The sequence below is a fragment of the Juglans microcarpa x Juglans regia genome, chromosome 1D (genome assembly GCF_004785595.1).
Source record: "Juglans microcarpa x Juglans regia isolate MS1-56 chromosome 1D, Jm3101_v1.0, whole genome shotgun sequence".
In the NCBI taxonomy this organism is placed as follows: domain Eukaryota; kingdom Viridiplantae; phylum Streptophyta; class Magnoliopsida; order Fagales; family Juglandaceae; genus Juglans; species Juglans microcarpa x Juglans regia.
Window position 1 is genome coordinate 14,461,832 of NC_054594.1, and position 144,179 is coordinate 14,606,010.

Sequence of the window (144,179 nt, forward strand, 5' to 3'; positions counted from 1 at the left end):
ATACATGATTCACGTACTTATAGACAATGAAGTTTACACAACTCGTGATTCTGATTCCCTTGAATACTTTCTTATTAATTCTGAGTTTGATACTATTAGTGATTCATTTGATACTGTTGATATTTGTACTATTTTTTATGAAACTCAGGATTATGGCACACGGGCTTGGCAACCAAAATTTTAGGAGTTGCCTAAGAAAAATGAAAAACAGATTCCTTCAAGTGTGGAAGCACCAAGAGTTGAATTGAAACCTTTGCCTAAAGGTTTAAAACATGTCTTCCTTAGTCCAAGTGATACTTTTCCTGTTATTATCTCATTTGAATTGTCTGAGGCTGCGTTTGGATGTAGAGTTGAGTTGAATTGAGATAATAAAATATTGTTAGAATATTATTTTTTAATATTATTATTATTTTAGAATTTGAAAAAGTTGAATTGTTTATTATATTTTGTATTGAGATTTGAAAAAGTTGTAATGATGAGTTGAGATGAGTTGAGACGAGTTAACATTCCAAACGAAGCCTGAATCTCAAGGTGAGTAGTTAATTCGAACCTTAAATGAGCATAAGTCAGCCATAGGTTGGAGCATTGCAGATATCAAAGGTGTTAGCCCCTTAATCTGTTCTCATAAAATTAATTTAGAGGAAGGAACTAGCCTTCGTAAAGACCCTCAACACAAACTTAATCCCACCATGAAAGAACTAGTAAAAATAAAGTATTAAAACTGTTAGATGTAGAAATTATATATCCTATTGCTGACAATAAATGGGTTAGTCCTACACAGGTTGTCCCCAAGAAGTCAGGCATTACTGTGGTAAAGAATGAATTGAGAGAGTTAGTACATACAAAACTTGTAACTGGGTGGCAGATGTGTATTGATTACAGAAAATTGAATGCCGCCACCAGAAAAGACCATTTTTCGCTCCCTTTTATTGATCAAATCCTTGAGCGTATAGTTAGTCACCCATTTTACTTTTCTTGAATGATTATTCTGGTTATTATCAAATTGAAATTGCATTAGAAGATCAGGATAAAACCATTTTCACTTGTCATTTTGGTACTTATACTTTCTGTAGAATATCATTTGGATTGTGTAATGTCTTTGCTACTTTTCAACCCAGCATGATGAGCATTTTTAGTGACATGGTTGAAAATTGCATGGAAGTTTTTATGGATGACTTGACTATTTTTGAAACTTCTTTTGATGCATGCTTGTTGAATTTAAAGAGAGTGTTGACCCGTTGTGAGGAAAAGGAACTGGTTTTGAATTGGAAAAACACTTTATGGTACCTTCAGGTATTGTCCTAGAGCATATTATTTCTTCCAAGGGATAGAGGTTGATCAATCTAAGATTGAATTAATTTCTAAGTTACCTACACCTAAGATAGTAAAAGATGTTAGATCATTTTTTGGTCATGCGGGTTTTTATAGGAGGTTCATATATAAGTTTTCTACCATATCTAGACCGCTATGCAACCTCCTAGCTAAAGATGCCCCATTTGAGTGGAAACAAGCCTGCCAAGAGGCCTTTAAAATGCTGATTGGCAAGATTATTTTAGCACCCATAATGCAGCCTCCTGATTGGGTTTTATCTTATGAGATTATGTACGATGCGAGTGATTATGCTGTAGGTACTGTCCTTAGACAGCGAACGGAAAGAAGCCCTATGTTATTTACTATGCTAGTAGAACTCTAAATAATGCTTAAATGAATTACTCAACCACTGAAAAGAGTTGCTAGCTGTAGTTTTTGCTTTGAATAAGTTTTATGCTTATTTGATTGGTTCTCCTATTATAATTTTCGCAGATCATGCAGCCCTTAAGTATCTTCTCATAAAGAAGGATGCTAAAGCGCGATCAAAACAGTAGATTTTACTCTTGCAGGAATTTGACATCACCATCAAAGATAAGAAATGAGTGGAAAGTGTAGTGGCCGACCATCTCTTGAGGCTCACATTTGAGGACACCACTGACCACATGCCAATTAGGGATGGTTTCCCAAATGAGCATTTATTCTCTATTGTTTTTTTACCATGGTTTGCTCATATTGTGAATTATTTGATTGCAGATGAGATACCAGAAGATTGGAGTGCACAAGACAAGAGAAAGTTCATGGCTAAGGTATGTAATTTCTATTGAGATGAACCTTTTCTTTTCAAATATTACCCTGACCAAATTATAAGGCGTTGCATCTCTGATGAAGAGATTGCTAGCGTTTTAGAATTTTGCCATTTTCAAGCATGTGGGGGTCATTTTTCAATGAAAAAAATCGTTGCAACAATTCTGCAGTATGGATTTTATTGGCCCACCTTATTTAAAGATACAAACATCTATTGTCGCTCATGTGAAATATGTCAAAAGCTAAGAGATTTATCCTGTCATAATATGATGCCCTTAAACCCGATCTTAGTAATTGAAATTTTTTATTGTTAGGGCATTGATTTCATGGGACATTTCCCCCATTCTTTTGGATACCAATATATTATTGTGGCAATAGATTATGTGTCAAAATGGGTAGAGACGCAACTTGTAGAAGCAATGATAATATGGTAGTAATTAAATTTCTTAAAGAAAATGTATTGTCTCGATTTGGTATACCATGTGCTACATTAGTGACCAGGGCACACACTTTTGCAACCGTTCATTTGAGGTTTTGATGAAAAAATATAAGGTTGTTCATAAAATTTCTACTGCCTACCACCCTTAGACAAGTGGACAGGTAGAATTTGCTAATAGGGAAATTAAGCAAATCCTAGAGAAACAATACACCCTGATCGCAAAGATTGGTCTTTAAGACTAGTTGATGCACTTTGGGCCTACCGTACAACAGTCAAAACTCCCTTAGGTATGTCACCTTATAGGCTTGTTTTTGGAAAGCCTTACCACTTACCTGTAGAGTTAGAGCATCAAGCTAATTGGTTCATCAAGCATTTTAATTTTGACCTAAGAGAGGCGGGTAAACTTAGAAAATTTTAGTTGACCGAGTTAGAGGAATTGAGAAATGATGCTTATGAGAACTCTAAAATCTATAAGGCTAAAATGAAAGCATTTCATGATAAAAACATTTTTAGGAAGATGTTTAAGCCAAATGACCGAGTATACTTATATGATTTTATACTACACAAGCACCCAGGAAAACTTTGGTTTAGGTGGACCGGCTCTTTTGTAGTGAAACATGTTTTCGAAACTGGGGCGGTAGAAATAGAGGACCCTAGGGATGGCCGGGTTTTTTAAAGTAAATGGTCAATGCCTCAAAATCCTAATTGATAGGCAAGTGCCTGAAGTGGAAGACATTCTACATGCAGACCCGATTTATCAACCTTAACAACACCATGCAAGTATGTTTTTCTTATTATTATTTGTTTTCTTTTATTTATTTTTTCTATTCCTTTTCTTTCTTTCTATTTGTTGTTGTTTTCTTTATTTTCTATTTGCAGGATAATGTCATTTTGCCATTTCAGTTTGCCATCTCTTATGCTTACTGGGCTACCCACATCACACATCAGGTGTATTCTACCATCTTCAGTTACTATCCATTAATATTTAATTCTTAAACATTGAGGACAATGTTTTGTTTAAGTTGGGGGTGGGGTGCAAATTATGCATTTACAAATGCTTGTTGGAACTCTGTGGCACGTTAACATGTGTCAAAATGTAATTTTTTTTAGCATCACAACATACATCCCTTCACATATGTACTTATTCTCATGCATCGCCATCTTAGTGAATTCAACAAACCCATCTTGATCATTATGCTGAGGTATTCACAGGATTTCTAATGCACTCATCCAAGTTTTGTGGTAAGATGGTGGTTTGACACATATATCTAAAGAACTCTTTTGCTTAAGTGTTTATTTGTGAGGTTTGGAGAAGATTGAGAGCCAACAAATGCTGAAAATTGTGATAAGCGTTCATTGATATTTTGAATTAGGCAATTCGAGAATATCATTGTATGGTTTGTGATATGATGACGGATATACTTGGGATATGATGAAGGTCAATTTAGGATTAACGTTTGAGTCTTTCAAGCAAACCCTTTGAATTATAGACCCCCTAATAGCCAATTTTGAGCTAAGAAACACATATAGCTTTTTTTTCTTCATATACCTATATTATCCATACCACTCAACATTGAAGTATAACCTATACACTGATTTTTCCTACTCTTTTTACTTCCAAGTGTGTACTAGATGTGAAATTTTTTTTCGTGTGAAAAAAAAGAGAAAAAATGGAAGAACACGAATTACTAGTTGTTCAAATAAGGGAGCTTCAAAGGCAAAAAAATACCAAGGTTGGGTAAAAATAGCAATTTATCAAGATGACATATACTTGTTCAGCAAATTGTTGAGCTAAAAAAAAAGATTATAACTGAAAAAAATATACAAAAAGAAAAATAGGCATTATTTGGTGATTTGAAAGGCTGAAGAGTACATCAAGTGAGGAATGTGGTTTATTGAGATATTTAATAAGATTCATTAGGTATGTACTTGGAAGTTTCTGAATTCTTTTCTTTCATTTTTTTTTCCGTATAGTTTAACCTAAGCCACATTGCAACTTTTTATTTTGACCGTTCTGATCCTAAGTAAGCCTGTGGAAAGAATGGTTGAATTCTCATTTGTTAGTGTTCCTATCATAAGATTAATGCTTGCTTGTTGCTTGTCAACTCCATAGAGAGAACCCTTACACGAAACACTATTATACCCGTGAGTTATGGAGTTAAACCTTTTGCGTAAGACGTTCTTGATGTTGCATGTGTCAAGTTTAGTGGTAAGATGGTTATGGCTTGGAGAACACACACGCACTCTGTGAATTGCTATAAGTGGATTGATCTTGATGAGTTAGTGGATTCCTTAGATTGTTTTGATATGTGAATCTGGAAAACGTGAATTGATGTGCTATTTTAGTATTTTCTTTAGTCTCTTTTATCTCTTTTGCATAAAATTGCTAGGGACTAGTAATAAGTAAGTTGAAGTGTGATAAGTGCATGAAAGTATACTCTAAATACTCTATTATTGGACTAAAATGTTAAAATGTGAATAGAAATCATAGGAATTAATGTGTATTCTTGAATTGAGATTCTATTCACTTTGGGATACTCTTAAGTAGATTTTTATGTTTAATTTCAGAGTCTATAAAAGAGTAAGTCAAAGCCCAGTTAAATTCAAATGAGAACTTTCAAGTGGGCAAGACGTTGGAACAAGCTAAGAACTTTCAATGAGTGTAGGACTCTTCAAATAAGGATTTTTTTTTTAAAAAAGAGCAGGAAGTCACATGTCCAATAGTGGCCCCTCCCAAAGTTTATTAATAAAGCCCTCACTTATGGCGGAGGAATACCGTGGTTACAAGAAAGGACCATGGAAAAACAGGCCCATAATCAAGAAAAAATCTAGAACAAAAATAATAGACCACTATTTAAACAAAACCCACCACAACCCAAAACCAAGGCTTACAAATAACCCCAACTTTTACAATCTAACATCTCAAAGATGGAAAACCCAAAGAATCCAAACGGATCAGGCCTCTAAGAACCCGAGGCAAATTATAACTACTCGAAAAATCCCACTCAGAACCTAAGGCCCCTGCCTTTGTTAACCAATCCGCCACCCTATTACCTTCACTAAAAACATGCTGAAACCGACATTGAACCGTGCAAGCTAACTCAACAATTTCCTCCCAAAAATCCTCAAGGTACCATACTCCACATCTCCCTCTACTCCACCAAGAAATAACTACCATATAATCCATTTCAACTATCACATTTGAGAGATTCAACGTTTTGCATCTTCTCAACCCATAAAGGAGAGCCATAAGCTCCGCCTTATTATTAGAACCAAACCCAATATAAGAAGCATAAGCCTGAACCATCCCACCAGAAGCATCCCGAATAACCCCACCAATACCACAAGAGCCCGGATTACCAATACTACTACCATCCGTATTCAATTTAAACCACCCCAGCGGCGGTTTATCCCACCTCACCACTTTACAACTTGGAACTTTCGAAACCACCGGAACTATCCGCAAAGCTTCCAGAATCATACCATCTCAACGAGACAGATTTTATTTTACTTAGCCGCCTGTGAGATGGACCCTAACCACACACATATAGAATGAACAACAGAATTATGCGATTCCAATATAACTTCCATTTGAGCAAGACACCTCATTCTCCATAAGCGCCAAGTAATAATAATGGGAATAATGCCAACAATAAAGCCCACCTGTGAGGAAGAGCTAGCCCGCCTAAACCAAATCTCGACATTCTGTTTCTAAGTTCTACCAAGAGATATGCCAATAAGATTTCCAAAAAAAGGCCACACTCTGTATGGAAATTCTCCCTCAAAAAGCACATGATTAATATCTTCAATATGACCATGATTACAGCAATTACATTTAGATACAAGAGGAATACCAATACGGCGTAATCTGTCATCCACACTCAAGGCCATAAACCATGTCCTCCAAAAATGGATAGACATTTTTAAAGGAAGATTCTTATGCCAAATCCATGCATGCCAAACCATAGAATTACCTCTAATACGAATACAATTCCATGCAGATTTTGTAGAGAAAATACCTGTATCCGTAGGAGTCCAAACTAGAACATCCTTTCCATTCTTCAGTCCAGCTAAATCAGTTATTATCTCATCCACCTTATCTTGCCCTACTAACTCCTCCAATAACTCCACATCCCAACTATTCGACAACCTACAATCTTTAACTTTCAAAAGAGGAGAACCCATAACATTCATATCATTAATCAATGGACCATTATCCCTCCATTTGTCATACCAGAAAAAAGATCACCCTCTCTAATTTTCCATTTTGAATTATTTAACAACAACGGAATACAATTAGCAACCATTCTCCAAAATCGAGATCCTTTATTATTTTCTATAAGATACCACGGCCGGGTTCCAACATATTTGGTTTTGAAAAAATTTGCCCATAAAGAATTACCTTGAAGAAGGTTCCAAGCGAAGCGCATATGCAAAGCTTTCTGAACATCCTCAAGGCTTCGGAACCCAATTCCTCCTTCTTTCACCGGCTTACACATCTTATTCCAAGCCAACCATTTCTTTTTGTTTCGTCCATCAGCTTCTCCCTAAAAGAAAGAACTCATCAATCTATGAATCTTGGCAGTAGTAACTTGAGGTACCTGTAAAACAGCAAGTAGATGGATATTCATACTAGATAGAACATGCCTCAAAAGAACAAGTTTTCCTCCCGAAGAAAGAAGCCTCATCTTCCATCCATTAATCTTTTGCCTCACTTTATTCACCATATCTTCTAAATGAGCCTGTTTCAAACGCCCTCGAATTATTAGCACACCTAGATATTTGAAAGGGAAAGTTCCTTCCATAAAGCCCGTCTGCCTTAAAATCCATTGCTTACGCCGATTTGGAATTTTATTAGAACAATACAAAGCAGATTTCTGAACATTAATAGTTTGTCCTGACCACCTCTCATATTGAATCAAAATTTTTTGAAGAACCCGCACCGATCTTTGACTTCCATTAGAAAAAACCATAACATCATCAGCATACATCAAATGAGAGATAATAGGCGTACCTCGGGCCTGAGAGAATAGGCCAAACTGATTCTCTTGCACACTCCTATGAATCAAACGGGAAAGAACCTCTTGTTGGATGATAAACAAATAAGGAGATAGAGGATCACCTTGACAGAGCCCACGACCACCCGGAAAAAGACCCTTAACCGTTCCATTCATCATGACTGAATACCAAGGGCTAGAGATACACGAATAAATCAACTCACAAAATTGAGAAGAGAAACCAAACCTTCTCAAAACCATTATCAAGAATCCCCAATCCACCCAATCATAACCTTTCGCCATATCCACTTTTAACAAGATATTTCCCCATGTATTCTTTTATTAATAGATTGCACCAACTCCTGAGTGAGGCTAATGTTCTAAAAAATACTCCTTCCAGGAATAAAGGCTCCTTGCTCCAAAGAAATCAAGCGAGGTAAAATACCAGTTAAAAGAGAAACAATAATCTTGGAACAAATTTTATAAAATACAGAACAAAGACTAATAGGGCGGAACTTATCAAAACCTGTGGGTGACTCCATCTTTGGTATAAGAACCAAATATGAGGCCGTGAAAAATCTTGGAAGATCCTTGATCATAAAGAATTCCACTACTGCCTTCCAAACATCAACCTTAACCACTTCCCAACAATTTTTATAAAAACCCGTTCCAAACCCATCAGGACCCGGAGTGCTTTGATTTGGGATGGATGATACTGCCTCAAACACTTCCTCTAAAGTAGGCAGCCTAATCAAAGAAACATTTTCCTCCTCTAGTATGACCGTCTCAATAAGGCCTTCCAGTCTAGATTGCTCTATGGGCGGTTCTCCTCGAAGTGAATTTTGAAAAAATTCCACCGCCCCTTGATGAATACTCTCCGGGCTCTCATAAGTTATTCCATTCGATCTCATCTCCAGCACTCTCTTCCTTCTTTTATTGATAAGACAAGCATGAAAACATTTTGAATTACTATCTCCCTCCAACTTCCATTTAAGCTTAGCCATTTGTGCCAATCTCATCTCTTCCTGATGCCTCCAACCAGCTAGATTTGAGACTGCCTCATGTAGTTCTCTCTCCAAATTTACCTCCCAATTTGATTGAAGCTGTAGCTCAATCTCCTCAATCTGCTTTTCAAGGGCATCAATACGCCCTATTGTGTGACCAAATACTCTTTTATTCCATTCCTGAAGCACCACCTTCGTATGTTTTAATTTCTTACTTAAACACAGGATCAGAGAACCTACCATCTGTAAATTCCAAGCAGCTCTAACACAATCCAGGAAAGCAGGATGATCCACCCACATTTGTTGAAACCGAAATGGAGACGGCCCATAGGAGAAAGGATCTTTCTTTGACTCAATGATCATGGGGGCATGGTCTGAAGTAGATCTAGACAAGTAAGAACAAATAGTATTAGGGAACAAATTACTGACTGAATTATCCATTAGAGCACGATCAAGCCGAGCCCACGAACGGGCCAATCCTGACTGCCCATTACACCATGAGAAACAACTCCCTTTCGTAGCCATTTCCATATGACCCATTTGATGAATCCAATCATTAAAATCATCCATAGCCACATTTGGCCAAGGTCTTCCTCTTCTCCTTTCCTAATCATTCTTGATAATATTAAAATCCCCCACAACAACACAAGGATCTACACCCACATGATTACTACTGAGCTCTTGCCATAGATAGCGCCTCTCCACCCAGGAACATTTAGCATAAATCACATGAATCAAAATTTTATCCACACCATTCTCTACAACAACGGAAATAAATTGCATACCCAACTTATCAACTTGCACCTTATAAATACTATCCCACAAAAGCCATATTTTCCCCCCTTCCACCTCATTAGAAATAACCATATCAAAATTTAGACTTCTAGCCAATTTACGAGCACCCTCTAAATTTTGAAACGGTTCTAAAAGTGCAACAATTTTCGGTTTATATCTTCCCACCAATGTCTTTAGTCTGGTTCTAGATGTTCCCACCCCTCTAATATTCCATACCAAGATGGAATATCATTAAGCAATGTTAGAATTTCGGGCAAGAACCCGAGAAGAACTACGCATTTTAATAAACTTTTTTTTATTATACCTCTTTTTACCATCATTCAACTCAGATTCAGTAAAGTAGTCTTTAGTTTGTGAAAAAACCTCTGGATGCTGTTCCGGTTCTGGTTATGAAGAACAATTCTCTTCCATCATGATTTCTTCATCAACTTCTTCATCAACGTCCTCATCTATTTCCTCTTCCACCACTGGTTGCGTCTACTCCATAATCGGACCATTATCTTCCGCACGCAAACTCTGATTTACGTCCATATTAGACGCCACATAACACGCACCCGTGACAATCCCTGCACCATCTGCGTCCCCAACGTGTAACATTAAATCTGTTTCATCCTCTGTTTCAACAAGAGGCGTCAACTGCAGCACCTTATTAATCACAGGAGGAATTGCTTCTCCCATCTGCTCCAGTTGTTCATCATTCTCAGAACTCAACTGCACCATTTGGTCTGCCACCTGCACTGGCAATTCTTCCTTCTCGGCATCCAACTGCATATGAACTGCAACTGCTACTTCCGTCGCCTTCTCCACCCCAGCCTCCTCTGTTTCTTTGTCCATCTGCATAGAATGTTCACCCACAGCATTATTTTCCACAAGAACCAGCGGAGGAGTTTCAACCTTATCATCATTTTGCTTTACCTCGTGATCATCCGAGAGGCCTTTCCTACTCCCTTTTCTTCCCCTTTCTTACCAGCTTTTCCAGGATTACAAGTCCGTGCATTATGACCCTGCATCTTATATGACGAATAGAAAGCCGGGAGCGTTTCATAAAATATTTCTTGCTTTCGGCTAGAAGTCAGTCCAGGCGCTCCAATCCAGAAATGAGACAGTAGCGGTTTTGCAGCATCCACTTCCACACAGAGCCGTGCACCATCCGTTCTTGTTGCGCACCGTGTCGGATTATCACGGCGAATGAAAGTTCCAATCGGTGCCATCAAAATCTTCAAGAAAGATTCTTGATAAAAGTTTGGAGGAAGACCTGGCAAAGAAACCCATACCGGGACCCTTGATGGCTCGGCATCCTCATTGAATTCTGGTGACCATTTGAATGCACGGTAGAAAATTCCATTTATTTCACAAACCTCCCGTGATAATGCTTTGGTGAAATCAACTTCATTAGCCATGCGAACGAAGACGTTACGCGGTCTCCTCATGGCAGAAACTACTGGATTGGCCGTAAGGCCCCATCGACTATGAATGAAAGCCCTCGCAGCATCCAACGACGGACGGTTCTTCAAGAACTTGAGGACTACAGAGTAGCGGAACCTTTCCGCTGATCTTGCTATTTCTTCTTTAGTAAACTGAAAATATACCTCACCTTCCAACATCTTTGGAAGCCTGGGTGCAAGAAGCATCTCCGGTATAGGTTGAGGGACGGCACCCACCAGATCGGCAAAGGAAGGCCGACCGGTGCCACCCTCTACGGCTGCCATGCAGCCTCACGTAAAGCCCAGACCCCGTGCGGCAGCAAGAACCCTATTCCTTAGAGAGAAAAAGGGTAATATATTATATGTTTGGAGAATTTCTTTTACCGTACTCTTCAAATAAGGATAATGATGGGATTTGAGAGCAATTTGGATCAAGAAAAAAATCACAAAAGGAAACCGCAAGAAGTGCAAGTTTGAAATTCGCTAGGAGACAACCTAGACATACTTTAATATTTTGATCGTAACTTTCCATTCACACATCTAATTGATGCGATTCTTGATGCGTTGGAAAGATTTTTTAAAGGGCTACAAATTGGTCTCACTAAAGATTTCTAAATTCAAACTTCTGAAGCACGTACGTGGCTTCTAAGCTGAATCCTAAAATTTAGGCGATTTTTTATGCAGGAATCATGAAGACATTAAGATTTCTTTTCTACCTTATGTAAGCATATCGTTAGCAAGAAATTGAAGAGTTTTTTAAAGAAGGAGGCACAGATCTAGAGAAGACAAAAATACCATTTTTATTTTTTAGTTCTTCTATAGAGAACTAAATCTTGGGTAAAACGTAGGGGAGAAATTGATTGGTGAAAATAGTTTGACTATATTTCAAATCATAGATTAAGGTTTATTGTTTAAGATTTTAAGGTTCAATTCTTTATTTGTTTTAGATATTATAAGTTTGAGACAATTATATTAAATCTTGCTATGATTTGATTTTGTTGAGCTATAGGATTATGAATATATGATTGTGACTTAAATAGGCTTTTCATGCCATTGATTTAATCTTTTGCTGCTTATTGTTTGTGAACATAGTGTCGTCTCTAGATCTGATATTCATTTTTATATATGAAAACCGTAGTTTGTAAAAGGAGAATAGATTCTAGAATTAAATTTGAGAAAGTAGATGAATATAATGTCACATCTTCCAATTAGGAATTTGGTGCTATAATTCTTAATTGTGTATATCGTTTGGATTGAAAAGGTCAGAGTATTGGATTCGGTTGATGGAAGCCCAAAGATTTACTTGCCTTATTATCCGTGCCCTAATCTCATTTTAATTACACGCTTTAGGAAGAATTTTCAAATTCTTGTCATATTATACTTTGATATTTTCTTTTAAACCTACGTCTTGTTGTGTTTCTTCTGACTCCCTGTGGATCGACATCCTGAACTATATTATAACACCGCGTACTAGTTTGGGTGTAATCACACCCACATCACTCTAAGGGTCATTCACACCTCTCATATCACCCTCCAGATGTGTAAGAGGCGTCCAGGTATTTTTCCTTTTCATTTGGCCAATTTTCAACCTTTTTCTTGGAGAGACCAGAGAAACTCAAGAAAATTTTCTAGCTTACCTTGATCTACTTTTTTGAATCGGTTATTAGTATTTTCTCACGAAGTATCTTTCACAAAAGCTGTTCACCTTCGTGTCTAGTTTCTGTTGGTTATTTTTTTTTTCATGGTCATTTGATAGGTCAAAAGTTGGTTTAAGCAAGAAGAAGTCATTATGAGCGATAAACTAGACAATGTGTGATATTATAATGATCTTGGTAAGATTTTTTATGAAGTATAGTTAACATGCTAATATATAAGATTTATGAATATTCGTTACATGTTATAAACTTTTGATGAGAGTTTTACTTAGATAAAAAAGTTGAAAACTGGAAGGTTGAAAACAAATTCTGTTTTGAATAAACTTGAATCTTTTGTTGAGAAAACATGCTCCAATAGGTTTAATATTTTTATATGATATTCCTAAGACTTTGATTTACATGTTAGGATGTTATTTAAGGATTTTTTATGTTGGTTTTAAAGATATGATTTTTATGCATGAAGAAGTTCGGTTAGGTCATGTATTTGAGATTTCCGGGTAGATTGATGTTTTGATGCAAATATGGCCATGTGATCTTGAGTTTGGTGCTTGGATCTAATTTAGGAAATTATTTTTAACCATATGATGTTGTTGATTTTTTATTTATTTCACGCTATGTTTCGGATCAAAGGGTTTGATCAAAATAAAACCATATAGGAATTGGTTTTGGTGAAAGTCTTAAGGTCGAATGCTTCAAGAGCGATTTTTGTGATTTTGTGGTTTTGGCTTGATGATTCAGAGCTTGTTAGTTCTTAAGAGCATGATATGAATGCATTGGAAGTATGTTTTTGAACTTTTGGAATTGTTTTAAAAAGAGATAAAATCTTGAGAATCAAGGGTTGTGCTTAAGGTTTAAAAGCTAGGAGTTTTATATTGAAAAGATTTGTGATTTAGGTTTAAGCATGAGAAATGAGGTTTAATAAAATTGCAACAAAAATCAAGGAATTTGACCTATGTATGTTTCGACTTTGTCATGTTTGACATATTTGTGAAGTGTTTTAAATTTTTATAATTAGATATTTGGATTTAGTACAAAATTTAAATGAGGAATGTAAATTTTGGTGAGTTTTGGAGTTATGATGTAAAATCCTTGAGTTATGGGTAAAATGATAATTTTTTCACTTGTAGAGGGGGTAAAATGGTAATTTTACTCTAATATGATATTTTTATGTTTTTAAACTGTTAGTGATGAGTTTATGACTTTTAGAAATCTCTACTTTTAGTTTCTCATATTTTGTGCATTTTTATCTGTCACGCAACGGTCACTGTAAGTTAGCCTCTAACTTACTTTCAAGATATTTGTGTATGTATGGTGGTAAGAGACCATTATCCATGTTTATTATGCTTATTATAAACGTCATATTATGCCTTGTTATGATTTATTTCAAGTACATGATTATGTATGAGTAAGTTAGCTTCTAATTTACTGTCAAATTACTGTTTATGTGTTGGTAAAGGAATTGTTGTCTATATTCTTATGTTATCATATATGACATATTATGCCATGTCACTACATGTATGTCTATTACATATTATATTTTGTCACATAAATTTTATCTCTTACACCTTATAATCTGTCATGCAATGTTTATCTGTTACACATTATATTTTGTCATGCAATATTTATCTGTTACATGTTATGCACTGTCATGAAAAGTTTATATGTTTCATGTTATGTCATGTCATGAAATGTTTGTCTGTTTCATGTTATATCATGTCATTCATCTCATGCACATGTCATGTTGCGTTACGTCCGGTCATATGTCATTTCGTTTCATGTCACGTCATGTCTCGAGTATAGAGTGTGTCTCGAAAATTGTATTTTCAAGTCAATCAAGTCTGTTTACGTTTATCATGACCCTAAAATGTTAGGAAGAGATAATATTCTAATGGAACTGCTTTGTTCACACTTGAGTGTCTAACACTCTAAATTAGTGTGAAATCTCATAGATTGACAAGGTAAAGATCAACGGGCTTAGAATGAGGCCTAATTAACTATTCACCAGAGTGAAGACGGGCACTAACGCCGATGGTGCCCCTACATTTTCAATTTGATATTATACATACTTGTGTTGGTGCAGATACTTGACGCAAGATACGTAAATTACGTTATCCATAGCAGGTGCAACTATCTGTGAATTGGTACGTATGTTAACAAACTCACAGCTGGTGCAGATACCTGTGTTGTGATGCGGTAATTGGTAGGAACACAAGGCTCAAGGGGAATCGTATAGCACCCATATGGTCACTTTTATTAATCATGCTTATTTAATGAACGAGATTTCAAGTCCATGCTCATGTTATTTAAACGTTCAGTCAGTTCACGTTCAATTCAAGTTCAATCCATGTTCAGTTTATGTTCAAGTTCATGTCATGCAAGTTTTAGTTCAATTTCAGTTCAGTTTCATGTCATTACACATCATGTTAAATGTCAAGTCACGTTAAGCTTATTTATGATCATGTTATGCATTCACACTTTTACTATCATGCAGGCATATTTAAACTATCAGTTAAGTTCTTTGTCAACTTGTTGAGATTTGTACTCAAATCTCACCTTAGTAGTTACAACTATCATTCCTCTCAAAATAGTAGACGATGTGTCAGGACCAAGAGACATAACGTAAACAGGCTGATTGGAGACGGTCGACTAGGTAGCGCAGACATGATGTGGAGCTCGTAGCCTCCATGATCCGATTCATGGATAGTATTATGGCATCCCTCATTGAGTTGCACAAGCTACTCAACGAACTAGTTGAGTAGATGTTTTAGTTTACGCATGTACTTATGGAGATTTGTCTCCTGTACTTTTGTGATTACAGACCTTTTGGTCTTATGCTGTAATCAAGAACATCTATCACATCACTCTAATGTTTATGAATTATGTTTCAATGTTTTGGGATATATCTTATTTGGTGCATAGTATTACTTAAAGAAAAAATATTCACTGTAAATATTGCATATTATTAGATGCATTGCATCTTTATTTGTCATTAACGGGGCATGTAATCTTGTATTACATCTTTATTTGTGATATTTATACTGTTTGGGTTCAAGGCTAGATAGTGCACTACAAAAGTCATTTTAGCAATGATGCTATACTAGATTCTGCCAAAAATTGATTCAGGCTTTTTTTTTTTTTTTTTTTTTTTTGTGTGAAAAACATGCATATTTTTGTTATGTAAAACAACTTCGGTTGTTTTTCTGGACTATTCTTTGTATCTAAAGATGGAAATGAAATATTTCTGTTATGACTAATATAGATATGAACATTTTTATACTCTGTTCTCCACTGCATAAAAAGTGAATACGACGTTTGGAATTTTTATACGATTATATGATATTTATTTAATTAATACTATGTTCTTTTATGGTATTGCATTCGAAAACTGTATGGCATAACATTTTGTTTCCTTCTCTTCTAACCTTAGGTGTAAACTGTGGTCTTCGTTGTTACATTGAAACCAACATTTCCATTTATGAGTGTGCCCGATAGATATTTTAGGATATAGGAGATAGGAGATTTTTCTAGGATAGGAGATGACAAAAAGATAAGAGCCATTTAACCCTAATATTTTTTAACAAAAATGAAAATAGTTACTATCTATACGACAATACGTCAGTCCGTGTACAAGTCTGTGTTTAGTCCGTTTGAGTATTATTTTTTTTTATTGACTCCTTTAGACATTTGGAATATCTCATAATTATATAAATAGTAATAAAATAATATATGAATAATAATAAAATGATTTAAGATGTATTATAAGAAAGAGAAATAATTTGTACAAGCCTAATAGACAAGTCCTGCATAGGCCCTTTGAGTGGACCCATCATGAAAAAATATACAAAAACTTTTTCTTTTTTAGTGGGATACACAGTTTTACAAAAGGTTTGTACGAGACTTATCTATTTAAACTTATATCTATCATTAATCTTGAGAAAATATAGAGAAAATGTTGAATAAAAACATTACAAAGTTTTTAATATTATCTTTATTTCGAAGTTTGAAAAATTTATATTGATTTTGTATTTTTTTTTTTGAAATTTGTAAAAGTTATAATGATCAGTTAATAATTAAATAAAAATTTAAAATTTAAAATTAAAAAGTATTTTATATTTGGGTAAGTTGAAAAAAAATTTTTTCGTATCATGATTATTGAGATCAACCCCAACCCCCCGGGGCGCCGAAACATGCCATAAATTCTCAGTTTTTTTTTTTTTTTGACTGTATAAATTCTCAGTTTGTTTCTTAGGATCGGTAGAAAAAACTTATTTACTGACCGGACAGGCAAAATTGGTCGTGGTCCTTGTGGGTGGAAGTGTGCTGATACTTCATTGCCGAATCACTTGGACAAAGTATGAATGAAATTTTGGTATATCTATCGTTCTCTTTCAATTTGTTTGCTAGTCTCTTTTCCTTTCTTTTCCGTCGTGCAGTCGTTCTGCAACGGAGGCCGGAATGAGTGATGAAAGCGTGAGCGGAGAGACAGGCGAGTGCTGCTGCATTTCACACCTGTTCTTGAGAGCCGCATCCAATAATCCTAACAAAAACGCGGTCATACACGCCTCCGCTGGGGCGCAACTCTCCGGACATCTCAAGCAGCGCGCGAAATTGCCGTTCCCTCCCGTGTACCACGGCGATCAGTGCTTCACTTACTCTGATGTTTCGGCGTCCGTTGATTCCCTTAGTGCTCGCCTCAGCTCCATTCTCTTCCCAGCAGAAGGTTTCATTCTTTCCTATGGAAAATTGTTTTTTGTTCCTCATTTTCTTTACCATTAAAAGTGGCCGGTAACAAAGGATTTACTATAGTTTTTTGACGGGCTCTCTGCATGCTAGTTTCTGTGTTAGAAATTTCGAAAATTTCGTTTTTCTTCATTTCTTTTTTCTTTGGTCTTCAATGATCCAATCACCGAATCCGACACCAGAGAACATATTGTTAAATGGAAACTGAAGTAATTGAAAAAACTTTATAAATAGAAGATAAAAACAATTAAAAAGAAGAGATTATCATACTATTATTGACGTGAACTGCCTATGGCTAAATCTTTCAAGCTCTCAGAGATAGTATGAAATTTACCAGTAAGTGAAGTGCAATTCTGACTGAGGACGCAAAAGTTTTTGAGCTCATTTAAAAAAACGTGGAGCGTCAGTTTTGGATCATTTTAGAAAGCATTAACTTCTTGGAATTCAATGTGTGGAAGTAATCTGATAAGGCAAACTTAGAAGGCGTCTTTGGTTTTATGTGTGATGCTACATTCTCATCCTTAGCTTTCTTGAAGGTAATAATACTTATAATGAGCTGCTCAATCATGCTCAAATGACCAAATCTTCAGCACCGAGGGCAGAGCAGTGGCCTGAATTTGAGAATTTGTATGTGCCAAAAATAGTGGGATTATTCATGCCGCCTTCTGTGGAATACATAGTTGCTGTTCTTTCTGTATTAAGAAGTGGGGAGGCTTTCATGCCTCTAGATCCTTCATGGCCGAAAGAGAGGATATTATCACTCATTGGTTCGTCAGGTGCTGATCTGATTATTGGGTGTGCTCCTTCATCTGGGAGGAGTTGCAGTTACTTGCTTGATAGATCACATTGGCTGGTAGAACTCTGCAGCTGTCCTGTGCTGTGCTTTTCCATGGAAGAAAATCGTCAAGAGTGTATTCGGGCAACAACATTAGTATGTCCTTGTAAAATTAGAGAAGAAAGACTGTTCAGCTATTTGATGTACACATCGGGATCAACTGGAAAGCCTAAAGGCGTTTGTGGCACTGAAAAAGGTTGCCCAATATCATATCTCAACCAAAATTTGTTCTTTAAGTATTAGAGTGTAGCCTCTCTTTTTCCATCTTGTTTCTTTTATATAATTTATTTTTCTTTGGGATTCTCTTCGTTTCCAATGGACTCCTTTGTTCTTCTTATGGATTCTTAGATATTTCAATTATTTATAGGTCTTCTAAATCGCTTTTTGTGGATGCAAGAACTGTATCCCATGCAAGGAGAGGAACTTTTATTATTCAAGACATCAATTAGCTTTATTGACCATCTGCAAGAATTTCTCGCTGCTATTCTAACTACTTGTACATTGGTTATACCTCCTTTCAATGAACTAAAAGAGAATTTGTTTTCTGTTGTCAATTTTCTACAGGTACACTTCGATGTTGTGGTTCCATTATTTTGTTGAACTTATAGTTCCAGAATTTGCTTTTTGTTTCTCACCTTTAATTTCAAACTCTTTTTGCAGGCTTATTTCATTACCAGGCTTACTGCTGTTCCATCATTGATTAGGGCAATACTTCCTGCTTTGCAAAGTCAGAGTCATAGGGGCACTTCATTAAAATTATTAGTGCTAAGTGGTGAAGTTCTGCCTTTATCCTTGTGGCATATGCTTTCCAAGTTATTACCAGAGACCTTTATTTTAAACTTATATGGGAGTACAGAGGTTAGAAATATAGATTCGCATTTTTATTAGGTTGAGTAATGCTTTTAGGATTCATTATTGATGACTGCTAAATCAACTTTGTTGGATTAAGGTATCAGGTGATTGTATGTATTTTGACTGCAAGAAGTTGCCAATGGTTTTGGAGAGGGAGAGGCTAACAAGTGTCCCAATTGGTATCCCTATTTCTAACTGTGATGTACTGCTTGTTTGTGAAAATGACACACCCAATCAGGGAGAAATATATGTTGGTGGTGCGTGCCTGTGTAGTGGATACTATTCTGATTATACCGTTGTGGCTTTGGATGGCGAAAAATTGCCTCATAACTCTGTTCGTAGCAGTTTCACTAAACATGGAAGTCAACTATTTTATAAAACTGGTGATTTTGCAAGACGGCTGCAAAGTGGTGACTTGGTTTTCTTGGGGAGGAAAGACCGCACTGTGAAGGTTAATGGGCATCGTATTGCTTTAGAGGAGGTTGAAGATGTGTTAAGGGGACATCCTGATGTAGTTGATGCTGCTGTAATCTCTGTAATTTCAATGAACGCTCATGGGGAACTTGTGGTTCTTGAAGCATTTATAGTCTTAAAAGAGGAAAGATCCTGTGAGATATTCAGATCTTCTATCCGAAGTTGGATGATTGACAAACTTCCGGTAGTCATGCTTCCTAACCGCTTCACCTTTAGAGAGTCATTACCTGTATCTTCTAGCGGAAAAGTTGATTATGGTTTGTTGGAAAGTTCATCATCTCTCACTAAACATGTTGAAGATACGATTGGTGACAAGGGAAACAGTGATCTGTTACAAGTTATTAAAAAGGTTTGCTCTTTATCCTTTTCATGCTTTCTAGTTTTATTTTTTATTTTTATTTGGTTACAGCATTCTTTGAATCTAATTATGGAAGAGAGCATTCTAGATGGTATGGGGACAATTGGTGTGCATCCAGAAGACCAGAACCCTTGTTGTCCTCCTAAATTAGGTTATGTTTAAACACAGCATTCTTGTTGTGGAAGACCTTTGTGCGAGATATAGTGATGGATCCAGAAAACCTGTCCTGGATGGAATCTGTTTCTGTATATGCTATTTTGGGCTAGTTACTTTTCAATAATTGCTCAGCTTGATTTCTTTATGGTCCATTAGCATATTACTTACTATATGACTATCTCCATTCCCATTTTGGAAAAGAGAATTGGCATGGACAACACTGTACATGGTTTGGTCATTATTGATTCTTTTATTCTCAATTGACCCTGCAAAGATAAAAAGTTGTCTGTGAACACAACTCATTGATATATGTAAACTGATATTACCTATTCTAAATAACCCATGATGTAAATATATTTTACCTTCTATTTGACAGGCTTTTTGTGATGCTTTAATGGTTGAAGAGGTTTCCGATGATGATGACTTTTTTACTTTGGGTGGTAATTCTATCACTTCGGCACATCTTTCACATAATTTAGGGGTTAATATGAGATTAATCTATTACTTTCCCAGTCCATCCAAGCTTTATCTTGCGCTTCTGGAGCGAAAAGGACCATGTGATTTACATGTAAAAAAAGATGGTAATATGGAGATGAATATTGATGGTGGTAAGAGGAACTTGCTTCTTTCTATGAAGTCTGTGGCTCCCAATCCTCTTATCTTTAAACCACAGGGGAGTCTATTGAACACCTCTGTTGGAATGGATGGCGCTAATTCTTTAGTCTCTAAATGCTTAAAGATGGATTCAAATATACATTTTGCTTCAGATGATATTAATCATGTGGGTGGGTATCTATGGAATTCTTCGTTAGACTTCGTGTCATGTTCAATTAGCCGGAGCAACAAGGTTATTTATGAAGGGGGGTACAGGGGCAATGATGTACGCCAAGGAAGTTGGTCTATGAAGATCCCAAGAGGTAGAAATGGTTTTATGAAAGACTTTTGGAAAGTTCACATGGAGTCTTGCATTGATGCATCGCCGATGGTTGTGTTTAGAGGCCAGGATATCTATTTATTTATTGGATCCCACTCTAGTAAATTTCTGTGTATTTCTGCCAAAAGGTATAGATCATGTTTTTTTCTTTTGGAATTTAGTCATTTTTTTCTATGATCTTTAGAATGATTCTAATATATTTAGTTTGTCAGCTTTACCTTAAGATGATCCGATTTAAATTTGTTCTCTCGTATTGTATATTCTCAAAACCACAATTTATATATATATATATATATCAGTGTGTGTTTTTATGTTAACTTAAGTGTGTACTCTTATAAAAAAAACTTAAGTGTGTACTCTTCTCCAATCTCTTGCTTTACCTCAAAATGAGACCCAATCCTAATCCTACCATCACTTTCAATTGGTAGGTATAAAACGCAAACTGTGGCTTAGCCAATGGCCACACATCTTTCATCCAGTAATTACATAGCACGGGAAGGGGATGGAGAGGTGTGAAATATGAGCAAGAGCTCATCAGCAAAACCCCATTGGAGTTAATGATTTTCTTTTTGTTTTATTTTGACAGTATTAGAGCCCACTAGGCCTTGAATTATGGTTCCCTATTAGCTATTAGAGTTACTTAATTTTAGTTGCATAATTCTAGTTAGATTCCGATTTCCTCTGGCAATTCTCATGTTTTAACCCAGAAACAGTCACTGTGATGATATTTAGTACTGGGTTTGGTTGACTGGCACCTTATATACCCTTTGTAATAAAATTGGTAGATAGGGTTGCAATGCCTGATGAACCATTTGTCAAAGATTCTACCATGCATATTCATTGTTTCCTCCCACCCTTGAATGCACAGTGGCTAATATTGTTGGAACTTTCACATTGGAAGTGAAGCTTCTAACGTTTTATTTTAGTTGTACTGTATGTTGAATGTTCATCATTCTGTTTTAGGAACATGATTTCATTCTGCCATGCACAAACTTTATAGCGTAAATGATTATATTTTGTCTCAAGCATTGTGCTTTTACATGATTGGGTTCAGTGGTTCTGTCAAGTGGGAGATCAAACTAGAAGGGCGGATTGAATGTTCAGCAGCAATTCTTGGCGACTTTTCTCAGGTTTTCCTTTGTTTTATTGTGTGCTTCCATCATTTTATTCCACAAGGAAATATATCTAATTAATTTATAATGTAAACTGTACTATCTCTATTAGGTTGTAGTTGGGTGTTATGAAGGGAAAATTTACTTTCTGGATTTTTTGAATGGCAACATATGCTGGACATTCCAAACATCTGGTGAGGTATGGTATTTTTAATGTTTTGCCTCGTTCTCGTTCGCATTCCTTATTGTCTAAAGAAATTTCTACTTCTTGTGGTCTCCTAGCATTAGGGTAGAAAATGTTTGAGGATGTAAAATACAACTATAGGGTCTATTTTGTTGTAGATGAAGTATTTAACTAGCAGATATGACATATATAACATGTTTGAAGATTTTGTCGGGTTTTGGACCTTATGATTTCATGGTTCATCCCCAATCATGAAAACATTAGAAAAATTATCTGTGATAATCACAGCTGCTCAGATAATGGGTCCTCCAGGCTCGCCTCCCAGGGTGGGGGGACTTTTCTTTTGTTAATTAAAGCAATAAATTTAATCAATTTCAGCTACTAGTTTTAAACTAAACTAAATGCTAATATAAAGCAGATTTCAGTGTAAATAGAAGCTTTTAAATACATTGCATAGTTCATTTTCTTTTACATTTTTCATTTTTAATATATCTATGATGTTTTTTAATGCTAATGCTTAAATGTTTGTTTAAGGAAAAAAATCACTCAAGTGTTTGAGTTTTCACTTTTTTTGTGCAATATGTTTTAAATCCTCTCTCTCTCTCTCTCTCATCCATACAAAATTATTTAGGGTGTCCACGGTCTTCCGATAGCTGCATAGACCACCTCGACGGAGGTCACCAGTGCACAGACAAGTGCAACGAGGCCAGTGGAGACGTTTGCGAGCAGTGGTGGGGTTGCGAGTAGTTCCTATGAGGAAGGGGAAGTTTCGGGACAGAAGCCTAACACATACAAGGCTGTCTCGGTCTCTGCTGTCGAGCCATTGCATCCTAACTAGGCATAGGAAATCCCGATAGCTTTTGAGGAAGCTTTGGGAGGGTTAAATGTGGTGTCCTTTGTGCCGGCATTGGAGGAAGGGGAATTTGTGGATTCTGTTGTGGGAAAGGAGATAAGCCCAGCAAGGCAGGGTACTAGTCTTTTGAGTTTTTTTGTGGACTCTGAGGACAGTGAGGAGGAGGAGATGGGTAGCCCGTTACCCTTACAGATGCTCCCACCTCAGATTACACCTAGAGCATCAGATTGGGTATTAAAAAAAGTAGAGTAGCTTCATGGTTGGGTGGGACTTTCCTGTGAGGGCTATGAAGAACAATTCATGGCTCTTCTAGTAGCTATTAAAGCGGGTGGGGGTCGTTCCACGGTCATGAAGTTAGCTATTAGAAAGGAGAGAGAGTTGAAAAGATTGCAATGCTCCATTAACTATGATAATAAGGAGGGAACTTGGGGGAGTGACAGAGCAAAAGGGAGGGATGCTACTTTTTTTAATGAAGCATAAAATATTGTCTTGGAATGTAAGATGGATCAATGACGTGAATAACACCTTCGTATTATATCCCTTCTCCGAAATTGGAAAGTTTACATTGTTTGCTTACAAGAAACCAAGTTGAGTGGTGTCGATAGAAACATAATTCGTAGTTTGTGGGGTGGTGCTATTTAGTTTCGTCAGGGGTCTCGGGAGGTGTGTTGGTGATGTGGGATAAGAGAGTGGTGGAGATGATAGAGGATTGCATTAGGTTTTTTTTCTATGGCTGTATCCTTTAGGAATATTGAGGATGGGTGGAGGTGGGCTCTTGTGGGGGTGTATGGGCCCAACATGGATGGTGAAAGAAGCTTTTTGTGGGAGGAATTGACGGGTTTGCACTCTTTATGGGATTTACCTTGAGTTTTTTGTGGTGATTTAAACACTATTCGGTTTCCTAGTGAGAGGGTGGGGGCATCTTCATCGACAAGAGCAATGGAAGACTTCTCAAAGTTGATCTTTGAGTTAATTGGTGGATCTTCCTTTGGTTGGTGGGGGGGGGGGGGGGGGGGGCACTTGGTCCAACAATCGAGTGTGGTCAAGGTTGGATAGATTCCTAGTCTCTTCTTCATGGGAGATGCACTTTCCGGATTTATGTCAGAAAAGGTTGCCACGGGTATGTTCCGATCATTTTTCAATTTTGCTTGATTGTGGAGGTATTCATGGGGGTAGGCGACCTTTCAAATTTGTGAATATGTGGTTGGAAGTTGAAGGATTTGTGGAGAAGGTAAGGGCTTGGTGGGAAGCTTACTCTTTTGAGGGCACACCTAGTTTCATTGTGGCAGGCAAACTTAAAGCCCTAAAGGCTGACTTGAAGAAGTGGAATGAAGAAGTGTTTAGACATATGGATATGTAGAAAACCATTCTTTGGGATGAGTTGCACGAGTAGGAGGAAGGGGACGTGAATGAGGTTTCTTTGTTAAGGAAGGATGTGGTGGTGACAATTGAGAAAGTTTTGCTGATGGAAGAAATATCTTGGGGGCAAAAATCAAGGGTGCTTTGGTTGAGGGAGGAGATAAATGCACTAAGTTCTTTCATAAGGTGGCTAACTCTCATAGGCGCAACAATGATATTTGAAGTCCTTCATTCAGGTTCAAATGTGTTATAGTCCCCCGAAGAGATTCAAGAACATATAGTGCAACATTACGAGGAGCTCCTAGCTGAAAAAGTAGAATGGCTCCCCAAACTTGACGGCCTATTTTTTGACCAGCTGGACTTGGAGGTATCAAGTTGGTTGGAGAGGCCATTTGTGGAAGAGGATCTGCATCTAGTGGTGAAAGGTATGTGTAAGGATAAAGCCCCTGGCTCGGATGATTTTTCTATGGCTTTCTTTCAAGAGTGTTGGGAGATAGTGAAGGAGGAAGTGATGCATATTTTCCATGCTTTTCATTCTAATTTTAAGTTTGAGAAGTCATTAAATGCTACCTTCATTGCTCTTATCCCAAAGATAGTAGGTGCTCAAGGCTTGAAAGACTTTTGGCCGATTAGCTTGATAGGTGGGATCTACAAAATCATATCGAAGGTATTGGCTAATCGTATGAGTTTGGTGATGGACAAACTCATTTCTAAACCTCAAAATGCTTTCGTTCGGGGTTGACAAATTTTGGATTCAGTTTTTATAGCAAATGAATGCTTGGACAGCCGGTTAAGAGAATGCATTCCAGGGGTCCTTTGCAAGTTAGACATGAAAAAGGCTTATGACCATGTGTCTTGGGATTTCCTATTCTATATGCTTAGAAGATGTGGCTTCGGGGACAGGTGGTACGAATGGATTGAACATTGTGTTTTGACCACTCAGTTCTCGGTTGTAGTCAACGGAAAATATTGTGGCTTTTTTCAGCCTTCGAGGGTTTGCGACAAGGGGATCCACTATCACCTTTCTTATTTGTTTTAGTAATGGAGGCATTGAGTCGTATGGTGGAGGTTGCTGTTAGGGGGGGATTTATTGCTGGTTTCTCAGTGGGCAACAACAATAATTGTGTCAATTTCATTTCCCACTTATTATTTGCGGATGATATACTTATCTTTTGTGATGCTGTTAGCGACCAAATTCATGCTCTAAGGGCGGTTTTGTTGTGTTTTGAAACTGTTTCGGGACTCAAGGTGAACTTGGGGAAGTCGGAGTTGGTACCGGTGGGGGAGGAGTAATATTGCCTCTCTTGCAGAGTTGTTGGGTTGTAAAATCGCTTCCCTTTCTATGAAATATCTTGGACTTCCCTTGGGGGCGTTGTTTAAAGCAAAGAGTATTTGGGATGGGTTGGTAGAGAAAATTGAGAAAAAATTATCGGGGTGGAAGCGACTCTACCTATCAAAAGGGGAAAGGGTAACACTTATCAAAAACACTCTTTACAACCTACCCACCTACTATCTTTCTCTCTTCCCAATCCCGGTGGGAGTGGCAAACTGAATTGATAAGTTTTTTAGAGCTTTCTTGTGGGGTGGCATGGGGGAGGATATTAAATTTCACCTTGTTAGTTGGCAAAGGGTGACTTATCAAAAAAGTTGGGAAAGGGTGAGCTGTCGGATTGCGAATGGCGGGCTAGGGCTGAGAAACTCGAGCATCTTCAGCAGAGCACTCCTAGGAACGTGGTTGTGGAGGTATCATATGGAAAGGAATTCGCTCTTGAGGGAGGTAATTGACCATAAGTATGGTAGTGAGTGGGGGGATGGTGTTCTAAGGAGGGTAGGTGGTCTTATGTAGTAAGTCTATGGAAATTTATTAGAAAGGAGTGGAACACCTTTGAAAAATATATTAGGTTTGAGGTGGGGGATGGAGCAAGAACTCGTTTCTGGTTCGATGCTTGGAGTGGGGAGAGTCCTCTTTCCATTGCTTTTCCATATGCATTTAATTTAGCTGGGAATTAGCAAGCTGCAGTTTCATATGTTTTGTGTTGTGCCAACGGGACGGTTACTTGGAATGTCACGTTTACTAGACATGCTCAGGATTGGGAACTTGATGATGGCAGATTTTTACAGCTACTTGTATTCAGCAAAGTTAGGAGGAAATGGGGGTGACCGTATGTTGTGGATTCACATGGGGAGAAAAAAGTTTATAATTAAGTCCTTCTACAAGGTTTTGACAAGCCAGCCGTCCACATTCTTTCCGTGGCAGAGTATTTGAAAGGTCGCAGTGCCGTCTAAAGTTGCGATTTTTACTTGGACAGCTGGGCTTGGGAAGATCTTGACGTTTAACAATTTGAGGAAGCGGGGTATGGTGGTCACAGAGTGGTGCTATATGTGTAAAAGGAATGAGAAATCGATAGATCATTTGCTTCTACATTGTGAGGTGGCTGGGGAGTAATGGGATGGTATCCTCAATAGAGCCGGGCTGAGATGGGTCATGCCTAAGAGTGTGGTGGAACTACTAGCGTGTTGGAACAGGAGGCATAATAGCGCTCAACTGGCAGCAGTGTGGCGAATGATACCTTTGTGCTTAATGTGGTGTATATGGTCGGAAAGGAATGATAGGTGCTTTAACAACAAGGAGCGTGTAGTGGGGGAAATCTGGAATTTTTTTATATTCTCTCTTTTACAGTGGTTTTCTGCTATTGTATTGAAGGGCGGGAATATTCATGAGTTCCTATCTTCTTTTCAGCTTAATAAAATGTAATTAGGTGTCTCACTTTGTATATTTCCTGTGTACTTGAGCATTGCCTAGTTTCATCCTACTCAATAGAGATTCTGATTTACTTATCAAAAAAAATTTATCAGAAAAAAATTTGTTGGTTATTCTGCCTAACAGTTAAAGGCAGAGGTGCATATTGGTGTTTGCATTATTTCTTTCTATTTTAAAACTATTCACTTAAAAACAAAAGTATTCTGCAAGGTAAGTATTTATCTAGTCGATTCTCTTTCTGTATATATAGGACAATTGATAAGAAAACTCCTTCAAAGTTGCATCAGGAATCTCTTGATTTTGTCTTTGATACTGTTAAGTTGCTTCTATCTTATTTCTCTGTACATCTAAAACTAAAGCATTGCTATTTGTCCTCCTTAATCCGCTGTTTTGGCTGATCAAATTTCACTTTTAATGTTTGAAGGTGAAGTCACAGCCAGTTGTAGACATACGTAGACACTTGATTTGGTAATGTTTTCAAATACTTCCTCTTACATTTTCTTCAACTGAACTGGTTTTATTTCTCTCCTGTCAATTTTAGAGAGATACCAATTATCCCTTTAGTAATGCTGATTGAAGATACCCATTTTTGTCCTTTTCATCTTTCAATGATCACGCATGGCATTATTGTGATGAATGTATCCCCTAAAATGTACACTGATCTCAGAAAGTGAATGGTTCATTTTTGCCAGTAGTCTTGGAACCAAATGGCTCTCCTTCCCAAACAGTATAGTAACAAATTTACTTCAATTTTTGTTTTAAAATTTATGTTATTTACGTGTGGGCTAGGATAGGAATTAAAACCTTTTATGAATTTTATCTTATTTGGCGTCTATATGCACGGTTACTCTGTTTAAGTTAGATTGGTTTGGTTTTTATGTTTTGGTAACTTCTAGTATGGGCAATTGGTCAAAGTCATAGACCGATAAGGTTTAGAGTTTTATTATAGTGTTAGAGTCAATTTAAGAGTGTTGTATCTGTAAACCTATATAATGGCAAGACAAGACAATGGTCATTTTGGAAATTAGTTGATTATTATTATTTGATATTTATGATGAAAATACACTTTTTGAGAGTTTTTCCCTATTTCGGTTATCTTAAAGTGAGATATTTGAGATTTACAGAAGAGTTGCTTCATTTTCATGAAGCATATTTGTGTTTTGTCTATTCCGCTGCATTTGTTGCGTCAGATCTGGTCTACCTGCTGCTTCAGTTTAATCGCATGTGAGGTAGTCATTATTATCTATTGCAAATGTAGGTGAATAGTTTGTTTTAGTTTTTAAAGCAGTGTTAGGGTGGGACCCGTGGGTTGGAAAAGGTTTGCAGGTTGTATTAGTTTGTGGTTGGAGATGGTAGAAGAGTATACTTTTGGCATTATGTATGTTGTGGGGACTATGCTTTGAAGGTAGCATATAATTGATTTGTTTTCTTCATGTGAGTTTTTTAAGGCATATGATTTACTAGAGGACACTAGCCTTTCTTTTACAAGGACTTAAATCTGCAACCAATTATCTGCAGGTGTGGATCGTATGACCATAACTTATATGCTCTTGACTATGAAAACCGTTGCTGTGTTTATATGCTTCCTTGCGGTGGAAGTATATATGGATCGCCTGCAATCAATGAGGTATATTTTTGCATTCAGTCATTTTGATCAAATCATTTAATTTTGCTTCACAAATCATGCTTGGTTGATTGCCAGAAAATGCTTTTGTTTTGAAGTACTTTGTCACTTCCATTGATTGTGATGTGTTTTCACGAAATGTCTATATAATCTTGTTATGCACCAGTTTATTTTTTACACAATTAGCGAACCCGACACATAATAATAGGGTGGCTGTGCATAATTGGATTCAGGTCAATTTGGGTGGCCCCGAATTTGACCCAATTAATTTATGGATTGTGTTGGGTCAACCCATGGTTGAGCCGAGTGACCCATTTAGCCCAAAAAAAAGGTTATTTGGGTCATTCGGGTCACAGGCTGATTGACGTGCTGCATATTTTTGGCTAGAAACTGATTTTTAAATTGAAACGTATGTCACTTAATTTAAATTTTTGTTGTTGTAGTCTTTACCTTTGTTATCCAATAGTAGGAATGATAAAATATGTGTATGATTTTTTAATGGGTTAAACAGGTCATGTCAGGTTTGGGTTGATTAAAAAATGGCCCGAACCCGACATGACCCAACCCGATGGACAGCCCTGCCCGGATGTATTGGGCTATCTTTCTTGGATTGTGGTTGCACTTTGGTTTCGTTCTGGGTATGAAGATTCTGTGCAGATGGATAAGAAATACCTAAGTACAATTTTGATCATTTTTGGCTAACGTTTAATTAAAATTTAAATGCAGCTAGATAACCTATATTGTTTGAGTAGCTTGTATTTAAATAAATAACTCCAAACAATCATTAAAAACATGTGTGTTTATCAGGTTTGACCAGTTTAGAAATTGTAGTCATCTTTTGCTATTATCAATGAAGAATTATTAATTAAAAAAAGGAAGGTGTAGGAATTGCAGACATGAGCTGTAAATGGGTTCTCTATTTTTGGTGCTAGGGTGGGGGGTAACGGGGGATTAGTTCTGCCATATGTTCTGTATAGATTTTCATGATCACATGCTTGTGTTTCAAATGAATCATGTAAATGATGGGATATTATTTTTGGTTTCTTGGCTTGAGAAGCTAAACTTGCTACTGACTCTGCGCATGCGTGTGCATGTTTCTTTTTCGGTAAATGTCTCACTAAAACAGAATACCCCTAACTTGGAGATTATTGATTTGTCTTTTACCTGATATGACGTCTAATTTACTTTTGATGTAGGTGCATGAAACACTTTATGTGGCTTCTACAAGTGGCCGTATGACAGCTATATCAATTAAAGTATGGAAAATTTCAATTATCAGTGTATTAGAATACAATGTGTTTCAGAAAGATGTATCTAATCTAAGTTCAGGAAATTTGGCCAAGAATGGCAATAGGATTTGCAGTTATTGTGTTTGAAATGGATTCTTTAGTTTGGATTTTGATTTCTGCCTTACATAGTGCAGTGAAATGGGAAACTTATTTAAGGGAAAAACTCTATTTTCAAATCCTGCAAACAAAATAACATAGAGTAGGTAAACAACATACACAGTTTCTATTACATTTTTTGTTGCATGATCTTATGATTATTCTACATGGCCATTCACCATTATCTCCCCCATATATCATATGAACTATCATCTTCACCACCGCAATTACTGCAAAACCATTTCTTTATTGGGATAGGAAAAAGTTGCAACAATTAATTAATATATAAGAGAACTATGAAGGATTAGGAGGAAAAGGATGATAAGGTGTTCAACCTATAATTGAAATTGAAAAGGAATGAAAGAGAAACAAGTACTACTTGTTCTTTTGCTGAAATATGGTGTTCTTTTAGTGGAAAATTTAATGATTCTTGTACCTTGGTACATTACCCTTATAATGTATTTTTTTTTTCTTTTTTATGAACTTGCGTTACCTGCAAATTAACTTGGTAGGATTATTTTGTTTACTTAAGCTATGATTTGTATTTGCAGAGTTTACCATTTAATATATTGTGGCTGCATGAGTTCGAAGTGCCAGTGTTTGGTTCTCTCACTATCAGTTCTCTAAATGAAAATGGTATGCATGTTCTTCATTCAATTAATTGTCTGTGTCTTCTCCCTTTGTGATCTTTGTATTATGTATTATTAGAGTATTATGTTTTCTACAATTTCCTGCATTGTTTTTCACTGCAGTTATTTGTTGCTTGGTGGATGGGCATGTTCTTGCATTGGATTCAAGTGGATCCATCATTTGGCAGGTACCGTTATGTTGCCTAATATTTGTGTCAACTACATACCATTATCTTTAGTTTCCCTTCATTGATTTGAATGATTTGCATATCAACTTGCTTTGCCATTAAAATGAGATTCCCGTGCATGTTTCTCTCCGTCCATGAGTGATAATATTCTCTCTGTACATCCATAACTCAGATTAGGAAAATTTTCTCTGATGATGCCTGGTGGTTTGTAACGGTGAGGTTACGGTTGAGTGTTGTGTTTGTTAGGGTGACTGTGATAGAATGGGGTTCTCAAAACATTTAGTGATAAAATCAAAAGTTTTTTCATTATCAAAGGATGGAAGCCTCTTGCTAATAACCGAGAGAAGCTGGAAGGTGGTGAATGAGCTGAGGATGGGGTTGTCCACGGTGCAATGGTTTACTAAATCATTGGAGGGCTGTCTGAAGGGGGCAAAAAAGGACTTCTACACCACGGTAAGGGAAGGAAATCACAACTTCATAGCGTAGAGATTTTCAAATGCTTGTGGTTGTTACTTGGCTGTAGTAGAATACAGAGGTGGCAGCAGGCGTAGTTTTATTCTCATACCTGAAGAGGTGGAGGGTTACAGATGGAGGAGGATGGCGGAGGCACTATGGGGTTTGCAAATGAAGGGAGGGGCATATATGAGACCGTAGGTGGTGGAGAGGAGCCTCTGCAAGACTAGATAACGGGCACGAGATCGATAAAGCTCCTCTTACAACAAATACAGTCAATGCTCAGGGTGGCGATGGCAGGCTTGCTGTCTGTCTGAAAGAGGAAGGCTATAACGCCCCGGTCCTGAAGGTCCGGAGAGTTAACTCGTATTACCGAAAAAAAAAAAAAATCATTTCCAAATAATACTTTTAAAATAAACCAGAGTCTCTATAACATATTAACCTATTTGTTCAACACAAATATCCATGTTTCTACATAAGGGCACATCAGTGGTGTATCATTAATAAACATGAACTTTCCCACAAGGACTAGGAATATCCATTACTCAAATACCAGTCACATACAATATTAACACTACCAAAAGACTCTCCAACAGTCATTGTACCCTAAGACACTTAGTCTTCTATGCTCAACAAATTTGCAAGTACTCCCTACTCTTGATTTCCAGTTGTCGCATCAAAAATTATCTGAAACATATTATGGAGATAGGGGTGAGTTATCAACAACTCAGTAAGCAGAAAACATATACCAGTATGCAAACATGAGCATTTACAGATTTCAGAATGCAGAACAAAACACTTTTTATTTTCAGAATGCAGAGTCAGAACATGTCATCAAAATATCAGAGCGAAAGTTCACAATATTCTTATTCAAAATTCCCTTGACACAGCATAACTAAAACATCATATCAAAACAGAATTCCATGTTTAACCCTCGTGGTAAGGTTGTGAGAACCCCGATGGCCAACCTAGCAGAAACAGAATGTGAATCTTCCCCTTATCATTGTCGGAGCCTCGAGTGTGCACATAGGAAAGACTATGCAGAAAACCACTTTGTTTCCAAAGTGAGTACACCAGAAACAGAAAAGTTGGTACCAACCCAAACAGAGGCCACAATTTTACACCTGTGGTAAGGTCAGAATAGAAACAGAATGTTATGCCAGAGGTTTCAGAAATCACATCTTATCATATCAGAGTACAAGATATTTTCAGAACAGAACAAAATCAGATCACAAAATTATAATTTAAGCACAAATTTCATATTCGCTCTCTTTTGTACAGTTCGTAAACAAAATGTCAAACTAAGCTCATGTCTACACTAGTCATGTCAGAAAATATTTCCTCGTTATACAAAATTTCATGAGTAATGCAGAATAAATAACTGAGATCATTTTCAAAGTTTCTTTTCATAACAAAACACATGCATATTTTCTAAAATCAATCTCAGATCATTTTATTTTATGCAAAGTGTAGCATAGGAATCCCGCTTACCTGGACTCTTTAGTCTTTCAAAAATTTTCCTCAACAAAGCCGAACAAATATTAATCTCACCTATAAAAATAATGTAATTCCCGTAAATTTTTAATCAATCACGTATTTCGATATTTAACTTAAATTGCTAAAGGAAACCTATTTTAAATCCTCAAAACCTAAAATTTACATAATTCCTAAAATACCATCATTTTCTAAAACCATCAATATTCACTTAATCGAATACGTACCGAATAAGAGATTTAATCGAACAAGTGTTAAGACAATTACGAAACTCAATAAAAGTAATATTTAAACTATCTAAAGTACCAACAACATATTATAAATTAATAGACTACTTAGACTACTTTAAAAATCTTATAAAATACGTCATGAAAAACTCCTCTCTAAAGAATAGGTTTACTTCCTTTAGTTAACAATATTATTAAAATATTATCTACACCAAATAATATTTTATGAGATTTAAAAATAAAACCCACTTAAAGTACATAACCAAAAAAAAAACTATCATCCGAAACATATATCTGGAGTTTACGCTAAGGTAAATTGGTAATAGTACTCAGCTATTAAGTTAACACTTTATATATATACATATATATAATATATGTTATGTACGTATATAACTTATAAGAATAACAATCAGATGAACAAACACTACATTGGAATAAAACCCAGCATGCAGCGGCAGGGGCTTACCCAAGGGAAACCGTGGCACGCGTGGAGGGGTAAGGCGCGCGACGGGGCTGGCTGGAGGAGCTGTGGTGGCGCGGCAGAAGAGCAGGAGCGCGGTGGAGCTTCCGCCGAGCAGCGCTGAGCACGAGAGAAAGAGAGGGAGAGGTAGGGGTGGGCGCCGACTCCGACGGAGTCGGAGTTTTCGTTTCCAACCTCCGGCTCCGACAAAAGTCGGAGCCGAATTGCAACTCCGACTCCGATCGGATGTCGGAGCTTCGACCACAGTTCGGAGTTCCAATAGGATGTAGGAGCTCCGACCTCTGATAGGAACTCCGAACGGTGGTCGGAGCTCCGGCATCCGATCGGAACTCTGAACTGTGGTCGGAGCTCCGACTCTAAATTAAATTTCCGAACTCCGTTCGGAAATAAATTTCTAGTTGTTGTTTTCTATTCTTTTTTTTTATTATTTAAATTTTGTTCAATTTCGTTTCAGATAGTGAGCAACATATATTTTTTTTTTATAAGTGAACCATCTACACATATTTGGTTTATTTAAGAGTTTTCAATACTTTAAATATTCCTTCTGATTTTGTTACTGAATTTTGATTATATCTTTAATTTGTTTTATGTCCGCCTGAAATTTAGCATTAAAAGTGCTCATGACTCGTGAGTCGAAAATTACACAAATTTTTAACTGACTTTAACCCTTGGGTGCACTACAAATCGCAATTGTTTTGTTGTGGTTAATTTACTAGATGAAAAAGCAGTGGTTCTATCCCATACAACACCTAGAGGGAGGTGAATAAGTGCAGTTCAAATTTTCTAATCTAATAAAATTTAATGACAAGAAGCAATTAAAAGATGATACAAATCATACAAATAATCAACACTGAGATTTGGTCACGAAGTGGAAACTCATTTGAAGAACGTCTTCAAATTCTAAAACCACTCTGGGTGTAAGCCATCACCTAAAATTCACTATAGAAAAAGTTTGTTACAACCAATATAGACACTCACAAAACTTTTGTAGTTCTTAAACTTGGCTTGCAACATCACGAGTGACCCACTCGATCTCTACACGCATTTAGTGTCGGAACTTCGACCTTTCTATAGCATCCCACGAGAACATCTCGATCTCTGCATCAACAACAGCTCCGGAAACCTTCCGGCCAAACAAAACGTCCACTTCAATGGACTTTGAATAAGATTTGATCTTGAGTGTGGTGTGGTGGAGATGTGTTTGTCCAAGAGAGATTCACAATGTAAGGAAAGGTTTCTCTCTATGACTCTTGAAGCAACTAGGGTTTTTGCTCTGTTTCTCCACACCAAAGAATAGAAACAAGCTGTTCTATTTATAGTCTCAGCAAGACAACGCTCAAAAGCTGTTCTATTTATAGTCCCAGCAAGACACGGCGCTCAAAATCATGAATTTTAGGTTGTCTTGAACATTGGCTCGAGCGAGGTGTCGAGCGAAGGTCGAGCGCACGTTGTCTTCTGAAACCGCTCGAGTGAAAATTCGAGCGCACATCGAGCGAACCACTCTGTATGAGTTTTGCTCGAGCGCTACGTCGAGCGTACATCGAGCGAACCTCTCTGGATAGGTTCTGCTCGAGTGCCACGTCGAGCGAACCACAATGTATGGGTTCCGCTCGAGCGCTGAGTCGAGCGCACATCGAGCGAACCTCTCTGTATGGGTTCCGCTCGAGCGCTGATGAAGCGCCAGTTGAGCCATGTTGAGCACACTTCAATCTTTTTCATATTACACTGCTTCAACACTTGTTACAACTCAATTTTACCCAGGTTTTCACAAGAATATGCCAATCAACTAATTTTTCCCTCAACACTAGAGTATGGAGGCTGCTTGTTGATGCAACACTTGCTTTTTCAAGGCTTTTGATGGGCATAATTTATCCCTTCAAATTTGTTCACATCACTAGTTGTACTTTTAGACCACAAGTATCCTCCATATGCTGAGGTAAACTTAGATGATGTATGTATATATAGAGAAGAATGATGGTACGAATTTGTATAATTCGATTAATTTCAGTTGGATAATAAATTATAAACGTTTGAGAAAGGATGGATAAGTACTAATAGAAATTATAGAATAAAGAGTACTTATCCCACGTCTTTGCTCGAGATATAACTACATAAATATAACTACATAAATATTTTAAAAAGTAAATAACATGTATGATGTAGCCATAAGTTATAACAGTCCTATTTATAACGTAATAACAATATGACTCAGCCTTGAAATATAACTACATAAAAATTAAACATGGATTTCACTCAAATGCTTTTTGTTCCATTAGTCATGCCTGAAATGAAGATAGAAAGTTACAATCAATAAATGAAAAAAAAATTGATAATAAAAAATTGAACACGTAAAAGAATAATTTGATTCTTACCAATAAAGGGGGTTCTCTCAACTCCATCCCAACTCTCAAGTGGCGTCCGTTCCATACTCTCAATCATCGGCAATTATATTAGGGTTCACAATTAGATCTATAAAATCATAAAAAATAGAAGTTACAAACATTAAAAATGATTAAATCATCATTTAAAAGCATATAAATTTACCCGATTCAAGCCTATAGCTTTGACGGTGACAATAAACTCCGATAAGCATCCAACATGCGACCTCCAGTGCTAAATGCCGACTCTGAGGCAATCGTAGTGACAGGAATGGCTAGCACATCTCATGCCACACGAGAAAAGACTGGATACTTGGTGGAATTAACTTTTCATCAAGTTAATAAATGAAATACATCACTAGGTGCCTCGACAGCTTCCATAAAATATCGTTCAACCTCAGATGTACAATGCATAATATTCCTTGTTGACATGAGCTGATGATACTGTCGTATAATACGATTGCCTCTAACCCCTACAGATGGGTCAGTATCACCTGAGGAAACTGTCGATCCCGTCAACCTCGAATGTGAGGAGCTACCAGCTGCGGATGAAGGCTGACAACTATTACTGTAGTGATTATATAAGTCATCAACATCACTTTTTAGCAATCTAATAAACTTTGTAGCCTTCACTGTCCTGAGATGTGCTATTAAGGGATGACCAATTTCTTACTTTGTGTACCATCAGTGGCTGTAGAAGTTTGGTAACTGAGGTTGGTCTGATCAGTGGCTTGCAATCCCTTCACTATCTTATATCGTTGGCAACCATTTAGATGTGCTATTAACACACTGGTACCTTGCTTCTTCGAATGGCATCCACAAAGTGATCCACAGTAATGACATCTTGCTACCAGGTTCGCAACATTACTAGGAATTTTGGTAAAATGCTCTCATGTTCACGACCTCTTTTTAGAAGGCCGTGGTGGTTGATCTTGCTCAATGGGCATCTCTTCCTCTTCGTTGAACATATCCTTATCCTCTATATCAATTGGGAGTGGGAGTCGACTACTCACACAAGAAGTAGCTGCACGAGATGTAGCTGCTCTAGATGTAGCTGCCCTAGATGTGGCTTTAGGGGTGGAAGTACCCACCGGTGTAGGAGTTGTAGCATTGGCATCCACCACATTCCCTTGTGGATGATCCATGTCACAATCAAAGAAGCTGAAAAAATAATAATGGAAAAAAAAATTAGTTTAATAATCCAAATGAGATTTTAATCTCGTCACTTCAGAAAACGCCGAATAAAACATCAACTAATGTTTCCTGCTTCTTTTTGGAATTATGCCACTAGCAACACATATTTAACTCAAAAATGTCCTCTCCTCCAATGTCGATGTTAAGAGGTTACACTACTCACTTCAGGCCTCAAAAGTTTATGCATCAGGACATTATGAAAAGTTTATGCATTAGGACATTATGAAGGAGATCCTATGCGATACCCCATTATGATAAGTGATATGAATTACCCACACCTTCATATTTATGCCACTTCGTTGTCATCATATTTTCCACAGGCCTCTCACTTGCCACATAATTTCGTTTAATTTTAATCGAAAAATTTTATGAAGTTTACTTTTCTTAACTTCATCTTCTATATTGTAAATATGTTGTTGCAAATAATCCAGCCAAAGCAATAGGAATTAGACCTAAGACAATTCCAAATAGCAAAACTTCAATCCTTTCAATTTGTTTGAAAGGAGAAAGAGGGGTAATATCTATTCTTAAATATTATTATGTATTGCACATGAAGCTTTTTTTTTTTAATCAGTAAATAATAATTTTACTAAAAATAGGCAAAGCCAATTGCACATGAATCTTAATGATCAAGAATTTGAAATTGACACGGTAAGAAACAAACGATTGATTCAATAAGTTCTCGTTCTTGTCATCAACCATGTCAACTGAATAGAAACATTAAACTAAAAGCTCATACAAAATGAGCTCAGGAGACGATCAGTGACAAATGTGTCCACCCAGCTATAGGGTAAAAGAAATGGCTGTTCTTCGTAATTCTACCAACACCTATCTTACCAAAATTGATGGTGCACTTTTTGTGAAAACCATTTTAAACGCTCAATACAATCTTCCACACACAAATTAGAAGTGATAGGCAAATAAATTTTGGCAGAACTTGGAAAATAAGTCTTTTCATACCCATCCATGTCAACACACTATGATCGTCGACATAAAGACACTACCAGCAGTTGGGTGGTTTCAATGACTTTGTTATTTGTTTTACATGTAAAGAAAACAACGCAAATGAACCAACTTGACTCTATGCACATCTCTTGACTCTTACACATCTCTTACACATTTTATCAAACACTATGCATGCATACAAAACAAATTACAAACACATCATACATTTCATTAAACACATTTCCTTACTACAAATGTACAAAATCAATTCATAAGAATCACAACAAAATATCAATTCACGAGAGTGAGAGACGTTTACATAAAATTAATTAATTAAACTACTAAATTTAATTCTAGGGCTCGGAAGTTCGGAACCCGTCACTCTCACCGTATGCTGAAGCTCGGCTTGAAGTCGCACAGAGGAGCAACGACGAATGGCGGCAACGGAGATGCGAGACGCAAGAGAGACGTGAGACGCAGCACGGCAGCAGATCGTGGACGCAGCAGAATCGCAGATGCCAGACGAGAGAAAACAGAGAAGTGAGAAGGAAGAAAGAAGAAGGGAAGGGGGGGCTCCTGCGTTTTGGCCCCCTCCGTTCCATAAAACGACGCCGTCCCGCATTCGTCGTTTCTTTTTTTCTTTAAGAAAACCCCAGATGTAAAACGACGTCGTTTTACATCTGGGTTTTTTTAAAAAATTTCGGAGTCGAAATCCGACCACTCCGACTCCGTCGAAGTCGAAATCGGAGTGGATGTCGGGCGGAGTTGGAATTTCTGAAATTTTGTCCAGCCCTAGGAAGAGGTGAGCGAGAGAGAGGGAGCAAAGAAGCAGATGCTCACCGTGAGGGGTTGCTACGGGCTGAGGTGGTCTGTGGGTGTCCGGCGTCCTCTTCCGCGCAGGTGGTGATAGCTTGTAGCAGCTCGCGAGGTGTGGTTGTCCAGTGGCAAGAACTCTCTGTTTTGATTGAGAAAAACAGAGGTATGATGTTCTGCTTTTCAAAAGTGTACACAGAGATGGTGTTTTACGTAGAGTGGGTGGTGGCACACGGCTGAAGTGGTGGACTGAGAGAGGCTGAGGTACTGGCGCAAACAGTGCTTGGCGGCGTCGCTGCACGTGGATTAGCTTTGGGGTGGTGGTTTACTGGAAGCAAACCGAGCCCTTCGGTTTGGTGTTTTACTGAGAAGTGATGGCTGGCTGTGGTCTGTACTGAGGTTGGGGTTGGAGGCTCAGATGAGTTTAGATGGCTGAAAGAGTTAAGAGAGGGCAGCGGCACTGAATCTAAGTTGAGGATGCTTAACACATATATATAAGATATATATAGTAAAGAGATAAAAAACCTAGAGGAGAGGATGGAAAGACTGCAAGAAAAAGGAAATTGGACGCAAACCATGCAATGGAGTCTGGAAAACGATTCCACGGACTGGGTTCTTACGTCTAAAAAGAAAATAAAAGAAAAGAAAAGAAAATAACATAACATAACATAAAGTAAAATATATATATATATATATATATACTTAGGCCCACGTCTTGGACCCTTAACGAGATTATTGCATGGCTTTTATCTAAAGTTTTGGGTCTCTACTCAACTTAAAATAAATACACTTATCCCATAAATTTTCTGAGAACATCCACTTGATCCATTAAAGACTTTAAAACCTAATTATCAAACCTATTAAAAAAAATTATATACCGCCAAAAACATCTTAGGCCCAAACTCTCTTCTAAAAATTTTACTCGTAATCCCAAACGATTTTTCATAACTATAACCCAAAATTTTGTAAAGCAGCCTGACTGGGCTCGGATGTTACAAAGGCGTACATTGTACACTATTGGACATGAAGTTTCAATTAAAGGCACTCCAGGAGAAGGTTGATTTCTTATTAAGGTGTTCTAAGGAAGGGTAGGGCTCTGGCTTGGGCTTGGGCTTGGGCCTGGGCGTGGAGTTTAATAGTAGAAGGGCAGGGCTCGGTATAGACTTGGTCTCGGAGACAAATGGACTTAGTAAGTCCTCCTCAGTTGGTCAGCTCAAAGTGGGACAAGTGGGCTTGGGCTCGGGGGTAACTAGACCTAGTATTGCAGATGGGCAAAGGAGACAAGTGGGCCACTCTTTGGGGCCTTAGCCCATGGGACATAATGCAGGCAAGGCAAGGCAAGGCTCGGGACCCAACCAGTTTGGAGAATCAGAGAGGATGGTGCTTTGAGCCCATTCATCGGCAGGAGTTTGGCAACCTCGCCGGCAAAGGTTCCGTTTGTTCCATGACCAACCGAGGAACCCTCGATGGTGGTCGAGAGGGCGACACCGATGGTGGGGGAGACGACGACAGATGTCTCTGAAAGGGTCTTGGAGGTACACCACAGCCAACCAACGCCAACGAGTAGTAGGGATTTTGGGTGGGGGTGGGGGGGGGGGGGGAGGCGACGACAATTGCCTCTTTAATGGTTTTGAGCGTTCCTCACCACTGAGGGTCGGATTCTTGGCACACCAAATCTGCCCAGTAGTTGGACGTGGCCCGATGATTAGCAGGGACGTGGTTGCTCTGGAATCTTTGATGGTATCCCCTCCGGCAAAGGCTATACAGCAGGTGGACGTGGCCAAAGACCTGTTCAGTGCGAGATCTGCCTACAGTGTTGATGTTGGGCCCTCACAGATGCTAATTTCGATGCAGACCTTCCCTGAATGGGATTGCAGTAATATATTTGCGGAGGAGATGGGGACGCCATTGGATTCGCAGTGGGCAACTAGGGACAGGATCAACATGGTTGGGGAGCCCATACCTTTGAACTGTATGTTCCAAGTCAGTTTAGAGCTTCTGATTGGGTTAATTAAAGGCACTCCAGGAGAAGGTTGATTTCTTATTAAGGTGTTCTAAGGAAGGGTAGGGCTCTGGCTTGGGCTTGGGCCTGGGCATGGAGTTTAATAGTAGAAGGGCAGGGCTCGGTATAGACTTGGTCTCAGAGACAAATGGACTTAGTAAGTCCACTGCAGTTGGTCAGCTCAAAGTGGGACAAGTGGGCTTGGGCTCGGGGGTAATTGGACCCAGTATTGCTGATGGGCAAAGGAGACAAGTGGCCCACTCTTTGGGGCCTTAGCCCATGGGACATAATGCAGGCAAGGCAAGGCTCGGGACCCAACCAGTTTGGAGAATCAGAGAGGGTGGTGCTTTGAGCCCATTCGTCAGCAGGAGTTTGGGAACCTCGCCGGCAAAGGTTCCGTTTGTTCCGTGACCAGCCGAGGAACCCTCGATGGTGGTCGAGAGGGCGACGTCGATGGTGGGGGAGATGACAACAGATGTCTCTGAAAGGGTCTTGGAGGTACACCACAGCCAACCAACGCCAACGAGTAGTAGGGATTTTGGGTGGGTGGGTGGGTGGGTGGGTGGGGGGGGGGGGGGAGGCAACGACAACTGCCTCTTTAACGGTTTTGAGCGTTCCTCGCCACTGAGGGTCGGATTCTCAGCACACCACATCTGCCCAGTGGTTGGACGTGGCCCGATGAGTAGCAGGGACGTGGTTGCTCTGGAATGTTTGATGGTATCCCCTCCGGCAAAGGCTATACAGTAGGTGGACGTGGCCAAAGACCTGCCCAGTGCGAGATCTGCCTACAGTGTTGATGTTGGGCCCTCACAGATGCTAATTTCGATGCAGACCTTCCTTGAATGGGATTGCAGTAATATATTTGCGGAGGAGGAGATGGGGACACCATTGGATTCGCAGTGGGCAACTAGGGACAGGATCAACATGGTCGAGGAGCCCATACCTCTGAATTGTATGTTCCAAGTCAGTTTAGAGCTTCTGATTGGGTTATACATAAGGTGAATGAAATTCAACACTGTGTAGGGATAGAATGTGAGGGTTTTGAGGAACAATTCATGGCTTTGCTTACTGCCATTGAAGTTGGTCATGCTTAGATCAAGAAATCAGGATGTAAAAAATAGAGGGAACTAAAGAGACTAACTTAGTGTCTTAACTATGAGGGTAGCTCAAGCCAAGAAAGATCCAAAGGGAAGGGGCTAGCACCTTCTTTATGAATGTAGATTGGGCTTATCTTTCATCTGATGGGGCTTCAAGAGGTGTTCTATTTATGGGCTTCATAGGGGAATACACAATGGCATGTTCCTTTAAGAATGTGGAAGACAACTTTTTGTGTGCTTTTGCTGGTGTTTATGGGCCAAACTTGGACAACAACAACGGACTATTATGGGAAGAAATAATGGGAGTTCATAGCTGGTGGGAATTGCATTGGTGTATAGGTGGTGACTTTAATGTTATAAGATTCCCAAGTGAATGTTTAGGAGAAAGTAGGCTGCGACCAACAATTATAAGTGGATTATATTTATTTGAATTAATTCCTATGTTATCTATGTATTTCGGGTATAGATATATTTGTACAGCTGTATAGGATTTATATAATTTGTAAGTTGAATATTTAGATTAAGTAGATAAGTATGGGAAACAGATCTTATCTAAGATTTGAATCCCTATAAGATAGGAAGTTAGTTTTCGTATGGCTAATGGGGTGTAATCTATATTGACTACTTAAATGAATGAGAAGGGATAGAAGGATTATTCAGTCAAAGAAAGAAATCTGTCAACAATGACGGAATTCTCGGAGTTTATTTTCGACTTGAGTTTAGTAGATATTCCCCTCATAGGTGGAGCATTCATGTGGTCCAACAATCATACGGGGTCTAGATTGGATATATTTTTAGTTTCATTGGAATGAGAAACTCCCTATCCGGATGTTTGTCAAAAGAGGTCGCCTCACCTATGTTCAGATCATTCCCATATCTTGTTGGATTGTGCTAGTACATAAGGAGGGCGTTGGTACTTTAAGTTTGAAAATATGTGCTTGAAAACTGAAGGTTTTGTGGACAGGGTTAGGCAATGGTGGTTGATTACACCCAAACTAGTATGCAGTGTTATAGCATAGTTCAGGGTGTCGATCCACAGGGAGTCGGAAGAAACACAACAAGACGCAAGCTTAAAAGAAAAGATCAAATTACAATATGACAAGAATCTGAAAATTCTACTTAAAGCACGTAATTAAAATGAGATTAGGGTATGGATAAGAAGACAAGTAAAGTTTTGGGCTTACATTAACCAGATCCAATACTCTGATTTTTTCAATCCAAACTATATATACAATTAAGAATTATAGCACCAAATTCCTAATTGGAAGATATGACATTATATTCATCTACTTTCTCAAATTTAATTCTAAAATCTATTCTCCTTTTACAACCACAATTTTCATATATAAAAATGAATGTTAGATCTAAAGACGACACTATGTTTACAAACAATAAGGCACAAAAGATCACATCAATGACATGAAAAACATGTTTAAGTCACAATCATATATTCATAATCCTATAGCTCAACAAAATCAAACCATAGCAAGATTTAATATAATTGTCTCAAACTTATAATATCCAAAACAAATAGAGAACTGAATCCTAGAATCTTAAACAATAAAGCTTAATTTATGAATTGAAATATAATAAAAGTATTTTCACCAATCAATTTCCGCCCTAGGCTTTATCCAAGATTTAGTTCTCCATGGAAGAACCAAAAAATAAAATGGTATTTTTCTCTTCTCCAGAACTGTGCCTCCTCCCTTCAAAAACTCCATCATTTCGTGTTAATGATATGTTAATCTAGGGTAGAAAAGAAATCCTAATGTCTTCATGATTCCCACATAAAAAATCGCCTAAAAATTTTAGGACTCAGCTTGGCAGCCACGTACACGCTTCAGGAGTTCGAATTTAGAAATCCTTATTCGAGACAAATTTGTAGCCCTTTAAGATAGCTTTCCAATGCATTAAGAATTACATTGATTAGATGTATGAGTGAAAAGTTATGATCAAAACACTAAGGCATGTCCAGGCTGTCTTCTTGCGCGTTTTGGACTCTTGACTTTTTGCAGTTTCCTTTTGTGATTTGTTTCTTTTTCTCTTGATCCGAATTGCTCTCAAATTCCATCATTATCCTTATTTGAAGAGTCCTGCACTCATTGAAAGTTCTTAGGTTGTTCCAACTTCTTGCCCACTTGAAAGTCCTTTGAATTTGACTTGGTTTTGACTAACTCTTTTATAAACTCTGAAATTAAACATAAAAATCTGCTTAGGAGTATCTCAAAGTAAATAAAAACGCAATTCAAGAATACACATTAATTCTTATGAGTTCTATTCACATTTTAGCATTTTAGTCTAATAATAGGGTATTTAGAGTGCACTTTCGTACACTTATCAGTGGTCTTCTTATCAGATTTACGGCACGCCTAGTTTTGTCCTTGTAGGTAAACTAAAAGCTTTAAAAAGAGATTTAAAGCTCTGGAATGCTCAATCCTTTGGCAATATAGGTGACCGCAAAAAAACCATGTTGGAGGAGCTAGGAGTTAAGAGCGGATACAGAAGGGTCGGGTTATTTCCTTGGAAGAATTATCTTGGAAGTCAGAGGTAGTTTTAGAATTAGAGAGGGTTATCCTACTAGAAGATATTTGTTGGTGCCAAAAATCAAGAGTATTATGGTTGAAAGAAGGGATCGAAGTATGAAATTCTTCCATAGAGTGGCCAACTCTCATAGGAGAACCAATAATATTGAGATGCTGAATATAGATGGTGTGGTTTGTACGGAGGCCCCTGTGATTCAAGGGCATGTTGCTGATTTTTTCGATCACTTGCTTACCAACAAATGGGGTGGTGGCCAAAGCTTGATGGACTTGTCTTTGAGTCTATCGAGCAGCAAAATGTCTCTTAGTTGGAGAGGCCATTTGGCGAGATGGAGGTTCATGGTGTGGTGAGGAGAATGGTCTTCTGTATACTCCCTATGTACATGGGCTATGCCTATTTTCATTCATATCAATGAAACTTACTTTTTACTTATAAAAAAAAAAAAAAAAAAGTTTGGGAACCAGAAAATTTTGAAAACTTCTCAAAAGTTTTTCACTTTCAATTTGAACATCTTTACACCAAAATAATCTGAAGTTAATCTCGAGGTTTTGCTTCGATTTCTCTAACAAACAAAAACTAAAACAACTTTTACAAACCTTTAATGAAAACCCTCCCAAAAATTTTCTTTCCAAACGTAGTTTTAATAGACCCTATGGATTTTTTGACCCCAATTAAAAACATATAAAAAAACTCTCAATTCAAACATTTTTTTAGTGGATCCCACCAATTCATCAAAACCCCATAAAAACCAACCTCTCAAAATGTTTCAACACTTTCAGAAATTTTCAAGAAAACCTCACATGTAAACAAATCCTTAGTCAAAGGCTTTTGCACACGATTCACAAAACATGAGATATATTGTGATGCCCTCATATGATATGGATAAGGGTAGGTGGTGTATGAGATCCCACGTTGCTTGGGAAGGAGAAGTTCTTGCTCTTTATAAGGTTCCAATATGGCTCCAATTGTATCATTGATTAGTCCTTTTGGAGTATAGGCCATGTGGTTTGGGTCTTCCATTGGGGCGTTACAAATGGTATCAAAGCCTATCCCAACCAGAAATGTGGGACTTGAGCCGTGCCACCTACAATGGACAGGCCCGACGAGGACGTCGGGAATTTAAGAGGGGTAGATTGTGATGCCCCCATATGATATGGATAAGGGTAGGTGGTGTATGGGATCCCACATTGCTTGGGAATGAGAAGTTCTTGCTCTTTATAAGGTTCCAATGGGGCTCCAATTGTATCATTGACTAGTTCTTTTGGAGTATAGGCCATGTGGTTTGGGCCTTCCATTGAGGCGTTACATATATCCAAAGGAGTGGAACCTCAGATGTAAATGTTATTGAAAATAATATTGAGTTTTGCTATGTATAAGCAAGTTTGCGTACCAATCTGTGTACTAATGTTGTTGCCTTCATATTCTAAATTCAAATTAGCACTGTTTTTAATAAAATTTACTTTCTGACCAATCATATTGAATGGGTGCGCGTATTAGTGCGCATAATCGCTTACAATTAGATTTTTCCAATAATATTTCCTAATTCCACTTTAAGGGTACATGTCTAAATTTCCAAACCAATATATTTCAAATTGAAAAATTATCTGTCATATAACAACCAATTATGAGTGCAGTCTATACCTACTACCTAGAACATCTTTCAGAAGTTTATTGATAAATGAGGTCTAAAGGGAAGGAGGTTTAATTTATTTTGCTTTCAGTTTTCTAACGTTCATGCTGGACTCATGGCTTTTAACATGATTTTTTCAACCCTTTGTGCTTCTTCAGTATAGAACTGCTGGTCCAATATTTGCCGGAGCCTGCATTTCTGCTGCTCTTCCTTCTCAGGTATATAATTTTCTTCAAGAAACTAAAGTTTGTTATCTATATTATTGATTATGAAGTTCATCCCCCTCCCCCTCTTCCACCTGAGATAACCTTATCTTCTATATTTAGACTTATTTTCAGCTTTGGTAGCTAGGGGTGCTACCCACACCCTATGGGGCGGGGTAGCCCCCTTCCCGCCCCTGCATGGGCAGAGGGTGGGGTTTCTCCCCTCGGAACCATCCCCGCACAGGGAGGACGTGGCACCCCATACCGGTGCCAGGAGGCGGACCCCTGCTCCCTTGGGTGGTGCCCATTGTACTGAATGTGATTCAATAGACACGTATTGTTCATCAGACAGAGACCAAGTATGTCGGACTAAATAAAAGTGAAATCTAAAACCATTTCAGGAGGGAAAATAGCAAGGGGGATGTATGAGAGATGGACCAGTGAATGGTCACAACTGGAGAAAGTGTAAAGGTTTGTTTTGTAATTAAGGGAGTAATAAAACTAATGCAATCAATAAAATAGTAAAAGAACTAAAATAATTAGGAAAATGCTGAGGTGGCTTGATCGGAGTAAAGGAAATGCCTCATATTGCACTTCCTTACATAAGAACGGTGGAAGATTAGGTTCTAGATTTAAGACTCATCAAGTAAGTGTCCAAGTTGTCATATAGAAAAAGAAAAAAAATGTTTTCAATATCTGTTGATGTAAACTCTCTCTTGTTGCTTTCTTTTTGTCGAAAGTTTCTTGCTTTATAAATCTGGCGGCCAACTTCCTAATAAAGTAATGCATAGGGTAAATCAAATTGATGCATGCCTTGAGATATTGAACTAATTCGTTGTGTAATATAGTGACCCCCCTACTCTATATGATCTTCTATTTGCACACCTAATTATGATAACCTTCTGAGTTCCCAACAATGAAGAACTGAGAAGAAAGAAAGACAAAACGAACATAATATTTGGGCATGTCTTATTTCTTCAAGATTATTCTATGAAGAAGTTATCATAATAATATATGAACAGAAGCGTCTCAAATTTGTGGAAGCTTTTGTCCTGCTTAACATGCCTTAGTATTGTAAAGTTTGGGCATGTCCTGGTATTTTAAGAATGCTCTTTTAATATCATTACTAATAACATACAGTATTGATGCTGATGCTACTTTACACATTTCTTTTGTTGTTTGTTATTCTACAGGTGCTTATATGTTCCAGAGATGGAAGTGTTTCTTCACTTGAACTGGTAAATTCCCCAAGTATCTTGTACAAAAAAAAGTCCTAAATAATTTTGATCATCTGTAATGACTTTTTTATTGGCCAAGTGGCTGATTAGAATAAACTGAATAATCTATATAAACACCAGTATGCTGTGTAGTAATGCAATGCTGGATTGACAACAAAAGAAGAAAAAAAACTCGAACAAAGACAAACAAACTCACTCAGCAATTATTAAATAGATGATCACAGCGTACTATCACCATAGCAATAACATCTACCAAACAAATCACCACAGTATATCACAGACTTAAGTTGCACAAATCAGTTCAGTACCCGAGTGAGGATTAAACTCCATCACACACGAACTCTTAGAGGATTCAGAAAGAAAATAGAGACTTGAGGCCTCTAGTACAAGAACAATTCCTCATGGCAGTAAACCTCCCACCCCCTTTGGCTGCAATAACTCTAACAACAGCTGTCTCTAATTATAGCAGGGAGGGAAAGTATGAAACAACAATTCTTTGATGAGTATATAATCCTCTACAAACTACAAAGCTTCTAACCACTATAACCTGAATATGGAGAGTACCCAACATCATCCATCACAGATCTAACAAGTATCCGAAGTACTGACCTAGATCTGACAAAGATCCAAAGACATGACACAGATCTAACAAATCTATCATAGATCTAACAACTATTTGTTTGAAACTAGAGAGAGAAGGAAAAGTTTTGCTTTCTTCTACACACTCTTGAATCTACAGAGGGAGAAAGAAGAGAGAGATGATCTGTAATGATGAGAAATTGGATGATGGTTGGTTGCACTTTTTCTCACTAGACTTCAAGATTCTCCTTTTGTTTTCTGACCAAAGGTTCTCTTTCAAAAAGAAGCTAATCTACATAAAAGAGAAGCCTCACATTCTCACCTCGATTAGAATCTATCCTCGAACTTGAACCAAGAGTACGTTTTGATCTCTTTTAATAGGCTGCTTTGTTTAATGGGTGGTTGGTAAACTCTATTTCTTTGCAGTGATTTAATTGCATAATCTGTTGTTTTGAATCCCACTTTATTGCATGTCTATTTGGATTCCTCTAATATAGTATTAGAGCGAGGAGATAATGCTTTTCCTTATCTCAAGTTGAAAGGCCATCTGCCCTTCCTAGTTCCTAACATAGCTGACCTCATTTTTTGTTCTTGAATTTGTGAGTACCGATCCAATTGCTTGATAATCATTGTTATTCACTACAAGTAAAATCTATCAAGGAATTCATAAATTTGTTAACAGAAAAGCCGCAAAAAGAAAATCCTACATTCAGAAATCGGTTTGTCGTTGAAATCTTACACATCAAGTATCCACGTCTTATCTGGCCATCCACATGTAAGAGTAGCATAAAATAAGTCCGCAAGTCTCAGGCATGGTGTCCTCTTTTGTGCATATAGTACCTTTGTGAATAAACTTTTTGTAGCAGATTAAGTATTTATTTCTCCAGTTAAAATAGACATCCTGAGTAATAAAATGCGGCAGCATGAATCTTAATACTTCTTTTCTAGATGTTGTAAACTAGGAATTCAAATTACTCATTCCGTTGACTATTGCTCATTGGTTACTGCTGAATTTCATTACAGGAAAAGGGAGATCTACTCTGGGAATACAATATTGGCAATCCAATTACTGCATCTGCGTGTGTGGATGAGCACTTGCAGCTCCTATCCGATCCTTTGCTTAAATCTGACAGGTAGAGGAAAAGTAGACTTGGCAGAAAACGTGAATATATATAATGTGTATATATACACACACACACTAGATCATTTATAAACCTTTCATTATGTTTCCAGGTTGATTTGCGTCTGTTCCAGTTCGGGAAGCATGTGTTTGCTTCGGGTTAGCAGTAGTTGGGATATCAACGGAGAGGCAAGTCAACCAGGAATATATGTGCAGGAATTTGGAAGGCTGAACCTACAGGGAGATGTATTCTCATCACCTGTCATGATTGGTGGCAGGATTTTTGTTGGTTGCAGGGATGATTACGTGCACTGCATTACTCTTGAAATTGAAAGTCAAGGTGATTAGCCTCCGGTTTTTGTCCAAAAAGGCTGGGGTACACGAGATAACCCCAATAAAATTTTCTTGAATTAAAAAAATAAAAGAATTAATAAAGAAAAAAAAATTTAAGGGGTGGCTTCCTATCCCTTGGAGGGCTAGTCTGGCCACCCCAAGGGGGGTTATTGGGGTGGGCCAACTACCCTAGCCACTCCCATGGCTGGCTAACCTCACCATTTTGTGTGGAGATCCATCTGCATGACTGGAGAACCCTGTACAGAGCTGATCTTGTCACGCCATGCAAGTTCACTTGCACAAGGTGGTTGGAGGTGGCGAGAACCAATAGTGGGTCAGCCAACTGCAGTTCAAACAGTGTGGTTGGCCACGCTCGGGAGTGGATGTCCAACCACTGCCTCCAAGGCTATTTTTGAAGGATATGGTTTTTAAATTCTTGTATTTTCAATTATTTTTATTTTAAATAGTTTAATTGAGCGTGGTTGTGTTTTTTATTGTCTACTCTTTATTGGAAGAGCTTGGTTTACACGGGTTCAGCTCTCCTCCGTGATGCTTCCATCTGTTTTCAACTTTTTCTTTAATGAATAGAAGACTCCTATAAAAAAAATCGTATCTAAAAAGCACACTTTTTTTTTTTGAAGTAAACGAAACATTTCATTGAATCGAAGAGGTTCATGAATACACAGTTTTTCAGACAAAACAACCTCCTTAATGGAGTCAGGACATTCTTCCATCCACACACTGTCTTCCTCCTAATTGTAGAGCCATCCTTGCTAATTTGTGAGCTACCTTATTTGCTTCCCTTCTACTGAATTGGATCTCCCACAGAGGTATTGACTTGAAAATGTATCTCACATCATCAATGATTTGACCGTACCGGCTCCACTTCTACTCATCACTATTTATATGGATTAACCACAACTTGAGCATCCACTTCAAATATGCACTGGTTTATTCTTATCTCATTGCAGAAAATCATTGTCTTCCATAATGCCAGTACCTCGGCAGTTGATGGGTGAGTAATGAGCATGAGTCTTCGACACATTGTTGCCAATGCTTTAACATCCGAGTCCCTAACGATTACTCCAATTCCCATATACTTTGATTTGTTATTAATAGTAGCATCCCAATTTACTTACATCATGATTTCTGCAGGCTTGGTCCATCCTCTATCATGACTCTCACTCTCACAGAATTATTACTAGTTTGCAATCATCGCTGCTGCCTGTTGATATTCATGTAGGCCATCTATTGCTTCCCTTAACTGAGAAGATCCTATTTTATTTCCCTCTCCAAATCAGCTTGTTCTCTTGATCTGTTACCACTGATAGGCAGACTACATACTGCCTCAGCTTCACTCTCACTGAAAACTTCTTTAATTAGATTTGCTCTCTACCAACCTGTATTTTCATAAATCAGTTCTTAAACGCTTGCATCTTGGTCTCGTATCTTGACAAGAGATTGGATCCGATAAGAAGCTGGAAGTGGGAGCTGCCTGTGCCATATTCTTATGCTTCGACCATTCCCCACCCTCCATAATAGCTCTTCCTTTAAGAAGTCCAGATATAACCAATTGCTCCTCCGATGTAATGAAGGTATTGACCCCAACTTGGCCTCCAACACTAATTCATTTCTGAAATATTTCTTCTTCATGATTGTTGCTGCCAAGGTATTAGGGTTTTGAAGCATCCTCCAACCTTGCTTAGCTAGCATAGCAAATTTAAAGTACTCAAGATCCCCAAAGTCCATACCTCCATAATGCTTAGCTCTCATTTTTTCAAATGAATCTTATTCTCTTTCTATTGGAACCCCACGAAAAAACCTCGTTCACCCTATCATATGCTTTGGGCATATCAAGTTTCATGGCCATACTTCTCACTTTCCCTCTCTGTTGAGTCTCCATAGAATGGAGTGCTTCATATGCCACTAACACATTATCTAATGTTAGCCTTCTTGGTATAAAAGCACTCTAATTACTAGAAATAATCAAAGGCAGGCTCTCTTTAATCTATTAGTCAAAACCTTAAAAATAATCTTATACAGAACATTGTGTAAGCTAATAGGTTTGAAATCTCTTGCGAACTTTGGTACTTTCACTTTGGAAAAGAGCAGTGTGTAGTTTACAGGGGTCGAAAACGCCATCTCATAAAAGGTTGAAGATTGCAGTACATACCTCATCTCCTACTACCATCCAATGAGATTGATAAAAGCATGCTCCATACCTGTTGGACTAGGTGATTTAAGTGGCTGCATCTAAGATGAAGCTTGTTCAACTTCCTCCCTCTTAACGTCTAATAGTTCATCATTCATTTCCTCTGTGATCAATAATTCCTTAGATGTCAAATGCCTTAGGTGGGTTTGTTGTGCTAAAACTTTCTCCAATGTAATCTTGAATGATTTCCCCTATTGTTGTTTTCTCTTTATAATGAACTTCTTGGGCATTAGTGATCTCTTGTATTCCAGTTCTTTTTTCTTCTTTGGTTAACACATGCATTGAAGAACTTAGTTTTCCTATTCCTCCTCCCCCAATTTGATACCAGTTCCTCTTTGCCCTCTATCTCCATTTTAGATCTTTTTCCTTTAACGTTACTCTCAGCTCTGCTTGTAGACTATAAATCCCTGGCCATGTTTTGAGGCCCCTCACAATCCTGTAGAGCCATCAACCGCTTTGTTGTTGTTGTTGTTTTTTTTTTTTTTTTTTTTTTTTTTTTTTTTTTTTTTTTTTTTTTTTTTTTTCATTTCTGCCTCAAAACCCTTTAACTTTGCTTACTCCATGTGACTAGAACCCTACTGCATGACTGTGATTTCCTTTGCACCCTTTCTATTAAGCCTCCTTGGTTATATTCTTTACCCCAATCATGCTCAATGACTTCTTTGCAGTATTCACTATGAGCCCAACTAGCTTCATATAAACTTTTATTCCCAGTAGTAGTAAATATAGTCTTTGCTTGCATATTCGAAAAATGGACTTATGTTGAGAGCTTCTACTGTAAGAACCTCCACTTTGGCAACTTTGTATCTATCCTTCCATATCAAGTTTGCCCCAGCTCTACCAAGTCTGTAAAAAGGGTCGCCTCTTATTACTCGTGAATTTATTCCCATAGAATCCAATATCGATTAGGTGACCATTTGCCAATGCCTGTCTAAAATTTTCCTTCTTACTTTCAGGCCTCTGTCCACCAACCTACTTTCTATAATTGCACTAGGATTTCATTAAAATCCCCTATGCAAAGCCAGGCTTGGTTCTCACCAGGGTTCAAAGTTGATAATAAATTCCATCCTTCCATTCTTTTACTAACATCCGGGTGCCCATCAAGTCTTGTGTTAAACCACCTATCTTTATGCTCCTCATCTTTTATAGAAGCATGTATATGTCACATTGAAAAATTAAGAATTCCCACTTCTACTTCTACGGACCAAAACTGCCACTCTTACCTATTAGGTCGACAACAAAATATCTCACTCATATCCAAGCTTGTTCTTATATGATCTCACTTCCCTTGCTTAAACTTAGTTTCAATAAGGAATACAATCTTGGGTCTCTTCCTCTTTATCCAAATGTCATGAACTGTTTCGGGATTCCCAAATCCCTGACAGTTCCAACTTAAAGGGTTTCACAGTGATTGGTGGTGTTGGACTCCAGCCTCCGCCATTACTACTTCTTTACCTCATTGCTCTTTCCCATTACTGCATCTTCTATTCTTTATTCTCATGCTTTGTTTCAAGTCATCATCCCCTTCTGTCAAAAGCCTTTTCTTCCCCGCATACTTTCATTATGTGCTTACGATACTGGAACATACTCTCCCTTTCTGTTTCCACTTGCTTGCTAGGGTCCTACTAACTATCCTTTTTTGTTTGAAGCACAAGCTCCCTCATTTCCTTCTTCACTCCACTTGTTACAAATGTCTTTTCTCTAACATAGATCAAGCCCTTTTTTAATTTTTTGTTGGGCCACTTCCAAAGGCCCATCTTTCTCTCCATGACTGACCCAATAATTAGGCCATTATATCCATCCCCTTTGCATCCCCAATAAATTGTATCTCTAACACTTTTGTCTGCTCTCATTTTGTGGTAACTGATCTTGACATTTAAAACTCACGCAATGTAACATGCTGCTCAAGACTACTTAGTAACATTGTCAAATATTGAGAATTTGACAATGGTAACTCATGACCTTGGCTAAGTGGAAGTTATGATCCTTAGAGAAGAGAGCTTTTGGGTCATGATTTAGCAAAATGATTTTCACCATTGCTTTAGTTAGGGCATTTAGAGTTTTCTTTAGAAATAAAGTTTTTTGTAGAAATAGGTTGCCAAGAGGTCAATCGTAGGATTACAAGTGGCGTGAAGAAGATTTGCCACCTCAATGAGTTTGGTCTTTGGTTCATAGCAAGCAATGAAAGTTAGAGGGATTTGAAGAAGGTCCAAGAGTTGGTTAAAGTAAGGGTCCAAGCTTGGAAAGATAAAAGGCCAAAGAAAGGTTCAAAACAAGGCCCAATGTGAGGCCCAAGGCTAAGGCCCAACTTAGTAAGCGATTAAGGTCCAAGGAAAGGCCCAACAAAAATGAACATGAGGCCCAAGGGAAGGCCCATTTCGAGGCCCACGTTAAGGTCTAGCACAAATAGAAGTTTTATACCCAATGAGAGTGCACCACTTGGAGTATAAGCCTATGATTCCCCTCATTATTCAAATAATAAATACCACCACCTAGCAATTAGTTTTCCTTCTCTTGCAAACCTCCCACACGCCCCTAGGGTTAGTTTGATCAGCCCTCTATCGTGACTTCAAGCTTACATTCCCAAAACCCTTCATCATGCCAGTATTACTTTGATACCATGCATGCCGATTTCCTCTAGCCTTTCTCTCTAATTTTTTTCTGAAATTTTTGTCTTCTTCACTTGTATTGGATCAATCTTTCACAACTCTAGAACAATAGATAGATTGCAACTCACGTCATGAAGTGGAAAGGCATGTCAATGCCAAGAAATCAACCAAACGGATGCACTAGGTGCAAACCGATGCACTCCAAGAACAAGCCAACAAAACCTTATTCTTTCAATCACCTCAACAATTGATTTTCTGCACTTGATTAACCCACTCTCGTGATACCTAGCTCTGGAAAGTTTAGGCCTAAGATGAAGCCAAGAACAGCTCCGGTGGTCACTCCAAAAATCAATCTATTTCACCTTGGAAATGGAACTTGTTTCAACCGAACTGCACCATTGTTCTTCAAAATTTTTCTGCAACAAATATAGTCATCTTCACGTGCCTATAGCACCACATCTAGGTCTAGAAATATGTCATCAAATCACACTCATGTTACCCTAGAGAACTAACCCTAGCAATGATCAAAACTGATGGACACAATGGTGGAAAACCTTGTGCAAAACTCTTGACCGAACCCTTCCCATTCAACCCACTTTCTTTTGTTGCACAACAAACACCAAGTGTCCAACATTCATGCCTCAATACACCTCTGGAAAAGCCACTCAAATAGTATGGAATAGGGACTAAGAATTTGCCACAAGGATAGGACAAGAGTTTATCAAAATTGGGACAGGTTGAAGACCAAAACCGTCGGCCCGTACTTGGTTTCTCTTGAAAAACCATTTGATTTTTTTCCCAACTTCTTAAACCACTTAGCTCTTGCACCTATTACCCTCCTTTGGTCCTTGTCCATGAGTCAATAGTGTGATGGATTTTACTGTGCAAATTTGAAAACACAAGCTTACACACCACTGAAAACCACCACCAATCACCTTCACTTCACTTCAACCAAACCGTGCACCACTTCACCCACTTGCATCTTTTGCTCACTCAAACTCTATAAATAGCACTCCCCTTCCCTCACTTCCTCCCACATCATTCTCAAGCATTCATTAGCTTCCTTGAAAGCAAAAACATCCATAGTGTTGAGGAGAGTGAAACTGAGAGGTGAGAGTGAAGTCCTTGGAGTGAGTTTGATCTTGAGAGCTCCATAAGCCACGGATTGGTGAGTAGCTCTACCATATTTCTTTGGGGAAGTTAGAATCATATGTTAGGCTTTGATTTATCATATGAAGATGAGATTTGGATTGAGTTATGTGAGTTTAATCTTTGGGAAGCATGTTTCGGTTCAGATTTGGAGTTCTTCATGCATAAATTGTTTTGATGTGAAACTTTAGCCTTGACATGTCTTGATATGATATTGTAAGCTTAGCTAATGTCTTGTTTAATTAATTGAAGGTTTGTATTTGAGGAAAACATGTCATGATAGGTTTATAAATCTATATCTTGGGTTAATCATCTAGTATGTTTCGATTTTGACTTGTTTGGAAGTTGTCTTGTGATATCATGATTAAGTTTCCCAAAGCATGTGGTATAAGCATCTAGAAGCCTATTATCATCATGTTTAGAGTTAGAATGCATGATTATTTAAAGCCATAAGAGTTCGTATGTTAAAGAGAAGTCAGATACATCATGCTAAGTGCACGGTTTTGGTGAATTCATGATGATTTGATTTTTATTCATCACATGGATGTTGATATGATTCCATATGGCTTAAATCTAAGTTATTAGCATGTTAATAAGTTTGGATCCAATGTTTGGTTATAAAGAGCTCATAGAGATTATAGGCTTAAAATCACATATAGTGTAAAATAAGCCAAATACATGACACGGGTTGGATTTTCTCATAGTGGATATTTGATTAACGGAATTAGGAGGTCATATATGGTATAAGAATATGGATTATATGAAGTTTGTTCAATTTGGGATCACAATGCAAATAGTGAAAGTTTAGGGCCCAAATAGCAATTTCGGGAAAGTTAGGGGCAATTTTGCAAATATTGATTTTAGTTTATTAAATTGCTTTCAAATTCGTGATTGTTAACTCTAGTACATATTTTATTTCAGCCGCAATGACTTTTGGGACTTAGGAAGTTTGTAAGTTAGCTTCTAAGTTACTCTAATTTATCAATGATTCTTGTATAAAAGTCACATTCATGTTATAAATGTCATTTTGATCATGAAATGTCATATGGTACATCATTGAGCATTTGACAACTTGTGACGTCCCTAGTCCCTGCTTGGGATTGGATGGTGACTGAAGCGTCGGGACATGCAATTTAAGGCTACATACTATCGTACATGACAGTTAAGATGCAATGCACCTATTATATTCTAACAGTATGCAATAAATTGCAACGAAAATCTAAGTAACATTTAGAGCAATTTGTAAAATATCATGGTATCATAAAACTAATTATCCCAAAGATTTCATTTGTTCAAATTACTTCAAAATAGATAATGTTGTGAAATCTCCCAAAAAAATAGGGATCTCCAAAAAGTAAACCATAAATTATTTCTTTTGTTTTCTTACTACAATTTCTAAGATCCCTCTCAAAAACCCTACAAGGCCTTCTCTATTTTGCCTTGTCTTTGTTAATTATCTTCCTTCGCTCCTCAAAGAGTTGCATCACTTCCGTAATGAATTGATCAGTGGCTTCTAGCCTCTCCACTATGGATGGCTCCGACGAGCTCTCAGGACTCTTTGGGGCCTCCTTGACTAATCCAGGGTGCCTCTTGCGCTTCCCCCATATTCGGTCTCCTATCCTGTAACAACTTCTACAATTCTAGGTTGGGAAGGGTAGTGAAAACTATCATGGTGAGAGTTCAAAAAATTTCAGAAAGTAAACAAACAACATACAACAAATAACATAGGCATATAAAGGCAAACTATGAAATGAATGCATGGACGTGTACTTGACACAAAACTTAGTTTATGCAACTTAACTTTTAAATAAAACATCCTTTTCATTTTTTCACATTGAACAATATACATATAACATATCTTTAACTCATTGCCTTGTTCACTTCTTGTAACATGTAGTTTGGATACATCACGACTCCCCTATTCATTGTTGATTCCCCGCTAAATACCACATCATCCAACGACTCACTTGACCGTGCTGAGTACGTTGTAATCCTTAACTATGCGGCAGTTCACAATTTCGCCTTCACTACATATAACACGTGAGACACCCACTAGTTTTAGGTGCTACCTCGCTCTGATATCCTTTCCACAATGATCCATTCGAGGTCCGCCGACGTTACTTTGTCGACCCAGGGGCTACTACTCCAATTTAAGCACTCTAGAGTGGACATAGAAGTTCCATCAGGACATTCTCTCGTCCTAGCATTCGGGGTCGTTATAAAACATGTACAAGCTCTTTTCTTTGAAAACAATATACAACCCAAATGTACGTGACATGAAACTTGTAACACTTTTCTTTTCATGGATCATGTGAACATGTAAATGATGTGAGTCATCTAATCATGTAATCAAACATTGAACATCTCAGGTTATGGCTTGAAAATATTATAACATTCGAATACTTAGTTTACAACATAGGAACATAGGCAATAGCATTCAACACATACCAAAGTGGAAGACAATGTTTAAACTCGAGCATATATATGTAGACATGGCTGGATCATTTGAGACTTATAAAAATGTTTTATAACCAACAACTTGAACCAATATTTCTAAGTATATTAAAAAAATCATGAACAAGTATACATAGCAAGATCATCATGTAAATCCAATTACATAGCAATAGCTTATCATCAATCAATGTGCATATGATAGCAAATAAGAATGCAACGTTCACACGACATATACAAACATTATCCAAAGTAGGTCGAGAGTTTACTTACAAATTTCCGAAGCAAAACACAAGTATCACAATCAAGCAAGCTAAAATATATTATCTAAACTATTAGACGAAGTGACACACAAAACCCTAATCTAAATGGGTTCATGTGTGAGTGTGTCGTGCTTAGGGTCTACTCCATCATGGCTTGTGACATCCATTCCACGACTAGAATGGCTCTCCATGCATTTGGACTTCACTTATAAGGCCGAAACTCTATAGAGAAAGGAGCCCTAGTTCAAACTCAAAATGGTGGCCGTGGTCTTTCTTCCTTTCCAAGGTCTCTTGCTCACATGTATATGCTAGTGGGGGTTCGGTCTTCCTCTTGAAGAAAAACCCTAATCTTTTCCTGAATGTGTTTGTACAATTGAACACATGGATCCGAACCCTTTCATCAGCCTTTTCACTCTAAGTGGCTGTGCGTGTGTGTGTGGATAAAATGGTCGAGTGATTCTTACCATGCATGCTTCATCTCCTTGGGTGGATTCACGACTTCTTTCTTCACTCATGGGGTTGGTTGGATGAAGGTAGATGATACATACACAGTGTTTGGTTGGTGAGAAATGGTGAGAAAGTGAAGGTCTGAGTTTCTTAGGGTGAGAGAGAAAGAGAGAGAATCCGAAAATCAAATGGGCAGGGTGTCCCATTGGTGTGTCTCCTTTGGGCACCAACCCCTGGGCTACCCATTATATAGACCCTCAAGCTCACACACTCCCAAGACATAAGGAATCTCAAAGGTTGGATGCATGTATGCCATGTGTCATATGGCTTTGGCTGAAACCCTTCCCCTTCCTCTCTCGGGAAGTCCAAGTGACTTCTATTGTTTGAGTGACAAGTGGCTCACATTCTAGTTTAAGAAAACCGAATTCCCTAGGTGTCCTTAGGCATGTGACACAAAGTGGTCTAGGTTCATTGAACCTCTAGGGCGTGTCGATCATTTGAGAAAATCCTAATTTTGACTTAGGGCTTCTTAGGCATGTGCATGCTTGCCAAGTGGCAAGTGGTGTGTAGGGATGTGTGTGCCATTGCCTTTTTGCCGCCCATCCCTTGCTCTTCCCCACAAGGATTTTTCTAGAACCTCAGTGAGTGTGTGTATGTGTGTTGTCGCCCTTTGCTTTTTCCCACAAGACCTTTCCTATTCTCTAGACACTTGGGTGGTGTGTGGTGCATGTTTCCTAGATAACCTTTCCTCTCCTCTAGACACTTGGGGTGGCATGTGATGCATGTTTCTTAGCAACCTTTTCCCTATGAACCTTCTTCTAGGACTCCCAAGTGAATGACATGTGGCGTGTGTGAGGGAGAGTGGTGTGGTGGCCGAAACCAAGGGACTAAGGTGTTGCTTTATCCCATGCGTCTCTTCCAATTCCAATCATAGCCATCTTTTAGAAAGTCTCTTGCATGAGTGACACTTAGCAAAAAGCTAGTTGCAACCCTTGGGGAGAAGTGAAGCCCTTTGTGCAACCGAAACCATCCGCATCCCTCACATAAGTGCGATGATGCTCAAACTTTTTCATCTGTTGCCTGTGAGCAACCATCATACAGTCTCTTCTCTCACGCTGGTTTCTGCGACTACTTTCTCGTCTTTCTCCAATCTGAGCTAACTGATGATACAAACATACATGTGGTTTTTCTGAATTGTGCCATGCCCTGTTTAAAAGGTATGGTAGGTGCATACAATGTTACTAACAACGAAGAGATCAGAAAAAAGACAAGAAATTATATCCAATCATGCCAAAATACAATCAGTCAGACAAAAATTCTTATCAAACGTCTAAGATACAAACAAATGAGTGTATTTAGTTCGCATTGAATCTTCTCTTTCCCAGGTTGCTTCATGAAATTCTTGATTATTCCAAAGCACTTTTACTAGTGATATCTTTCGACTCCTTAATTCTTGCTCCTTACTATCCACAATCTGTACAGGTCATTCTTCGTATGATAGGTTAGGCTAAAGTCAGATACTGCCGGGCTCCACCACTACTGGTCATTTTCCTCCAAAGCTTTTCTTTAGAGATGATACATGAAACACATAATGCACTCCTTGCATTTCAGTTGGTAAATCCAATTGGTATGCCACAAAACCAATTCTTTCTACGACTTCGTCTCATCCTACATGCCGGGAACTCAATTTTGCCAAACCATACAACTCCCTTCATTGGTGAAATCTTAACATATACCCAATCTCTTACGGAAAACTCTAGATTTTCTCGTCAATTATCGGCATAACTTTTTTGTCGATTTTGGGCCATTTTCATCCTTTCTCTAATTAATGCAACTTGCTTCCAAACTTCTTGCAAGTATTCGGGCCTTAATATCTTCTTTTCTCTGATTTCGTCCCAATACAACAGGGACCTACACTTTCTCCCGTACAGTGCCTCATAAGGCGCCATTTGTATCGTGGCCTGAAAACTATTGTTGTAAGTAAGTTCTATCAAAGGCAAGTGACTTTACCAATCACTACTTAGTTCCAACACACATGCTCGCAACATATCCTCCAATGTTTGGATTGTACGTTCAGTTTGTCCATCTGTCTGCAGATGATATGCGCTACTAAACCTTAAACTAGTGCCTAGCAACTTTTGCAAACTCTGCTAGAAATGTGAAGTGAATTGTGTATCTCTGTCTGTCATTATGGACTTGGGTACTCCGTGTAATTGAATTATCTCTTCAACATAAATTCAAGAAAGCTTATCCATAGAGTCTGTATTAGTTATGGGCAGAAAATGTGCGCTCTTTGTCAGCCTGTCGACTACAACCCAAATCGAGTTCTTTCCTGATGATGTCCTTGGTAGACCTATCACAAAGTCCATGGACACATCTTCCCATTTCCATTCTGGGATCGACAATGGCTACAATTCTCTAGCTGGCCTTTGATGTTCAGCCTTCACCAATTGGCAAACAGAGTATTTTGCTACAAATTCTGCTACATTCTTCTTGATTCCTTCCCACCAAAATTGATCGTTCAGATTCTGATACATCTTAGTGCTATCAGGATGAGCTGTGTAAGGGATACCATGAGCTTCCTGCAAAATCTTTTCCTTCAATTCCGGGATTGCAGAAATTACCTTCCTCTCCTTATAACACATCATTCCTTTCTTTCTGATAGTAAAATGCTGCAGTTCTTCAGATTTCGCAATCATTTGTCAAAGTTTCTCAAGTTTATGATCCTTTCACTGCCCTTCTAAGATCTCTTCTTTAGTTAATGATATGATATCTTGTACTGCTGCTAATATGGCATCTCTTGGCGGGTTCCCGATCAACAAGTTCCTCATTCCTTCCAATAGAGATGGCAAGTCGGTTTGAGCCTTCAACTAAAGGCATCTACTACCACATTAGCCTTCCTGGGATGATACTTTATCTCGCACTAATAATCGCTAATCTTGTCGACCCATCTTCTTTGCCTCATGTTCAAATTCTTCTGACTAAGCAAATACTTGAGACTCTTATGATCTATAAATACTTTGCATTTTTCTCTATACAAGTAATGTCTCCAAATTTTCAATGCAAAGACTACTACAACTAATTCTAAGTTGTGGGTAGGATAATTCCACTCATGATCTTTGAGTTGTCACGAAGTATAAGCGACGACTCAACTTTCTTGCATCAATACACATCCTAAAACCATCTTAGAGGCATCACTATAAACCACATAAGACTTATGCGGTTTAGATAAAGCCAATACTAGTGTTGTGGTTACCCTTTTCTTTAGCTCTTGGAAACTCTTCTCATACTCCTCACTCTAAATATATTTTGCACTCTTATTCGTCAATGCTATTAATGGACCAAAGAGTTTAGAAAATCCTTCCACAAACCTCTAGTAGTATCCTGCCAAACCAAGGAAACTACGTATTTCATGGGCACTGGTTGGCGTTTGTTCCGTTACGCCTTCTATCTTGGCAGTGTCTACAGCTACTCCTTTTCTAGAAATGACATGTCTTAAAAACTTCACCTCTCGAATCCAGAACTCACACATACTAAGTTTGGTAGAAAGCTGGTGTTCTTGCAAAGTTTCCAATACTAACCTCAAATGTTCCCTATGTTCTTCGTCACTTTGGGAATATATCAATATATCATCTATGAATACTACCACAAAACTGTCCAAGTACTGTCTAAAGATTTGATTCATTAAATCCATAAACACCTTCAGGGCATTAGTTAGTTGGAAAGGCATTAGTAGGATCTAGAAATGTCCATAATGCATCCGAAAGGAAGTCTTACGTATATCCTGATCCTTGATCTTAAGCTGGTGATATCCTAATCGCGTATCTATCTTAGAAAATACTAAAGCTCCTTGTAATTGGTCTAATAGATCATCAATCTATGGCAAGGGATATTTGTTCTTGATAGTTACTTTGTTCAATTCCCGATAATTGATGCACATTCTCAGGGTCTCGTCCTTCTTTTTCATGAATATGACTGGTGCTCCCCAAGAAGATGAGCTAGGGCGAATAAAACCATTCTCCAGGAGTTCCTCAATTTGAACCTTTAATTCCTTCAATTCTGCCAGAGCCATTCGGTAAGGTGCCTTGTGCATTGGGTCTATTGATGGCTCTAGTTCAATTACTCTGTTTCTCGATCCAAGGGTAATCCAAGCAAATCGTCGGCAAAAACTTTAGGGAAATCTTCTATCACTGGAATTCCCTAGACTCCTTTTGGCTCCTCAGTCTTACTAGTCATAACTACAAGATAAGTGGCAGCTCCTCCCATCCAACTCATCTTAACTTGTCCAGCTGTTACTACCAATGGAATTAACTTAATTGCCTCTCCCATGTAACAAATTCTGTCTTTGGTGGACAAATCAAATACCACCCCCTTCCTTTTGTAGCCTATCTTGGCAAAATGCCTTGATAGCCAATCCATCTCTAGGATTAAGTTGAATTCCATTAGATGGAAAATGATTAGGTTCACAGTCAAAGTTAAACCTACGACCTCCAATGGACAATCCTTAACTACTCTCATGCACCCAACTATCTTCCCCTTCGGAATAGCTACTAGAACCTTTCGAGACAGAGGTTCTGCATTCAATTCACATCTTTGCACACAACCAAAAGACACAAAAGATTATGATACTCCAGAATCAAACAGAGCACAAGTCGTGTGTTGCATCAACTTAACCTTACCTAATAAGGTAACTAGGGTTATTGAAGGATTCTCAAACAAACACTAGTTACTAGTTAGGTAGGGTTGAAAAATATTACTGGTGATTACTCCGGCATCAATTGCCTCGTCTACCTCTCCAGGTGTGAATCGTGTGATGGCATAAACCTTAGCAGCCTTCACGGGGGTCTTTACTCTGCCACCTAGTGTTGCTGCTCCTCCAAGCGTGTTGCGTGGACAATCTAGAATCAAGTGGCTAGTCTGACCACATTTAAAGCATGCTCTGGTGATTAATCAACATTCACCACTATGCCTTTGTTCGCATCTTCGCCATGGTGGTGGTGTGATGGGTATCGTGTTCCCGACCATTATACATTTTCCTTTACCCATGGTGGCAGGGACCTTTCGCTTTTCCATGTTCCTCCCAAGAGAGTAAGGCATTCCCCTTTTTCGGTCTGTGTGGACTTGAAAGATCAAACTTTGTTGCTCCGCTTCTGCTATCAAAGCAACATTGACCAACCCTTGGAAGTTCTCAATTTGCAGGCATGTAACTTGATTCCAAATTGGTGGTTGTAACCCGTTTTGAAACTTCCTAGCCTGCATCTTCTCTATATCGATTAAATGAGGGGCGAATCTTCCCAGCTCCATAAATCGGACCGCATACTGTTCCACCGTCAGATTGCCTTGTGTCAAATTCATGAATTCTAATGCCTTCTACTACTTCGTTGTTTCTAAAAAGAAATGACTATCAAATTCCTTCTTAAACTGCTTCCAAGTGAGAGTTGTTATTTCTTCCAAGTGTTCAGCATACTGGACATTTTGTTCTTTCGTACACCCACTGTTGTGGAAAGAGTTGATGGGCGTGTGCATGGTTGCCAAATGGCAAGTGGCGTGTAGGGATGTGTGTGCTAGTGCTTTTTTGCCGTCCATCCCTTGCTCTTCCCCACAAGGATTCTTCTAGAACCTCGGTGAGTGTGTGTATGTGTGTTGTCGCCCCTTTCTTTTTCCAACAAGACCTTTCCTCTCCTCTAGACACTTGGGTGGCGTGTGGTGCATGTTTCCTAGGCAACCTTTCCTCTCCTCTAGACACTTAGGGTGGCATGTGGTGCATGTTTCTTAGGCAACCTTTCCTCTTCCCCATGAACCTTCTTCTAGGATTTCCAACTGAATGAAAAGTGGAGTGTGGTGGTTGAAACCTAGGGACTAGGGTGTTGCTTTATCCCATGCATCTCTTCCAATTCCAATCATAGCCATCTTCTAGAAAGCCCCTTGCATGAGTGACACTTGGAAAAAAAGTAGTTGGAACGCTTGGGCAGGTGTGAAGCCTTTCTTGAAACCGAAACCCTAATCTCCATAGTGGGATGTGCCTTAGTGTGACGCCCTCAAACCCCCGCTTGAGATGTAACAGAGACTTGGAGCATCGAGACATGCAACACAGGGTTACATACCTCCGTTCATGACAGTTAATATGCAATGCATCCTAGAATGCAACTAGTAGTATGCAATAATTGCAGCGGAATAAGAGTGATTAGTCATAACTCATGCCATAATGAACTAAAACATCCCAATAGCATTAATATCCTTCATAAGTTCAAACTTAAGGAGATAATTTCCTTAATACAAAATACTTAATCCAATTTCTATGGTTAGATCAACTATTTCATACGCTCTATGAAGAAACAATGCTTATGAGGGTTAAAATTATATTTAGTCTTTGCTCATGGTCCAGCTCCTCTTCAACCATCTGTATCCAGCGGTCCTTCTTGTTCTTCCTTTACTAGTCCTGATACAACTTCTATCATTCTGGAGGGAATGATAGTGGGTCTATAAGGATGAGATTTACTTGAAATCTCAGTAAGTTAAACATTCAACTTGTACAAAGATAAGATATGTATGATTAATGATAAACATGAGATGCATGCAATGATATGCAAAAAAAAAAAAAAAATCGTATTTGTCTCCCATCCAGGTTCCTCAACATTTTTAAAAAAACTTTGATGCACTTTCTCTTTCATAGAACATTTTCACTTTCTCATTTAAAAAACATGACATTTAGAAAGAGAACATTTCATACTTCATTGCTTTCAAAAATCATAACATTTCATCGTTATTAAAGCCACCATTAACATACATATGGTAGCAACACGGTTTTCCATATGCACCGTGAGCACCTGCCGGTGACCGTAGCACAACTCATTCTGACACTACGTCTTTGTCTACAGATATCGTTCTCAATGCATTGGTAATATAATATAACATCATCATAACATCATAACATATACATCCACCAGCATTAGAAGCCTGTTGACTATTTTTCGTCAACCCAGGAGTTACTACTCCATTCTTAAACACTCTAGAGTGGACAAAGGAGCTCCACTAGGATAATTCCTCATCCTAACTTTTGGGGTCGTGACAAAAATTATTGTCATGCAATGCTTGAACAAAATGTATTTCATGACATGTGCAAATGTAGTGAGCTTCATGCGAAAATGACATTTATATACAATATGCTAAAATGGTGAGAATTTCACATGTCATGTAAACAAATAATCAAATGCTCAATGATGTATCATATGATGTTTCATGCTCAAAATGACATTTATAATATGAATGTGACATTTATACAAGAATCATAAATAGAAGTATTTCATGACATACTCAATGCTTACAACATGACATTCATGGCATGTAATAGATAATCATGTAATAGAAGTGATGATGTGGCATTCATGGCATGTAATAGATAATAATGTAACAGAAGTAATGACGTGATATTCATGGCATGTAATAGATAATCACGTAATAGAGGTGATGGCGTGGCATTCATGCATATAACAAATAATCATGTAACAGAAATGATGGTGTGACATTCATAGCATGTAACAGATAATCATGTACAATTATAAGTGACATGACATGGCATATTATAAACAATTATAATAAGCATAGTGAATATAAAGCTCTTACCACCACACATACGTAAAAATACCAAGAATAAGTTAGAACCTAACTTACAGAAATGTAGTGTAATGTAAGTGAAGAGTAATAGAGTGTAAGCTGAAATGAGGTACATTCTAGAGTTAGAATATCTTACTTAATCTTCCTAATTGCATTATTTACTAACTTAGAGCCAAATTTACAATGTTACTCAAGTTTGGAAAATCACAAATTTGCTTCGAAAAATAAGGATTTTACAAACGGATTCCAAAACTTACTAAAATTTATATTGCTCATCTATATTTCATCCTAAATCTAAATAAGAACTCTGAATTTTTTTAAAACTAGTCTTGACTATGCGAAACACATCTTGGCCAATTCATGTATAGGCTAAAATCTAGGGTTTTGTTGCTAGTTGACCATTTAACACTCTAACATGTTTAAACTGAAAACGACAACTCTAAAAATCACATCCATATTTCTAAAATCATGTTAAAACACTAAATCACACATTCCATAAGAACTTGGACTCACTACATCAAAGAAAATGTCAAAACATCAATGTTAGGTCAAATAAAACCAATACTTGATGTTCTTGGTCTAACACTTTCATATCAACTCCAAGGAGTCCAAAAGTCCATAAATAACTCTCATAACATATTCATCAATCAAACCTAAGCACTAGCATGCTTGACTCAACTGAAAATCACAAAACACAACAAAGAAAAATCGATGTGCATGAAAACTTAGAAACCGAGCATGCATGCTTTTGGACTTAAAATAAAATGACTAGATCCTTGATTTTTATGCAACAAATTTGCAATAACATAATTATATATCTCACATTCAAGTTCTAACTTGATCAAAGCATCAAATCTAGTATGTCATAGCAAAAACTTCATCAAAACAAAGGATCAAACTCAAGAGCCTCTAGATTGAGTTTAAAACAAACTCTTCATCATCATTTCAACAAAGATCTAAACCATAAGTTCTCAAAACTTCATTTTAGATCCATAAATCATAGCCTCAATGTGACGCCCCTAGACTCCGCTTGAGATTGGACAGAAATTGGAGCGTTGGGACATGTAACTCAAGGCTACACATCCCTCGTTAGTTAACATCTGATGCACCTAACATATTACTAGCAGTATGCAATAATCCTAGCAAAGAAGGTTCAATTCTAAGTAAAGATAAAGCCATTAAAGTATGGTACCAAATAAAGTAACTCCTAAAAATCCCAAAGTACTTGTTCAAGGCTTCTGATACAAAATGAGGGTATTAAACCACAACCCTTAGTACTTAGTTCACAACAAATCTCAAAACACTGTTTATACAGAACCCCCAAAAAATCCTATTTGGGCTTGTCTTTGGCTATGATCTTTTACAAGCCCTCAAAAAGTTTTAGCACTTTACTAATGAACTTATCGGTTGCCTCTAGTCTTTCCTCTACTGTTGGCTCCAAAGAGTGCTCAAGGCTCGTAGGGGCCTCCTTAATTCATGGGGGATCCTGTAGCTTGCGTTTTCCCATTGTTATCTCCTAAACCTGTCTCAACTTCTACCATCTTGGGGAGGAATGGTAGTGGAAACTACCTCACTGAGATTTCGAGAAATCTTAGTAAGTTGAACAAATAACATACAAGAATATAACCTAAGCATGAAGAGGCAAACCTAAGAATACATGAACTTGACCAAAAACTTCTTTCGTTCTTGTATTCATTTCAAAATCATTGACCATGTATTCATGTAACAAAGTAGCAAAAATAGTCATGTAAAAGCACCGTTTCCAAATCATATTAATCACTTATAGCCATTTAATCAAATAACAATTTGGGCGGATACCTCACGGCTCCCTTACATACCGCAGGCTCCCTGCTAGTTACCGCATCACATAGCTGGCTGTGACGCCCCCAGCCCCTGCTTGGGATTGGATGGCAACTGAAGCGTCGGGACATATAACACAAGGCTACATACCCCCGTGCATAACAGTTAAGATGCAGTGCATCTATTATATTCTATCAATATGCAATAAGTTGCAATGGAAAATTCATGTAAGTCTAAGTAAAATTTTAGAGCAACTTGTAAAATATCATGGTACCATAAACTAATTATCCCAAAAGATTTCATTTGTTCAAGTTACTACAAAATAGATAACGTTTTACATTGTGAACTGTAAAAATCCAAGCGTCCCTCTACTTGAGATACATAAAAAGACTCCTCTCCTTTGAGGCGGTTCGGACTGCTGAATTCGTAAACTCTGAGCAACACTTTGGGCTTCTATGGAGTACTCCCATGCTTGTCTTAGATAGCTCGTTACAAAATCCATACAATCTCTTAAGGAGAGTGTGTCCTCATGCTCAAGCGATCTTGGTGAGTCAAGGTCCTTATTCACCATATCTTGGACGTCCTTAAGGTATTGGGAAGTAGTCCTTAAGCAAACAATAATGAAATTGTAGCGGGCCTCAACCGTGTAGTCGTCCTCAACTAGGTCATTAATCTCATTCATCCTGCTTAGGGTCTTGAGTGCCTATGACAACTTTTACCCTTTCGGGTTGGGAATGGTAGTGGAAACTACCATGGTGAGATTTTAAGAAATCCCAGTAAGTAAACAAACAACATATAACAGGTAACATAGGCATATAAAGACAAACCATGATGTGAATGCATGGACATGTACTTTGACACAAAACTTAGCTTATGCAACTTAACTTTTAAATAAACATATTTTTCATCTTTGCACATTGAACAATATACGTGTAACATATCTTTAACTCATTTCCTTGTTCACTTCTTGAAACATGTAGTTGGATACCTCACGGCTCCACTATGCACCGTTGGTTCCTCGCTAGTTGTCACATCATTGCACAACCCACTTGACCTTGGTGACTACATCATAATCCTTAACTATGTAGCAATTCACAATTTTGCCTTCACCGCATATAACACATGTGAGGCACCCATTAGTTTTAGGTGCTACCCCGCTCCAGTATCCTTTCCATAAGGATCCATTCAAGGTCTGTCGACGATATTTTGTCAATCCAAGGGTTACCACTCCAATTTAAACACTTCAGAGTAGAAAAATGAGTTCCACTAGGACCTTCCACCGTCCTAGCATTTGGGATCGTTATAAAAAATGTACAAATTCTTTTATTTGAAAACAATATACAACCCAAATGCATGTGACATGAGACTTGTAACACTTTTCCTTTCATGGACCATATGAACATATAAATGTCGTGAGTCATGCAGTCATGTAATTAAACATTGAACATATCAGGTTACGGCTTGAAAATATTAGAACATTCGAATACTCAGTTTACAACATAGGCAAAACACTTAGCACATACCAAAATGGAAAAGCAATGCTTATACCCGAGCATATACATATAGACATGGCCAAGTCATTGAGACTTATAAAAACCATGTTATAACCAATCAACTTGAACCACTAATTCTAAGCATATCCAAAAACATCATAAACAAGTAAGCATAGCAAGATCATCATGTAAATCCAATTGCATAGCAAGAGATTATTATTAATCAACAAGTGCATACGATAGCAAATAAAATACAACATTCACGCAGCATGTACAAACATTATCCAAAGTAGGTTGAGAGTCTACTTATAGAAAATTCAAAGAGTCAACAAATAACAAGCTGAAAATATATTAAATAATATTAGATGAAGTGACACACAAAATCCTAATCCGAGTGGGTGCATGTGTGAGTGTGTCGTGCCTAGGGTTTACTCCTTCATGGCTTATGAAATTGATTTCATGGCTAGAAGGGTTCTTCATGCATTTGGACTTCACTCATAAGGCCGAAACTCTATAGAGAAAAAGGATTCTAGTTCAAACTCAAGAGGGTGGCCGTGACCTTTCTTCTCTTCCAAAATCTCATGCTCATGTGTACAATGCTAGTGGGTCTTTCCCTTGAGGAGAAACCCTAGCTTTTTTCCCATATGTGCATGTGCAAAGAATACATGGATCCAAACCCTTTCATCACCCTCTTCACTCAAAGTGGTTGTGTGTGTGTGGATGAAGATGGGTGAATAGTTCTTACCCTGCGTATTCCTTCCTCTTGGGTGGATTCACAACTTCCTTATTCACTTGTGAGATTGGTTGGATGAAGTTGAAGGATATGTACACAGTGTATGGTTGGTGAGAAATGGTGAGAAAGTGAAAATATGAACTTCTTCCTAGGGTGGTTGAGAGAGATATAGAGAGAGAATTCAAAAATCAAATGGAGAGAGTGCCCCCTTGGTGTGCCTCTCTTGGGCGTTGGCCCTTGGTCTTCCCCTTATATAGACTCTCAAGTTCTCACGTTCCCAAGACATAAGGAATCTCAAAGGTTGTATGCCATATGTCATATGGCTTGGCCGAAACTATTCCTCTTCCTTTCTTAGGAAGTCCAAGTGAAATCTTTTGTTGGAGTGACAAGTGGCTCATTTGATTAAGAAAACCGAATTCCTAAGTGCCATTGGGCATGTGACACAAGGTAGCCTAGGTTCATTGAACCTCTGGGGTGTATTGATCTTTTGACAAAACCCTAATCTTATACCTAGGGTTTCTTACGCTTGTGCATGCTTGCTTGTGGCAAGTGGCATTAGGGATGTATGCTAGTGCCTTTTTGGCCATCCATCCTTTGCTTTTCCCCACAAGGATTCTTCTAGAACCTTAGAGTATTAGTAGTGGTTTATGCATCTTCATATGCAAAATCATCTTTTTTGAAGGAAGAATGATTTTGCATATGAAAAAAAACTCTCACATTGGTTTATGCATCTTTGAACAAAATAATAATAAAATTTTTTTATTTTTTTATTTTTTATTTGTTTCCTAAAATTATTTTTTCATATAATTTTACAATTAACATCCACTTTGTATTATCAACTTAATACAAATTTTATGTATCAAAATCATCTTAATATAAATTCTACAAAGTTGATTTTAATGGGTAGGAGAGAAAAAAATTAGTAAAATAATGTTTAAAGAATGAATAGTACTTCTTCAAATTGCACTATTTATAACTATGCAAAAATTTAGAGATGCATAAGCCAATGTAGATGAATTTAAAGACATTCTTTAAATTTAAAGATGAAGATGAAGATGAAGATAAAGAAGCCACTACCAATACTCTTAGTGAGTGTGTGTGTGTGTTACCGCCCCTTGCTTTTCCCCACAACACCTTTCCTCTCCTTTAGACTTGGGTGTTGTGTGTGTTGGTTCCCTAGGCAACCTTTCCTCTCCTCTAGATACTTGGGTGGCGTGTGTGTTGGTTTCCTAGGCAACATTTCCTCTCCTTTAGACTTGGGTGGCATGGGGTGCATGTTTCCAAAGCAATCTTTTCCTCTTCCGCATGAATTTTCTTCTAGGATTCTCAAGTGAATGACAAGTGGCATGTGTGAGGGTGGGTGGTGTGGTGGCCGAAACCTAGGGACTAGAGTTTTGCTCCATCCAGTGCATCCCTTCCAATTCCAATCATTTCCTTCTTCTAGAAAATCCCATGCTCTTGCCCTAACCGAAACCCTATATGTCTCTTGCCATCCCTTTTTGTGGTCTTGGTTCAATGAACCCTTGCTATGGACAATGGGCACATAGGTCCTTATGGCCGAAACCCTAAGTGTTCCTTATCATGATTCGAACCTTCTTGGATCCTAGGCTTGTGCATTGATGCCATTTGGCATGTGGCATGTGTGTTTTTGCCCTAGACGAAACCCTCTTTGTGATCTTGTTTTTCCAAAACCCTAGACCTTGTGGTGGCTGAAAATTTCTTAGTCCCATGGGCCTTCTGTGGGCTTGGGCGCCTATCCTTTTTAGACAAAGGTAGGGCCCTTGTTATTTCCTAAGTTCTCATCTCACCAATTCTTGGGCTAAATTCTAATTGGACTAAGGCTAAAATAATAGAAATAATAGGTGATGACTTGGCTAAGTCAGGGTAAACATCAAAGCCATTGAATCGAAATCCTATAGCTAAAATCACAACCTATACCAAACTAAAACTGTTTTGAACCAATCGGTTTGTATCTCTTCAAAATCATGCAAAACATCTTTTATGAAAATGCTAACATGCTTTGAACCAAATCATAACTTGCATATGATCATGTTAGCACTTCATCAAATCAAGATCTTCCCAATATTTCATCAAAATTTCATAAAACTCCCAAGGTTCATCACAAACATCAAAGACCATCAACAATGAACCTTTCCACAATTAATACTAATTTTCATCCAACAAAACTCCAAGAAAAATTAACCAATACACTCCCAAGTAAACTAGTCTCATTACTTAACAAAATGTACAAGATTTGCGCTAAGGAAAATAACTTACAAAAGGTTGGAGCTCATGAACACAAGCCATTCGATTTTCTCTCTATCTCTCTTGGAATGGATGAAGAAAATTCACAAGTGAGGGAGGATGAGAGGGGGTGGCATGGGGCTTAAGGGGATAGGATGTTGGCTGACTTGGAGTGGGTGTAAGGCTTGACACTTGATGTGAAGGGTTGCTTGAGCAAGTGGGGAAACAAAGGGTTGGAAATTTTTGCTTGGCTAAATGGTGTTTTGAGTGAGTGATGTGTTGCTTGTTTGACCTTCTATAAGACACTATTTGCTGCTGAAAATGAAGTGGGATGGCAGCCAAGGTATGGCCTTATAAGTGGTGGAAGCTTGTGGAGGAATCTTGGTGAAACAAGCTACTTTCGGTGGTATTAAAATGGGGCTAATCGAATGAATCTCTTTAGGGTTTCATTTGGGGTTTCAGTTATGATTTGGTTTAAATCTAATTTTTCTTGGTCAAATTCAATATTACCAAGGTGTAAGAGAGTGGATGAAGGTGTAAGAGTATGTAATTGAGTGGTTGGTTGCATGTGGAAGTGACTTAACCAAGTGAGAAAACACTTAGTCACAACCGGCGATGTTTTGGGTTTGGAAATCATTTAGGGTTTTGGCTTCTTAAAGGGGATTTAGGGTTTAGGTTTGTTTCAGACTCTTTTGGGTTTCATTAGGGTTGAAAGTCTCCTTTGGTTGACCAAATATTGTTTGGTTGGATGGATTAGTGATTGGTGTAAGAAAGCATCACAAGCTTGATTCACACTTTGTCCTCCTCTTGGCATGTCCTAGGTTTTCTAAGTGGATGAGTAGGATTGTATCTTGTGCTCAAATAAAATGTTTCCTAATGATTTTAAGTGAATTTGGACATCCTATATGGCGATTTGACAGATGTTTGAACTAATCGCCGCGTGGCGCTCTCCCAAAAGGTTACTATTGACCTTATAAATTAAAAATATTTTATTGCACCATAAAATCTTAAATATTCATAGGAGTCTAATTGTGCAATTTGTTTCATAAAATTATAGTGTCGTAACTAAATAAAAAGGAAATTCTATCACCATAATGGATCAGGTTCTAGATAAGCTAACAGACTAAAACCTAATTGATCACTCGATTGGTGGAATTTTTTCGAGATTTCTTGACGTTCCTAAGATCTAAAGAGATTCGTATATCAAATTTCTTTCGAGATGTTAAAGTAGCGTCAAGTTGTCCACTAGAGATAGGAGAGAAGGTGTTGGGCACAAACTTGATAATGTTTAATCTACTCGGATTTGACAGCATCCTATGAATGGATTAGTTATTCTAGCACTACGCGAGCATTGATTGTTAGAGGTAGATTGTGAGCTTTCAACCGCTCGGAGACGAGCAAATAGTATTCAAAGGTAGCAAACTAAGAATGAGGCCTAGCATAATCTCGGCATTGCAAGCCAAAACGGAATAGGTCATGGGAGCATAAGCTTATTTAGTTTTGATAACACTTAAAACAAGGGAGCATAAGGAAGTGTTAGGAATTTCTATAGTGGAGGAATTCCTAGAGGTGTTTGATGATGATCTTCCAGGATTACTCCCTTCTCGAGAAGTCGAATTCTCTATTGAGTTAGTAGAAGGCACTCATTAGGATGGCACCAATAGAGTTAAAGGAATTAAGACCCAATTACAGGAATTGTTGGCGAAAGGACTCATTAGGCCCAGCTCGTCGCCTTGGGGAGTGCCAGTGTTATATGTTAAAAAAAGGGATGGGATTCTTGGGTGTGTATCGACTACCGGGAACTGAATAAGGTGAAAGAAAGAAGAAGTATCCCTTGCTTAGGATAGATGACTTGTTTGACTAATTAGATGGAGCATCAATAGTTTCTAAGATTGATCTTATATATAGGTATCCACAGATGAGGATTAGGGAGATTGATGTGTCAAAAACTGCCTTTAGGATGAGGTATGGAACTTTGAATTTACGATGATGTCGTTTGGTTTAGATAATGCCCCAATAGCGTTCATAGACATTATGAATAGATTGTTCAAACCATTCTTAGATATCTTTGTGATGGTATTCATTGACGACATTTTGGTCGACTCCAAGGATATGGAAGATCATAAGAACCACTTAAAGCTGGTGCTAAGTAAGCTAAGGGAACACTAGTTGTCTACCAAACTAGTGTGAGTTCTAGTTGGAGGAGATTAAGTTTCTCAGACACGTGATATCCAAGGAAAGGAGTTGCGGTAGACCCAATTAAGATTGAAGTTGTTGTAGGTTGACAACGCCCCATGACGGTTCATGAAGTTAGGAGTTTCATGGGACTTGTTGGATATTATAGAAGATTTGTTGAGAGATTTTATAAACTTTCAAGTCCACTCAAGATGTTGACTAGGAAGAACACCATATTTGTATTGACCAATCAATGCAAACTGAGTTTTGAGGAATTGAAGAAAAGGTTGACTATGGCTCTTGCGTTAGCATTGCCAGAGCCCCACAAGCCAATTGTGGTGTTTAGTGATGCATCTAAGTATGGACTTGGGTGTGTCTTGATGCAAGGAGGAAAGGTAATAGCCTATGCCTCGCGACAATTAAAGGACCATGAGATGAACTACTTTACCCATGATTTGGAATTAGCAGTAGTAGTTTTTGCCTTAAAGATTTGGTGACACTTTCTCTATAAGGAGGCCTGCGAGATATACATGGACTCTAAGAGTTAGAGACATCTTTTCGCCCAAAAGAACTTCAATATGAGACAAAGGAGATGGTTGGAGATCATAAGTGACTATCTTTGTGAGATTAAGTACCATCCGGGAAAAGCCAATTTGGTCGCTGATGCTCTAAGTCAGGAGTCTCGGATGGAGAGTGTAGTTGAACCCTCCTAGATGGATTCCCACCTTGATGGGATGAGAGTGGAAAGTTCACAACCTAATGAAGTCCTTGCCACAATGTAGGAGATAAGGGCTACAGACTACGATAGATTAAAAGAGCACCAAAGAAAAGACCCAAAATTACTGGACATTCGACGAAGAGTCAAAAAGGGAAGGGACTATTGCATTTCACTCTTAGTGGGGATGACACCCTACTATCTAAGAATGAAGGGTGATCTCGATGCATTCAAAGGTTAAAGAAAGAGTACTCGTAGAGGCTCATTCATCGCTTTATTCGGTACACTTGGGTAGACTAAGATAGATTGAGATTTGAAGAGAGACTTTTGGTGGGAAGGAATAAAGTGGGACATCACCCTCTTCATCGAAAGATGTTCCAGGTGCAGACAAGTAATGGCAGAACATTAGAGACTTGCTTGGAATTTGCGACCTTTACCTATCCTAGAGTGGAAATGGAATGACATCACTATGGACTTCGTAGTCAGGTTACCAACAACTCCAAGCGGAAGGAACGCATGATGGGTGATTGAGGATAGATTGGCCAAGAATGCTCATTTTCTTCTAGTTACTAACAAAGATATCTTAGGGAATCTAATTTGATTGTACATCAAAAAAGTAGTCAGGCTACACGGCGTGCCTAAGACCATATGTAACACCCCAATAGAAGACTCAAACCATATGGCCTATACTCGAAAATGACTAGTCAATGATACAATTAGTGTCCCATTGGAACCTTATAAAGAGTAAGAACTTCTCATTCCCAAGAAATGTGAGATTCACCACCTACCATTATCTTTATCATATGAGGTATCACAATCTTCCCCCCTTAAATTTCCAGCGTCCTCGTCAAGTTTGTTTGTTGTAGGTGGCAAGGTTCAAGTCCCACATTTCTGGTTGGGATAGACTCTGATACCATTTGTAACACCTCAATGGAAGACCTAAACCACATGACCTATACTCTAAAATGACTAGTCAATGATACAATTGGAGCCCCATTAGAACCTTATAAAGAGCAAGTTCTTCTCCTTCCCAAACAATGTGGGATCACATTCACCACCTACTTATCATATGGGGTATCACACCATAGTATCATATTGAGATCTAAGATTTACTTCCCATTTCTGTAAAAGCCTACAAGCAACGATGGGTATCAAGCTAAGGTTTAGTAGTGTGTATCACCTATAGATGGATGGTCCGTCAGAGCAAACCATGCAAACACTAGAAGATATGTTAAGGGCCTATGTGCTAGACTTCAAAGGCACTCGAAGAACCATATCCCACTCATCGAATCCTATAACAATAGCTACCAAGCGACTATCCAAATGGCCCCCTACAAAACTTTATACACGAGGAAGTGTAGATCGCCTTGGATTTGGGATTTTTGGAGAAGGTAAGATCATTGGGCCAGAGATAATTCAAAACATGAAGGATCAAGTCAAGGTTATACGAGAAAGAATGACAACAACACAAAGTCAGAATAAAGTTATATCGATACAAGGAGAAGAGATTTAACTTTCAAGAAAGGCGATTGGATGCATATTAAGGTGTCAGCCATGAAAGGTGTTAAAAATTTTAGAAAGAGACGAAACTTGGGCCCGAGATATTTTGGGCCTTATCAAATAATATAAAGGGTAGACTCAGTTTTGTATAGAGTTGCATTACCAGTGGAATACCAAGAGGTATATATCGTGTTTGACGTCTCCTTGTTAAGGAAACGTTTCGGGAACCAGGAATGTAACACCCCACCTATAAAGCTCCTTAGGCCTTGACCATAGTACCCTTAATCCCAATTAATTCGGAGTTGAGCTATTTGAGAATAAGAACATTTTTGGATATTTGAGTTGGTAATAGGGTTGTATACTTTGGGTTTAGTAGAATTATTAGAAGATTCTAGTGAAATATTGATTTTGAAGAAAGGGATTTTTTTTTTTAGCTTGATTGGTTTAGTAATATTATTTTAGAGAATTTTTAGTGTTTTATTAATTTTGAGGATAAGAAGCCAAGATGCCCATAAGGGAATGACACATGGTATATTGGACAGTTGCCACAGAGACAAAACAGAGGCAACATCGGAACCAGATCATATTCAGATATAGAATCAGAAATTCATGCCAAGGTTTTTAGATGACACATCATTTCAAAATAGAGTACTGAATAGATTCAAATCATTTCACATATTCAAAAATCCATTCGGAAAATCCTCGCATTACATGCACAAATTTTCATAAATTTCATATTCGCTCTTTTTACATAGTTCAGAAATAGAATGCACAAAATTAGCTCATGTCTACACCAGTCATGATAAAAAATTACTTTCTCTTATACAGATTTCATGCATATGCAGAACACATATCTGAGGTTGTTTTCAGATTTCTTTTCAAAACAAACATGCATATTTTCAAAATCAATCTCGTTTCATTTTCTTTGTGTGCAAAGTCTAGTATAAGAACCCCACTTACCTAGACTTCTTAGCTTTTCATAATTTTTCTTCAAACCAACTACCACAATATAATCAATCTCCCAAAATACCAAGTCATCAGAACACGATAAAATCACTTAATAAAATTCCACAATACTTATATAAATCTTCTAGGCTTAATCCATTATGCTTAAAATCATCTCACTCATGCTTCATATTCAAAACATCTGAAAAGTATTGTGGAGATAAGGGGTGAATTATCAACAACTCAGTAATCAATGAACATATACTAATATGTAAACATGAGCATTTACCAAGTTTATAATGTGGAATAAAACATTTACTTTCATAATACAGAATTCAGAATATTTGCTTTCAAAATGCATATCAAAACATGTTATCAAAATATTAAAACAAAACTATCATAAAACTTTCTAATTCAAAAAACCTTTGGCATATCAAAATCTGAAACATCATCTTCATATCATATCAAAGTATCACATAGAGATATATACCATGTTTAACCCTCGTGGTAGGGTTATAAACCACCATTATATCCTTGGTGGGGCTGTATTTCATGTTTAACCATCATGGTAAGGTTATAAACCACTATTATACCCGTGACTGGGCCGTATGCTGCTATTATACCCATGGTGGGGCCATATACCATATTTAACTCCCGTGATAAGGTTATAAACCACCTTTATACCCGTGGGGGGGCCGTATACCACTATTATACCTGTGGCAGGGCCTTAATAGAGACAGGACAGAGGCAACATTGTAACCAGATCATATTCAGATACAGAATTAGAAATTCATGTCAAAGTTTTCAGATGACACATCATATCAAAATAGTATACTGAATAGATTCAAATCATTTCATATATTCAAAAACCAATTCGGAAAATCCTCACATCACATGCACAAATTTTCATAAATTTTATATTCGCTCTTTTTGCATAGTTTAAAAACAGAATGCACAAAATTAGCTCATGTCTATACCAATCATGATAAAAAAAAAATACTTCCTCTTATACAAATTTCATGCATATGCAGAACATATATTTGAGGTTGTTTTCAGATTTATTTTCAAAACAAAAATGCATATTTTCAAAATTAACCTCGCTTCATTTTCTTTTTATGCAAAGTTTAGTATAGGAACCCCGCTTACCTAGACCTTTTAATTTTTCAGAAATTTTCCTCAACAATGCCAAAAAAATATAAGTTGTCACCTATAAAATAATCACGTAATTTTTGTAAATTTTCAATCGAACATGTATCTTGATATTTAAACTTGAAATGCTAAAAATCGTCCTATTTTAATTCCTCAAAACCTAAAATTCTCATAACCCTAAAATGTCATCATTTTCCTAATCCATCAATATCCACTTAATATACTTAATCTAATTTCAACACCAAACCCAGTCCATTTAAGAAATCAAGCCTAACACACTTAAAATAATGAAAAGTCGCTATAATAAAATATTACCAGGCCAAAACTAATTCGAAACCCGAGCCCAACCCAAAAACATTTAACTTCAAAATAATTTAACCTAACACACTCAAAAGTAAAAAGGGGCCCAGTAGAAAACAAACCCCGGTGGCCCAATGTAAAGACAACCCACTTTTAAAACCCTGTTTTACAACTAAAAGGGCAAAACTTTAATTTCTAGAAAACCTCCTACTTCAAGGTAAGCCTTACAGAAAGGCAACATAATTGTTTTTGTTTGAAAACTATGAAATCATGCAAGGGTGATATGGCTGAGACATACCGAGAGGGAAGGAGACGTGCGGCGAAGCAAGGGACTGGGCGGGGGAGGACGGTGGTGAGATCAATGGCAGAGCACTGAGAGAAGGCAAGAGGGAGAGTGATGAGAGAGAGAGAAAACGGAGAGTGAAAGAGCGAGAGAATCACGATGTGAGGGAGAAAGATGTTACCAAGAGAGAGAGCGGCGGCTTGAGCGTGGCGTAGGTGCCCGGAGGCACTCCTGTGCAAGTGAAGACGACGTGGAAGGGCTGGGCATAGTTTGAGTAGGCTGAGGATGGGAGGGAGGCCCACGGTGGTCTCAGTTTGTTTATGGCTTCTCAGTTATACTCGGTGTAATTGAATGGTGGTCATCGGTGGCGTACATTGGGTGGCCTTATAGGTGGTTGTTTGGTTTTGTGTCTCACGTGGGTGGCGTTCGGTGCACTCAACAGTTGGCAGCGTCGTGTGGTGTGAAACTGTTAAGAGTGGGGTTTGTGCTTTGTTCTAAGTATTAAAAACAAAGTGCTTTGGTTTAGTTTATAGAGGATAGTGCAGGCTTGCAGTTTTGCTGCGAGGGACTGAGGGTGGCTTACTCATCTGTGGGTTGGTAGGAGGCTCTGCTTTGTAGTAGAAAAATAGAGGTGTCTTTTAGGTGATTGTGGCTTGGAGGGTGTCGATTGGTCTCCGTTTCTCATGGTGACGCACAGTGGGGCTTCCTGTGGTGGTTAGTCCTAGCTTAGTCGTGCTAAAAGTGGTGCTGCACCGCCTCAGTTGGACTTCTGGTTGGCAACAAGAAGGGCTGGCAGCGGCTCGCTAGTAGGAGGGGCACATGATAGAGGTGGGAGGCAGGGGTTGAGGAGAAAGGCGTTGGGCTAGGGAGGGCTTGGGCGGCGAAGCTCACAAAAGAAAAAGAGAGAAATATGCCTGCCTTAGGTGAGATCAAAAATAAAATGTGGGAGAGAAAGTGATGGGGAAGAGCAACCATTGGGTGGTTGTGGGGTGATGGGAAGTTGAACAAAATAAACTGTACGTGTTGGGGAGGGGGGGGGGGGGGCTTGGGGAGTTGAAAAAGTATGTTGTATGTGGGAGGGCTTTGGTTGTTGATGCTCAGAACATGCAGGAAGGGTGTGGCCTTCCATGTATGGGGTTTGTAGAGAGTGGGTTTGTGTATTAACGGTGTGCATAAAAAAAAATGAAAGTTGGAAACCTAGAGGAAGAAAGAGGAGGAAGAAACGTGCATGTAGAAGAAACGGACTTGCATGCCATGGGTGCAGATACAGATCTCATGGGCTTGGGCTTTTTTCTCGTTTCAAATATTCGACCCATGTTTCATAGTGAACTAAAGAAATTACTAAATGGGCTATTCCTTGAGTTTTGAGTCTCGACTCATCCTTAAGAAAATATATAAATAATACTCGAAAAATTAACTGGGTTTTTCATACGTAAAAAAAATAAAAAATCCCTTACTAAAAAAAATTTAGAAAGCGATTAAGTGCTGGACCTGGGTGTTACATCCTCCCCCTTAAAAACTTTCGTCCTCGAAATTTGCTAGAACCACAAGCAAAGCCTTAATATTTATTCACCCCCACCATTCCATGCTATCTAAATCTTCGATCATAATATTGAACCTAATATTCCAAAATTCTAACCCTTCGATATTGAAGCCCAATGCCTCTCATATTTCCCCTAGACATACACATTCGCGCTTATTGTATTGCTTATTGTACACCTCAAAAGGTCTAAATCAAGTCTAAAAAATAAAACTCAACAATGTAATTAAAAATCTAATAATAAATTTCGAATTCTCCACATAATATAATAACTTCATACTAAAGGAAAAAATAAACTCTCAAACCATCATATCACCAAACCATACTTCCGTTGTGCACTCTGGCAACTTATAGTCCTAAACACAATGTATCTCACTCACGTACATTTGAAATTAACTAAACCCCCATTTAACCAGTCCATAGAATTATGCCTACCGGAACTAAAATCTCAAATGTCATAAAAAATAAATCATTTCCTTAAAATATACAAAATCAAAAACCTCAAATTTCCACAAACTCAATCTATAAAATTAGCAAGATCTTAACCTTAAATTTCACATATCATCTCTTAGTCCTCAAATTTCTATACCTCCAATCCGAATTAACTTCCTAGCCCGTAAATATTCATACCTCATATATTATAGTTTGTTGAACCTCAAACCTGGCTTTCGATTAAGCTTATGTATACCTTCAAAATATAAACCTTGAATCTTATATAAATCATTTGCTAAAGTCTACGGAATAAGCCTACCCAATCTAAAATTCCAAATCTTGTGAAAATCATTTCTTAAGTAAAATATAAAACCTCAAATCTCAGGTAGATAAATTTTAAAGTATGTAGAACCTCTAAACCTAGATTTCGTAAGCCACCTTCCATGAGTATGTAAATGCGGAAGCCTTAAATACCCTCAAAATCTTATCTTGGACCTACAAAATTCTAAAAGCTTAAATCTTATAAAAGATCATTACCTATAGTCAACAAAGTAAGCCTACCTAATCTAAAACCACAAGTGTCATTAAAATCATTTCTTAAAATCTGCAAAATCTAAAGCCTCAGGTCTCATCAAAATCATCATTTTTTTTCTTCATAATCTCTAAACCTCAGTTTACCAAAACCTCGATCCATAAAGTCTATAGAATCTCAATCATGTCTCTGATACCAACTATAATGCCCCGATCTCGCAAGGGTTAGAGAGTTACTACTTTTCACTTAAACTCACATTCCAAGAATATATTTATAGACTCCAAATTCTCATTACCATAAAAAACTCATTGTTTCAAACCAACTACCACAATATAATCAACCTCCCAAAATACCAAGTCATCAGAACATGACAAAATCACTTAATAAAATTCCTCAATACTTATATAAACCTTCTAGGCTTAATCCATTATGCTTAAAATCATCTCACCCATGCTTCATAATCTTAATCCTCAGTTGAAATATTCAAAACATCTAAAAATTATTGTAGAGATAAGGGGTGAGTTATCAACAACTCAGTAAGTAAGGAACATACACTAGTATGTAAACATGAGCATTTATCAAGTTCAAAATGCGGAACAAGACATTTACTTTCATAATGCAGAATTCAAAATATTTGCTTTCAGAATGCGTATCAAAATATTAGAGCAAAAATTTCATAAAACTTTCATATTCAAAAATCGTTTGACATATCAAAATCTGAAACATCATCTACATATCATATCAAAGTATCACATAAGGACAAATATCATGTTTAACCCTCGTGGTAGGGTTATAAACTACCATCATACCCTTAGCGGGGCCGTATACAATGTTTAACTCCCGATGTAGGGTTATAAACTATCATTATACCTGTGGCGGGGCTGTATATCATATTTAATCCCTGTAGTACGGTTATAAACCACCATTATACTCGTGGGGAGGTCGTATACCACTATAATACCCATGGCAGGGCCTTAACAGAGACAAAATAGAGGCAACATCAGCACCAGATCATATTCATACACAAAATCAGAAATTCATGCCAAGGTTTTCAGATGACACATCATATCAAAATAGAGTACTGAACAGATTCAAATCATTTCACATATTCAAAAAATAATTCGAAAAATCCTCGCATCACAAGCACAAGTTTTCATAAATTTCATATTCGTTCTTTTTGCATAGTTCAGAAATAGAATGCACAAAATTAGCTCATGTCTACACCACTCATGATAAAAACATACTTCTCTAATACAGACTTCATGCATATGCAGAACACATATCTGAGGTTTTCATATTTCTTTTCAAAACAAACATGCATATTTTCAAAATCAACCACGTTTCATTTTTTTTTTTATGCAAAATCTAGTATATGAATCCTGCTTGGGCAGTTGACAAAGTATGTTGTACGTGAGAGGGGCTTTGGTTGTTGATGCTCAGAATATGCAGGAAGGGTGTGGTCGTCCATGTATGGGATCTGTAGAGAGTATGTTTGTGTATTAGGGTGTGCATAAAAAAAATGAAAGCTAGAAACCTAAAGGAAGAAAGAGGAGGAAGAAACGTGCATGCAGAAGAAACAAACTTGCATGACATGGGGGCCAATACCCGATCTCATGGGCTTGGGCATTTTGCCTATTTCAAATATTTGACCCATGTTTTATAGTGAACAAAAGAAATTAATTATAAATAGGCTCTGTAACACCCGGACCCAATCAAGCACAATTACTTATTTATTTATTTATTTATTTATTCTTTTTTAGTTTCTTTTATTTTATTTTTTCTCCACACGTTAATTTCCCCGCATGTTTTTTTTCTTTCCGTCTATTTTCTTTTTCACCCCTAAGTCTTCCTCTCGTCCACAACATGTGGAAAATTGGAAACACGTGAATTAATTGGAAATTTACGAGAATTACGTGGTTATTTTGTAGGTGACGCTTAATTATTGTTCGACATTTTTTTGAGGAAAATTTCGAAAAAGCTAAGAAGTCCAGGTAAGCGGGGTTCCTATGCTAGACTTTGCAATAAAATAAAATGAGTTGAGGCTGATTTTTGGAAAATATACGTATTTGGTTATGAAAATAAATTTGAACTATCTCAGTTATTTGTTCTGCATTACTCATGAGATTTTGTTTAAGAATAAAGTATTTTTTGTCATGACTGGTGTAAACATGAGCTTACTTTTGACATTCTGTTTCTGAACTTTGAAAAGAGAGCGAATATGAAATTTTATACATAAATTATGTTGGATATGATTTTGTTCTGTTCTGAAGATTTTCTGTACTCTAATATAATCTGATGTGATTTCTGAAAACCTCTGGCATAACATTCTGTTTCTATTTCTGTTCTGTTCTGACCTTACCACGGGTGTAAAACTGTGGCCTCTATTCGGGTTAGTACCAAATTTTCTGTTTATGGTGCACCCACTTTGGAAACAAAGTGGTTTTTTGCGTGGTCTTTCCTATGTGCAGACTCGGGGCTCCGAGAAGGAATAAGAGGAAGATTCACATTCTGTTTCTGCCCAGTTAACTACTAGGGTTTGCACAACCCTACCACGGGAGTTCAACATGGTATTTGTTCTAATATGATAAGATAAGATGTGATGTTTCAGTTTATACTATGCCAAAAGGATTTTGATTATGAATATTTTCGAACTTTCGCTCTGATATTTTTGATAAAATTATTTTAACGCTGCATTTTGAAAACATTATTCTGATTCTGCATTCTAAAAGAAAAGATTATGTTTTGCATTCTGAACTCTGTAAATGCTCATGTTTACATACTAGTATATGTCATCGGCTTACTGAGTTGTTGATAACTCACCCCTTATCTACAATTATTTTTCAGATAAGTTTGATGGTTTAGCTGGATAACAAGAGTAGGAAGTTTTAGCAAGGTGTGATGTCCGTAATGGAATAAGTGTCCGAGGGTACAAGTGCTTACTTGAGAGTCGTAGTTAGAAAACTGTTTTATTTTTGGTTATTTTGATTTGATGAGTTAAGGATATTTTCAAGTTTTGGAGAGTTTTAATTTATGTTGTTGAGAATTTCTTGGTTGTTCCCATGAATGAACATAGATATTTAGGTTGATTAAATGGATTAACATTTTATGGAGTTTTCTAGATTTTATAGTTGTGTTATTGATGTTTGATGTTAAGTTTTAAGAGCTAACTCTTCGGACCTCCGGGAATGGGGCGTTACAGTTGGTATCAGAGCCAGGTTTGAGATTCTGCATACTACAATGAGGTGATTGATGAGAGTTATGGTTTTAGAATTCTTGTAGGCACTGGATCATGATGTTGAGGAAATAATTTTCAGAGTTGTGGTGTAGACATTTGTGGGCTATAGGAGGTGATTTTTATGGGTACTTAGGATATTAGAAGTTTCAAGCATTAGGCAAGATATCTTATGGAATTTGAAGGGTAGGATTTTTATAGATATTCTGAGATGTTCATGTTGATTGAGGTTCGTTTCAGTTTTGTAGACAGCATATAAGGCTTTTGACTGGATGGAAGGTTTAGAGTCTGGAGTCATATAGAGTTACTACTGTTGTGTGTACAATTTTTATATGTATTTATGTTTATTTTACTACTATCACCATTTGCTTGTTTTGTACGAACCCTTTATTCTCGTAATGTTTTTTTTTTTTTTTTTAATAATCCAAGTTGTCAGGATGCCACCTCGCCGTCGGGAAAGAAGTGTATCGAGTATGAATGCAACAAATGATGAATGGGGATGCACCATAGAACAACTTAATCGAATGCATCCTCCCACCTTCGATGGTCGGGGCGGCGCAACCTTAGCAAAAGACTGGATCCAAAATATTGAGGAGATACTCCGCGTTATAAACTGCACGGACGAACAGAAGGTTCTATACTCTGCTTTCAAACTAACAGGAGAAGAAAAAAGATGGTGGATTTTTTAAAGAACTATTAGAGAAGCGGAAGGACCGGAAATAGTCTGTTGGCTGCACTTCAAGCAGATTTTCTGGAACGCTTTTTTCCAACCTCAGTCCGAGACGACAAGGCTATGGAGTTCGCTAATTTGGTACAGGGAGCTATGACAGTACATCAGTACGCAGCTAGATTTATCGAGTTATCACGTTTTGCTGCATATTTGATCTCTAATGAGGAGAAGAAGGCTCATAAGTTTGAACATGGGCTGAATGAAAAGGTTTACGAACGAATTGTGGGCTTTCAAATTCGGAACTTTTCAGAGTTGGTGAATAAGGCCACAGTGTTTGAGCGGAGCCTTCAAAGGAGTGCAGCACTACTGGAACAGAGGAAGAAGACTGTGCCACAGGGGTCTCAATCTGCAATGGATCAAGGGCTGTGGAAAAGGAGAAATAATGGGAGCAGCTCAGGGCAAAAGCAAATGCAGGGAAATCAATCGAACAACCTCTGTAAGTTTTGTAGTCGTGCACATACTGGAGAGTGTAGAAGGGAAACGGGGGCGCGCTTTCGATGCGGTAAGACCGGACATTTTATCAGGGAATGCCCTTTGCGGCTAACAGACAACAAGGATCCTAATCCACATCCAAGTTTCCAACAAGCGAATCAGGGAAATAATCAATGTAGAATGGGACCGGCCCGAGTGTTTGCACTGACATCTGAAGATGCTGAGAACGGCAACAATGAGATCACTGGTACCTCACTCTATTTCTCCTTGAAATCTTTGTAATTGAGTCGAGATTAGTCATGCTTGCATGGAACTATTTTAATCGTATAGCTTAGAATATTGAAGTTTGGTTGAGAGTAGATTTTCTAAGGATTTGAAATTTGTGAATCGAGGTTATTCAGGACTTAAGCTTGGAACTTTTGATTACACTATATTTGTAACACCCCGCATTTTAGTGTATTTTTACTAAAGGATTATTTTTATTTATTTAAATTTTATTCTCGTATTTTAAAATTGGTTGGATTTTTAATGAGTTTATTTCTATGATTTTAATTGGTGGAAATTAATTTTTATGTGCTTTCTTAATATTTATTTATTGTTGTGCATTTAAATTGTTTTTCATATTTAATTAATTACCGTGGGATTTAATTATTTCAATTTGACTTTACCATTACGTTTAAATTATTTTATTTAACTTATGGTTTTAAAATCGTTTCCGTTGGATCATTTTCGTGACCCAAGTTATGAGGATTGGACCTCATTTCTTTTCTCTCTATTTTTCTTTTCCTTTTCTTTTTCTTTTCTTCTTTTCTTTTTTTTCTTTTCTTTTCTTTTTCTCCTGCTGGCTTTCCTTCTCGCGCGCGACTCTTCCTCTCCCTCTCTCTCTCTCTCCGTCCGTTCTTCCTCACCGCCCAGCCCGCCGCCGTCGCGCCGCCGTGCGCGACACCGCCCGTCCGACCAGCTCCCCCTCCCTTCGGCGACCTCACCTCCCAAATCTCAGCCCCTACCTCGCCGCCGGTAGCCCACACGCGCCCCACGAAGCCGCGGGCCACCTTCACGCCAGCGCCGCCGTGAGCCGGCGGTGGCCTTCACCGCCCAGCCCGCTAGCTTCCCCAGCCGCCGGCGACCTCACCCACCAACCTCACCTCCATCCGTGCCGCCGTTAACCACCAGTAGCCCTTCGAAGCCGCGGCACTCTTTCCGCCGTTGCGCCGCCGTCGCACCACCATTGGCCACCATTTTCCTACCACATCATCCTCGACCTCTTAGCAACCCATTGGACCCAACCCCAGCTCCGATCCGTCACCGGTGAAGCCCCACCAAGCCCATTTCCGATTTGTGCATTTTGGCCTAAAACCACCCCTTGCGCCGCCACCCACGGCAAACCACCACCACCACTAGCTTCACCGACCTCCCTAGGCCCCACCCTATCATTTTTGGGTCTTCGTTTGTCCTCGTTGAAAAGTGGGTATCTGTGACCCACGGCCACAGTGTATTTTACACTGTGATGTTGCTCAGACATCACCACTTGCAGCTTCGTGATCCTCCGGAAATTATTATATTGCACTGTAAGTATTTCTTCAAAGAACTTTCGTAATTTAAATGTATTTTTGCACTAACCCATTTCACTGTGTTTTTGGCATGCCGGACTGAGTCCGAGGAGTTCGGGGGTCGGATGGATTTGTGATTGGAGTTGTTTGGTTGGATTTGATTGGATTGGTATTTGTTGGTTTGGATATTGTGTTGGTACATGTGCATTTCATCATTTCATGCATGATCATGTTTGTAAAAGAAAACTGGGTTTTCGTGTATTGCATTCATGTTCATGTGCTTTGAAAAGCTATGATTTTATGTGTTAATATTTTTGGTGCGTGTGTATCACGACCCCAAGCCGAGATGGGGCATTAACTCGGTGGAGCTCCTCTGGTTACTCGGGAGTGGAATATACTGAGTAACGTCCCCTGGATTGTCGCCGGGCGACAATGGATTCGGACGAGATGGTCTCGTGCCGACTCCGTGGTCCTTCTGCTGGCGGGGACTAGAGGATGTCTGGCCACGTACGCGCTGGGCGCGGAACTGGGCATCGCTCGTTGCGTAGTGTGAGTGCTTGGCCATGTACGCGCTGGGCGCGGAACTGAGCACCGCTGCGAAGCCAGGACGTGCGGATGGTCCATAGGGGAGACCATGGTGCATATGGAAATAATGCATGGTGCATTTGGTATTAATGCACTATTTTCTGGGAAAATAGTGCGAGTTGATTTTTGGGTAAATCATTTTCTGGGAAAATGTTTTACGGATAATTTGGACCAAAATGGGATTTTGGTGTGAGTTGGAAATTTATCATTTTCGGGGAAAATGATGTTTTGTGGAAAAATGCATGTTTTCATGTGCATGCATGTTAGTTGCATTTAATGCATTTTATATTACGTTGTTGTTTGGGTTATACTTACCTGCGATACCATTTTGTGGTAACGCAGATTTTGATGCTGATGAGGAGGAGGAGGGCGAGCCTGAGGAGACGGCTCCGCCTGAGGAGTGATCTGGGATCACTCGTTTGTATATCTAAAACTATTGTAAATTATTTTATGGATGACTGTATAATTGCTATTTAAATCTTTACTGATGTTTGATTGTAAATAAATTCTGGTACTTAGTTGACTATCCGCTGCGTTATTTTATTTGAACACTGTCGCATGTACACACACTGGCACTTCGTTAGGATGTGTGACCGTGTTGTCACCATCCTGGCGTCTCGATCCCTGTGTATTTATATAAGGGGGATTGGGGTGCCACAATATTGTTTTAGGAGTTCTCTGTTAGTTAGTTGTAAAAAATAAAATAAATAAATAAAAATGTACTAACTGGTTAAATGTGAGGGTTAGAATTTGGAATATTAGGTTCAACAATTCCGGAATATTAACTAAGTTCGACAATATGATTGACTTTTGGGGTACGCATGGAACGTTTTTAGCGGATAAATATTTCGGCTTTGCTTGTGGTACTAGCAAATTTCGAGAACGAAATTTTTTTTAAGGGGGGGAGAATGTAACACCCAGACCCAATCAAGCTCAATTTTTATTTATTTATTTATTTATTTTGTTTTAGTTTTTTTTTCCACACGTTAATTTCTCCGCATGTTTTATTTTCTTTCCGTCTATTTTCTTTTTCACCCCTAAGTCTTCCTCTCGTCCACGACATGCATGGTCACGCACGACTCAGTTTTTCATCCGCATGCACTTCTCCTCGTCTCTCTAGGGTTTTCGCGTCACATATATTTGCACACGTTCTTCATTTCTCGACAAAACCTAGTTTAGTTGTTCTCCTTTGTCCCTCTCTCCTCTCATTTTCCCACAACCGAAACATAGTTGCTACCCTCCTCAGCCTCCATCCCTCTGATTCTCGCACCCCAAGTCGTGCAGCACCCCAACCGCTGGCCAAGTCATAACACTACAGTGTTTTATTTTCCGTGACGCCGTTGACCAGCATGCCGGGGTCTCCCACACACGTCGTAAGCCACCGAGCCACTCTTTAAACCTCCACTGCTCTGCCCTGCACTACCGTACCTCACACTTAGCCGCCCAACGTAGAAGCTTTGTTGCAAGCATCAACACCCCTGTTTCCGCATCTCAAAACAGAGCAATTGGTTGCTCCTCCAAGCATGGTAATTTTTGCACTTTGACCAACCCTTTCGGATGTCTTCTCTGCAGTGCAAAGGGAACCCATAGTCTAGCATCTCAGCCACGCCTAGCCATGCCACCGTCGATAGCCACCCAGGTCGTTGCCACGCGTAACTCTCTACCTCCATGCACATGCCGTGTTTCACTCTTTATATCATGACTTTGTCCCTCTCTCACCGTGCATCTCTCTCTCTCTCTCTCTCTCTCTCTCTCTCTCTCTCTCTCGTCCAGTGCATAGCCACCGAGTGCACCACCTCCCATCGCACCCTGCGCCATCGTATGTTACCTTCTCGGTGAGTCCCTACCGCCGCTGCACTTCTATTATTCATGTGTTTATGTTCATCACTAGTTTTATTTCATAAGGTGTATTTATATAAATATACGTATATTTATATGTAAAGTTTTAACCTAATATATATATATATATAGAAAGTTCCCAGTTTTAACTAAGGGCTCGTTTGTTTTCAGAGATGAGATGAGATGAGATTAGATTTAAAAAGTTGAATAAAATATTGTTAGAATATATTTTTTAATATTATTTTTATTTTGGGATTTGAAAAAGTTGAATTGTTTATTTTATTTTGTGTGGGGATTTGAGAAAGTTGTAATGATGAAGTGAGATGAGATGAGATGAGATGAGATGTTTCTTGAAAACAAACGAGGCCTTAATGTTTTCGGGTGAGAGGTTTTTTTTTTTTTTCGGGTTTATGTTTAAATGGGTTTTGCTTTAAGTCTCATTAAATATTATATTTGTATTTTGATAATATTGTTAATTAAAAGAAGTAAACCTATTTTTCTTAAGAGATGAGTTTTTCATGACTTATATTATGGAAATTTTAGTAGCCAATGTAGTCTATTTATTTATAAAATGTTGTTGGTATTTTAGATATTTTGAATATTAATTTTTATTGAGTTCTATAATTATCTTAATAGCTACTCGATTAAATTCTTATTCGGTACGAATTCGATTAAGTGGATATTGATGGTTTTGGGAAATGATGGTATTTTGGAAATTTTGAGAATTTTAGATTTTGAGGAATTAAATAGGTTATTTTAGAAGCTTAGGATTAAATATCGAAATACATGATTAATTAGAAATTTACGAGAATTACGTAGTTATTTTATAGGTGACGCTTAATTATTGTTCGACATTTTTTTGAAGAAAATTCTAAAAAAGTTAAGAAGTCCAGGTAAGCGAGGTTCTTATGTTAGACTTTGCATTAAAATAAAATGAGCTCAGGTTGGCATAACATTCTGTTTCTGTTTCTGTTCCGTTCTGACCTTACCACGGGTGTAAAACTGTGGCCTCTGTTTGGGTTGGTACCAACTTTTTTGTTTATGGTGCACCCACTTTGGAAACAAAGTAGTTTTCTGCGTGGTCTTTCCTATGTGCACACTCGGGGCTCCGAGAATGAATAAGGGGAAGATTCACATTTTGTTTATGCCCGGTTAGCTACCAGGGTTTGCACAACCCTACCATAGGGGTTAAACATGGTATTTGTTCTGATATAATAAGATAAGATGTGATGTTTCAGTTTATGCTATGCCAAAAGGATTTTGATTATGAATATTTTTGAACTTTCACTCTGATATTTTTGATAACATTGTTCTAACGCTGCATTTTGAAAACATTATTCTGATTCTGCATTCTGAAAGAAAAGATTATGTTCTGCATTTTGAACTTTATAAATGTTCATGTTTACATACTAGCATATGTCATCTGCATACTGAGTTGTTGATATATAACTCACTCCTTATCTCCAATTATTTTTCAGATAATTTTGATGGTTCAGTTGGAGAACAAGAGTATGAAGTTTTAGAAAGGTGTGATGTTCGTAATGGAATAAGTGCCTAAGGGTACAAGTGCTTACTTGAGAGTCGTAGTTAGAAAACTATTTTATTTTTGGTTATTTTGATTTGATGAGTTAAGGATATTTTCAAGTTTTAGAGAGTTTTAATTTATGTTATCGAAATTTCTTGGTTGTTCTCATGAAGAAACATAGATATTTGGGTTGATTAAATGGATTAACATTTTATGGAGTTTTCTGGATTTTATAATTGTGTTATTGATGTTTGATGTTAAGTATTAAGAGCTAACTTTCCGGACCTTCGGGAATGGAGCATTATAGGCTCTTCCCTGAATTTTGGGTTTCGACTCATATTTAAAAAAATATATAAATAATACTCGAAAAATTAACCGGATTCTTCATGCGTAAATAAAAAAAAAAAAATCTTATTAAAAAAGAAAATTAGAAAGCAGTTTGATGCTAGACCTGAGTGTTACATTGATTTTGCTCCCTCACGGTTTGCTTTAAGCATCAATAATATCAAGATATTATGATGTTTCTTTTGTCTCAATATGATTTAATTACATAGAATTTGTGATTCGACAATTAGCGCAAAAATGAAAGGAATAAGATCCGCCGACGACCTATGCATGCTATGGAATTTTTTATAATTACCTCCTTTGTGGAGCATGTATTCATCTGCTTTCTAATTAAGTTCATTTAGTGCATGCTTTGAGCAGGCATTAATTGATGGCGATGATGGTCCCGCCACTCCGAGCGTGGCACCCTACAGTGACTAGTTTTGACATCTCTATTCGCAGATTGGGGCCGGGTATATAATGTTGGATGCCATGTGAATGGATTCGAGACTCGAGAGCTCAAGGCATTTATCATTAGGCACGCCACTGTCGGCTGCAAACATCATTACAAACACGACAACCAAGTTAACGGCCTCATTATTATATTTTTCATTTTTCGGACTTTTCTAGGTTGGGGTGTCCATCAGAACCTCCTTATCATTGTTGTTAAATAAACTAATATTAGTCGTAGAATATGGGATCCAGGACACTGATTCAATCGTTACGTACGTATTAGTTTCCATGTTTCAGCCTGTAATTGATAATAGCTTCTCCACGAACAAGGATCCCACTTCGAGGGGAATTTATGAATCGCGCGTGTTGGCGGATGTGGGGAGATCAGAGAGAGAGAGAGAGAGAGAGAGAGTTGCGCCCAGTACTTCCATTTGACTACCTGGTGTAATTTCCAGAAAGGATACACAGTAACTAGATAATATATATACCTACTTTGGATCCTTCAGAGTACCGAAGATATTAATCTGAAAGAGAAAGGGAAGATAAAACTAAGACTACTTTTTGCGATGGATCACCTTAAGTAGCTTCACTATCCATCAAGCAAACATTGAAGATGATTCAGTAGGAAAAAAAATACCATGTCGTTGACTAATTAGTTACGAAGCTTTCTATGCTTAGTTTTGATCGATGATCAGAGTTTTCAAGTTCAAGTCTCATGGACGGTGAAGCTAATTAGGGGAAGAAAGTACGACATTTACAGTTGAAGTCATGCATGCAATGCCTTGAATAATCCCTCTTAACAAGTGTTACGAAAGGTAAATAAGCAATTTTTGTGACGCCCCGACTCCCACGTACGGAAACTCGAGAATCGTGACGTCGGGATGATGACAACACGGGTCACGCATCCCAACGAAATGTGTTCAAGTGTGTGCAATATGCAAAAGTGCACAACAAAGGTCGCAGCGGTTAATTAAAAGTTCACCAACTAAATACCAGAAATACAAAAACAAATATCCAAAATAAATTGCCTTTAAAAAATTATACAGTTATCCCAAAATATATTACAAAGGGCAGATACATAAATGAGTGATAAAGCGAATCTCGATACACGAGAGCAATCCCAAATCACTCCTCCAGCGGAGCTAAAGCCTAAGGCTCGTCGTCCTCATCTGCATCAAAATCTGTGATACCATAAAACGGTACAGTAGGGTATCGAATACCGTAAGATTATGAATCTCAGCAAGTAATCAACCAAGCAACCTAAGAGATAGAAATGCATTAATGCAGCCAGCACACATGAGTACATAATGAAACACAAATGTGACTCCAAAAACCTCATGTTCCCCGCAAATAATTATTTTCCAATGCACGCCAAAAATTCTATTTGACCAAAAACATGCCATGAATAATATCCGTCATTTTTCCAAAAAATGCGCTAGTGACTATTAAATCATAAACCGACAACATAAACATTTATCGGACACTGTAGGCGGGAATCACAGGCAGGACTCTATCACCATCCCTGCTTACCACAATCCCTATCGCATGCACCGTAGGCGGGAATCACAAGCGGGACTATACCACCATCCCTACCGCATGCACCATAGGCCGAAATCACAGGTGGGACTATACCACCATCCCTGCTGCGTGCACCGTAGGCGGGAATCACAGGCGGGACTATACCACCATCCCTATAGTTCCTTTTCACACAAGAAGTACTTATCAGAGCACTGTAGGCGAGAATCACAGGCAGAACTATACCACCATCCCTATAGTCTCTTTTCATTTCTCTCAAACCAGTCAATCCAATCATTTCAAGTATATACATGAACATGTATGCAATTATGCGTAAACCTAATTTTCAGTTACAAACATGAACATGCGTGCAAATATGCAATGTACATGGTACAACACATTATCCAACAACCAACAAATCACAATATAGTCTAATAACACAAACAACTCCATCCTCCAATCCATCCGACCCCCTTACTCCTCGGACTCAATTCGGCATAATCAATCAGATCACAATAAAAATGAGTTATTGCAAAAATACATTTAAATCACGAACAATCCTTGAAAAAATACTTACAGCGCTTTATTATAATTTTCGAATGATCACAGAGGTGCAAGAAGTGGCGGCACAACAACGTAACAGTGCAAAATGCACTGTGGCTGTGGGTCTCAAAATGTAAAATTTCAAACGGGGACAAACGAAGACTAAAGATTACTAGGGAAGGGCTTAGGGATGTCGGTGAAACTAATAGTGGTAGTGGTTGGCCGTGGGTGGCGGCATAGAGGGCGGTTGAAGGCCAAAATGTTCAAAAAGGAAATGTTGATGGTGGGGTTTCACCGGTGGCGGATCGGGGCTGAGGATGGGTGGTTTGGGTTGCTAGGAGGTCAATGAAGATGTGGTGAAGAGATGGTGGCCGGAGGTGGCATGATGGCGACGCTGGAGCAAATGGTGGCCGCGGCTTCAAGCCGTGAATGGAGGTTAACGGTGGCACGGGAGGGGCTGGGAATGAAGGGGGGTGGTCGCCGGCCGGTGAGGAAGAGAATGGGAGGGGCGGTGAGGCACACGGCGGCAGTGGCTGGAGGACTACAAAATGGACGAGGGAGAGAGGGGCTGCGCGCGAGAAAGAAGAGAGAGAGAGGAGAGAAGAAAATGAGGGGAAAAAGAAAAGAAAAATAACAGAAAAAGAAGAAAAATAAAAAGTGAGGGAAAGAAATGAGGTCTAATTCTCACATCTTGAGTTACAAAAATGATCTAACGAAAAAGATTTCAAAATAGCAAGTTAAATAAAATAATTTAAACGTAGTGATTAAAAAAATAAAATAATTAAATCTAACAATAAACTAATTTAAAATAAAGAGCAATTTAAATAATGAACACTAATTATTAACAAGAAAACATATTGAATTAACAATTAAAAAAATCTCAAAATAATATCACATAAATCATCTAAAATTTAAAATAAGAAAACTCATAAATTTAATAAATTTAATAATTTATTTAATTAAAATATACGTAAATACGGGATATCACAATTTTTCTCAAGTCTAATTTTAATAGGAGTTAGCTAGACGGTGAAAGAATACGTGCCCCACATCCAATGAGTGTAATTCCAAAAAGAACTAGAGACAATTAAGCGCGATCATAAAGCCAGATACCCACATCATGATCGCGTGTGATCATTAACATTTACTTTGAATCAACATGCTGGGGTTTGGCATGGTGGAACCTAATCATTATTTGGACCTAGGAAGAGATGCACTTTTAGCATCTTGGCCGAAAGAGAGAATTGACAATATTCTTTAATTGAATGTATCATATACGGTGGGTGCCAGGAAACTTTTTGTTTTAGAACGTTAGATAACGAAAGCTGCTGCTGCTGCTGCTGCAGTTATATAAATTAGGCCTCAAACTACAACTAACACCAAACCAAGGATAGGGAAAAACCATGGGTTTTGGTGGTTCTACTGCTGCTGCTAACTCAAAAAATGCCTTGATAGCCTTTTTAACTCCCCTCCCCTCCATACTCTTCTACCTTTTCTTCCTGAACCACCATTATCTTTTCACTTCTTCTGATAGTAAGGGTGCATGGCTTTCTCAGGTTCCTCTTTGGACATGGTGTTATCACCACCCTCTTCTTTTGGTCAACACCCTTTTCTTCCTCAACGTCAATGTACTCTTCTGGCTTATCGGCCATATTCAGAACAGCCACTGGGTACGCAAGTCGCTTCTCTTCTTCGTTTCCCTTCAGAACTACTTTGCTTTTTTTTTTTTTTTTTTTTTTTGTTTTGTCCCTTTCCCATTGATTGTTGTTCTGTTTTTGGGTGCAGATGATTGATTTGTATTGGACGGTAATACCGGTGATGCTTGTTCATTACTATGCAAGTCACCCTTTCTCTCATTATAACTGGTGGAGGTCGAGGATCACGATCTTGATGACTTGGGTGTGGAGTGTAAGGCTTAACCATAACTATTTCAGGCGTGAAGGCTGGCAGTGGGGCGCCAGAGAGGACTGGAGGTTCACCGACATGCGCCGACAGTACGGCAAGCACTGGTGGTGGGTTTCCTTTTTCTCCATTTACGCTGCTCAGCAGGTAGTTGACTTCAGGGCAACTGTTCGTCGATTAATTTACTAAAAGGGGTTCAGAACCATTTTAGCTAAATATAATTTCATTTCATTTCTCCTTTTCTGTTTGTTTGAACTTTTGCAGGTATTTCTAGTTGGAGTTAGCCTCCCATTATATGTTGTCCACTCCGTCGACAAACCTTTGAACATCTGGGATTTAACTGCCGTCGTTGTCTCTCTGTGCGGAATCGTTGTCGCGTACAATGCAGACACGCAACTTCATGACTTTGTGACTAGAAACATCAAACTAAAGGAGATGGGAAAGCCAATGGTACCAATCCTCGACAAGGGCTTGTGGAACTATTCTAGGCATCCAAATTACTTTGGAGAGCAGTTGTGGTGGTGGGGACTAGTAATATTTGCATGCAATTTGGGACATGGATGGACCTTTTTCGGAGCACTTATAAATAGTCTTTGCTTAGCTTATGTGACTAAGCTTGTGGAGGACCGGATGGTGAAGCAAGATTACAGAGCTGAGGCATACAGGCTGTACCAGAAGACAACCTCAGTATGCATTCCTTGGTTTCGGTCTTCCACCATAGGAAAACGAGATAAAAACAATTGATTTGATTGTTCGTTAATCGCTAAGATCTGGTAGTTATATATATAGATCAGCATTATCCAGCTTTATATCAAGTGTTGCTGCAATTTCAAGACTTGTTTGTTTAGTTTCTATTTCAAGAAGAAGATGGGTTATGTTCTTGCTGTTAACACTATAATAGGAGCAGAAATGTATTTTTATTGTAGAACTGATTATGAGGTCATTATAAAATCAAGAACTCCTAGTGCTCAATATGTTGCTTCTATTACGACCATGTCTTGAAGATTACTACGAGAGTGACTAAAGTTGTTCAATTTAACTGTAACATTCGAGCCCAGCACCAAGCTCAGGCTAAGCCGCAATCTATAAATCTTTGTAGGTTATTATTTATGAGAAGCCCATTTGATATTTATTGAGTAATTTTTGAATAGCCAAGGGCCCAAAATATTATTACGACGGAATATGAATTTTATTGGACTTGATAATTAGGTTAAAGCCTATTTACTATTTATGTACCAAGTGAGCCCTAAATAATTAAAAATTGAATCGAGAAATTCTTCTAAAGGTTCGAAGATATTATTGGAAGATGGATTTATTTTGGACTTGAAGACTTAAGGCCGATTTAAATATTAATGTTCAATTTCAAACAGATTAGGGTTATAACTCTAGAGTCACCTTCTCATTTAAATTCTTAAATCAACTACTGATATATATATATATATATATATATATATATATTCAACCCCATGCATCGTGGGTGGATCTTATTCTTCTTCAAAACCCTAGTTTAGTTTTCTAGTTACTTCACCCACGTTCACCACTCTAGCAGCACGATTCTCTCCTAAGTTGAAAACTCCACCTTGATGCACTACGGTTGCACCACACTAGCGCACGTCAAAATGAGCCTTCGAAAATCCCCTCAATGTGAGAGCAACAAAAACCAGAATAGTTCGAGCCCCAAGCATAGCAGGCCACTCCTACTTTAGGCGCTGCCTTAAGTACTCACACGGAAACACTACCACCTTTGCTTGGAAGAAGAAATAGAAACCACCCCCAACAGCCAACACAACTCTGGTCAAGCTTCACGAGTTGCTACCAACCACCATCATCAAAGCCCAAAGCCCCACCATGTGCCACTACCTTCAACCGAAGAGCACTACGGTGAAGCAGCACCATCTTCACTCCCTCCCATAAACTACAGCCACCCAAACACACAACAACAAGCCGCCAGCCCCACATTTGTTGACCCATACTCCTCCTTCGTAGCACCTGGACAAACTAAGAGAAAAGAAACCCACCCACCATGAAGCTTCCCATCACGGTCAAAGAAGCCCCCACGTCTCACGACGTAGCACCCTCACTGACTTCCCTCACGGCAAACGAGAAGCCTACACCATCCTCTAAACAAAACCAAAATAGCGTTTTTAATACTCAAAACAGAGCACAGCCAAGGAAGCAAGGCCACAAGCCTAACGGTTTCACAACTGCACGACGTTGCCAGCCACTGAGTGCATCGAACGCCACCCATGTTAGATACAAAACCAGGCAACCTCCTAGAAGGCCACCCAACGTATGCCACCAATGACCACCAAGCATTTACACCGAGTATAACCGTGAAGCCATAAATAAACCAAGACCACCATGGGCCTCCCTCCCATCTTCAGCCTCTTCAAACCACACAGCTCCACCCTATGTAGCTGCTGCCTTGCACCATGGCAGCACAAGCCCTTTCTTCTTTCTCGATGTAAATTCTCTCTCTTTCTACGTGATCCTCTCTCTCTCCCTCTTTTTGTGAACTCCACCATGTGCCACGAAGGAGGGCACCGTGATTTCATCTCGGCCAACCTAGCCCCTTGTTCCATCATGTGTCCTATACTCTCTCGATGAGGATGGAACTCCTTTCTGTTGCACGACCATTTTCTTCCACAAGTGAGGCTATCGTTTATTCTGCTGTAAGTATATTCACATGGAATGCTCATTTACATTATTACCATTGGTGTTTAAGTTATGGCAGCAACCATTTTGGTCCTCCTTTCACATGCAACATGTTTTAAGTTTAGCTTAATTTTTAACTAGGGCTTACTAGTTGTGGGTTTGATATGGAAATCTCTGTAAGTATTAGTTTTAAAACTAAAATTTTTGTAGTAAATAATAAAAGTAAAATTTATTCTTAACACTTTAATTATGAATAAGTCTATTGTATGAAACCAATTTTCAATGTTATTTAATATATATATATATATATAGTCATAAAATATCTTAAGCGGGCCGATTTTACTAATGAGTTAAATTTTTAAGCTGAACTGATTTTGGTGTAAAATATTAGCTATGACATATCTTGATATAATATTGTAAATTCAGACCATATCTTGTTTGATTGATTAAAGGTTCATATTTGAAGAAAACAACATGTCATGATAGGTTTATAAATCAATATCTTGTGTTGATCATCTAGCATACTTCAGATTCCACTTGTTGAGGTTATCTTGTGATTTCTTAATTAAATTTTCCAAATCATGAGTGATAAACATCGGGAAACATATTTTCATCAAGATAAGAGTTAGTTTTTGCATGATTTATTTAGGCTATAAGAGTTGATATGTCAAAGAGAAGTTAAATACATCATGCATATACTCGGTTTGGAGAATTTGTGATGATTAGATGTTGATCAATACATAATGGTTGATAGGATCTCATGTGATCTAAATCTAAGTTGTTAACATTTCCTTAGGAACAGACCCATTATTAGTTACATCATAATTTTCGGTCAAACATGCATTCATGGAGATTATAGGCTTGAAATCATATATAGTGAAAATTAGTTTAATGCATGCCACGGTTAGATGAAATTATCATAGTAGATGTTTGATTCTTATAATTCTAAGATCATATATGGATTTAGAACATGAAAAACATGAGGTTTGTGCAATTTTGTGAAATTTGAGACCAATTTATAAATAGTAAAAGTTTTGGGCCAAAATGTCAATTTCAGGAAATTAGGGGGTTGATTTGCAAATACTATTTTTTATCCTAGAATTTTAACTCTAGTACATATTTGATTTTGGCAAGAGATGATCCATAGAATTTAAGAAGTTTGTAAGTTAGCTTCTAATTTACTCTTCGATAATTTATTTATGATTCTTATATAAATACCACATTTATGCAATAAATGTCATTTTGATCATGAATTATCATATGATACATCATTGAGCATTGACTACTTGCATACATGGCATGTGTTACGTTACTCTTGCACAAACATGAAAGAATATTGTTTTTAGCATATTGCATAAAAATGTCATTTTTGAAAAAAGCTTACTACATGTTATAAAATGAACATAGGTCATGAAGCATAGCATGAAAATATTTTATCATGACCCAATGCGATGGGGCACTATCCGATGGAGTGGTAACCCCTGGGTTGACAACAAGCCGTCAATAGGTTTGGAATGGATTTTATTTATAGAATACTAGAGCAAAGCTATATATGGCATCTAATATTGGTGGGTGCATATGTTATGGTGATAATGAAATGTTTAATGGAAATGCATTGATAAAATGGGTTTGCAGACAACATTGTTTCAATAAAAATTTGTGCAAGGGTCATCGGCAAGTGCTCACAATGCAAATAAGGAACTATGATGATACCATATATTATGTTATAATGGCTCTAATAACAAGAAGTATATTTTTAAAAAAATGTTTTCTGTAAGAAAATGTGCATCAAACCTCTTTTTGGAAAAGATGTTGAGGACTCTGGATAAAGGAAAATACAGTTTTATGCATATCATGCATACATCTCATGTTTGTCATTAATCACGCATATCTTATCTCTATACAAGTTGGTTGTTTAATTTATTAAGATTTTAATGAATCTCAGTACGGTAGTCTCACTATCATTCTCCAGAATGATAAAAGTTGTGTCAGGACCAACCTTTGATGAACAGGATGGTGATGAACTCCGCCCCTTGGCTTCAAATGATTGAAAACGAGCCCTATCCCAACCAAAAGATGATGTTAATCGTAATGTTCCTGGAGATGGTCCTATTCACCATGGAGCGTATCAGAGAGATGTTTTGAGCCACCTTTTTATAAACCTTGTCTATAATAAGGAGATTTCATCTTTCAAATTTAGGTTTGACTTATGCCTTACCATCTAAACCTTTTTTAAGTAAGGCATTATTTATGGTTAAATTACATGTTGGGATATTTTAGTTTGTTCTGGCACAAAAATTTGTAGTAGTTACCCTTTTTTCTGCTGCGATTATTGTATATTGCTCATTGTATACTAGAATACATTACATATTTTCTATCATTAACTGGGGTATGTAACCATGTGCTGCATGTCCCACGCTTCTAGTCTCCGTTCCATCACAAGCGGAGGTTGAGGCGTCCACACTGGCTTCTGCAGTTCCTTGTTGTCTCATTCTCAGTAAGTGGCCTTTTCATGCTTGTCTTTAGTGAAACGATACACTTCTCTCCACTTCGCTTTAGGACGTGTTAGCCGAGTGTTTGCAAGGTGCTTGCTCGTCAATGTGCTAGACTGGCGGCAGTTTGCTTCTTCTACTGCCAATTCCAAGAATGGTCTGTTCGTTTGGTTTCATGTATGTTACATGTCATTCATATGTCATGCTATAATTAGACGTTGTTGTCCCATGGTCATGCAAAGTTAAGGGTTTTGCATTAAAGTAAGTTTTGACACATAACCCCTAGGTTGACGAAGTATAGTCAACAGATTTTAAATGGGATCATAAGGCTTCCGGAGTGAAGTAGTAGCGTCTAACGCTAATGTGTGCAAAATGTGGTAACTACGATGAAGGTGTTACAAACTGCCGTGTTTATTGTGAAATTTTGGTGAAGACGTGTTGATCTGCCAAGAGTTAAACAGAACTCATGGTGCAAGCGTGTCGATCTACTTGAGTCTCTCTCTCTCTCTCTCTCTCTCTCTCTCCCTCCTATGACGTATTCACAACTAATCGAAAGGTTGTGATGTGGTGTAGTAACTAGCAGATGAACACAATTCTTAGGGAAACCGTGAGGTATCCATAGGTATTTATATTGAATAAGAATGTGTGAATGAATAAGAAATGCAGAGTTACATTATGTGAGTTATATTGTTACTAGTTCAATATTTTTGAAAAGAAGTCCAAATGGGTGAAAATACAATTTCTGAAAATATATTTTTAAATGTCTTTGTCTTGTCAGAGTTATTAACTTCCGCAGCTCCTCGTTCTTGCCTCACGGTAAATGGCATTTTCGTGCTTGCCTTTATTGAATTAGCACACCTATCTCCGCCTCACACTGGGACGATCAGCCAAGCGTTTGCGAGTTGCTTGCTCCCCATTTGTTGGATTGGTTACACTTTACAGTGCTTGCTTCTAATTCTTTAGACCACTAGAGTATTTGTCATATTTGCCTTCCACTCAATTCCAAGAATGGTCTGTCCCCTTTCGCACCAAGTAGTTCCTAACAATGTAGAATAGTAGAAGGTTTCGGATTGATGTTTAATGAAGAATCATCTAGAGTATGTGGTATAAGCATATTTTATGACATGTGGTTAGAATTGATTTGGATGGATCGAATTTTTAAGTATCAAGTGCTTATGAAATATTTGAATGAACATATTCATAATTGGAGTAGTTTTGACTAGTTATAAGCAAAGATATGGAATCAGAACCATGGGTTTATCATCATGGAGTCATTTAGTTGTCTTCTTATTTTGGATGTACTAGTTTAGTTTTATTAATTTATAGTTGTCGATTGGTTTTCGCTGGGCATTATGTGAGACAACTCAGAAATGTTAAAAAGTTTAGGTAAGTGGTGCTCTTATGCTAGACTTTGCCAAAACCAACTATGATAACTCGGACTTAGCCTAGTTTTCATCCATATTTCATCACCAATTTATTATTTATTTTGGGCCATGAATTAAGTATAGAATGTTTAGAAGCCTTGTGTCTCATTATTTCTTCAGTGCACTAGGCACCCAAGCCCATAAGATAGGCCACCTAAGCCTTAGAATTTCAGCCAACCCATTTGAGGTTAAACCCAAAAGTCTCAAGGACCAAGGAGCACGTCCAACACCTTGTGGCCTTCCCAGTTGTCACGCATGCATCGAACCTGGACGTGATAGTGGGCTAAAGGGGAGAAAAGCTTAGAGTTTTGGAAACCCAAAAGCCTTGCACATCAACCATGGTGAAAAGTCACTTGGCTTGCCACATGATGTCACTCATGCATGGACCTTCTAGATGATTATCATGAGGACACCCATGGGAGGCCAAAGGGCCACTCGGCCAACACACCCACTCAACCACCAACCACCACCACCTCATGCCACTTATCAAAAGTGATGAGTCTCAAGGGGGATATGCATGGAAAATGGCGTTTGGGGAAACTAAAAGGGTGATTCCAAGGGATTTGCGCTTAGGAAAACTCAAGAGACAAAAGGTCATTTCAGTTTTCACAAGCAACACGCCTACCTAAGGGATTTTCAGCCCTTTTTCGCCAAGTGTCACTCACTCTTTGAGTAAAGGGACCTTCTAGAAGAACAATCATCTGAAAGTGTAAGAGGCGCCAGAGGAGAGGACTCTTCTAACCCTAAGGTTTCGGCTACCACACCCATCCTCACCCACTCACTTGCCACATGTCATTTTAGGGATTCAAGAAGGCTTTGGGTAGTGGGAGAGTCACCTAGGGAATAGGCAAAGGAAGAGGAAGGATCCTCGTGGGAAAAAGAGAGAAGGGGCAGCACCATGCACTCACCACATGCCTATGGCACTTGGCATGAATGCACACACTCACTTTCTTGGGGAAATGTAAGGGACTTTGAGGATTTTACGCTTTTGCACCTAGGGTACATTGAACCTGGACAGAATGTAAGGGACTTAGAGGACTTTAGGGTTTAGCTTGGGGCAAGACACACGCCACATGTCCAATTTTGCCCTTGATTTTCCCAAAGTCATCCAATGATGCAAGAAGAGGAAGGGGTTTCGGCCAAGGGAAGGGGCACACGTCACATGGCCTACATGCAATGGTCTATAAACAACCAATGGGATTCGTTGGAAAAATCTATAAAAGTGGGGAGAAGCCACACACCCAAGGGCTTTTTCTCTTTGCCATTTTTAGATTTCACTCTTTCTCTCTTCCTCTCCACACTCCCCTCCACGCCACTTAGAATATTTCTCTCTTCCAAGTTTCAAACACCATTTTCTTACAGTTTCTCCTCAAGCAAACAAACACTATTTTTTTTCCACAAGCAAGAAGGCACGACTCCAAGCAAGGAAGAATCACGCTTGCTTATAATAACTTACGACGGATTTGTGGTAAGTAGACCATCAACCTACCTCGGTTAATATTTGTATATGGTTGCGTGAATTTTGCATCTTGGTTGCTATTGTATATACTTGTTACTCCATGATTACATGAATATATATATATATATGTTGCTTCGGTTTGTACGAGAATATGCCATGATCACATGTATTTAGTATTCAACTAGTGTAATGACTTGCCATGATCAAGTGTGTATAATATTTTGTTGGTAGGATAGTTTTGCTATGATCTATGGTCTATAAGTGATTCGGGTTTGCTCATGTCAAAAGATCATTTTTACATGCTTTGTGAACTTGGAAGTTTAGGCCATGTCTATGTGTATATGTTCGGATTGATCATTGTTATTTTGTTTACGATATGTTTTAAGTGTTTGCCTACGTAACATGTTATGCATATGAAAGTTCTACTATTGTCATGCTATAAACCAAAATGTGCAATGCTTATTTTCATCGGCATCTTATATGTCACATGTTTTATGAAACGAAATGAATGTCTCAAGTCTCATGTCACGTGCACTTAGATATATGATGTTTTTCAAAAGAGGAGTCAGTACATGTTTTTATCAAGACCCCAAATATTAGGACGGGAGAATGTCCTGGTGGAATTCCTCTGTCCACTCTGGTGAATTCCTCTGTCCACTCTGGAGTACATAAGAATAGTAGTAATCCTTGAGTCGCAAAGAACCGTCGGCATACCTCGAATGGATCTTTTTGGAAAGGGTGCAGAAGTGAGGTAGCACCTAATGCTAGTGGGTGCCAAGAAAAAGGCAATTAACTCGACGAAATACTGTTGCGTTATAATGAATATGAACATGATGCATTCATCACAGTGTACGGACTATTGGCGATGCGGTAACTAGCAAGAACACACAGTGCATAGGGAAGCCGTGATTTCTCCACCCATGTGTTATATAAAATGAACAAGGCCATGAGCGCATATGATATAATATGATGTGTAATGATCAACATGAAAAATATGTCAAAGATATTTTTCTGAAAAGTCTAATATCTCCGCTTCATGTTCTGAGAAAGGTAGAATTGCATATGCCAAGTCCTATGTTAGTACACGTCCATGCATTTATTTCATGGTTTACCATTATATAACTATGTTATCTATTGTATGTTGCGTGTTTACTTGCTAAGATTTCTCGAAATCTCATTGTGGTAGTTTCCACTACTATTCTCCATGGTAGAAGTTGTGACAAGACATGAAGAGACCCCACATGGAGAAACACAAGGAGGTGCCGAAGAGCCGTGAAAGCTCATTTGAGCCCTCGCTGATAGATAGACTAGAAGCCGCCAACCAAATTATCACTGAGGTTTTGTAGCTCTTCGAGGAGCTAAAGAGGTTGCTTAATCAGTGCAAGGATAAATGAAAGGACCACAAAAAAAAAAAAAAAAGGTTCTATTTTGAAAGGGACGATATTACTTGTACTAGAAATGAATTAAGGTTTAAGCCTTTTGGAATGGTCCCTTGTTTTGGGAAAAATGTCAAACACTTATTTGGGTTGTTTCAAAAAATGTTATGACATGAACGACATTTGGGTTATGCTTAGTTTTTATTTTATGGTACCATGCACTAACGCAACTTCTTTAAGCATTACTTAATTTTATATGAACCTTAAACTTTTCCGCTGCGATATATTGCATACTGCTAGTACAAATAGGTGCACTGCATCCTAACTGTCACGATCGGGGTATGTAGCCTTGAGTTACATGTCCCAACATTTCAGTTTCTGTCTAATCCCAAGCGGGGGTTGAGGGCGTCGCACCAACTGAGTTTGATTTTATGAAAAACTTGCATATTTTGTTATGAAAACAACTTTAGTCATTTTCTGTCTGCACTATTCCTTGAATCTAAACAAGGAAATAAAATATTTTTCTGTCATGACCCATGTAGACATGAACATTTTTCTACTATGTTCTCAATTGTATAAAGAGAACAAATATGAAGTCTAAAATGTATATGTAATTATATGATATTTGTCTACTCAGTATTTTGTTATGATATGACGTTGCATTTGATAAACCCTATGGCACTTCACATTCTATTTCTTCTTGGTTGACCGCTACGGTTTGCACAACCTACCATGGGGATAAACATGGTATATCTATTATGTTTTGATGTTGTTCAGTGATGTATATGCAAAATGACTTTTGTATATTGTATTATTGTAAATAAATGTTTCTAAATTATCGTTCTGTTATTTTGATATTCTATTTTGTTTTACATTTTGTAACTAGCTCATGTTTACACACTAGTTTATGTTCACTACTTACTGAGTTCATGTTGATAACTTATCCGATTATCTCAATTATTATTCAAATGATTTTTAAGCTTGCGATAGTCGGAATGGATGGCATGGGACATGAATTCACTCCCTAACCCTCTGGATATGAGGTGTGACACGAGCTCCCTCATAAGCATTAGATTTAGTGGAGCCAGTACGATTTGCCCGAACTCCTACTATCTTCGGGCATGGTTCTTGTGCATGTAAAGCATACTCGGTCTCTATATATCTAACGTTCCCTCTACTAGTGCCTTAAAAGAAACACGCGTTTGCGCGGACGCATAAATCTAAAAAGTTATAAATGCTTGGCTAGCTGTTATCAGGACTTGGCTCAATCCCTTAAAAAAAAACCACCCATTTGTTTGTGACAACAATTAAGAACGAGATAATGATATCAATAATATTTTTAAATGTTTATTCTTTCCCAGAAATTTTTTTATTTTCCTAGGACTCTATGCATGGATCTTGATGACTACTTTATTGTATATTCCAAAATATGTTTGATCAATTGACTTTGGAAGGTCAACAAGTTTTTTAAAAAGTTTTTGAGTTTCCAGTTAATAATTCTTATAAATACATAATTTTTCGCTAACTCTAATTTGACATTGTACATCGAGAGAAATTTTTTTATGCAATTTCATTACAAGAAAAACGAATATTTGTGACTGATTATTTACTACAAAAATGACTATATATTTGCGACAAAAACAGACTCATTTTAACAATAAATAGTCATTTTCGTAAAAAATAACTGATCACAATTAAGCAGTTTTGTTGTAGTGAATTTGGTAAAAACTCACTCATTGATGAATTTCAATATCTAAAAAAACAAATCATGCAGTGCTCTATTTTGATAGTTGATTGAACTGAAATTAACATATATTAATTAAGAGTCAATTTATTTACGTCATTTTTTGTTTATATTTTGTTAAAACCGAATAGATACAAGTTTATTTTCAATATAAATAAAAAAATCTAATTAATATTATTTGACCTTCATTTTTTTGTTAAAACCGAATAGATACAAGTAGATCCCGGCCGTGCATTGTTTGGACATATATATTGACTAGTGGCGCACGTACGATGATGTTTGTACGTACCCAGATCATAATCTGGGGACAAGCTCACGGGATCATATATAAAACAAAACACCTCATTGTACTAGCTTTATACTATAAAATGGAATAGACGCGTTGAAGCAACGCATTCCTGATAAATGATAGCAACCACCACTATATATGTATATATATACGAGGGAAAGGAGAATAACTCATGCGTTCCATGCCATTGTGAAGTGAGGAGCTCTCTTGCTTGAATACTCCATTCTAACAGGCAAGCTTCAGCGTTCTTTATGATCTTCTTGTATTAATTGTTTAATAATCTCTTTCCAATTCTATCGGCCGTTGTTTATTATATGTTTGTGGCATTGGTATCATGACATACACATGATAACATGATACCAAATAGAAAATACCGCAATAATTAGACATTCCATTGCCATATATGCATCCGTTTTCCATGAATAATAAAGAACTGCATGCCAAGAACTAGGACTGAATTTAAAGAATGATGTATGAAGTGAGTTTCTTTCGATCGGTTTCTATTGATTGCTAGTGTTTCCCCAACCAGCTTATAATATCCGACAACCATAAAAAATATTAGTAGTGTTAGTAAGAGTAATAACTAGCCAGATGATATGGCTGATGATCTTGTCTCAATCTAAAAAAAACTATTTATTTGTGACTAGTTATTTCTTGTAAAAATAACTATTTATCTATTAAAATAAGTCTGTTTTCGTCACAATTAGTCATTTTCATCTCAAATAATCCGTCACAAATGTTCATTTTTCATGTAGTGATCTTCTTGTTTCTTGCTGCATGAGGAAGGAAAATATATTTTGATGCTGATTGGATTAAATTGTGTAACCGATTGACTTTGGTTCTTTACTTTGTGTTGATGATCTTATTTTGTGTGATATGCAGTTTTTTTTTGTCTACTTATGTTGTACGTCTAGTAGCCAATGAATTAAGTTTATGTTTTTGTTTCCATCTATATATACGCTTGCAATTTTGTAGCATTTAACTTCGAGTTGAAGAAAAATGGGAGGTGGAAAAGACAAGTATGGTTACCAGTCTAGTGACAAAGGGCTGCATTCAAACCTTGCTGGATATGGTGCTGGATACTACCCTCCACAGGGATATCCCCCTCAAGGATATCTCCCTCAAGGGTATCCCCCACAAGCCTCCTACGCAACTGCTGGATATCCTCCTCCTCCGGTTGGATACCAACCAGCCGGATATCCTCCCCCAGGTGGATACCCTACACCAGCCTATCCTCCCCCATCCGCTTATCCTGGTTCATCAGTTCCATATCAATCAGGTACGACATTTTCTCACTTGGGAAACTTGAATCCTATAGATAGCTATGCATTGTACTATCTGATATTAATTCAATAAAAAATGATACAGATGCAGTTTTTTGGCATAACGTTTTTAATAAAGTACTAGTATTATTTTATAATTTTAATTGAATTTTGTTTGACTTTGTTGGATTTGAATTAAAAAATAATAATATCTTATCGAAGAATTGCATAAAAATTGTAAAATAGTTATATCTGAATCATTTCCCATCCGATAAGGATGAGTCATTATATGGTAGTACTGTCCATGCTACAAGAAAAATGTTTATTTGCAACTAGTTATTTCTAATAAAATGACTATTTCCAATTAAAATGAATCTGTTTTCGTTACAAATAATCATTTTCGTCGGAAAAAAAAATGGTTACAAATACCTGTTTTTTTTTTTGTAGTATGGCTAAATATATGGACAATGGATTCATTGGATTGTATTTTTTTTGTTTCCCCTTTCAGGACTGTTAGTAGTGGTGTAACTGCCATTTAATTTACTTCAATCATTGTGATTGTTTCTGATAATCAATATTATAACAGGGTATGGATCGATGGGAGGATTGCTAGCAACGGGTGCTGCTGCTGCAGCTGCTGCTTATGGTTCTCACCGGCTCTCCCACGGTGCTCATCATCCAGGATATGGGGGTTACTATGGCTATGGTTACGGAAAGCTTAAGCATGGAAAATATGGCAAGCGCTGGAAGAATGGCATGCTTGGGAAACATAAGTACAAGAAATGGAAGTGATGCAATGTGTATCGGTAGATGCAACGTTCATGGGGAGCTCAAGGCTTGAATGTTCTTAGCAAGCTTGGGGAACTTGTCCTCTATTAGTATATGGTCTTTCTAAAAGAACCATAAATAATCGTCTTTTATATATGAAAATGGCACAGCTAGTGTTAGTATAATCGTTGTTGCTCTTGTTTCCTAAAGAGATATGCAAACGTCTCATGAATAAAAGAAGGCTGGATTTGGATTTTTTTTTTTTCTCCTTTGGTTTCATGTATGCATGGTTTCTGACTGAACTTCGCCTCAAGTTGCAGCCACTCGGTCCCTCATAAAGTTCAGAGGGTTTATAAGTTCAAAAATTCCACAGAAACATATTATCTATATAATTTTCGAGTCATTTTCTTTACTCATATTAGGTTACGTCAACCATTTTCCAAATTAATTTTAGAATAAAATGTAGAAGGGCCTGGTCCATTAGTAATGGAAAGCCCCATGCTAAGTAAGGAAGTTGAAGACAAACCAACCTGGAAGGTGATAAAGGCAAAAGTAATGAACTGACATATTTTTGTGACATAAAACAAGTAGAATGCAATGAAAAAGGATAGATAAATCATAACGCAAAATAGATAACTTTCAAGGAAAAAAAAAACAGATGGATACAAAAGAAGGGACCTGTACAGATGAAGAGACGTGTTCTGTGTTCCAGATACTCTCTTTAGACTCCTTTATTCACCTCTAAATTCCAGGCTTTTATAAGAACCACATAGTCTTCAACCTCTCCTTAACCCTAATTTTTTTTATTGTACTAAGAGCTATTTGAGATCACGAGAGACTAAAAAATAAAAAAATACTACTGTGGATTTCGCCTTCAAAAGACCCATGTTGGTAGGCCTTTATGTCGACCTACTTAAATTTTTGTGCCTGTCTTTATTCATATTTTCAATATTTTACATGTTATTTAATTTAAGGGTGAGCATCCAAGCATCACACCAATGCCAAAGCATCATCAAACTCCATTTGACCATACTGTTGGCCTTTAGCTTGTCGAAAATTGAATCAACAGTTGGCATCATCTATGCAAATCGATTTATTGCTCTCTAAACAAAGGTTGTTTGGCCTTGAGAGGAGATCTTCAGAAAACTAGATAAGTGATCTTATTAATCTTTGCTTGTCTAAGTTTCAATTTCAATAGTCCAAAATTGTCCAAAATTGTCACACCAGAGCCAGGCAACATGCACCTTGATTCTCAAAGTTGGTGGGCATTAACGTGCCAACCTAACTCGTGGGAGGATGAGCAGTCAGCTTGCCTACATGTGTGTAAGGCAATGGACAGGCACAAAGCTTGCCTTGGGTACCACTAGACTGTCAGCTTCATGAACCTGACAAATTCTCCCCACGAGATTAATTAGCTCATCCAAAAACAGGCACGACTCCTTCATGCAACCACGAGCATAAACAACTTGCCCCTAGTGGCTACCTATAGCAAGCACAAAACTTGTCACTATCTGGGAAGCTTGAAGCTCATCTCCCATCATGCCCCTAGTGGCGAGCATGAAGCCCACCAACACAAAAATTCTAGTGGACGAGCACAATGCTCACCCACGTACACAAAGTAGCAGGCACATCGCCTACCGCATCAGAGGACACATGCAAGGACAACAAGACTTTTCTAGCTTGTCCCTAGTGGCTAGGCACACCAAAAGTTGGAGGGCTTCTTGCCCACCACCACAAGCTCGCCCGTTGGAGGCCATTGCTTGCCTCAGCTCGCCCTCATGCCTATCATAAACATCTCAACTCATCTCAACTCATCATTACAACTTTTTGGTATGTCACCTTCTAGAGCATGATTAAGTTGTTGATAGTGTCCAGTCAATGTGGGTATCTCACTTGGACTTATCTCTGTAGATTCGTATCTCATTGAGAATTAGTTGGTTTCCATGTTGATGAGCCTTTCTAGGGTTTATCTTTGAGCCTATACAACGTTTTGCATAATTTAATCTTATTACATGAGTCTCATGTGCTGCTACCTAACATGTGTACCCAACAGTAAGGGTGGTAATATGTGACATGACTCGTGAATTCAATAAAAATACGAGATGAAACTAGCTGGTCTGGGCTTGAGTTTACCGGGTTTAAGTCAAAATGGATTAACCCGTTAAGACACGATTTATAAAATAATCAATAACGAGTCAACCCGTTTTACACGAGACGAACCCATGATGACCCGTTTATATTTTTACTCACAATCACAATTTTATTGTTGCTTGGTTCTTATAGCTATGTTGTGTTTTAAATTTTTCTAATTAAATATTTGGATTTAGGACAAAACTTATATTCCTCATGTAAATCTTGGTGATTTTTAGAGTTAGGATGTGAAATCTTTAAATTAGAGGTAAAATGATCATTTTCCCACAAATAGATGGGTAAAATGATAATTTTACTTTGAGTCAGTGATTTTATATTTCTAAGTATACCAGTAAGGAGTTTCTAACCTTTAGAAATATCTCCTTATAGTTCTCATTATTTCACTCTTTAAGTCGTCACGCTACGATCATTATAAGTTAGCCTCTAACTTACTTTCAGGGTATCTATGTGTATATGGTGGTAAGAGAAACCATCATCTATGTTATTTATGTATATGCAAATGTTACGTTATTTCATGCCATGATTTACTTCCAGTACATATTTATCTGTTGCACGTTATGCCACATTATGCCATGCTTAACCGTTGCACGTCACAATTATGCCATATTTATTTGTTACGCGTCATGTTATGTCATATCGCTAATCTCATGTACACATCACGTCATGTCAAGCTATATCATATGTCATTTCATTTCACTCCACGTCATGTCACAAGTTTGGACTTCGTCACGAAAAATAGTATTTTCAAATCAGTTGAGTATTTTACGTTTATCACGACTCCAAGTCCTAGGATGAGGTAATATCCTAGTAAAACTTCATTATTCACACTGGTGTGAGATTTTCTGGGTTGATAAAGTACCGTCAACAGGCTTCAAATAGATTCTAAGTAACTGGTTGTCGGAGCGAAGTCAAGCACTAACGCCGATTGTGCCAAACCACAATTCAATTTCATGTTATTAGCACTTGTGCAGGTGTAGATACTTGTCACAGGATGCGTACATTACGTATTCACAGCAGGTGCAGTTATGCGTGGTGTGATACGTATGTTAATATAATCACAGCTAGTGCAGATACCTGTAATATGATGTGGTATCGGCAAAGGCACGCGGCTCAAGAAGACTTGTGTAGCATCCACGGTTCATGTTTAATTAAACAATTATTCTGGGAATAAGATTCCAAGTTAAAGTCCAGTTTCAAGCTCAGTTTAGATCCATTTCACGTTGAGTTCAATTTCAGTTCATGTCATATTTATTTCACGTCCAGTTTAATTCACGTTAGTTCAGATCATGTCAACTCATGTCTTGTTATTTATTTATTTTTTTTATATAGAAGAGTCGGTAGCCACATGTCTAATAATGGCCCCATCCCAAATTTATTAATCTGCCCTCATTTATAGCGGAAGAATACCGTAATTACAAACCAAGTATCTGGGAGTTTACAAATAGGAAATAAAAAAATCCTCCCAAACACAAAACAAACAAAGCCAAAACACAAAACCAAAAGCAACAACAAACTCTAAACTGGCCTAGAATAAAAATCATCTAAACAAGCCTAAAGAAAAAAAAAAAAAAAAAAAGAAAAAAAAAAACCTAGGTATGTATAGAAGGCAGCCCTGCCTTGTTGATCCGAATAACTCCCTTTAAAAACCTTGGCAAATGGTGGAAATCTTCAGAAATAACATTACTTCCTCACTCGCCTTGTTTAGCCAAAAAATCAGTCGCTTGATTCCCTTCTCTAAATTGATGTAAAACACGAATATCTATTCCTTGCATTTCAGAAATAAACTCATTCCAATAGTCTCATAAATACCATAGAGTGCATTTACCTGTCCAAAACCAATCCACAAGTAACTAGGAATCACTTTCAATAATTACATTGAAAAAATATAGTTTTTTACAAAGCCGAATCCCTTCCAACATAGCTCTCAATTCAGCTCCATTATTAGTATCAACACCAAAATGAGCTGAGAAGGCTGCTTTGAAATTTCCATCCATATCTCGCAAGATACCCCCACCTCCCGAAGACCCTGGGTTATTATGACTACTCCCATTGCAATTAAGCTTGATCCATCCCGAAGGCGGCTTTGACCATTTCACTAGCAGACATTTCTGGGCAACAAGTTTTGGCATCTCCAAATTTAACTTTTTAAACAAATAAAGATCATGCTCATTAAGTTGCCTATGCACTTTCAATTCACCCGCCATCTTATTTTGCCACATTTTCATTGAAGTCCACATTTATATTGCACTAGTTTTCAGCCCCTCCATACATACTTTACATCTCCTATTCCATAAATACCAAGCGATAATACAAGGTAGCATACTAATGAGATTACTCACAAAAGAAGATATTTTTTGTCTAATTTTTTTTTATATTTTTAAATACTGTAGGGTACTTGGATACACACAGAACCCCAAAGCCGAACCAAGTCCGGCCCAACGAAGGATTTAGGTTGATCTCGTGCTTACTATAAATACAATCTAAACAGTAAGATAAAACTACGGGAAACAAAGACGCAGAGTACACCGAGAACCGGAAAATGGCGTCGAACGCAGCAGCACCTTTTTGGAGAGCAGCGGGAATGACGTACATAACATACTCCAACATATGCGCGAATCTGGTGAGGAACTGCCTCAAGGAGCCATACAAAACGGAAGCACTCACTCGCGAGAAGGTCCATTTCTCCGTTTCCAAGTGGACCGACGGAAAGCCCCAGAAACCAAGTATGTTTACTTCAATCTAACTTTTCTCTATTTCTATCTGACTGCTTCGGATTATCTCTATCTGACTGCTAAAGATCGGATTGGATCTAGGGTTTCTTTAGCCGAGATTTTCTCAATCTCTCATCGCATTCACTTCGATGTGGTCATATAGACGATATTTATATGCGAATCTTTTGTTGTTGCAATCTGGCGTCTTTTTCATTGATTTCTAATCTCATTATTTCATTCCGATGTGCCTATCTGTGTGGGAGATAGTCTGATTTTGTTCTTCCAATTCTGTATGGAGGCCAACGAAACTCGAGAAGAAAATTATTTAAAAAATGATGAAGGAAAGTTGTCTTCTTGAAAGGTGAAGCAGTTGAGATTTGGATTTCAGCTTTTGAATTGTAGCTTGGTCTTAGGTTATTCCAATATTCTAATGCCTGACCCTTTTGATACTTTTTTTTTATAAGTAAGAGGTAAATTTTATTTATACGAATGAAATAGGCATAGCCCGGAAGTACTTGGTCCATGTTGGTTATTATGGAAATAAGCTGAAATTCTAAGTGCATGCTTGGACATGGACATGTTAGGAGTTCAATTGATTGGTCCCATATTGTTTTCCATAGTTTTGTATGCTTGCCCTGTTTCCTTGACTGTGAGATGCATGATAAATTTACTTTGTTGCTGAAAGATGATTGTTTTATGGGCTTTATTTGAAAGGCTTGTACAGGGAGTTATAATTTGACCATTATTTTCCTTTACTGCTACGACACTGGTAGTTGTTATTTTGGTGACTTAGCTCACCTTCTATGACGTTTCAATACTATGCAGCAATGCTTTCTTTGGATTGGCAATAAGTTTGGCTTTTTAAAGGTGTATTTAGCCTTTTGGATATAGAGGAAGGTTATTGTTCTTCTACTTACCTTTTAGTGCATCTTTTGAGATAGATTCATTTTAGTTCTTTGAAAATTTTGAACCATTTTGTTTTTTTTATTTATTTATTTTTATTTATTCATTTATTTATTTATTATTTTTTTTTTATTAAATCTTTTGGCTGGTGTGTTAGGGTGGGGGAGGAAGTGATGATTTAGATTTCTTCAACATGAGTATTTGTTTTACTAATTTTTGTTCTTCTTATTTTTATATTGTCATGCTTTTGACTGTTATTAGAGAGCAAAATATGCTCACAATGGATTAGCCAGGAATTTAGCTACAGTGACTTTCAAAAGTTGTTCGAAATTTGAGGGTTACTGTACATACATCAAATACATATTTTATTAATTATTTCTCTCTTTTTTTCTTTCTATCACATAGTTTATCACAATTGGTATATTAATTTGAGTTAGTGATATATTAATTTAATAAGAATATGATTATTAATTAATATATAATAGGTAGAATAGTAAAATATGATAAAATAAAATAAATTAATAATTAAAAAAATTAAATATTTTTGAAATTATTAGTTATTCATTACTATATAATGAATAAATGTATAATCTAATATGGAGATTTGATGTAAATAACCAAAACCAAATTTATCTTATATTATTTTATTATTATATAATGAAAAAATAGCTATTCCAATGTGGAGATTTATGTGAATGGAATAGCCAAAAGTCAAATTTCTCTTACATTCATAAAAAATGTCCTTTAGTTTTGGCTAATCCAATGAGAGTGCTCTAATCTATGAGAGCATATGGATTATTAGTCATGCTATACTAAGGAAGTGTGGGCTCTTTGGTAGTGTTGTTACTGGTGTTTGCTCATTAGATGGCCCTTGTGGTGGAAATGATAATAATTTATGAAGTAATAATGTGATTTTTGCATCTAGAAGGTGTCAATGTCTCTAAGAAGATGAATGTTTTTGTTAAAAGTTTTAAATAAGAGTGAAGAAGTGCTATCTGTGATATATAAGGCCTGCTATTTTTTTGGAAAATATGTAACTACCCAAAGAGATCAAGCCAAATGTTGGGGTTATAGTCTACGGACTAGTTAATGTTACAATTAGAGCCTGTTATGCTCATTATAAACAGAAGCAAAGTAAGTTGCCAGAAACCGCTCTCATACTAGATGCTGCTTCAGCTTCAGCCACTCAAGTTTTCGATATTCCTTTTTCTGAAATTACGAAACATATATATATTTTTTTAATTGGATCAATACTTCCAATTTTTTGAGTAAAGAGTAAAGGATCCATGGATAGAGAAAAAACTTCTAATGCTAGAAGACCACTGGTAGACACCCAGGAACATGTGGCAATTCGGCCAAGATCTCTTCTTTCTTTGGTGTTATAATCTTTTCCTCATATCCTTAATGATCCCATTAGGCCATTCCGTTCTAGGTGTACTGCTTAAATCACACACTTCTAACTATAGATTGACTCTAATACCATTTCTATTGATCAAAGGAATGCCCAAACCACATTTGGGCATATACTAAAGTATGGATGGTCAATGTTACAATTGAAATAACTTGCAATGACTATATATCTCAAGAAGCTCTTCCTTGCAGGTAATGCTGATTCTTATTCCCCATCCTCAACCTATTTTTTTTATAGTGGTAAAAAAGAAGCTTTATTAATGGGAATAGGCAAAGTCCAAGTATACAGTACATGTATAAGAGCAACACCTATGCCATTCACCACCCTCATACTAAATTTGGGGTGTTACATAAGTGGCATTAGATACGCTTGTTTGATTCTCTACTATTTTCTTTGATGAATGATTCTCTTAAGGCAGGCGAGTCATTGAATTAAATCCAATTTAAGATGGTTAACAAGATTCTATGTTACACATGACGATAGTGTGAGAACAATTGTGCTAATATAGGTGGCAGAAAAGGGGTCTTGTTTGATGTTAGTTTTATTCAATTATAGGAGTTAAGAATAATCTATACCATTCTTTAATTGTTAATGGACCATAGCTTGGATCCCTTTTTTAGGCTTTCTTGGGGATGCATGGTAACTGATTTTAGATTCTGTTTCAATTTCAAAACTGGTTTAGAAACTGGTCTCATGCATAAATTATTTGGCAGGGGTGGGTTTCGTGAGCAATTTTAAAACGTGTCAAAACCCCCCATTTCAAAAAATAAAAAAGCAAGGGCAGTGGAGCAGTGGAGCAGTAGCGCAGTCGTGCTTGGAATGGGAGGCGAGATATGCTCTCAATGCTATCCCTGTGCAATGGGTAAGGTGGGGAATTGTCCCCCCTTGAGCAGCCCCTGTTCTGTTTGGGGATAGGATGGTGGACACCCTTCACCAGTGTGGTCTCTGTGAGGGAAAGGGGAGGGATGAACTTCATTCTTTTCTTTTAACTTTTAAAAGGAAGATTATTTTTTTCTTTGCATAAATTGACTGTAATGGACACATGGCAAGATGTTATTTGGTGTATTGCTTAGGGGGGAGAAATGTTTGTTCTTTATAATGATTTCAAGGGGCTCCTATTGTGACAGTGACTACTTTTGTAGGCTTAGTCCAGATGTGGCTTGGGCCTCCCTTAGGTCATAATTAACTTTAGAGTTTATTATTGGAAGAACGTTAGAAGTCGTTGAGCATACTTTTTCCATTTTACTAGATTTGAAATGGGTGACGAGTTCAAGATTTTTTTTTTTTTTTTGGCACCGGGTGTCTGAGAAAAAGTCATGACTAATCCCAATGGTGCACAAGCTTGGCAAGGAGTTTCTCGCAAGTGCACCTCTAGTAATTCAAGGGAAAACTCTCCGAATCCAATGTCCCCAAGAGTGAGGTCCAAGATTTGCTTCTGGAAGGATGTGTGATGTAGTGATTAATTCTTGACTTCCTTCCTGGATTTACTAAGAATTGCTTGCATCAAGTCTGATTGGTGATCATTATGATCTTGTGCATGGTTCTATTCAATAAGATGTAACCTTCAATAGCGAGGCTAATGACCAGGAGGGGGGGTCCTTTTTCCTTTTTCCTTTTTATTTCGCAGATTGTACTCTTGTAGGGTGGGATGCGTTGGTGAAGATAAAATGGTTTGGGCCCCCCATCTAGGAGAGTAGTCTTTTAAGTAGAACTACATTACTTGGACGGCAGCATTAGGGAAGATTTTTACCTAGGACAAAATAAGGAAAAGATACATGATAGTGGTTAATTGTTGTTGCATCTGCAATAAAGGTGGAGAATCGGCAAATCATCTTCTTTTACATTGAGAGGCTAGAATCTTATTGAACACTTGAGAAAGTTTGGGTGATGCCTTCTTGTGGAAAGAGTAATTTGGCAACCATGAGGGAGCACTTTTGTAGAGAATGACTTCATTGTGCATACCATGGTGTGAAAGAAAGAACAGCAGCTTTGATTGTTGTGAAAATCAGTTTTGGAGCTGAAGTCTTTTGTTCTAAACACCCTTTTCATGGGATAATGGCCGAAGATGGTGTTGCTGCTCTTTCATTTTTTTTAGAGGTTTATCTCTTGTATGTTTCTTGTGGCCAGCTGTGACACCCCTTTTGATCATTGATAAAATCCTTGTCTGTAGTGATGTAATGCTTCGACTCAATAGTAAGCAAGTCTGATAGTTTTGGCAAAGAATGATGAACCATATCTGAGGTGTGACATTGAGGAGCCCTAAGTGTGATGTCTAGTTCCATTTTCTTATGTTTTTTCCTTCTGTTTGTTCAGCAATTTCAATGCGATTCCAACAAAGCATGCCTAAACTGTTTTCTCTCGGCTTTACCTAAACTAAGAAGTATTCTTTTCTTTTCCTTTTTTATCAGTAAAACTAAGAAGTTTTTTTAACATTATAGGATTGAAGCTGGTAAGGACATTTGTCTATTTTGTCCACAAAAGTATCTGCAATCTTGTACTAACTTTCATGAAGCTTGACCTAGCCCCATGTTTCTCCACAAGATGATTCTTTTGTCCATCTACAAGTTGGCTTGAGATCCTGGGTTTCTCCCTCTAACCAGTGTTTTTTTATTTTTTATGCTGATTTCTTGTATGGTTGGGGTCCAACTCTGACAGTCTTAGTTTCTTGATTGTAAAATATGTTTTGCTGATGAAGTCTGTTTTCAATTTGATATTAGTGCACAGTTTTCAAAATGCAGATTCGATGTAGTGATCTATTTTCAAAATCCCTAATAAATCTATTTTCAGTTCGATAGCTTTTGTGCTCGATATATTAGGGATGTCTGTTGGAAATGTTTTAATTTATGAGATCCTGGAGAAGTTTTTGGGGACCTATCCCTTCATTGTCTTTTGTATGCAGATGACCTATAAACAAAAATTATCTTTTCAATGAGGCGACTTATGCTTTGTATAAGATAGCCTGATTGCTGATGGTATTTGTTGGTTTGTTAACTTCTTGATATATAAATATATATATATATATATATATATATATATATACAGGAAAATTTTAGTTGAACCGATAAAAATTTTTTATTTTTATTTTTTATTCCTTTTACTTAATGGCTAAGGAAATGAATATTAGTGAATTTGTATTTTTTTTATTTTTTAAAAATATTTAAAACTGTGTAAAAAATGATTAAAGGAAAAGAGGGAAAAAATAAAAAATAAAAAAGTGCATTTGCACTTATCGGTCCACTTCTTTGGTCCATATATATGTATGTATATGTATGTATGTATGTATATATATTGTAACTTCTTTATATTTAGACCATGTGTTTCACATGAAGGATTTTGTGTTGTAAAGTTTTTTTTCTTTTTTTGATGGGGGAACTATTCCACGGCAGAGCCCTTAGGACATGGAACCTAAACTCCTAGGAAGACTAGCACAACAACCCACCTCCATGGCCTCCCACTTAAATATCAGTTTGATCTCAGGGAATCGAACCTGTGACATGGGGCTTATGCATACAAGTTCGCCTTACCACTTGGGTTACCCACGGGTGGGTTTGTAAAGTGAAAAATGTTCATTAGTGCACTTAAAAGAATCAAGATTAGTGTAAATATTACAGATTACTTGTCTTCAGTCGGCATATTTTATTGATGGCTCTTTTCATAATTCACTTTCTGACAATATGTTTCCTCTTTTATTATCAGCTGTCCGTTCAGACACAGCAGAAGATTGAGTTCCGGATGCTACAGTTGTCATCACATGTTTCTGAAGGTTAAAAGTTATTACGTAGAAGTTTTCTTCTGCTTTGTAGTTCATAGACTATGATTGTTTTGGTTCTGTTATGCTCAAACATTCCGAGCATGGATTGGATTTTGGGTTTGCATGTATTGCACCTGTAATAATGTTGTCATACCTGGAAATCTAACATCTTGGAAAGTAACCCTTGCCATAATGTGATGTCAGACTTTTTCAACGGCTAAAAAAGTTCGCATTTCGACTTTTCTCGCTCTCTTTTCTTAAGTCCGGCCTCACGTCTGTTTGGATATAAAAATGATTTCATTTCATCTAATTATTATAATTTTTTTAAATTTTTAAAATATAATAAATAATTTTATTTTTTTAAATTTTAAAATAATAATAATATTAAAAAATAATATTTTAATAATATTTTATTTAATTTTCAACTTTTATTTTAAAACATATAATCTCATATTTCTATACTTAAATGGATTTGTTTACAAAATAAAAAATCAACCGTTATAAAACTAAATTAATACCATCTCTAAATTTAGTATTGTGTCAAGTTAATACTTATGTATTAGGTTAACGTTGTGCCTGTCAAGAATAGGAATTGATAAAAAGAAAGGGAAAGGTCAGAGTCTCATCCCCAAGTGGAAAATTGAAATCATTAATGGTTAGACTACAAAGAGGTGCCAACTTCACGATAGAGGAAGACAAGGTCCTTGTATCGGCAAGGCTGAATAGTTTGTTGGATGCAAGTACAAATACAACACCCCCTCTGGTAGGTTAGGGATGTTATGTAACTTGTAACAGGCATATAAAAGTAAATTATTCATCTAAATAAAATAAATCTTTCGTTTGAACCAAGTCGTTTAACATAGAAACATAATTAGAGTCTTGAAAGTGGAAAGAAATAATTGAAAATAAAATGCCAACATAAATTCTGAAACAAACCAATCTAAATGGCAACATGAGCTTCACCAACACTACTAGATTTTCCCGTCTAAGTCTAGCTTGTCTTAAATATTATATCATCATTTGAGTGGTTAAAAATATAAAAATAAATTAAAATGAGTTGAATACTCAATAAGAACACACAATACTATAACACTCCACCTAAAAAGCCCGGTAGGACTTGACTTTAACATCCATGATCCTAGTTAGTATTGTGTTTTTCTTTAAGAATATCTACCAAGAGGCTAATAGTGGTATGACACTTGGCATTATTGATGGGCTAAGCTAAAATGCTAAGTGTTGGATGGGTTTAGAAGTAGTCCAAGAATGGCTCACTAAGAGCACTCTCATTGGATTAGCTAAAGCTAAAGTACATTTTTTATAAATGTAATATGAATTTAGCTTTTAGTTATTCCATTCATATAAGTCTCCATATTGGAATAGCTATTTTTTCATTATATGACAATAAAATAATAAAAGATGAATTTGACTTTGGCTATTTACATTAAATCTCTACATTGGATTATCCATTTATTCATAAGTAATTAATAATTTCAAAAATCTTTTTTTTTTAATTATGAAATTATTTATTTTTATCATATTTTACTATTTATAATATTATATATTAATTAGTAATCATATTCTAATTAAATTATGAGTTAAAAATAGAAACTAGAGAGACAGTGATGGAGACCTCAGGAAAGAAAAACAAATGATATAAAATAGATTTGATAAATAAACAATGTCTTTCAAAATTCCAAATATTTGGAATATAGCTATTCCAATGTGATACATTTTATGGTTCAATAGCTAAATTCTCATTAGATTTAGCTTTTAGCTAATCCAATGAGAGTGCTCTTAGGGCCCTAAATCACTAAGGATGTAATGGGCTAAGAATACATGCCATAAGCCATAGACAAAATTGAGAGTTATAAGGTTCTAGACCTTTCTTGAAGAACCTTAGAAATTAGGCCTAATATGTGATGGGTATGAAGTCATTGGGCCTAACTTAGTGAGAGTGAAGGCCATTAGCCCAACCTAAGAAAGACTTGATATTTGGACCCAAACTTAGTACGCATTCGAGTCCATAGTTAAGCCCCAAAAATCTGGGCATAAGGTCTATACAATAACCCACAACAAAGCCCACTTCCAAGGCTTACACAAATGGCCTAACAAGCCCATCCATAAGGCCCACAAAGCCTTGTCTTTCATTTTATCCTTCCAAATAAGGCCCACATATACTATACCATTAATTTCGCTCAAGCCCAAGATGAACCACACACCTCTAGGGTTCTCTCCCAACTATGGTTAAGCTTCTAAATTGAGTTAAGAATCATTATTCATCTCACACATGAATAGTAACCTCAAATCTTGATTTATTTTGCATGGTTTTCTTTAAAATATTTGTTCACATTTATGATCTGAAATTTTTGGTTTTTATTATTAATTTGCATTGTTCTTGGACTAACCTAGAAGGTTAATATTGACCCAACACGTGTCAATTGAACCAAGCCATGTCAATGCTCAAATGACTACCAATCGGCACCTAGGTGTACCACCATGTGCACTTCATCAAACCATCCCCTAGCCCACGCCATTTCCATCAAATTTTCAAAGGCAATTTCACTATTCACACCTCACCACATCACCCAAAACTTAGACTTAGCATTGGACGAAATGGCTTCAAGAAACCAAACCAAAATCCAACTATTCCCTTAGGAGTTTAGTTGAAACCAAACCGAGCACCTCAACCATTCAAAGAATTTATGCTCTTTGTTGAACCCCTTCCACATGCCACCACCCCTTCCCTCCAATCCCTAAGAGGTCCCTCAAGTACTCATGAGACCATTGACCAAGTTGTTCCCATAGAAATGCCAAAATCGATTGGCATTGGCACAAAGAGCCACCCGGCAACCACCCCATTCCATTCCCTTCCATGACCTGCTCTTAAATGATCATTGATACCAAAAATTTTCAAGAATTAAATAAATGTAAAAGACACCTAAAATTCTAGAAAAACGAGCTAAGAAACATACAAAACACTCTAAATCAAAACAATTAGAACTAAGAAAATGTGTGAAATAAATTTCCACATCAGATCAATTGGCAGCCACTCCCTCCACCTTCCACCACCTAAAAAAGCCATCAATAAGTGTCATCATACCTGCAAAACAAAGCCATGGGAATAGGACAAAGAGATGATGAAATTTGGTCAACCTTTGAAGACCCCTACCTGACGGCATGTAGCATGACCTCATTTGCATTTCTTTGTATTTTTTTTTTTGAACCATCGTAGCACCTGCACCATAAAGCACAAGGCATCACTTGAAATGTAGAAATGATGAAAAGTTTGAATACTATTCAACCAACCCCAAGCCCCTTCTTCATCCAAACCCACGCCCCTCACCCTCCATTAAGCCCTATAAATACCTCATTCACCTCCTCACTTCCTCACACCACTTCTGAAAGCCTTCTCTTGAATTCTTGAGAGCCTTTCTCCTCTTAGTGTGCAACTAGAGTGAAACAGAGTGAGTTTGTGAGAATTCTTGAAGAGAGGTTGTGTTGGGAGCTCAAGGGCCACAAATTTTGTAAGTATCCTTGCCCTAACCTTTGTTTAGTATTAGCATATCATGTTAGAATTTAAATTATGGTATGGGAATGAAATTTTTCGTGAGTTTAATTAAGGATTACCATGCTAAGTGCAAATCGGGTCAAATTGGAGATATTAATTGAATAAATTACTTTGGGTTGAATTTTTAGCTATGAAATGTCTTAATATGATTTTATAAGATTCACTAATGTCTTAAAATGAATTTTAAAGGTTTAAATTTGGGGTTAAAAGCATGCTATGACAAGTTATAAATTTATATCTTGTGTTGATCATGCATTAGTTTTGCTTGATTTATGTTTAACATATGAAGTTTTGATTAATTTTCCTAGGTTTAAATAATGAGCATTTAGAAAAGCCTTGTGATTGGGATAAGATTGAAAATGCATGATTTAGTTAGGTTTTAAACATTTCTTGGAAAAAGGAAAGCTACAAACATCATGCATATGCTTAATTGATGGTTTAATGATATTTTGGCCTTAATTAAGTGCTTAAGTGTTGTGATGAACTTGTATGACCTGAATATAAGTTTTTAAATTGTCCCTAAGGTTATAATCATGGTTTCCACATGATGAAATTTGAACACACATGCATCCATAGAGGTTTTAAGCTTAAAATCACATTTAGGCCTTAAAAGATGCATGCCACAGGTTGGGTATGTTTGGTATAGTTGTAACTTGAATCTTGCAATTCTAAGGGAATATGATTTTATAACATAGAAAATATAAGGTTTGTGAATTTTGGGGGCTCAATTGCAAATAGTAAAAATTTAAGGCCTTAATGGCAATTTTGAAAAGTTTAGGGGTAGTTTTGTAAATACTAATATTTTAACCCTTTTGTTTATGACTATCTTCCTTATTGGTGCAATTCCTAACTTAGACTAACTTTGATTACAACCATACTGAATTCCTAAGTACCCGAAAAGTTTGTAAGTTAGTCTCTAATTTATACTTTGATAACTTATTTATGATTTATTGATAAATGCCATATTCATGATATAAATATCATTTTGAGCATGACATATCATATTATATGATTCATTGAGTATTTGATTACTTGCATACATGACAGTGTAATTTTCACCATTTTAGTATATCATATGAAATTGTCATTTTCACATAAAGCATATTTTATGAGCACATGTTATGAAAAATATTTTCAAGCATTGCATGAAAAGAATTTTTTGTCGTGAATCCAAAGCTCTAGGATGGAAAATTATCGTAGTGGAACTCCCATTCTGGAGTGAATAAGAATGGAGTGGAAACCTCTAGGTTGACAAAGAACCGTCAACGAGTTTCGAATGGATTATTTTTAAATAATGCTTGAGCGAAGTCATTTATGGCACTGAACGCTGGTGGATGCATACTTTATGATGAATGTTATGATATTATGATATGATGAAATGTTATATTATGTTACCAATGCATTGAGAATGAGTCTGCAGATAACGTAGTTTCAATATGAGTTGTACTAAGGTCACCAGCAGGTACTCACAGTGCATATGGGAAACTATGATGATACCATACGTTATGATATTAATGTTATTGTTAATGATGGTTTTAATAACGATGAAATGTTATGGTCTTGAAAAGATGAACTGGGAAAATATTCTCTGTAAGAAAATGTGCATCAAAAAGTTTTTCATATGACTTGAAAGAATTTTTTAGAAAAACTGAATGGGAGAATAATACTTATTTTCCTACATGCATACATGTCATATTCATTCATCGTGCATAATTTATCTTTTTACACATTGGTTGTTAACTTGCTAAGATTTCAAGAAATCTCATTGTGGTAGTCTGACTACCATTTCCTCCGGAATGGTAGAAGTTGTGTTGTATCAGGACTGGAGGAAACCGATGAGGATGGACCGATGGATACGATTGGTTGAAGAGGAGTCTGACCTGGAGCGAAGATTAGACTTAATTTTAATGTTCATAGCACTACTCTTCATACTTTAGAGCATATGAAAGAGTCGATCTAACTATTGAGACTTGTTTTATGTATTTTGTACTGAGGGTATGCTATCTTTAAGTTTGAACTTATGATGGTTATTAATACTATTGAGATGCTTAGTTCATTCTGGCATGAGTTTTATTTTAGTCATCTTTATTCTGCTGCTATTATTGCATATTTTTAGTTACATATTAGGTTGCATTACATATTAATTGTCATGAACGGGGATATGTAACCATGTATTGCATGTCCCGACGCTCCAAGTCTTCGTTATATCTCAAGCGGTGACCTGGAGTGTCACAAATACTATAAGCATATTTTGAAATATGGATTTCTTGAAATAATCATAAATGCACCAATGTGTCATAAGAAATTAATTAATGTAAAAAGTATGCACCTAACATTCAATTAAACAATAACATAATGATTACTAGTATATTCATGCATGGCTTAGTAACTAGTTTTTTACTTTTCTTATCTGTATTGACCAGCACATATCAACCTCATGTGCAAGGTTATGCACGGGTCTCACTGTCTGTAGCTATAAAGGGAGCCGGTTAACTTATCATGACATAACTAGGGTAGACTACGCTTATGTCTGTAGCATGCACGTCCACCCATTACTGCATCAATACCATACATTTCTATGGTCATTCTTAAAATTCAATTTTTTTATTCTTATCATATCTTATACTTATTATAAGAGAACTTTCTTGACACGTAACTTAGCATATGAGATGCATGATTCACATAAATAACATGGGTTAACATAAATTCATAATTGGCATGAAAACATAATACGACAACATGCCATAACTAATAGCATGTGATAGGTAATTAACTAACAGTTGTGTATTTATCATCATCGTAACTTGGTACTTAAAAGAAGCTTTCAAGTAATTGGCTACCTATAAATAGCTTAATTTCTAGTAAAGCGCATATTATTTAAGGAAGTGATAATTTTCAGTAAATGGACTAACGAGGACATTTGAAATAATTTTCTTACCATGCTTTAAAACTCATAGTTAATAAATCTTCCTGTAACATAAAAAAGGTCCTTATATAAAATTTAATGCAAGTAATATACTTGAAAATTATAATCCTTTATATATATATATATATATAGAAGAAATAGACTTCATTTCATTCAATGAAACTGAAGTTACAGCTGTGACTAATAAATATAGGAAAAAATTTAGATTACAAGCTAAACTACTCATCTGTTTGGAGCTTCCTCGCATACAAATTTCTTTGTGACAGATATTATCTTAACTTCTATAAACTCTCTAATGACAAAACCTTCTGAGATACAAGACTCTGTACGAATAGAGATTTCAATCCCAGTTTGTCTGATAATATAACACTCTATAAAAACATAGATAACCAACCTTGGAGAGGGAAAACCACCGCCATCCTCCAAAGGAGGAGCGGGACAACCAACCACCATCCTCCAAAGGAGGAAAGGGTTCTCTTGCTAAGGAAAATAAGTCCAATAGCCTATTTCTTTTTATTGTTACCTTACACAAACAACATAACTGAAAAACATAGGAAATATCGAAAAAAACAAGAATACAACAAAACAGAAACTTGAAATACACTGAAAACCGACAAACACTGAGCAAGGAGGCTGTAGTGGCGTGTGAAGGACACTCACCACAATAGGAGTGTGCCGGACCGTCAATCCTGAAGCTACCGAAATCGCTGACCCCCGCACGTGGCGACAGCAGAGCCCTCTGTGTGGTGACGCGTGGAGGCCACGCGCGTACTTTGACCTGCTGGTGTGGATCACGCACCGCTCCTTTTGGCGAAACCTTCAGCAGTCTACAAGATCGGTGGCTTAGGAACCCCACAATGGGGCGTGTGGTGGTCGATGGCCATAGGAAAACATCAAACGCCGCTTCTCCATGCTTTGACAAAAAAAAAAACAAAAATAAAAACCAAAACACTAACTGGAAAATTAAACACTTGGAGAAAACTGCATCTGGGAGGAGGGAGGGGGGGAGGGAGGAGCCGAAGCTTCCATCCCCCTCTAAGGTGGTTTTCGATTTGGATTTCTAGAGAGAAGGTAGAACTTCTCTCTCTAGAAATATTTAGGGTTGGCTATCCCAAATAAAACAAAACTCAAAAATTATAATCCTAAACTATGGTAATTTACATCACGGGAATAAAATGTTGCATACGTTGAACTATGGTAAGCTTAATATTTTTGTAAAATATCCTTATTTATAAAAACATTAAATTTTATATCTTTATAGAACACCATAATAAAATGTTGATGAACCATAAGGATACCATATTTTTAGAAGGATACCATAGTAATATCGCCTAAATAGCGCCACATTTATGATATGGTGATGATGTTGAATCAGACTGTTGATGCTTAACTTAAAACCTAAATTTTTACTATATTTACCATATGATGTAGTTCTTAAAGAGTACTGACTTATTTTTGTTTTTATGTGTACCTAACTCAAATGATGATGATTATTAGCATGTTGCAGGACTAAATACAGCTCGGGGGGCGACATTGAGGTTGGGGAGTATAAGATTTTAATTGTTTTGTTTTTCACTTCTGAGTAATTGTAGCACATGAATTTTAGGTTGCATTTGGGTAGTGAGGAGATCTCAAATCTTCTATAAATAATAGTGAAAAAATAATGATAAAATATTAAAAAGTAATAAATAGTAATAAAAAATAATGAAAAGTAATGATAAATAATGAATACTCCACTACCCAAATGGTGCCTTACTCTTTTCAATAAAAGCTACTGTGAATTATTTTTGAGATGTTTTTGTTTTAGTAAAGTGCTTTAATTTTATTACTTTTATATGAATCTTTTATATCTGGTGTGATGCAAATTGATTTTAAAGTTAGTAGCATTCAGTTTATCTAACTTTATAAACGTAAAGGGACATGGTGTTACACATCTAAGGGTGGTGACTCAATATTCTTTGGGTTACTTCCAAATGTTTTGGCATGAATTAGGTTCTAGATTCAAATCCGAATATAAATTCACCTTAGACTATTATAAATAGGCCCTAATGATTCATTCAATTTCCTAGTAGGGTTGGCGTCTAACCTACAACTCAAACCCACTTGGAATATGCTTTTACAATATTATGATATTCAATGGCTCAAAAGTGTGACCAATGACTAGCTAGATGTAAGTAGTGCATGGTAGGAGGGAGGAGCTGACGAGAAGCTGCAAGCATCTCCACAAAAGTACACAAAAGGACTACAAGAGAGACTAGATTAGGGAGGACTGTCCTGTCTTGCATAGCTAGGATGAGGGGAAAAGGGATGAAAGGGAGAAGCGGAAAGCTCTAAAGAGAGTTTTCAATGACATTTTAGGATTTAGAGGATATGGAATGAGAAAGAGAGTGTGGCGCCCCATTCCTCGGTAAAGGTTTTGGCATGGATCCGTAGTGCCAAGGGTGCCAACCAGACGGTCAACACCCAAGATTGGTCGGGAATTTGGCGTGCCTCATCCAAATGGAAGTGCACGTGTCAGGTTTCAAACACAATGTCGCAACGGAAAAGATAGAGTTTTAGTTGGTAAACTAAGACCTTATAGTACCAGAACATCTAGATTCACAATATAGGAATAGTTATTGTCATCCTTCATTAATTCCAAACTTTAAAATATGTACAAACCAAGTAGTTCATTTATCGCCTAATGGCTGCAAACTGAATACAAGTGGTCACCCTTTAGCAAAGACTATGTACATTTCAAAAGGACACATGGCTCCTACTACAGAGACAAGCCTTTGTCCTCAGGGTTTGAGCAAGATCGACTCTTCCTCCTTGGGCATCACTCCTAGTTCTAACTTTGTATTGAAGTCTATAGTTCAAAGGATAAAACCATAGGTAGATCAGGCAACTATAACAAAACTGCTAATGAGAGATAATGCTCCTAAAAATGCAATGAACAAGTTCATATAAGTGGATAGGTATGCTTGAAGAGGAATCACCCTCTTAGTAAAACATACACAAACACACACACACACACAAGCATGAAGAAGAATCACCCTCCACACAATGTATTTTAAGCATAAGTATTATTTAGGCGAGGAATCACCATTCGTTCTAACACGTAAAATCCATAAATTGTATTGATTCCAAGGGCACAATCGTCATCACACAGGGGTTCATCAAATAGATATTCGTCTCACAGACATATGTCACCTCATGGGCCAACAGGGTAAATCCCTTATATCCACTCAACCTGATGCAAGTTAGCTTGCCTATAAACCAACATAGGTCAACTCTCACACAAAGACAACATGTTGCATCGAGGAAATGTCTACCTGGGCAACCAACTTAAGGACACTAACACTTGATATGCCAAGGGATTCTCCATCCTGTCCCATGATTATTGACACATGTTTCTCTCTCTCTCTCTCTGAGATAATGGTTTCTCACATAGAGATCATAAATCAGTGAAAACACACATTCAAAGTCTAAGAAAATAGAGAGTAAATATAAGATTAACATAATGCTATAAACAAATTCATTCATGATCATAAAGGGGAAGGTTATAGAATACACATATGCCTCTTACATGCAACATTCACCCCACAATCCCTAGTACTGTCTTAGAAGCTAACCTACCTCTTAGAGTCAGGGTCTCCATTTCGTTGTGTTGCTCCTTTCGTGCTTTCTCTGAAGAATCCGACTCCACAAGATCGTATTTAAGATCTCAAAAGTGAGATTTTGTCGCATGTCCAAATCACTTTTATAGGGTGGGATTGTCAGACGTCCTTCTAGGTTCACACCTCCTTACGACCTTCCAACTCGTTTATCTTTCCTTGAATGAAGGTCTCCCACATGGTGTTAGGCCATACTTCTAAGTTCAAATGATATGAATTGCCGAGTTATAACCCCTTTTGTAGATCCACTCTTGATGTGACCCTTCAGGTAGAGTGTGGGCTTCTATGTATGACATAGTCACTCTTTTGAGCATCTTTCGGGTTGTTCCAGAAAGCTTTCATGTCGGCTACATTCTGTCATTGACCTTTGCTCGCCTTGGGCGGGTAACTCTTGTCTCATCAGACCCATCAGCCTCTTCTGCTCCTCGTTCTCACCGTCACCGTAGGCGAATTTTCTAGCTCGCCTACCATAAGGTGAGACACTAATCTTCACCTTGCATTGCGATATGTCTACTAGGCCATCTACAGGGTGCTCGCTCACCCACATATTGGACTAGCTGCACTTTGTAGCACTCACAACTATTTTCTTTACCAAACCAATAGAGTGCTCTCCATCTTTTTTTCCACTCAACTCTATTGTTGGTTCATCTCCTTATGCTGGAAGGGCCCTCACTTCCTCCCCTAATTACAAGGAATTTTGTCCTCAAAACTAGGTGAGGGTTCTCCCTTGCTCATTCCTTACAAGGAAGGGTATCTCAGACAAGAGATTCATTGATGCCTCCGATTGTCTCCGTCCTTAGATGGGACTTGTCCTCATCTCGATCCATAGACTGACCTTCACCATCCACGAGGGGGACATGAGATGACTCCTGATGTCTCCTTTGTCTTCTATGTCTGGGTTGCCCGCCGATTGTGTTTTTTCGCAATCTAGCTCGTTCGCTAGGTTCGATATCGTAGGAAATTAGGGAGTCCTCGCCCTTGTCCTTATCTTGTTCATCACGTTACAACACTAATGGACACCAAGGTGGAATTTTCCATTCCCATGGGTTCATATTAGACACCGTTATTTTCTCACCACTTTGTATCACAGTGGTGTTGTCATGGTGCAACATCTCTGATATTAGGGCTCTAGTCCTCCAAGAAATTTCTTCATCTTGGCGATGCTCCTCCTCCACTCTCCATCATTCTACCTCCAATTTCTCCCTCTAATGTCGTTTCTCTAAGAATTGACGCATTATTTCAATTGTCATTGCAGCCCTCCATTTAGTTTTCTTCTCTCGCACCATGGATACATTCTTAAGAGTTCTTGGTGATGTGGTTGAAGAGGGTAGGTTGAAAGCTTATTTATAGAAGTGCCTTCACCTTGGAATTGTCCAAATTACCCTCACATTATGCGTTACAGCTTATCATTGCAGATCGAATAAATACAGAGACAGCTCCCGCATGACCTGCTCAATTTTCCAAGTGAACTCCTCATTTTTCACATCTCTCCACTACACTTTTACCAATGGTACAATTTTAGATCGCAATCTCTACTCCTTCCAATCAACAATTAGTATCAAATTTTCCTCATAAGTGAGATTTGGTTGTAGTGAAACTGGATTCGGTTTAGTTACTCGGGGTTGCTAGTTCTCAAAACTTTTCCTAAATGAGAAAACGTGGAACACATTGTGAATCCCTTCATGTTCTATTTGGCTCTAAGTGAGTATAGGCCCAAGCGCCTTAGAGATTAGAACCTTGTGAGGTGAGATTTAATCCTATCATTTGTTAGTTAGTGAATAGGCACCCAAGGGCCAATAGAAGAACCTATGCCCAATGATTTTCGACCACCATGAGGAAGACAACTAGGATTTCGATTAGCTTAGTGGAAATGCTACATGGCAACCATGCAAGGGCCACCTTTAGATTTTCAAGAGAGAGACAACCATGGGATACATTGAGAGAGAGAGAGAGAGAGAGAGAGAGAGAGAGTTTTAGTTTTCCCCAAGGAACATACCACTTGGCTAGCATGCAAGATGACTCTTGAGATCTCTAGAGGAGTAATGATGAGGGGAAAAGGAGGAGGCAATTTTTGCCATAGAGGAAAGTGTCATTTGACACTCATGCATATGGACCCTTCAATTTCTAAAAAGAGCAATGAAAAGGATGGAAGGAAGTGAATCTCAGCAAAGGTAATGGGATGCCACTTGGCATCCATGCACATGTGTGTATTAGAGTTTCAAGAAAAGCAAATGATGAAAGGAATAATGAAGTGGTTGGATTAGGCAAGGAACATGCCACCCATGTAAGAGGATTTAGGGTTTCAGACATGTAATCATGAAATAGACAAAAAGGAGATATTTGTTGCACCAGATATGCTTCTACCTGGCCATCTAAGTCAAGGACACCAATACGGGATACATTGGGGGGATCCTTTATCCCTATCAAGTGTGGCCAAATACGACATTATTCCACCCCCAATCCCCACAAGGCATTCTCCTTCTTGTATGAAACATGTGGCAGCATTTTGCGAGAATGGTTTGGGGAATTCTCCATCTCATCCCATGATTATAGATTCACGCTACCAACTTCTAACACAGAGATATACATTTTCACACATAGATATTGGGTTCCCATACAAGGTGTAACAGTCCACCGAAAATTCAGTGGCTAAATTTCATTAAACTTTAAGAACGTCGTGAAAACCTCAAACATATCTCACAAATCGAACAATCGAGTAGGTTGAATCTATTAGCATAGTCAGTTTCTAGCCCACTTAGGTTTTAGAAATGTGATTTTAGTTATTTGAGGTATTTAGAAGTGTGAGAATGAGAAACGGTTTAAGTCATTAGTCTCAAATGAATATTTAAGATTTTACCAAACAATAAAACGATTATTGTTTTCTGGACAACAGCTATTCGTAAATGCATTTTGCTTTTTTTGAGGCACTTAGAGTTGAATTTCATGAAACAAAGTACGCTCCTAGTTTCACAAGATTATTTTGATAACCTGAACTTAGCCAACTCTTCGTCTGTTACTTTATTTTTCTACCTTAGTCCAATTAGAATTTAGCCCAATGGATTATGAAAATGGGAACCTGTAAGTGACATGGAGCCGACCATTTGCTAAGGAGATAGGTGCCCAATCCCACAAAAGAGCCCAAAGGACTAGAGATGTTTGGCCATTAGGATTTCGGGTTTAGAGGAGAACCCAATTAGGGTTTAGGTTAGTGGAAGAGGTGCCCAATGCAAGAATAGATCCTTGAGTTTTCCTATGCCCTAATCATTTAAGACGTTTCGGTTTTGAAAAGAAACTCGCCACTTGGCAAGTATGCAACCAAGTCTCTAGAAGAAGCTTAGAGGAGGAAGGAGAATGGCTATTTTTGGCCAAAGGGAAGAAGGTGCCATTTGGCACACATGCAAGATGAGACTTTTGTATTTTCAAGAAGGGAAGAAGCCAAAAGGGCTTCGGTTTTGAAGAGCCACAAGCCACATGGCAATTGTGCCATATCTCTCCACAAGATTCAATGTATTTAGACCTCAAAGTGGAAGAAGGAAGGAAGAGAAAGACATTTTCAGGCATGGCAAGGGCCACACATGCCACTTTGCATTCATGCATTTAGCCCCTAGGGTTTCTAAAAGCGTGCAATCGTGATGGAAGACCTCTTGGGTTTCGAACACACATGCCCCTTTGTCTTTTTGTTTGGGTTCATTGAACCTAGATCACAAAAGAGATTAAGCAAGGCTTTAGGGTTTTGGCTAGGGCAAGAAACTGCCATTTGTCATCCATGCAAGAAGTGTCCCTTAGCATTTCCAAGAGAAGCAAGGATGAGGGAAGAATAAGAGGCGATTTACTGCCAAAGCATGAGGCAAGGCGCCACATGGCACCTATGCACAAGAAATCTTTTGGTTTCCACATCAGAAATAATGGTAGGAGAGAGAATGAGTGGGATTTGAAAGAGGTATATAAGGAGGGCAATTAATGGTCAGCGCCCTTACCCCCACTGAAGGCACACCAAGAGTCACTTTCACTCACTTCTGATTTTTCCTCTCTTATCCTCTCCTATCTTTCTTGTCTGCCCTAGAAGAAGAAGAAGAAAAACCACCACCATTCTTCCACCCACACGCCACCTTCACACAAGCATAGGAAGGAACCAAGAACCTCAAGTGAGGAAGGGTTTTGGCACGGTAAGAATCTTTGATTTCTATCTCTATTTCCTCCACATGAACATGCTCACATGCACAAATTTAAGAAGTGATTTGGTCTAAGGAAGTTGAAGATGGCACGGCCTTGTTGTATGTCCGACAGGACAAAAGGGAATGTCGGTTCATCCAAATGAAGGCAACTTCGATTGGAATGAGTGCTTTAGGGTTTCTCTTTTTAACCCTAGCTCGATGATGGAATAAGAGAATGGGTTGAACCTTGGCAAGACATGTTCGGCTCTTACAAGGGTTTTTTGTGAGGTTCCACTTAATCTTTGTTTCAAGAAACCTAACCTAAACATTTTAATGTATTTCGGCTATTAGGGTTATACCGAGTAAGCCACACACTTGCATTCTTCACACCAAAAGCTACTGGGGAAGAGCTTGAAGTCGAGTAGGGTTATGGGCACAAAACTCTAGTTTACGCCACATATACACTTATAAGGTTGGTTTGGTATTGAATCTGAATTTAGTGGTTTAAAAACATACACTTCTAGCTTGCTTGATCATTGGTATTTTTAATTTGGGAAATTTGTAAGGTAGTCTCTAACATACTCTTGAATAATGTATTTATGTTTATGTATAAACTTTGCATCTTGATTGTTCAAATTGAAATATGGAATTGCTACTTGTTACATGCTATGATTCGTATCTTATATGAGCATGCTATGCTCAAATATTGTTTGATAAAGTTGTTGGTTCAAATGACATGTTTAGAATTTTGAGAAATGGTATTGATGGTCCCTAGACTCTACCACAAGTGCATGGATCATGACAAATAGAACAGGGCAAAAAGAGTATTGTTTCCACAAGGAGGAGATTCAAGTACCAATTTATAAAATTTCCTATATTTTTTAGACGATCCTAAATTGATATGACTGACTGCAAATTCTTAACCTGAAAAATCAAATATGAAAGGCTCCTAGGGCTTGGATTTCATCAATTGAATTCCTTCAATGAGTTTAAATTTGGTTGCTTGCATTAATGTTTTGCTAATTACAATGACCGAATTCCTTTTTTTATGTGATATCCTCTTTCAAGGTATAACACCTATACCTATATTAATCCTATGTCTACTGTCATGATCACAGAAATTGAATGCAAGTCACAAATGTGTGTATTTATTTCTAAACTACACTGCCAAGGTTTGATGAACTCACGAACTAATATTGAACTTCAACATTCGTTACTTCATTCAACATCTTAAGAATGCAATTCATGGCCAGTAAATTGTAAGAATGAAAACTAAAATTATCTAATTGCAATTTACAAGAGGTATTAAATACAACCATACTCAAATCATATCCAAAATTTAATGACTACATCCTAGCCCTAGAATAAGAAAACTAGCAAATCATAACTAATAAAATAATCCAATTATTTCTCAAACATAAATTCAGATTCAACATCCTTAATAACAATTCAAAACTAAAAATTAAAAAAAGAGAAAAAGAACTCTGTAATTGCAGAAATCGTGAGCTTCAAAAATCGTGAGCTTCAATCTTCCTTTCGGAATTACAACTTCTTCTTCAATCCTCTTTTCTTGTTCTCTACCGGTTTATTTTTTTATTTTTTAGACTCCCCTCAATACGCAGCTAGCTAGAAGTTGATCTCCTCTCGGTATCCTTTTTTTTAATTTTAAAATATTTTTCTTATGTGCCAGCTAATTCAAAAACCTACCGTCCATATCTGCAGTTGAAAATCCAATCAACTCAAAACCAATTCTCTTTCAAATTTTAAAACAGATCTGCTGGTGAAAATTCAGAATTCTTGGTTGACCGACTTCCAACTGGATTTAGAGTATCAAAACGACACATTTTGGAGTTGGGTCCTTCACGAAATTTTTAGGTCTCGTTCTCAGATTTCAAACACACCTATTCTAACTTCTAGAACTCCAAATACAAGCAGAAAACTGAAACAGGGTCTGGGCTGCAGTAAACTTCTGGACAGATTCAGACTTCTCTATTTCTGCTAAGTTTTGAACTTCAAAATGGCAGAACTGGGTTTTGGAATCTTCATACAACTTTTAGGCCTACGTCTTAGCTTTCCAGAAAGCCAAACAAGACCTAAAATCGAGGTCTATAGTTCCAGTTAGAACCCAAAAACCAAATAGTGTTCTAGTTTGACTAAACCAGACCAACTAGGATTTGCTCTCTAGGCGTAGCCCTAATTCTGCCTCTTCACATCAGCCCAATTTCAACCTAATTCAATAATTAAATACTTACAAAATACCAATAATTTTCAAGAATGAAATAAATGTAAAAGATACCTAAAATTCTAGACAAATGAGCTAAGAAACATACAAAGCACTTTGAATCAAGACAATTAGGTCTAAGAAAATGTATGAAATAAATTTCCACATCAGGTATATGCTTTGTTGAGCTTTCATATATGGTACGTAAGTATATATCTCGACATGTTCTGATTCTTTGAAGCTATGCACATGATGCACTCTTTGTATATGACATAAGTACATGACATTGTTGCATGAAAGTTACATAGTCACATGTGTCATGTTTTCGGGTTGTGCATTTAGAATAATTTTTGTCATGAACCCACTACTAGGATGGGGGAATATCCTAGTAGAACTCTCATGTCCACTATGGAGTGATTAAATTAGAGTGGTGCCTCCTAGGTTGACGAAGTATAGTCAACAGATTGTGAATTGGTCCTTTTTAAAAGATTCCGGAGCAAAGTCACCACACTTAACGCTTGTTGCAATACATTGAAGATGTGGTGATGAAGAATTGAGATCTGTCGTATCATATGGACTCGGACGTACTCACACCCAGCTAAGAGGGCTGGCAATGTCTGTAACAAACAGGGAGCCCATGGTGCTTAGTGGAGTTGTGAGATGTCCACCCACATTGTTATATAACTTAATGATTACAAATGATTAAATATGAATCAAAAATAATATTTTGTTATATGGTCACTTTGTTACCTTGTTACATGATTACAAGGTCATTATTTAAAAAAGAACATTTACAAGAAAGAAATGAGTTTTCAGTCAAATTCATGTCTATGCTCATGCATACATATTCATGGTTTGTCTTTACATGCTTATGTTATCTTCTTGTATATTTGGTTTAACTTGCTAAGATTTCTTGAAATCTCATCGTAGTAGTTTCCACTATCATTCTCCCCGAAATGGTAAAAGTTATGATACGAATAGACGATATCAATGGAGAAGTGCAAGCGCTTAGATTTCCCAAAAACTAAAGAGGGTTTAGTAAGGAAAGCATTAGGTAGGGCGAGAGCAATGTGGCCTTTAGCTCTTAGCATGTTAGGGGAGATAGCCTCGAAAACACAATCATTGACTTAACAAGGCTATTTAAGTGCATCAAGGAAACCCAAGAAATTTTGAATCTGAAGGAACATTATACTTGGAAAATCGAATGGCCTATATGTCACTTACATTGAATCTGTGACCTTTTAATGATGAACTCGATATCAAGGGCTGTGGTATCAAGGGTTATGGTTTAAACCTCTTGGTTTTGTATTTGGTGATATTTTTGAACAATTATTTTGGGATAAATAGTTACTTTTATTTGGTACTATATTTTAATTGCTCAAAACTTTACTTAGAAATAAACTTTTTCACTGCATTATTTCATACTGCTAGAAATATGTTAGGTTCATTGCATGTTAACTATCACAAACGAAAGCTGTGTAACCTTAGGTTGCATATCCCAACGCTTTTGTCTCTGCAGAATCCCAAGCAAGGTCTAGGGGCATCACAATTATTTAGGATTTTGTGGTGCAAAGTTATTTCACTATTTTTGGAGTGAATAGTAACTCCTATGTTAACGCATGTGGCACGCAGTCCAGTTGTTTTCATTTCATAATGTGGAATGTCCAAATCAGTCTAGAGAAATTTCATTTGGATACTTGACAATATCTTAACCACTATTAAAAAATAGTATAGGACACTTGGCACCAAGAGGAACAATGAGACGGAAATGTGAAGGAAATGAAGGAAAATTAAGTATTGTAATCATGCTACTTAAGCCAAACACTATTTCATTCAACCATTCATTTTTGTGCCAAACCAAAGAGAGTTTCAATTCTAGTAAAATGCCAAATAGTTGATATCTGATTAAAATCCCAAAACCTTGGTGTAAATTAAAATTCTAAACGGTTTTTCCAAACCCTAAATGATAGCCAATTTTAGCTTAGTGTTTAATCACTTGGTTAAATCACTTCCACATACTATTAACCATTCAAGTTCATGTCATCATATCCTTATTTATTATTTTATACCATAGTATTTTCATTGGGCCAAGAAAAACTAGATTCAGGTCGAATAGAAACCAAAACCCCAAACCGAAACTCTATTGAAACCCCAAATGAGGCCTAATCGATTTGGCCCATTAAGGCTATCAAAATTGCACCACCAATACAAGGCTTCTAGAGGAATTTTCCCCCTACCATGAGTTTCCTTTCACTTTCCTAGCCCCAAATAGTGCTTGGATGGGAGGCCAAAACCAACACTCTTCATGGCCAATGGTAACCCAAAATCATGGGTAGTATGTGAGACGGTTTTCATCACTTTTGGTTGACCACCCATCACCAAAGAGTCACCCCTCACATCCCATTTTAACCCCTCCAGTAGTATAAGTGTCTTCCATGACTATTCCCTTAGTCTTTTGTCACTTTTGAAACAATTTCTTGGAGAGAACTCAATGAGAAGCTTCTGACAGCTTTTCTAGCCTTTCTTGGTTGAAATTTTCAAACTTTTTTAAGTATATTCTCATGAAATTATCTTCACATAAGTTGTTTCACTTTGAGTTTAGTTTCCAATGGTATATTTTATATGACTTTCAAGAGGCTTTGATTGGTGAAAAGTCTGTGTCAGCATGGAAAGGTCATACTAGATGATAAACTAGATAGTGTGTGATTGTTTTATTTTTTTGATGATATTCTTGACAAGATATTGGTTTGATCCTTTTATGGTTTGTATTTAACATGTTAATATGCAATTTTTATGAAGATTAGTTGCATGTTAAAAGTTTTTTATAATAGTTTTACATAGATCCAGAAAGTTGGAACTGAGAGTATGAAAATAGTTTCTGTTTGGGAAAGCTTAGGTCTTTTGCTATGAAAGCATGCTCCTATAACTTTGAAATTCACATATGTCACTCTTAGGACTTTGATCTATGTGTAAGAATGTTATTTTGAATATTTTTGGTATTGATCTTAAATATATAAATTTTTATGCATGGTCTGGTTATGTCTTATACTTTAGGCTCACAGATGGATTTGTAGTTTTGTGCAATGTTTGTCATGTGATCTTAGGTTTGATGCTTAGATCTATTTTAGGACTTGAATATGAATGATATGATATTGTTTCTTAATAATTTACTTCATGGGATATTTGGATCTAGTGGTTTGATAAAAAACCAAAACATAGAGTACTCGATTTTTGAGTATAGGTACAAACCAATTGTGTTGAATATTATTTTGTGACTTTTGTTGTTTTGGTTTAATTTTTTAAAGTATGATTGTTCTTGGGATTGTTTTATGGATATAAATTAGAGTATGTTTATGAACTTTTGGAGTTGTTTTGAAAAAGGGTAGACCAAGAACATTAAGGGTCGTTTTTTGTGGTCTAAAATTTGAAGTTTTGACAAGAAAGAAGTTGTGAATTTTATAGCATAAGTTTTCATGTTTGTTTTAAGATGTTATTAAAGCATAGGATATAATTTTTTATATTTCATGATTCGGTTTTAGTATGAAAGTTGGAGTTTGAAAGAATTGCAACAAAAATCAAGGATTTTAGTTTTGGTGTGTTTCAGCCCATGCTTGTTTCTTGTAATTATGTTTTGATTTAAATTTTTCTAATTAGACATTTGGATTGATGACAAAATTTACACGAGGAATGTAAATTTTGGTGAGTTTTGGAGTTAGGATGTGAAATCCTTAAGTTAGGGTAAAATGGTCATTTTTTCACAAATAGTGGGGTAAAATGGTCGTTTTACCTTGAGTCAATGATTTTATATTTCTAAGTATACTAGTGAGGAGTTTTTAACCATTATAAATGTCTCTATATAGTTCCCGTTATTTCACGCTTAAATTCGTCACGCTTCGACCACTGTAAGTTAGTCTCTACCTTCCTATCAGGATATTGTATATGTGTGTTAGTAAAAGAATAAGTATTAATGTTCTTACACTCTAATACATATCACATTATGCTATGTCATGAAATGAATTGTTTATCTATTATACATTATGCATTGTCACAAGATATTTATCTATTATACATTATAGTATATCACGAAAAGTTTATCTATTACATGATACACCATGTTATGAAATGCTTATTTATTTCATATTATATCATGTCATTCATCACACATAAATTTCATATTACGTTAAGTCATGTCATCTGTTATTTCGTTTCACATCACGTCATGTCTCTAGTACAAAATGTCACGAAAATAGTATTTTCTCAATCAGTCATACATAGGATACTCGCGGCGTAATCAGTATGATTGTCCGAGTATCTCCATTGATAATTCACGCAAGTACTTCTAGCGTAATCATTTTGATTGTTAGAGTACTTCTACCAAAATGCACATGGAGAAATTATTATAATTGTCAAAATGTTTTCATTAAAGCTATTACTAGGTACTCCTAGCATAATTATCCTAATCTTCAAGATATCTCATTTAAACTACACATGGGATAATCATTCTGATTGTCTTGATATTTTTGACGAAATACGTTGGGCGGAATCGTTTTCATTGTTCACTATTCCTAACGAAGCAACTGGTGAAATCATTCTAATTATCAGAGTTCATGTTCAATTTCACATTCAGTTTAGGTTTAGTTTGTCGTTGAGTTCATGTTCAATTTCATGTTGGGTTCATGTCACGTTCATGTCAATTTTAGTTCATGTTAAGCTCAGTTTTGTCAAGCCACGTCACGTCCATGTTTAGTCACATATTTTCAATCAAGCCATGTCAGATTTAATTAACCAGTTCATTTATTGAATAAGATTTTAAGTTCATGTTTAGTTTCAAGCTCAGTTTCACATCACATTTATTTCACATTCAATTCAAGCTATGTAAGTTCAGTATAAGTTCATATCAATTCAAGTCATGTCAGTACATGTCATGCTATTTGCTAAATCATGTCATACCTATTCATGTTCACGTTAGCATTCATGTCTTTTACTGTCATGCATCTATCTTTATACCGTTAGTTTAAGTTGGTTGTTAACTTTATGAGATTTGATTACAAATGTTACTTGGTTGTCCTAACTATCATTCCTCCCAGAATGGTAGATCATGTGCCAAGACCAAGAGTATTGGTAGAAGATTGCTTGAAGGAGACCAATTACGTCGCAACGCAACAACGAAGAGTTCATCGCTTTGATTGCTCTAGTTTATAGATAGATTATGGCTGTCTTAACCAAGTTGCAGGAGCTACTCAATGAGCTAGCCTAGTAGTTATATTAGTTTACTATGTACTTAAGATGCGTTGTCTTTAGTATTCATGAGGTTACAAGCCTTTTAGACTAATATTGTAACTTCTGATCACCTGATATCTTAAGTTTATGAAGTATGTTTTTTATGTTTTAGGGTATGTTACTTCTAGTACATCGTTTTGCTAAAAAAAATTATCTGTTGTGAATATTGCATATTGTTATATGCATACTATGAGCATTACATCTTTATTTGTCATGAATGAGTGCAAGTAACCTTATGTTGCATGTCCGACTCTTCAGAGTCCACCAAATGCCAAAAAGAAATTTAGGGGCATCACACAGGGATTCGAAATCATGTATTGAAAACAATTAAAACATTCAAATCATTGGAGATCAGTGTGTAAATATAGGCATAAACAGAATTATCGAGATATATTTATCTGTGCTTGCAGAATGGGGGAGAGAAGTTACATAGATAATGTAATGCTTTTTACTCACAACATTCACCCGAGATTACTCACAACATCGTGATACTCATCACCTCTCTGCTCCATGATTTTCAAAGTAGTTGACTTCATGAGCACTTTGGTGAATAAAGTCCTAAAAGTGAGATCTTGTCCCACGTCCAAGTCCTTTAAATAGGATGAGTTTGTCAGATGTCCTATCTAACTCCTTTTCTACTCCAAATATGCGGTAAGGATTTCTTTAATCCTTCTCTGTCATATTGCAGGATGACAAAAACAGACTATAGAGCATGGTCCACATGCTTGGTCCTCTGACTTTCCTAGAACGAGGGTCACGTTTGTGGCTTGAGTCGAACTGCTACGTTCATACGGCATGACCCATCAAGCCTTCACCACTCCAAATATGACCCTTCATATGGAGTGGGGCTTCTACATGTTGTACTGCCACTTTTTTTACCACTTCCGAAAAGCTCCCTCACTTACCCAATCACTTATAGACTACTACCGGCCTTGGTGTGTAACCCTTTATCCTGTCAAAGTTACTGGCTTCCTCGAGTCCTTGTTCTTGCCTTCTCGGTAAGTGGCCTTTTCATACCCATCTTTAGTGAAATGGGACACTTATCTCTACTTCACTATAGGACTCGTTAGCCGAGCATTTGCAAGGTGCTTGCTCACCAATGAACTAGACTAGTTGTACTTCGCAATGCTTGATGCTAATTCCTTAGACCACGGTTGTATT

General features: G+C 37.4%; 5 protein-coding genes and 2 long non-coding RNA genes across 8 annotated transcripts; all 7 read left to right on the forward strand.

Annotated features, from left to right (window-relative positions):
* The first annotated feature begins 16,661 nt into the window (after positions 1–16,661).
* Positions 16,662–50,090, forward strand: LOC121264797 (putative acyl-activating enzyme 19). 2 transcript variants are annotated; one of them, XM_041168100.1, is made up of 17 exons: positions 16,662–17,149; positions 17,706–18,200; positions 18,372–18,568; positions 18,665–18,862; positions 18,954–19,679; positions 20,221–20,906; positions 21,833–21,908; positions 22,003–22,089; positions 27,472–27,515; positions 28,566–28,674; positions 29,868–29,927; positions 30,608–30,692; positions 30,809–30,873; positions 46,287–46,346; positions 47,525–47,569; positions 49,172–49,281; positions 49,382–50,090. In XM_041168100.1, exons 1-17 carry the CDS (start codon positions 16,885–16,887, stop codon positions 49,614–49,616), a joined length of 3,543 nt encoding a protein of 1,180 aa, XP_041024034.1. In that variant the 5' UTR covers positions 16,662–16,884; the 3' UTR covers positions 49,617–50,090. The 2 variants fall into 2 exon arrangements, with proteins under 2 accessions (XP_041024034.1, XP_041024043.1); XM_041168109.1 differs by lacking the exon at positions 17,706–18,200.
* On the forward strand, positions 33,523–39,015 carry LOC121264811. The gene is made up of 2 exons (XR_005940564.1): positions 33,523–33,654; positions 38,848–39,015. It is a non-coding gene; the product is annotated as an uncharacterized LOC121264811 (long non-coding RNA).
* Positions 50,091–59,114: 9,024 nt separating the features above from the next.
* On the forward strand, positions 59,115–76,507 carry LOC121239624. The gene is made up of 3 exons (XR_005935328.1): positions 59,115–59,126; positions 71,980–71,983; positions 76,150–76,507. It is a non-coding gene; the product is annotated as an uncharacterized LOC121239624 (long non-coding RNA).
* Positions 76,508–86,212: 9,705 nt separating this feature from the next.
* LOC121267683 lies at positions 86,213–86,863 on the forward strand. Its single transcript, XM_041171713.1, has one exon. The coding sequence runs from the start codon at positions 86,213–86,215 to the stop codon at positions 86,861–86,863; it is 651 nt and encodes a 216-aa protein (XP_041027647.1).
* A 9,413-nt stretch (positions 86,864–96,276) lies between these two features.
* LOC121242845 (uncharacterized protein C594.04c-like) lies at positions 96,277–97,747 on the forward strand. The gene is made up of 3 exons (XM_041140829.1): positions 96,277–96,585; positions 96,701–96,964; positions 97,082–97,747. The coding sequence occupies exons 1-3, from the start codon at positions 96,319–96,321 to the stop codon at positions 97,559–97,561; spliced, it is 1,011 nt and encodes a 336-aa protein (XP_040996763.1). The 5' UTR covers positions 96,277–96,318; the 3' UTR covers positions 97,562–97,747.
* A 10,607-nt stretch (positions 97,748–108,354) lies between these two features.
* Positions 108,355–110,547, forward strand: LOC121241316 (glycine-rich protein A3-like). The gene is made up of 3 exons (XM_041139044.1): positions 108,355–108,488; positions 109,232–109,535; positions 110,105–110,547. Exons 2-3 carry the CDS (start codon positions 109,256–109,258, stop codon positions 110,308–110,310), a joined length of 486 nt encoding a protein of 161 aa, XP_040994978.1. The 5' UTR covers positions 108,355–108,488; positions 109,232–109,255; the 3' UTR covers positions 110,311–110,547.
* A 4,371-nt stretch (positions 110,548–114,918) lies between these two features.
* On the forward strand, positions 114,919–121,453 carry LOC121234742 (ATP synthase subunit epsilon, mitochondrial). Its single transcript, XM_041130823.1, has 2 exons — positions 114,919–115,160; positions 121,159–121,453. The coding sequence occupies exons 1-2, from the start codon at positions 114,977–114,979 to the stop codon at positions 121,185–121,187; spliced, it is 213 nt and encodes a 70-aa protein (XP_040986757.1). The 5' UTR covers positions 114,919–114,976; the 3' UTR covers positions 121,188–121,453.
* The last annotated feature ends 22,726 nt before the right edge of the window (positions 121,454–144,179 follow it).

Excerpts from the sequence above, each read along its gene's own strand:
- LOC121264797 (XM_041168100.1), top strand. The coding sequence starts at position 16,885 with ATGAGTGATGAAAGCGTGAGCGGAGAGACAGGCGAGTGCTGCTGCATT. Across the intron at positions 22,090-27,471 it reads CATTCCAAACATCTGGTGAG|GTGAAGTCACAGCCAGTTGT; the intron begins GTATGGTATTTT and ends TAATGTTTGAAG. Across the intron at positions 30,874-46,286 it reads GTGGATCCATCATTTGGCAG|TATAGAACTGCTGGTCCAAT; the intron begins GTACCGTTATGT and ends GTGCTTCTTCAG.
- LOC121267683 (XM_041171713.1), top strand. The coding sequence starts at position 86,213 with ATGGAGTTCGCTAATTTGGTACAGGGAGCTATGACAGTACATCAGTAC.
- LOC121242845 (XM_041140829.1), top strand. The coding sequence starts at position 96,319 with ATGGGTTTTGGTGGTTCTACTGCTGCTGCTAACTCAAAAAATGCCTTG. Across the intron at positions 96,586-96,700 it reads ATATTCAGAACAGCCACTGG|ATGATTGATTTGTATTGGAC; the intron begins GTACGCAAGTCG and ends TTTTGGGTGCAG. Across the intron at positions 96,965-97,081 it reads CCATTTACGCTGCTCAGCAG|GTATTTCTAGTTGGAGTTAG; the intron begins GTAGTTGACTTC and ends GAACTTTTGCAG.
- LOC121241316 (XM_041139044.1), top strand. The coding sequence starts at position 109,256 with ATGGGAGGTGGAAAAGACAAGTATGGTTACCAGTCTAGTGACAAAGGG. Across the intron at positions 109,536-110,104 it reads ATCAGTTCCATATCAATCAG|GGTATGGATCGATGGGAGGA; the intron begins GTACGACATTTT and ends ATATTATAACAG.
- LOC121234742 (XM_041130823.1), top strand. The coding sequence starts at position 114,977 with ATGGCGTCGAACGCAGCAGCACCTTTTTGGAGAGCAGCGGGAATGACG. Across the intron at positions 115,161-121,158 it reads CGGAAAGCCCCAGAAACCAA|CTGTCCGTTCAGACACAGCA; the intron begins GTATGTTTACTT and ends TTTTATTATCAG.